At 46.1% G+C, this 135,174-nt stretch overlaps 1 protein-coding gene and 1 pseudogene across 1 annotated transcript; one reads left to right on the top strand and one right to left on the bottom strand.

Annotated features, from left to right (window-relative positions):
• Positions 1 to 37,875: 37,875 nt before the first annotated feature.
• On the bottom strand, positions 37,876 to 130,696 carry SUSD6 (sushi domain containing 6). The gene is made up of 6 exons (XM_047737709.1): positions 130,394 to 130,696; positions 85,766 to 85,974; positions 46,070 to 46,267; positions 44,765 to 44,903; positions 41,060 to 41,487; positions 37,876 to 40,170 (listed from the first exon to the last, which is right to left on the bottom strand). Exons 2-6 carry the CDS (start codon positions 85,884 to 85,886, stop codon positions 40,145 to 40,147), a joined length of 912 nt encoding a protein of 303 aa, XP_047593665.1. The 5' UTR covers positions 85,887 to 85,974; positions 130,394 to 130,696; the 3' UTR covers positions 37,876 to 40,144.
• Positions 96,574 to 96,662, top strand: LOC125105814 (uncharacterized; annotated as a pseudogene).
• Positions 130,697 to 135,174: the final 4,478 nt, after the last annotated feature.

Raw genomic sequence — 135,174 nt, 5'->3', positions numbered from 1 at the left:
AGTCTGCTTCCTTGCTTCTAGCTAATAATTCCAAAGATTTTTTTGAAAGGGTATCCTTAATCTTTCTTGGAAATTCATGGCTTTTAAAAATGTTCCATTTTTTGACTGATTTATCCCTATAGCCCTATCTGACTTCTTTTTATTGCTACATCATGGTTTTTTATCGTTGTTTAATTTAGTGCATCCTAGTTAAAAGACCTGTGAACCCACTACTTTAATTTCAGTACCTAGAGCAATATTTCTTAACACCAGCCATACACTAAAATCATCTGGGAAGTGTTTATAATGTTCTGTTGCCTGGGTCCCTACTGGCAGAAATTCTGATTCAGTCGTCTGGGCTGGAACCCCACCAAGTGTGTTAGTAAGGGCTGCAGGTGTTTCTGATACTCAACCAGGAGTCTGAGAGGAATGTTGAACTAGGTTGAGGAGCTCACTTTTTTGTTCTTCATAAAATCCATCTATCATCTAGCTCCATCTTCTTTACCTCTGCTCTCAATTATCCTCTAACTCAATGGTTCCTTTTTTTCTTTTTCAAGATTTTATTTATTTGGGAGAGAGAGTGAGAGAAAACATGAGGTGGGGGTGGGGGGGAGGAAGACGCAGGCTCCCTGCTGAGCAGGAACTCAATGCCAGGACTCTGGGATCTTGACCTGAGCAGAAGGCAGACGCTTAACTGACTGAGCCACCGAGGCACTCCTAACTCAATGGTTCTTTTAAAAAGAATCATCTGGGCACTTTTCCAGTAGTAGATCCGCAGTGCCATTTTCCCAGAGAAAAGCCCGATTCAGGAATGTGATACTCAGGAATCTCAATATCTAACTGGCACCTTCATCAAGTGGTTCTGAACTATAGTTTGCATCCTAATCAGACCTGTGTTGTTGGTTCGCGGCTCCCTTTCTCATGATCTCAGCACCCATTCCATATTCTCTCTCCTCTTCTCAAGCAACCTTGTCTCCTTCACTGTTAGCAGGTATATTAGTTATCTGTTACTGTATAACAAAGTACCCCCAAAGTTAACAACTTGAAACAAAAGGGTTTATTATCTCATAGTTTCTGTGATTCGGGAATCCAGGAATGGCTTGACTGGGTGGATCAGCGTTGAGTCTCTCATGAAACTGCAGTCAGGCTGTTGGCTGGGGCTGCAGTCTTATCTGAGGCCTCAACTGGGGGGGGGGATCTACTTCCAAGTTCACTTCCACAACTCTTGACACACCTCAGGCCCTTGCTGGGCATTGATGGAAAACTTTGGTTCTTTCCCATGGGGGTCTCTCCACAGGCTGCCTGAATGTCCTCATGACATGGCAGCTGAGTATCCCAAGAGCGAGGGATCTGAGAGAGTGCACCAAAGAGGAAGCTACTGTCTTTTTATAACCTGATCTTAGAAATGGCATACTATAGTGTTATTAGTTTGCGAGGGCTGCCATCACAAAATACCAATAACTGGGTGGATTACAACAATAGAAAATGTATTGTATCACAGTTCTGGAGGCTAGAAGTCCCAGCTCAACGTGTGAGCAGGGCTGTGCTTCATCCAGAAGCTCTAGGGGAGGATTCTTCTTGCATCTTCCTAATGTTTGGTGTTTGTCAGGCATCCTTGGGGTTCCTGGCTTGCAGATGCACCACTCCAGTCGCATGGCTATCTCCTCCTGTGTGTCTTCATCATTGTCCCTCCTTGCGTGTTTGTCTGTTTGCACTTGTGTCCGAATTTCCCCTTCGTGATAAGGACACCAATCATATTGGATTATGGTCTGCCCTAATGACCTCATTTTAACTTAATTATGTCTATAAAGGCCCTATTCCCAACTAAGATCACATCCTGGGGTGCTGGGGGTTAGAACTTCAACACACCTTTCTGCAGAAGACACAATTCAACCCAGAACACAGAGCTTCTGCCATATGCTACTGGTCACAGAGCCCAACCCTGGTACAGTGTGGACAGTGTGGAAGGGAGCTGCACAGGCCATGAGAACCAGGAGGAGGGCATGACAGGGATCATCAAAGAATAACTACCACAATGCTTCCTATGTCACACAGAAAATAGACATTATTGGGGCACCTGGGTGGCTGAGTGGGTTAAAGCCTCTGCCTTCAGCTCAGGTCATGATCCCAGGGTGCTGGGATCAAGCCCCGAATCAGGCTCTCTGCTCAGCAGGGAGCCTGCTTCCTCCTCGCTCTCTGCCTGCTTCTCTGCCTACTTGTGATCTCTGTCAAATAAATAAATAAAATATTTTTTAAAAAGAAAATAGACATTACCTTCTTTTTTTTTTTAAGATTTTATTTATCTATTCAAAGAGAGAGAAGAGAGCACAAGTAGGCAGGGCAGCAGATAGAGGGAGAGGGAGAAGGAGAAGCAGGCTCCCCTGCTGAAAAGAGAGCCGATGCGGGACTCAATAATAGGACCCTGGGATCATGACCTGAGTCAAAGGCAGATGGTCAACTGACTGAACTACCCATTTGTCCCTAGACATTATCTTCTTTTACCTGGGAATAAAGAAAAAAGAATTGAAGTTATCAGGCTGCCACTGCTTCCATCTCTCCCCCCTCCATCTTCAGATTACATATATTTTCACCCATCTTCTTCTCATCCATCCCAGAGAAACAAGGGGTTTAATTTCTGTCCAAGCCTTTTGGTTCTTTGTGTACCAGATTCCAGACCTTGCTCTGTGCATCATTTTTCTCTCTCCTTTTTCTTTCTATCTTAAGTTCCATCCTCTCCACTATGTCTTTGATCCTTAATGGTTCCCCTCTTTAAAACATTTTTTTAAAGATTTTAGTTATTTATTTGAGAGAGAACATGAGCAGGGGGGAGGGGAAGAGGGAGAGAGAGAAGCAGACTCCCTGCTGAGCAGGCAGCCCAATACAGGACTTAATCCAAGGACCCTGGGATCATGACATGAGCCAAAGGCAGATGCTTAACCCACTGAGCCACCCAGGTGCCCTAAAACTTTTTTTTTTTTTTTAAAGAAACCCTCCTCTTAACATCTGTTACTTGACAAACTGCCCCATCTCACCTTTCCTAAGCCAACATATTTCTTTTTTTTAAATTCAGTCAGCCAACACATAGTTAAGAGCCTGCTTCTCTCTCTCCTCCTAACTGCCGCTCTGCTTACTTGTGCTTTCTACCTCTCTGTCAAATGAATAAATAAAATCTTTTTTTAAAAAAAGGGATAAATTGATGTTGTGGTAACCAACTCCCAAGATGACCCCCAAGGATCCTCACATTCTGGTTTTCACATATTCTCTCCAACGCATACCAGGTTTGGTCTATGTGATCAGTAGAATATCAGAAGAATGTGTAGATCAGTAGATCAGTAAATCGTAGCGTCAGTAGAATGTGATCGGCAGAAGTGAAAACATTGGAAATTAGGCTTAAGAGACTACAGCTTCCATATTGAGTAATCTCTCTCTCTCTCTCTCTCTCTGTCTCATACACACACACACACACACACACACACACACACATACACACACACCACCACCACCTCAAGAAAAGCCAGCTGCAGTGTGGTGACACTCCAGTAACCTAAGGAGAGACTGACTGAAGCATCCAGCCAACAGCCCGCAAGGAAAGGAGCCCAGACAACAACCACACAAGCAGGCTTGAAGCAGATTCTCCAGCCCCACTGAGTCTTGAGATAACCACAGCCCTAGCCGACAGCAGGATTGCAGCCCCCCTTAGCGATGCTAAGTCAGAACCACCCAGCTAAGCCACTCCCAGATCCCTAGCCCTCAGAAACTGTGGGACACGATACATACTTGCTTCCAAATATTCAGTTTTGGGGTAATCTGTCACACAGCAGCAGGTCACAAAGAGAGATGGCAAAGCAACAATTGTCAATCATGGGATTGATGGGGCAGTGGTAAAGGCAGGGGATGAGTTAGAGAAATGCTGAGAAGGCAAGTTCCACCACATTGGTGAGGGATGTGACAGGGTGGGTAAGGGGGAGGTAAACATCAGATTTCACCTCCAGCCTGTAGCATGACATGGAGTACAGGATTGAGGGGTAATGCCCATGAATTCCCTCGGCCTCTTGGAGTTGGAACTCCATGGGACAGCCACATACTGGAATCTCTGGGAGGAGATGCCAGCAGGCAGTGGGTGCATAGGGTCTGAAGCATAGGGGACAGTTTAAGCCAGAGCAGGTTTTGGTTTTTTTTTTTTAAGTTTTTATTTTATTTTATTTTATTTTTATTTTTTAGCAATCTCTATACCCAACATGGAGCTCAAACTCACAACCCAGAGATCAAGAGTTGTATGCCCTTCTGACTGAGCCAGCTGGGCACCCCCAGAGCAGTTTTTAAGATCCAGTTGAAAGGGTTTCCCAGAGATGTGACAGCTGGACAGTGAAAATAGATGAAGTTACCAGGTTTTTGTTGAGGCCAAGATGGGGAGAGAGCATTCTGAGGACAGATTAAGAATGTATTTGGCGCAGGGTGCCTGGGTGGCTCAGTCACCTAAGTGTCTGACTTCGGCTCAGGTCATGATCTCCGGGTCCTGGGATCCAGCCTTGCCCTGGGTTCCGGGATTAGCATGGAGTCTGCTTGTATCTCTCCCTCTGCCCCTCCCCTCTGCTCTTATGCATGCACATTCCTGTGCACGCTCCCCCCCCACCTCTCAAATAAATAAAATCTTTAAGAAAATGTATTTACCATAAAATTAATCAGTTCTGCAGATGTCATGTATAGCATGGAGGCCACAGTTAAAAACACAGTATTACATATTTGATAGTTGTTAAGAGAGCAGATTTTAAAAGTTTTAATCACAAGGCGAAAAAATCGTAACTGTGTGGTGAGCAGATGAACTGTGATCATTTAGCAATATATACAAATATCAAATCATTACATTATACACCTAAAACTAATATAATGTTGAGTGTCAGTTATATATCAATAAAATAAATTTTTTAAAAACTGTATTTTGGGTGCCTGGGTGGCTTACTCATTAAGCGTCTGCCTTCAGCTCAGGTCATGATCCCAGGGTCTTGGAATGGAGCCTCACGTGGAGCTCCCTGCTCAGCAGGAAGCCTGCTTCTCCCTCTGCCTGCCGCTCCCCCTCTTGTGTGCTCTCTTTCTTGCTCTCTCTCTTTGGCAAATAAATAAAATCTTAAATACATCCATACATCCATACATACTGTATTTGCCTTGGAAGGAGGCTTCCAGGGACCAGTGGAAGAAGGGCTTTGAGTCCAGGGGACCCCAAGCATGAACACTGTGGGGACGAGAGTTGCTGGGAGGTAGGCCGATCAGAGGCTTACAATCTGGGCAGGACCAAGGGTTCCAGGAATATGAGTAACTCACTTTACAATTTGGGCAGGACATATTGCTCTTTCCATTGGGCCAAAGTCAGTTTGCTCTTTCCACTGGGCCAAGGTCAATTACAGTATGGAATGGAGAGGTGGGCAGAGTGGAGTCTTGGAAAACAGGCTGAGAGTGGAACAGAGCTCTGGCTCAGGGGCTGTCCTGGCCTCCCCCCAGCCCTCCCTCAGCACACTGCCTCTTTGACCCAACCTCCTCCAGGAAAATGGGGCTAAAAAGGAACACAATAATATGATACTAACAGCAGGGTTTGATGTTCTGTGTGGTGATTTATCTTTTGGGTCTCAAAGCATTTTACGAGTATTGCCTGTCCCAGGAAGATTTGAAAGAGGCCAGATTTAGGGCAATGCCAATAATAATAACCGCTTACATATGTTGAGTGCTTACTGTTCCTGATGCTGTGCTGCCCAGACCTTACGTGCATTCAATCACTTAAATTTGAAAACAAACCAAGTTTTCATTAGAGGTGACTGAGACAGAGACCTAGAGGAAGCAACTTCCAGGGATCACCCAATAAGCGAGCATGGGTACCCGAGCCTGTCATCTCACAGGGCTCTAAGTGACACTGCTATGACGAAAAGTAAATACAGGGTAAGTCTGCAAGGACAGCTTGAGGACCAGAGAGAAGTTTCAGGGATACCTGGGTGGCTCAGTCGGTTCAGCGTCCGACTCTTGATTTTAGCTCAGGTCATGATCTCAGAGTTGTGAGTTCAAGCCCCACGGGGCTTCATGCTGGGCGTGGAGCCTGCTCAAAAAAAGGGAGTTAGAAAGAGAGAGGGGGGAGTTTCAGAAATCAAGCGGTCACACAAGAAGGAAGACAAGACCAGGGGCAGGCAGCTCTGAGTGTGACTGGCCAGGAAGCACACCCTGTGAGAAGGCAGCTTCCACCTCCCGGTGGGCGGTCAAGGTTATCTTACTTGGAGTTGGAAGCTGCAGCAGCGGCTCCATCCAGCAGGCCTGCACAGAGCTGCCCAGTATGCAAACCCCTGGGGACACACCATGACTTTCTAAGGGATATCTGCGCATTCAAGTCCATGTTAAGGGACTCACCTGTAATTCTAGATGCTTGTCTTAGCCCGTCTGAGCTGCTGTAACAGAACACCTTAAACTGGGTGGCTTATAAACAGTAACATTGATTTCTGATGGTTCTGGAGATGAAATTTCAGATCAAAGCTCCAGGAGATGCTATATCAGATGAGAGCCCACCTCCTGGTTCATAGAGGAGCAAGCCGTCTTCTCGATGTCCCCTCACATGGATGAAGGAGTGATGGCGCTGTCTGGATCTCCTTTATTAGGGCACTAATCCCTTTACCTGATCATCTCCCAAAAGCCCCACTTCCAAACACAATCTCACTGGGGATTAGGATCTCTACATATGAAGGGTGGGGGGGAGGATACAGACATTCAGTCCCTAACAACCCTCCTTTCCAATCTTTTGCTTTTAACTAAATTGGAGGAGGTTATAACCAAGTCGCCAGCCAACACCTTATTAAGTGTAATTTTGGGGCACCTGGGTGGCACAATTGGTTAAGCGTCCGACTCTTGGGTTGGGCTCAGGTCATGATCTCAAGTCCATGAGATCGAGCCCGGAGTTGGGCTTTGCGCTCGCTGAGGAGTCTGCTTGGGATTCTCCCTCTTCCTCTGGCTCCTCCCCTTCCCATGTGCATGTGCTCTTTCTCTCTTTTTCTCTCAAATAAATAAATCTAAAAAGAGTGTAGTTTTAATCAGCCATAAAATCATTTTTGACATATAACTCACAAGGAATTTTACAAATTGTGTGACATCACTTTAACAAAACTCCATCCATTCCCATCTACTTGTTTATGTAAACATTTCTCAGCACTTACATATGTAAATGCCTCCTTCTTGCAATGAATATTATTTAATAATATTCATTAAGTATGAATGAATAAATAATATTCATTCAAGGTTATATGGGGAAAAATAGCCTGATCCACCTCATTCAAAGATGTCTTTCCAGTAAAGTTACTTTCAAAATGGAATAACTATCAGAAACTGTAATATATTTATTGTGGGGTATAGAAGGTGAAAGATTTCACCTGAGGTAAAACAAAAGAAATAGAATTTTACTGAGTACACTGCAAGGGAGCAGCAGGCAGGACAGCAAAGGAGAGACGGCCACAAGGGGGTGGGGAGGGGCTGTATTTACCGGGTAGAGTGAGGGAATACAGTCACAGATGGAATTTCCCTTTTTTTGGTAATCTTGGGAACTGCGCCTGGCTAGAAGTAGCTCACTGACCCTTTAGAGCCTATGGCTTAATGAACCTGTACGCCTCAGCTCCGCGGTCACTGTGCGCCCTTTTGCCTTGCTCAAGTTTCTATTCCCTCAGGCCTCTTGCCTAAAAGCAGCCTCTACCTTTATGTTGCATTGATGACAGGCAATTGAACATTTTTAAATTTCCATTTAAAGATTTTATTTGTTCATTTGAGAGAGACCCAGAGAGAGAGAGAGACAGTGAGCAAGCATGAGTGGAGAGAGGGAGGAGCAGACTCCCCGTGCGGGGCTGGATCCCTGGAGCCCGAGATTATGACCTGAGCTGAAGGCAGACACTTCACTGACTGAGCCACCCAGGCGCCCTAAAATTTTCCATTTATATACCCAATGTTGATGCATAGAAATAAGAAGTGCTTAAAAATACTTTCAGGTATAAAAACATAATAGGGTTAAAGTCTGTGGGGGTGGAGGAATGGAAAGGGTCTTAAAAAGAAAAGGAATGTTACAAATTTCTGTCTTCGAAGAACTGGGAGGTGCCTGGGTGGCACATTTGGTTAAGCGTCTGACTCTTGGTTTAGGCTCAGGTTGTGATCTCAAGGTCATAAGATCAAGCCCCACATCTAGCTCGGTGCTCAGCCTAGAGCCTGCTTAAGACTCTTTCCTCTGCCCCCCCGCACCCCAGTGAGCTCATTCTCTCTCTCTCTCTCTCTCTCTCTCTCAAATGAATAATTAAATAAATATTTTAGAAGGAGGAGGAGGAAGAGGGCGGGGAGGAGAACCAGTTTCCTTGTTTTAAAATAACCAGGGTAGGGTGCCTGGATGGCTCTGTTGGTTAAGCGACTACCTTCAGCTCAGGTCATGATCCTGGAGTCCTGGGATCGAATCCTGCATCAGGGCCCCAGCTCCGCAGGGAATCTGCTTTTACCTCTGACCTTCTCCCCTCTCATGCTCTCCCTCTCTCTCTCATTCTCTCAAATGAGTAAATAAAAATCTTAAAAAATAAAATAAAAAGACCAGGATGGTATCAAATTGCAACGGTATGCAGATCTCAATGGATTTGTGTGAGAGTAATGTCATAGTTTTGTTCTGGAATGTTGCTGCAGAAAATGCATTAGAAATCACGTCCTTTATAACTATGTCAATCGATGATGAAAAGTTTTAGCTGTCACCTTAAAAATGTGGTGAAAAGTCCATTATTTTTCCAAGTTCTTTTAAAGGCAAGGTGAACAGTGAAGTCATAAGACCACAGGTCTGAGCCACAGAACTCCACACGTGAACACAAGGAGGTAGATTCAAAAGGGCAACTGTAGGGGGAATGACCTCACCTCAGGGAGAGACTGGAGGCCTGGCCACACGATCAATTCTGTTCCCTGCTTCTCCATCAGGTGACATTCTGGGAAGCAGAGGGCTGCTCTCAAAGGCCATTTCCCCTCCCTTCTTGTGGGGTTCCAAGCCTATATAAACACCATTAGAGGGCGTCTGGGTGGCTCAGACGGTTAAGCAACTACCTTCCGCTCAGGTCATGATCCCGGAGTCCTAGGATTGAGTCCCGCATCGGGCTCCCTGCTCAGCAAGGAGTCTGCTTCTCCCTCTGACCTTCTCCCCTCTCATGCTCTCTCTCACTGTCTCTCTTTCTCAAATAAATAAATAAAATCTTAAAACAAAAACAAAAACACCATTGGAGTCAGCAGCTCTGAAACTCAGTATCAGACTCCTCAAAGGGCCTGGGTGACAATGTGATTTCTGGGTCCTCCTCAGACCCATGGAATCATGGTCTCTGAGAAAGAAATTGCCCCTGGCCCAAGCTGTTGTGAAGGGTGCTGCCTGGTATGAAGAGTTGTTCTTTCTAGAAAAACTGCATTGCTGAGAAAACACTTGAGCAATTTCGGACAGATTTTAACGGGCCTTAGATCCTTTTCTGGGAACTTTACCCAGCCTGTGACAGGCACCGGAGAAGCCTACAGGGCTTTAACCAATGTTAAACCAAGGTCGTTCTGACAGTCTTTAGCCTGACACTCTTCCTCCCTCTTTTTGTTTTTTTTTTAAGATTTTATTTATTTATTTGACAGAGAGAGAGAGAGATCACAAGTAGGCAGAGAGGCAGGCAGAGAGAGGGGAAAGCAGGCTCCCTGCTGAGCAGAGAGCCCGATGTGGGCCTCCATCCCGGGACCCTGGGATCATGACCTGAGCCAAAGGCAGAGGCTTAACCCACTGAGCCACCCAGGCGCACTCTTCCTCCCTCTTTTTGTCCACAGTCTGACAATGACTATCTAAACCCACACATCTGATAGAAATATAATGCTAGTGGTCGCATCTTTTAAAAAGTAAAATAAAAGAGGTAAGATTAATTTTCATAACATTTTTTTAACTCAAGAAATCCAAACTATTATCATTTCAATATGCAATCAATATAAGCATTCTTAATGTGCTATTTTACAATTTTTACCATGTTAAGTCTTCACAGTCTGGTGGGTATTTTACCTGTACAGCCTACCTCTACCAGACCTATGCTGTGGCCTGTGCTCAACCGCCACGTGTGGCTTGTGACTCCCGGGCTAAACAGCAGAGATTTAAACACTCTCATGACTTCCTCTTAAAATGTCCCTGCCAAGAAGGAAGTCTTTGAATTCAGTTATGTTTTTGTTTTTGTTTGGAAAGACTTCACCCTTGCAGCAAGTTTGAAAAGAAACTTGAACATGTTTGTAATTAATGTGTCTGAAAAGTTTATTTAACTAAAGGGAGGTGTCGGGAAATCTGCATTTTAACAGCTGCTGGTGACTCTTGGGTACACTTTGGTTTTTGGATCACTCTTCTAACTAGTCCGAGCCAGTCCTTCCCCAGTCACCTTTGTGGGAACCTGTCTGTTGACCAAATTCTCTCATACTCCAGAAGCAATGGCTTGTAGAACTGCTGAATGTACTTCTCTTGAGGTACGGGCCTCAAGAGAGGGACAGCAGACTCCTGGCTCTAGACCCTGCTACGTGTCCCAGACATAGTGGCCTTAAGCATGTGCTTTGTACCTGGAAAGGCTCAGTAATGGTGGCTGCTGTTTTCAGGTCGCCTGGCTTCAGAACCAAGTCCTGCCATCTAAAAACCATGTGATTTGGACACATTTCTTTTTTCTTTCTTTCTTTTTTAAAGAATTTACTTATTTATTTGACAAAGAGAGATCACAAGTAAGCAGAGAGGCAGGCAGAGAGAGAGGAAGGGAAGCAGGCTCCCCGCTGAGCAGAGAGCCCAATGTGGGACTTGATCCCAGGACCCTGGGATCATGACCCAAGCCTAAGGCAGAGGCTTTAACCCACTGAGCCACCCAGGCACCCCATCTGCCAGACTTCTTTAATGAGCAATCCAGAGTGGGCTAAGATTTCCATGAAAAACCATCGTCCACCTTTCAATTGGCAGCGGCCCGTGCGGCAGAAGGAAAGGAATGTTTTAACAGGAAACCTGAAAGAACAATACTAGTGCTAACACTAATACCATCACTAACCCTAAAACTAGTAAAAGCAGTTGCCATTTATTGGGCCCTTACTAGGCACCACGCGCTTAACTCTTGTTACAACTAAGAACCATAAAGATTGATTGCAAGGGGCATCTGGGTGGCTCAGTCAGTTAAGCGTCTGCCTTTGGCTCAGGTCATGATCCTGGGGTCCTGGGATCGAGCCCCATGTCAGGCTCTCTGCTCAGCGGGGAGTCTGCTTCTCCCTCTGCCCCTACCCCCACTCATGCTCTCTCTCTCTCTCTCTCAAATAAATAAAGTCTTTTTAAAAATTGATTGTAATATTATTGAACACCAACAGCATAGGGCTGAGAAATCTTACTCTTTAGAATCACAAACTATGAGAAACTTCCCTGCTTGAAATCTTTTCCATTAAAGGTGCTGAAGGTTCTGAGCAATGCAGGTCCCTATGACACATGGCAACCTTGGTTTCCAGCCTCGGTGAGGAGCTTCTGATAGAGGGTTTGGGGATGTGACATTCCACAGTTAGTTTGATTTCATAGTGAGGAGACAAGAGTCCTGAATCCACTCCCTAGCCTGGATGGTCATCAGACTTAGAGTTTCTTTTTTCTTTTTTTCCAATTTTTTTTTGTTGTTGTTATGTATTTGACAGAGAGAGAGAGAGAGCAAGAGAGGGAACATAAGCAGGAGCAGTGGGAGAGGGAGAAGCAGGCTTCCTGCCGAACAGGGAGCCCGATGTGGGGCTCGATCCCAGGACCCTGAGATCATGACTGAGCTGAAGGCAGACACTTAACGACTGAGCCACCCAGGAGCCCCAGACTTAAAGTTTCTAACAGAGCCTAAGCCAGTTTCTAAGGGAGTGTGGCCAAGGCCATACAACCCCTCTTCTTTTGAATCATTATTACTTTCTTACCAGTAACACCCTCGTTCCTCCTGCCTCAGACAGATTCCTGAAAAACCCAACCACCACACTGTTCTTACTTCCTGATGATAGTGCAGAGCTGCTCCTGCTTACCCTCTTGTTTGTTTCCCAAATCATCCTGCAAAAGCCCCAACCTGTATGAAAATCCCTTCCTACTCTATTTGCTTGAGATGCCCATGGCTTGCCATGGTCTGTGTACTCCCTTAACCTCTACCCTTGTCACATATAGAGATGGTCCAGTGGACTTAAGCATTATTATCCCCATATTTAAAGATGAAATCCTGAGGTGAAGAAATGTGTCCACGGGGCGCCTGGTGGCTCAGTGGGTTAAAGCCTCTGCCTTCGGCTCAGGTCATGGTCTCAGGGTCCTGGGATCGAGTGCTGCACTGGGCTCTCTGCTCTGCATGGAGCCTGCTTCCTCCTCTCTCTCTGCCTGCCTGTCTGCCTACATGTGATCTCTGTCAAATAAATAAATAAAATCTTTAAAAAGAAAACAAAAAACAAAAACATTCCTTTCCTTCTGCTGCATGGGCCGCTGCCAGTTGAAAGGTGGACAGTGGTTTTTCATGGAAATCTCAGCCCACTCTGGATTGCTCATTAAAGAAGTCCAGCAGAGGCTCCTGGGGCAGCCCCCCCGGGTTCTAACACTGTCCTCCGCCAGAGGCTCTCTTTTCCTCAGGGAGCACAGCCTTCCTCTCCTTAGAATTCTGCTTTGCCGTCTGGGTGGCACTTCTGGACTTCGTTTGGTTTTTCATGGACAGATCTCCTCGGCTCCTTGGGGAAGGGATCCTATGTTATTAGGAGGCCGCCGCATGTGTCAGCCCAGCTGTGCTAGAGAATGTCACTTGTGTGTCCGCACGCACGGGCACACGGAACGTCCGAGGCGCCCCAGGTTCCGCAGGCTCTTTTGTTTCCTGGGCACCACCCAGCGCTGTACCCCCACCTCCACGCTCCTTTACACCTGAGGAAACGCCGTAGTGTGCAGTGGCTTTGTCCGACTGGTTCTTCCAGCTCCGTGACCTTCCTCCTCCGAGTGTGGGACCCAGTCGCCCTTCTTGCTTTCAAATGCAGGGATACTGGGATCCTGAATATAACATTGTATTCACTTGGAGTGTTTTAATTTACTTTAAACAAACTGCTTATTTTTCTATATGCGTGGCCTCAGGAGGAAAAAGGAAAATCAGCTCTGCAGAGAAACAAGAGTAACCCTAATGTCCCCACAAGCAGACCCCCACATGCGCCAGCAGCACGGCGGCGTTCTTCCCGGCTCTCTCCCCGTGCCCGTCTTCTTTTGTCACATCCAGATTAGGACGCCCTTTGGCAGGGCTATGACGTTTTGGTTTGCTGGGGTTGTTTTGTTTTGTCTTGTTTTTGTACTTAGTAAAAAATATACTCAGACATCTTACTCAAATAGACTTTGACATCATGATTTTAAGCTTATCTTATCTGCTTATCATTTATGAATTCAATGTGTTTCTGAAGACCTGGTGGGGTTTTTCCTCCTTGTGATGTGTTCTTCCAAACCAGAAACACCACACCCAGCGGGTGAACACTGGGTTGCAAAATGTTTTGAAGCCTGTGACAGCTGTGTGTCTCTCCAAACCAGACAGGAGGCTGCCTCACCCTGTCCCTCTAAATGGGACAAGATCTTTCTGAAAATAAGCCACCAGGACAGGCCACACAGCCAGGGCTCAGCGAGAGTCAGCGGGACAAATATATCTTTTTTTTTTTTAAAGATTTTATTTATGTATTCGACAGACAGAGATCACAAGTGGGCAGAGAGGCAGGCAGAGAGAGGAAGGGAAGCAGGCTCCCTGCTGTGCAGAGAGCCCGATGCGGGGCTCGATCCCAGGACCCTGGGATCATGACCTGAGCCGAAGGCAGCGGCTTAACCCACTGAGCCACCCAGGCGCCCCCGGGACAAATATATCTTGTGGGTAATCTGCAGTTCTGAAAGTCTAAAGATGCATTTCACCGTGATCGGGAACGTGCTACACTGACTACTAATTCTTTAGAAAATGTCTTTTTCCAGGGCTCCTGGGTGGCTCAGTGGGTTAAGCCTCTGCCTTCAGCTCAGGTTATGATCTCAGCGTCGTGGGATCAAGCCCCGCAATGGGCTCTCTGCTCAGTGGGGAGCCTGCTTCCCTCTCTCTCTGCCTGCCTCTCTGCCTAACTGTGATCTCTCTGTCAAGTAAATAAACAAAATCTTTAAAAAAAAAAAATCTGGAGAGGTGCCTGGCTGGCTTTGTGGGTAGAGTGTATGACTCTTGATTTTGGGGTTGTGAATTAGAGCCCCTTGTTGGGTGTAGATGTGACTTAAAAATAAAATCTTGGGTGGCTCAGGCAGTTAAGCATCTGCCTTCAGCTCAGGGCATGATCTCGGGGTCCTGGGACAGAGCCCCGATTCAGGCTCTGAGTCTGCTTGTCCTTCTACCCTCTCCCCATTCATTCTCTCCCTCTCTCAAATAAATAAATAAAATCTTAAAAAATAAATAAATAAATACACCTCAAGAATGGCTGACCTTGCCTAATCCTCTCATTTTACTAAAGAAACTCAGGGCCAGAGAAGGTGAGTGAGTGACCCAAAGTCACACAGCTAGCTATTAAGGGCTAGAAGGGAGAGCTGCAGTTCCTGACCCCAGGCCACCTGCCTTGCCTAAGGGTTGGGACCACTAGACCCAACCAAGTCCATCTTCTTGACTTATTAGAGAGGAAACTCCCAGGTTCCCACGGCCCCCTCCCTTAAGACGGTATTTGTCAAAATATGGGACCACCTGTTCCAGAACCGGCCCAGATACCTGTGAAAGATGTAGTTCCGGTCTCAGCCTTTCACCAACCTTAGATGAATTATCGGACTTCTCTAGACCCCAGCTGCCCATCTAGGAAGAAATAGAGCATCGCTTCACAGAAATGCATGGAAGAGCTCCCATACAATTTCCGACATAATGGTGGCTACTGTGCCCTCTTAATTCCCAAGGACGACAAGACAGTCATTGTGTTGAACCCCAGGGGACAGAGATGACCCTGCCAGTCCTCCTCCTTAGGGAGCTCACAGTCTAACCACTGACACAATGAGTCCTTCCTCTTCAAACCAAGGTTCCCACTCTTAATGATTCAATGAGGCCTGTGTTGTTTGCTTTTTCCAGAACAAGAAGCTATTTGTACCACAGAAAGGAACCCCATGCTGGTTGAGGGCATTCTCTCATCCTGAAGGTAATAACCCTCCTCAGTTTCCTCATCTGTAAGATGGGCTTTCTCCGTCCTCAGGGTGAGGAAGACAAGCATATCTGGGTCATGTGCAGAGGCCTGGGGAGCTCTCTGAGAAAGCAGTGCTGACAGGGACAAGAAGTCCTGGGAGCAGACCCCCATGTGGGCCTCCCCTCAGGAGAAGCCCTTCAGGAGAAACCCACGGGACCTGGCTGAGAGAGAGGGCACCATGGCCAATGAAACCAATGAGGTGGGAAACCCCAAGGCCCCACCCAGCCCACCTGGCCAACACCGCAGAGCTCTTGCCTGCCCAGACCCATCTCTGTCCAAAAGGGAGAGGCTACCCTGAGCCGTCCCTCCTCTGAAGCCTTCAACTTTCTCCTTCCTTTCCAGCTTCGACTTCCAAGCTGAATGGACACAGAAAGTTAGTTCTCCTATTTCTAGGCCGCAGGTGGCAGAAAAAGTAGCACCTTTGCTGGGACAGCTGCAGGGAGGGTAAGAGAGGGAGGCCAGGAGGTGCCGCCCCCAACAGCCACCCCTGGTCCCAGCAACAAAGTCGTCCCTGTTTCCACCCCCCAGCAGGTGGTTTCCGCTATGGGGACGGGGACGCCATTCAGAGAAAAGTCTGGCTTGCACTTTCAAACAGGAGATGCGCCCCTCTGCTTTGCCAGGCTTTCTTAATTTACTGCATCAAAGTTTAAATACATGGAAAGCGATTACTTCAGCTAATTAATGCAAATCATTAACTTGACCCTCAAACAGTCCTGTTCTTATTAGTCTCAATTGTGAGAGGAGAAACCCAGGTGGCCAAGGGTAACCGACCCAGAACATCTGACCATCAGAGCAGCTCGGTTTTTCACAACATCCTCCTCTCCACAACAAAATTATTTTCATCAAGAATCATGGAATGAAACAAATAATAAAAAGGGCCAAAAAAGAAACACAGGGAAGTGTTTCTTATATTCAACTTTGTATATCAACCAAAGAGACTCTTAATCATAGGAAACAAACTGAGGGTTGCTGGAGGGGAGGGGGGTCAGGGGATGAGGTAATGGCGGGGATGGACGTTGGGGAGGCCACATGAGGTCATGAGCACCGGGTGTCACATAAGACTGATGAATCACAGACCTGTACCCTTGAAACAAATAATACATTATGTTAATTAATTGAATTTAAATTTTTTTTAAAAACCTTATATCAAAACATATTTTTTTGGCTTCCCTTTTTTATTTCTTATCAAATTATTGTAACAACAGCATATGATTTGTAACAGAGAAAAACCATACACAACTCCAGTCTCCTAAGAAAAATCACGTGTTTATTTCTCCATCTTCCACTTACAGCCTACAACCATATGTGCACATATCTCTCCATGGCTCTAATGACAGAAAATCTTCTATTTTCATGCTTTCTTTTTGTTGCCTGACATATGATAAGCATTTCCAACATGGTAATAAAATCTTTATAATTATGGTTCGAAGAGGCTGCATGGGACAAACGAGAAGTCCACCAAATGAACATCAGTGCAAGGGAGGGGGGGCGACAAGATAAACATAACAACTCGGTATTTTTTTGTTTCAACAACTACAGCAATGCAAGACATTTCTCAGCAGCAGAAATACAAAGTCATCTCTGTTAAAACACAAATACTATGGGTGCCTGGGTGGTCCAGTGGTTAAGACTCTGCCTTCCCCTCAGGTCATGACCCCAGGGTCCTGGGATGGAGCCCTGCTGCGTCGGGCTCTCTGCCCAGTGGGGAGCCTGCTTCCTCCTCTCTCTGCCTGCCTCTCTGCCTACTTGTGATCTCTCTCTCTGTGTCAAATAAGTAAATAAAACCTTAAAAAAAAAAACAACCACAAATACTACATTACAGAAAGAAGTAATAGATTAAGTACTTTTAAATTACATCAACGTTGGGGTAGGGGTTTGGGGTTTTTTGGCCTTTTTTTTTTTTTTACAAGAAGGGAAAAAACACATAAAGAAATGTTTCCAAATGAATGAATAAATGAGCAAACTCATGAGCCAATGAACCAAATCATTTGTTTTATTCTCTGAATCGATTGTTGCTGCTAAAAAGAAAATAATAATAATAATAATAATCACATTCTGTTATTGTAAGTTCCTATCCTGCAGACATACACACACACACACACACACACACACACACGCATGCACGTGCACACACCGTTGGATTTAGGCCTCTCCTTTTCACTGAAAAATCCCCCATTCCCCATTCCTTATATTTCTTGGGGGGAATCTTTTTCTTGCCCAGGTTGGATGAGGAGGAGTGAGCTCCGAAGTATATGTTTAGTGCGCCTCCTAGTGGACGTAGTCTCTCCACAGCTGACCTAGATCCCAAACGTTAGGAAGCTCTTCAAACGTTCTTCAAACAGGTTGTTCCTCATTACCAAATCCATTATCAGTTCCTGACCACAGGTTAATAAACCCAAGCCTATTCCCAACCTTGACCAGCGTTTTTATTGCAGTTTGAAAGAGGACTATATGCCCGAGCAACAAACTATCCCAATGGAACAAGTGAGAACAGAGTTTGACATTAAAATTAAATAAATGGACTGAAAAATCAATGTGTCCTGTGTCTGTGATAGCACAGGGGAGCATCTTGACATTGGGTAAGCAACAAATGACAAAAATTCAGAGCGAAATTAGTAGGTCAACAATTGTAGTTTGAAGTATGATCACACTCCTCTGTGGTCAAGCAGCATAATTAATAAGACTGAGTTATTAGCGATCTATAACCTCCTGTACCTGGAAAAAATAAACACACATTCCTTTTGAGGGATGCCACATTTAAAACAATATAGTAAGCCATAAAGCTACAAATCCCAAAGGATCCTTACCATTCGGACTGTAGTCTTTGATGACAGAGCAATAAAATTAGACATTTATAACTAGAGTTTTTTAAAATCTCAAGACAGGCAAAGTTCTATGAAATATTTGGGGCAATGGAAATAATAACTTCAGTTTTTGAAAGCAAAGCGTGGTGACCTCTAAAAGAATGGAAATACCATCTCGTGGCTTCCCAACTAGACAAGAAAAAAAAAAAAGAGATTATAGAAAATTGGTAACATTTTCAATCCAGACAAAAATAGGACAAAGTAAAAGGGAAGAATATTAAAAAGATAATACAAAATGAGATAGTGGAAATAAATCCAAATGTATTAATAATTATAAGAAAGATAAACATAATAAACTCAGATATTAAAAGAATGTATCAGATCAAAGTCCTAAAAATCCAATAAAACACTGCTTATGAGAGAGACCTATAACAAAACCTCAAAAAGAAATTGAAAATAAAGGGATGAAAGACTGGCTTAACCACATAACATAGGCAAATAAACCATATGGTATTTTAAAAATATAAATGATGAAGAGAAACAGTACATAATAAAGGAATACGCTATTAAGAGAAGAGGACAGCAAAAATCTTGGTAGATAGAATAACATAGCTGAGTCACTTTTTAAAATATGCACGCAGATTCTTGAACCCCTTCTCCTTCAAAAGATGGAGACTAACTCCCAGGCCTTGAATATGGGCTGAGCTTACCCAAGCTACATCATAAAAGACATCACAGCTTCTGCCTCGTGCGCTCTTGAATCACTTGCTCTGGGGAAGGCCAGCTGCCATGCCATGTGGACACTCCAGCAGCCCGGAGTGAGCCGGTTGGCAGGGAGAGAGCCTGCACCAAGCCCCCAACCATGTGAGTGAACTTGGAACCAGTCCTCCAGCCCCAGGTACACCCTCAGAGGACAGTGTCCCCACAGAGAGATTCCAAACCAGAACCACCAAGCTAAGCTATTTCTGAATCTCAGACTCAGAAGCTGTGAAACTATGCAAGTGTAGTGTTGTTTTAAGCCATTAAGTTTGGGGATGGGGGGGGTAATTTGTGATATAGTAACATAATTGATAAAATGGCTTCAAGTTGTAGAAAGTGAGAAGGGCCATAATGACCGGAAGAAATAGACAAATGCCTAGGCCTCGTGGGAGATTGTAATAGCCTCTATCATAAATGGGCAGATCATGCAGAAAAAAAATGGGAAAATAGAAGATAGTAATACTCTTAGCTCATAGTTACTAAGAACCTACGTGCCGGGCACCATTCAAAGTATTGTGTGCTTGGATTTAGAAACTTACACATATAAAAAATAGAGAGCAAACATTCCTTCAAATGTGAAAGGAGCATCACAAATATTGACCAGTTAGAAGATCACGAAGAAAATCTCAGTGTAGTTCAAATAATCTGTTATACTAATCACTGTCTCTACTAGCAATGCAACTAAATTAAAAAGCAACAATTTTTTTAAAGGTTTTATTTATTTATTTGACACAAAGAGAGGGAGATCACAAGTAGGCAGAGATGCAGGCAGAAAGAGAGAGAGGAGGAAGCAGGCTCCCTGCTGAGCAGAGAGCCCGATCCCAGGACCCTGAGATCATGACCTGAGCCAAAGGCAGAGGCTTAACCCACTGAGCCACCCAGGCACCCGAAAAAGCAACAATTTTTTAAAAAGTATTTTTAATCCACATTTGAGAACTTCGCAATTTATTCCCAAATAGCTCATGGTTAAAGCTGAAATGACATTTCGAAGTGAGCAATGGGAGTACAGTACTTCGTGAGTCCACTTATACAAGGGTTTTTTTAATATATATAAATACAGTACAATACTATAAATGTATTTTTCTCTTGTGATTTTCTTTTTTTTTAAGATTTTATTTATTTATTCTTTATTTGTCAGAGAGAGAGAGAGCGCACAAGCAGGCAGAGCAGCAGGCAGAGGCAGAGAGAGAAGCAGACTACCCGCTGAGCAAGGAGCCAGATGCGGGACTTGATCCCAGGATCCTGGGATCATGACCTGAGCCGAAGGCAGTGGCATAACCAACTGACCCAGCCAGGCATCCCTCTTATGATTTTCTTAATATTTTTTCTCTAGCTTAATTTATTGTAACAATACAGTATGTAATACACATAACATAGAAAATGTATGTTTATCTACTGTTTATGTTATCAGTAAGTCTTCTGGTCAACAGTAGGATATTATTAAGTTTTCTTGGAGGGGACAAATGTTATATGTGCATGAGGTGATGTTCAGTACTTCCAAACCCTGTGTGGTCCAAGGGTCAACTGTACTACTAATCAAATCTCATGAGATATAACTAAAGTAACATTTAGAGGGAAATGTGTAGCCTTAAACAGATTTATTGAAAAACAAATGGAAACGAATAAGTGTGTTCAACTCATGAAGCCAAAAGCAAATACAGAGTAAGCCCTAAATTAAGAACAAAGAAGGAAATTTAAAAATTAAATAATAAATTAATGAAATAGCCGTAATAAAACCATAGAAAGGGAAAGACTGACAAAACCCAAAACTAGTTATTTTTTTAAATAAGTTATTAACTTTATTTATTTATATATCTTTAAAAATTTATTTATTTACTTGTGAAAGAGAGAGAGCGCATGTGGGAGCAGGGGGAAGGGTGGAGGGAGAGGGAGAGAATCCCAAGCAGACTGTGCTGAGTGTGGAACCCCGGGTGGGTCTCCATCTCATGACCCTGAGATCATGTTCTGAGCAGAGCTCAAGAGTCCAAGGCTTAACCACCTGAGCCACTCAGGTGCCCTAGCGTTCACCTCTCGATATCAGCTAAGATGGTCACCTCAGGGTGGTGAGTTCAAGCCTCACATCGGGCTCCATGCTAGATGTGGAGCCTACTTAAAAACAAACAAATATATATATATATATGTATGTGTGTGTGTGTATGAAGAAAACAAACAAATAACCAAAATTTTTAAAGAGGCAAAGGACTTGAACAGACACTATCCCATAGAAGACAAATGGATGGCAGGGAAGCACATGAAAAGATGTTCAATGTCGTTAGTCGGTAATGGAAACAACCAAAGATCCTTCAGCGGGGGAGTGAAGAAACAAAGTAGGACAGCCATGTGATGGGATACCGTCTGCCAACGAAAAGGCAGGACTGGGCGCCTGGGTGGCTCAGTGGGTTAAGCCGCTGCCTTCGGCTCAGGTCATGATCTCAGGGTCCTGGGATCAAGTCCCGCATCGGGTTCTCTGCTCGGCAGAGATCCTGCTTCCCTCTCTCTCTCTCTGCCTGCCTCTCCATCTACTTGTGATCTCTCTCTGTCAAATAAATAAGTAAAATCTTTAAAAAAAAAAAAAAAGAAAGAAAAGAAAAGGCAGGACTTACTGATAGACGCCATCAAGCAGATAAACTCAGACGTATTGTGTTGAAGTAACAGAAGCCAGTCTCCAAAAGCCATGTATGGTTCTATTTACACGACATTCTGTGAAAGACACAACTATAAAGCCGGAAAGCGGATCAATGGTTACCAGGACCTGTGGCGGGGGAGGAGTTGGCTACAACGGAAAACAGGGATCCAGGAGGGGAGATGGAACGTTTCTTGATCCTGGTGGTAGTGACATGGCTGTAGGAGTGTCGAAAGTAAAAACTAAAAGGGATATCCTTGGGGCGCCTGGGTGGCTCAGTGAGTTAAGCCGCTGCCTTCGGCTCGGGTCATGATCTCAGGGTCCTGGGATCGAGCCCCGCATCGGGCTCTCTGCTCGGCAAGGAGCCTGCTTCCTCCTCTCTCTCTGCCTGCCTCTCTGCCTGCTTGTGATCTCTGTCTGTCAAATAAATAAATAAATAAATAAAAATAAAAAAAATAAAATAAAAGGGATACCTTTTACTGTATATAAATTCATACGTTAATAAATCTAAAATAAACAAAACTAATGGAATAGATAAACTTCTGGTGATATTGAAACGATTTTTTGGAATTGAGAAAAAGGGATCCGATTACAAATAATGAAATTTTAAAAATCGAAACACTTCACACAAATTTGAAAAAATATTAAAATGGATAACTTCATAGGAAAAAACCCACTGAAATTAATAAAACGGAAAGCCTAGCTAAATCAACAATCACTCAGGAGACTAAACGGGTAATCAAAAGTCTCTTCCATCAAAAGACATCAGGCACATATGGTTTTATATGTCAGTTTTATCCAACTGTTAAGACACCAATAAACTCACTCTATATCCTACAAAGTATTTCAGAAAATTCTAAAAAAGAAAACTAGCTATTTCGTTTTATGAAGTTAGGATAGCCCTGATAACAAACAAGGACAGGAAAAACTACAGACCATTTTCACTACTGAGCATAGATGCATACATTTAAAAAAAAAAAAAAACTGCTGTGTTTTAAAACACATGCACATACGCTCACATGTTCTTATCACAATCAAGAAGAGTTTAGTAAGGATATAGGATAGTTTTTTTCTTTTTAGATTTTACGTATTTGTTTAGAGCAAGAGGGAGTATGAGCAGGGGAAGGGCAGAGGGCGAGGGAGAGACAGAATCCCAAGCCGACTTTGAGCTGAGCCCAGAGCCCGATATGAGACCCGATCCCACCACCCTGAGATCATGACCTGAACTGAAATCAAGAGTCAGGGGCGCCTGGGTGGCTCAGTGGGTTAAAGCCTCTGCCTTCGGCTCAGGTCATGATCTCAGGGTCCTGGGATCAAGCCCCACATTGGGCTCTGCTCTGCAGGGAGCCTGCTTTCTCCTCTCTCTCTGCCTGCCTCTCTGCTTACTTGTGATCTCTGTCTCTGTCAAGTAGATAAATAAAATCTTAAAAAAAAAAAAAGAAATCAAGAGTCAGACACTTAACCAACTGAGCCACCCAGGTGCCCCTATAAGGATAGTTTTTTGTTTTTTTTTTTAATTTTTTTTAAAGATTTTATTTATTTATTTGTCAGAGAGAGAGAGGGAGAGAGAGCAAGCACAGGCAGACAGAATGGCAGGCAGAGGCAGAGGGAGAAGCAGGCTCCCTGATGAGCAAGGAGCCCAATGTGGGACTCAATCCCAGGACGCTGGGATCATGACCCGAGCCGAAGGCAGCTGCTTAACCAACTGAGCCACCCAGGCGTCCCAAGGATAGTTTAATAACAATAAATTCTATCAATATTCAGTACATTACATTAACAATTAAAGAATTGTTAATAAATAATTAACAATTAAAGAAAAACGTGTTGCCATCTTAATAGATGCAGAAGAGGCATTTGATACAATTAAACATTCATTCATTTTTTTAAAGATTTTATTTATTTATTTGAGAGAGAGAGAGAAATCACAAGCAGGCAGAGGGGGAGGGAGAAGCAGGCCCCCTGCTGAGCAGAGAACCCGACGTGGGGCTCCTGGGGCTCCTGGGGCTCCATCCCAGGACCCCGGGACCATGACCTGAGCCGAAGGCAGAGGCCCAACCCACTGAGCCACACAGGCACCCGCAAAACATTCATTTATTTTTAACAACACTCAGCAAAACTGGAGATTAAAAGACACTTCCTTTACTATGATGATGCCCAGATCCAGACTATGAGGGACCGACCTAAACTAACACAGATCAGGTTTCTTGGTACTGGCCACCAGGGAAGCTTGCACACCTCAGTGAAATGCTACCAGGGGCTTGTGGGAAGTATTTTGGGGAAGTTTCAAGGCAACATGGTTTTATTCTGGACTAAGTGCTACCACAAAGTGGGGGTAATACTATATTTCAATTTTTACCTAGGAGACCCTCTGGACCTTTGTCATGGCTCTGCCTGCTACACAGTCTCTACCCCTGGTAATTATGACTAGAGCATACTTTAGAGCAGACTTTAAAACCTCCAAGGTGGGGGGCTGCTGGCTGACTCAGTTGGTGGAGCATATGACTCTTTTTTTTTTTAAGATTTTATTTATTTATTTGACAGACAGAGATCACAAGTAGGCAGAGAGGCAGGCAGAGAGAGAGGAGGAAGCAGGCTCCCTGCTGAGCAGAGGGTCCAAAGCAGGGCTCGATCCCAGCACCCTGGGATCATGACCTGAGCCGAAGGCAGAGGCTTTAACCCACAGAGCCGCCCAGGCGACCCAGAGCATATGACTCGCGATCTCAGGGTCCTGAGTTCAAGCCCCACATTGGGTATAGAAATTAAATAAATAAATAAAAATAAACTTAATAAAAGGTTTGCCTGGGTGGCTCAGTCAGTTAAGCATCCAACTCTTGGTTTTGGCTCAGGTCATGATCTCAGGGGCATGAGATCGAGCCCCATGTGGGGCTCTGGGCTCCGTGGGGAGTTTGCCTAAGATTCTCTTTCCTTCTCTCCCTGCATCTCTCTGCAACCCCCCACCCCACCTCTCTCTCTTTCTCTTTCTCTCTCTCTAAATTAAAATCTTTAAAAAAAACTTAAAAAAATAAAATAAGATAAAAAACATGAATGCCTGCTTTTAGCATACAAAATGCTCACAGAACATAAAATTACATAAAGTTATTAAACCATTTACTGGGTCTAGTTATTTCTGAATGTTTGTACCCATTTGCTTGAGGATATATGCATGTATAGTTGTGCGTGTGGTGTGTTTTTACAATGTGGTCACATGAGGAAATTACTTTGAAAAAATTTAGTGTGTAGGTACCCCTACGTAAGTTTGTGGTCCCTCATTTATAACAGCTGCATAGTATTTCATTTCATTTTATGGTTAAAGGGAATGGCTGGCTTTGTTTTTTGGTAATTTACGTTCTCGTGTTCTATTAAAAAATGTTGTAATACATGAAGATACAAACAAACAGGAACCCTCCAAGTACCTCTCCACCTACAGGATAATAGTTAAAGCCATGAGGACGGTCCTCAAAACCCTTCCCCATAGAGCCACTGTCTTCCAGGCTATGGCCTCAGGCAGCACCCCTCCATCCACACACCTTCATTTCCAGCCACACCAGACTCCTCTGCGCTCCCCAACATCACAGCCTCTGTCACCCCTCTAGGCCATGGCCCACACCTTCAGCTCTGCCTAGAAGGCCCCTCACCTTTGTTTATCTTTTTCCTTCCTGGCAAACGCCTATTACTTCAAGACCCAATTCCAATGTCATGCACTCAGCAAAGCTCTAGGCTCTTGCTCTGCACGCCTTTCCTCCTGTGTCATCATTCCTGCCGCCTTTCTTGCCTGTCTCTTACCCTTCCTTGTCTTCCTTTCCTACATCCTTTTCCTCTGGGTACTGAGGAGTCACGGGTGAACCGGGAGGTGGCAGATCAGTGAAGAGACTTAGAGAGCCTCCTATGAAAACCTCAAGGGAGGAGGAGCAGGTCTGCTTGTCAGCTTGGACAGACCAGCCCCCAGCACGGGGGCAGTGGAGAAGTGAGGAAGACTTTGCTGATGCTCAGGGAACAGCTGTTTGATGACAGGAGTTACTTCTGGATTGACGTGTGTCCCCCAAGGGATCCCCTCTAGTCTGAACCCCCAGTTCCCGTGAGTGTGACCTTATTTGGAAATATGGTCTTTGCAGATGTGATCAGGTTAGGATGAGGTCATGCTGGGTTGGGTAGGCTTTAATCCGAATACTGGTGTCCTCATAATGGAGGGACATTTGGACACAGGCACACAGGGGAGACTGAAGGCAGACGTAGGCATTGAAGTGATCTGTGAACCAACCGTCAGACAGGAAAGACTGCTGGCAGCACCAGAAGCAGGGGGAGCCAAGGAAAGATGTCCCCTTCCGGAGCCTTCCGAGGATGAATGACCCCTTGATTTTGAACTTCTATCTTCCAAAACTGTGAGAATAAATTTCTGTTGCTTTAAGCCACCCTGTTCGGGCAGCCCTAGGAGCAGACTTTAAAACCTCCATACAGAGCCCAAGACTCATTGCTTAGAAACTCCGGAGTCGCCTGCCCCCTCCGCTGCCCTGGGAGGCCGCAGCTGTCCCAGGCTCTTCCAGTCCATCTTCCCCCACCGACCCCGGCCTCCGCCTCCCCGCTCCGACCCGCACAGCACCGCCGCCCCATCCACACTAGATGGCGCCAGCGGACTGAGCGGTGCCTGTTCCCGGCGCACCGAGGGCTGCAAATCCGAGCCCATCAGACGCCCACCTCCTTTAAGTTCTTTCCAGAGAAAGCGGCTTTTGTTCAGGCACAGAGGAAATCGGATCCTCTCCCCTGCAAACTGTCCTGCCAACCCCAACTCGCTCTTCCCCACGCCCGGCCTCTGAGTTTGAGCGGCCTGTTGAGGGTGAGGCTGGTGGGGCTCCGGGCTGGGAGCCAAGCGTAGGCCCTGCCCGGGATGGGCAGGGCTTTCCTGCCCCAAGTACAGGCCTCGCGATGGTGATTTGGGGCAGGCCGGCCGGGGTGCCCTGGGTGTGAGGACTGCTATCTCAGCACAAGGGTGGCTGTGGGAGGGAAGATAGGGTGTCAATCCCCCCTCGGGCTCCCGGGACCCTGCTTTCTCCTCCCGGCTTGACATCTGCAGTGGCTAAAGTCCCTCCCACCCATCAGCTCCTTCTGTTGTCTCCCCCTCTCAGAGAAGCCGGCATCTGAGAGCCTGTTTTGACACTTTCCTCTCTCTTTGCCCCTGCGTGTTACCCGTTGCTAAGTACTGAAGAGTTTCCCTCCAATGGATGTTTGAGATTTCTCCATTTAACTCTATTTCTCCTGCCCCACTCTGGTCCAGGCCACCACACAGCTCACCTGGACAAGCCACTTCCTGCTGAGTGTGGTCTGTGAACCAGCAGCATGGGCACCCACCGGGACCATGGAAACGCGGGGTCTCAGGTCCCCACCCCAGGTCTGTGGGATCCTGATCTACATTTTTGTAAGCTGCTGTCATGTGACTCAAGGATTCTTGAGGCTCAGTGCTGACTCATCTCTCTGCACCTGCCCTTACCCTCCTCCATCCATCTACAACAGAGTAAGAAGAACCTTTTAGAGATAACGCCAGATTATTTCAGTTGCTTGAGAAACTCCTTCCATGGCTTCAGTGCTCTTAGGCAATGGACAAGGTCTTGATCATGGCCTAGCCGACTTGCCTAGCCCTGCAGCATGGTTTCACGCCACTCTCCTTCCGGCTCCAAGCCCTGCCTACTACTTCAGAGCTCCTGGCGCCTTGGGCCTTTTACACGGAACCCTCCTTGCCTAGCTCACCCCTATGCATTTTTGCATCTTATGGCTTCCTAAAAGGGAGCTCTTCCTGATCCCGCTGACCAGACCAGTTCTCACAGCCAGGGACCATGTGGATCTGTGCCCTTCTGTATTCCTAGGGCCCAGCACAGACCTTGGCCCACAGTAGGTGCTCAACACACACTGTTAATTACGGATGTGTCAGAGTAGACCCATGAGTGGGTGAGTGTTTGTGTTTCCAGAAATACTGTGACTCTCCATCCCAGGATTATAAGAACCAAGCCAGCATCCAGGCCTGGTAAAGCCAGAGGCTGTGTCCCCAAGAGACCAGAACCTCTTGCTGTCCCGCTGACCCCAATTTGTGTTTGCGGCCTCAGTGTTCCAGTTGCTACTGGGAGAAGTAGGAGGGGCTGGGTCACTGCTTACTGGGTTCTGCCCTCAAAGGCAGGCTGTCCTTTCTCCTTCAGCTCCTTCTACAACTTCCTATGGGGGGCAGCTACTTCTATTTTCACCCCAGAAGCCATCCCCTGGCTGTGTTTCTTACCCCCAAACAAGGGTAAGGAACCTTCCCTGGGTCCTGGCCCCTCAGTCCCATATTCCTTGACCTTCTGCACTGGCCCCTGACATGCTTTTTTTCAATCAGAGCTTTCCTTCATTTCTCTGGTTCCCCCTTTTCCTCTCCTCACCATAGAGATGTATAGTCTTTTCGACACTTTTGTCCGTTTCTCTTCATATAGTCAAACACAGAGCTCAGAATTTTCACCTGAATGATCTCCCCAAACACGTGCGCAATCTTCCCATTTCTCCCAGACGGACTCAAGCCCCCTGTGCACTAACCACCCAAGGCCTGCCCCTCCTCCTCACTCACCAGGATGCCCTCAGTGGTCTCTGGCTTGGCTCTCACTCCAACTCGCTGTCCACTGAGTTCTTTTCTAATATATTACGTTCAGAGCACAACATTTGGTCTTCAGATCCTTCCAAAGCCCTCACTTGCCTATAGAATCACATTCACATCCCTAGTATGACATTCGAAGTCCTGCTCCTGGGTGGCTCAGTGGGTGAAGCGTCTGCCTTGGGCTCAGGTCCTGGGATCAAGCCCTCTTCAGGCTCCCTGCTCAGTGGGGAGCCTGCTTCTCCCTCTGCCTGCCTCTCCCCCTGCTTGTGCTCTCTCTCTCTCTCCAGCAAATAAATAAATTAAAAATCTTTTTTTTAAAGATTTTATTTATTTATTTGACAGACAGAGATCACAAGTAGACAGAGAGGCAGGCAGAGAGAGAGAGGGAAGCAGGCTCCCTGCTGAGCAGAGAGCCCGATGTGGGACTCGATCCCAGGACCCTGAGATCATGACCTGGGCCGAAGGCAGCGGCTTAACCCACTGAGCCACCCAGGCGCCCATAAATTAAAAATCTTAAAAGAAAAAGTCCTGCTCCAGCTGGGCGCTGGCGTACCTCCCTCACTGCTTCCCTCCCCGGCTGCCTCCATGCTGGACTCCTGTCCCTTGCCTGGAGAAGTCACCGTTACTGGGGAGAGTCATGGTCAGACCCCCATTTTAGACTGGATGTGCTAGTTTGCTAGGGCTGCAGTAACAAGGTACCACAAACCAGGGGGCTTAAACAACAGACTTGTATTTTTTTTTTTTTTTTTTTTTTTTCCACAGATCTGGAGGCCAGAAGTCCAGATCAAGAAGCCAGCAGGGACTGTTCCAACAGAGGGCGGTGTCCCAGGGCCTGTCTCCTGGGCTTGTGGACAGCCATCTTCTCCCTGTGTCTTCACATCGCCTTCCCTCTGAACGTGTCTGTGTCCCAATTCCCTATTCTTATAAGGACACCAGGCATTTTGGAATAGGACCCTCTCCAATGACTTTATTTGAACTCACTTTCTTCTTTAAAAACACTACCTCCCAATAGGATTTCCATATATGCATTTTAGGGGAAGACAGTCCAATGCAGAACACCAAAGATCCCAAGAAATCATTTTTGTTTTATCAGGGAAAGAAGATGGAAACAACAGGTAATGCGTACTGCTTGTTGTCCTTAAACTTGGCACTGCGGGGAGCTGGGTGTTCCTTTCCAGAAGGCAGATTACTGATTTGGAACAAGAGAAAAGATGAGATAAATTTGCAAATTTTTTTGTGAATATTCCTTCCGATCCCAGGTAACATACATTTAGCATTTTTAGAAATAATGTATTAAGCAAGTAATGTATTCACTTGCTACAAAGTTCAAAATTACAAAAGGTGTAAAAGATAACCCTTCTTCCAGTGACTCTCTCTTCACAAGGGGCACCTCTGCTGTGTGGATCAGGACCGACCCTCTGTATGTAGAAAAACATGCACTTGGACACATTTATTTGTATCACTTTCTTGTACACAAAGATAGCATTCATACACTTCTTCTGCACTTGGCCTTTTCCATACAACAATGTATTGTGTAGATTAGTCCAGAGCTATATTGTTCTCTTTTCCGTATCCGTTTTGTGCTTGGACGTATCATACGTGTTTAACTCCATACTGGTGATTATTTAGGTTTTTGTTTTTTTTTTAAATTCTGGCTTTATTAGACACTTGCAGTGGCTAGCTTTACACATAAGATATTTGATATATGAACAAGAATATCTGTAGAAAAAATTCCTGAAATGAGAATTTCTAGGTCAAAGGTGTATTGCAATATATTTAAAAGTAAATAATTTTGTTTACAAACAATCACCAGCTTCGTTTTTTGAACCATTTGGGAGTATGTTGTCCAAACCCCTCCAAAGACTTTAACATGTATTTCCTACAAACAATGACCTTCTCATACATAACCACAATATAAGCAACAAATCAGGAAATTAACATGGTTGTGTTACCTTCACACCCCATTTCAGTTTTGCCAATAGTTCCGATAATACCGTTTGTCCAGTTTAGTGATGCCTTGAATTTCTTTTTATTCATGTCTCTTCTGTGTCCTTCCTTCTGGAACAATTCCTCCGTCTTTCCTTGACTTTCATGCCCCTGACATTTTAAATATTACAGGCCAGTTCTCTCATATCACTCAATTCGGGTTGTCTCATTTTCTTCACGTTTGGATTTTCGTTGCCTTTCAGTGGGAACATCACGAAAAGGTTGCTGGTTTCTCTCCTTGCATCCCATCAGGCAGTGCGTGATTTTTATTTATTCGCCTTTGATTAAAGTCATGTCTACCAGGCTTCTGTTTATCTGTATGGTCTCATGGCCTCCTGTTTTATTTGACGGATTACAATCCATTACCATCCCTATTTACCTTGATGCTCATGTTGTTCCTGATTTAGTCAGTAGAAGAAACTTCAAGTGGGAGTCTTTGGGGTCTATACTCATCATTCTTTGAACACTTTCTTGCTTTCAGGCCCATCACATGATCTTCCTGCCTTAGCTCCGAATTCAGACATTTGTTCAAGGACCCCTGGTTCCTTTTAGTGGAAAATAGTATTTAAAAGCTAAGATCCGAATTCTAGGTGTGCTCCCAAGCCCTCCAGGGAGAGCTAGGGAATATCTGTGTGTATGTGTACGTGTGAGCATGCAATACACCTCTATTAATTTCTGCATCTGTTTAAGTAGATCGAAAACCAGGAGCGCACACACATACCTACAATTCCAAACTGCTCCTGAAGGGTTGTTTGTTCTGTGGCTCTTTCTGAGGTTGTAACTCTGCTCCTACTGAATGGCTTTAGAACAGACTTGTTCAGCAAGAGAAGGGCCAGGAACTGCACTGTAACTCCATGGTCATTGCCAAATTGCCTTGCGAAGAGAATGTACACTTTATACTCCCACTTGATATTTTTAAACTTTTTCTTCTGCCAGTATAGTATCATAGGTGGGAAATGTCATCTCTGATGCTTTAACATGAATTACTTTCATTATAAGATAGCTTGATCATCTTTTTTAAAGATTTTATTTACTTGACAGAGATCCCAAGTAGACAGAGAGGCAGGCAGAGAGAGAGAGGTGGAAGCAGGCTCCCTGCTGAGCAGAGAGCCCAATGCGGGGCTAGATCCCAGGACCCTGAAATCATGACCTGAGCTGAAGTTAGAGGCTTTCACCCACTGAGCCACCCAGGTGCCCCAGCCTGATCATTTTTTAATGTTTCTAATGACAAATAGAGGCACTTGACAAGAAAGGAATGTTGTATTTGGATGCTACTGCTGTTCTTCAATCTCTGTCTTAAAGGAAACAATTCAAAAAACAAAACAAAACAAAAACAATTCAAAAAAACCAAACCAAAACAAAAACCACCACCAAACCCAAAAACACTTCTTAATTTTGGAATCGCTACCTGGCTGTTGCTGGCTGACACTTGTTTGCAAGCGGCCGGTCTCCCTTCTGTGGTCCACCCCAAAGAGCAAGTGAACTGGCCCATGTGCTGGAGACTTGAATCAATCCTGTGATTTCTGAAGACGCCCCCTACTGGCAGGGGCCAGGCGCTGGTGGATTTCGACCAGAAAGTCCCCTCGGTTCAGTGTTCTATTTTTGTGCAGAATAGACTCTGGGACAGCAAGTCTCCAGGCACTTGTCTGTGGGTGGGCTGAAATTGCTTTCTTGTGATTTAAATAAAGTTTAGTAGAAAAAGAAGAAAAGCATTTCTTATTTTGGTAGCTCTTAAAACCACTATGTATTAGGTTGAAATTGCCCACATCTGACCTTTTTTTATTAACCTGCCAACACGGCAATTTGGGATGATTCATAGTTGTATATGCTGGTACTTTTCTCCTACAGGTCTCTATGGCCCAAAAAGTCCTCTTCACACTTCCCATGCCATGGTTCCTTGTTCTCTTACTCCCCTACCTATAGTATTGCAAGAAGATCCAGATTTATTTGATGCCAAATAAATAAATAAATGGCACCTTGCTGGGGAAATCTTCGCTCATCCCCTAAGAAATGAACTCTTCCTCCCTCTTCACTACCCAGGCACTGCGCTGGTGCTGTGTTAGACATTCTTTAAATTCTGCCTTAAGTTTTAGGTAGCTGCTTAATCTCTTTCTCCCTATTAGTCTGCAAACTATTTGAGGTCAAAGACTAAGTCTTATTCCCTTTTGTGCCCTTGAAATCCAATACCAGGCTTTGTATAAAGTGGATCTAGAACTTTAAAAAAAAAAAAGAAAGAGGGGTGCCTGGGTGGCTCAGTGGGTTGGGCCTCTGCCTTCGGCTCAGGTCACGGTCTCAGAGTCCTGGGATCGAGCCCCACATCGGGCTCTCTGCTCAGCAGAGAGCCTGCTTCCCTTCCTCTCTCTCTCTGCCTGCCTCTCTGCCTACTTGTGATCTCTGTCTGTCAAATAACTAAATAAAATCTTTAAAAAAAAAAAAAGAAAGAAAGAAAGAAAGGAAGAAAGAAAGTTAGTTTGTTGAATGAATGAACAAATAAGTGCTTGGAGCAGGAGTGGGGATGGCCTTCCGTCCCATAGTCAGGCTACAGCACGGGAAGTCCCTCTAAGTCTTTGGAACCCAGAGGCTCAAGGGCTTAGGGACCACCCCAGAAAGTCAGAGCGGGCTGCATGCTTGGTGTTTGTGTCAAGTCATAGACCTTCCTTCACACACCCCAAATCACCCCAGATGGTCAGCCCTGGCCGGCACAGGCTTCACCTGCAAACAGGCTGCCCTTGCTGGGGGCTGCTTACTTGCTCCTCCAGGGAAGCTGTGTGTGGGGAAGCCCATCCTTGCCAAAGCCTCCACAGTGCTGTGCCAAGCTGAGAGTCATCTATTACCCCAGGCTCACGAACAGTTCAAGCTGCCCCAGACGGGGCTGCTCCGGACAATCCTAGGTTATGAAATTTTCTTTTCTGAGGGCACTGGGGCAATCATGGAAAATCTGAAACGCCCAACAGTTGTTCACCCTGTGAGTGGCATGGGATGGGATGGTCCCCAAGCCCTGAGATGTTCCTCTAACACCCAGGAGCTGACAGGAGTGAACTATCAATGTATCAGTGTATCCATCCATCTATCATGCGTTATTGGATCTAGAGGGGAAAATCACAGTTTTGACTTTTCATCTCAAACATGGACATCTTAAACATCCAACTTGCCCAATTTTCATTATGTCTTTTGTTATAAAGAGTAGACAAAACCATACTTCCTCAGAATTCAACTTCAGGAATAATGACACAAGTGTGAATCAAAACAATACCATTTTCTTTTTTTTTTTTTTAAAGATTTTATTTATTTATTTGACAGACAGAGATCACAAGTAGGCAGAGAGGCAGGCAGAGAGAGAGAGGAGGAAGCAGGCTCCCCACGGAGCAGAGAGCCCGATGTGGGGCTCGATCCCAGGACCCTGGGATCATGACCTGAGCAGAAGGCAGAGGCTTTAACCCACTGAGCCACCCAGGCGCCCCAAAACAATACCATTTTCTTTCAACTGGCCTATTTTTTTTTTTAAAGATTTTATTTATTTATTTCACAGAGAGAGATCACAAGTAGGCAGAGAGGCAGGCAGAGAGAGAGAGAGAGAGAGGAGGAAGCAGGCTCTCCGCTGAGCAGAGAGCCCGATGCGGGACTCGATCCCAGGACCCTGAGATCATGACCTGAGCCCAAGGCAGCGGCTTAACCCACTGAGCCACCCAGGCGCCCTCAACTGGCCTATTTTTTGAAAAATAATTCTCCATGCTGGTGGGGCTGTGGGAATGAGGGTACAATTTGGATTAATTTTCTTGGTGGGAGATTTGAGATACAGCAAAAGCCACTAAAATATGTGTTTCTTTTGATCTAGCATTTCACTTCCAGTCATTTATCCCAAGGAAATAATTTAAAATGCTGTCAAACCCTTGTTTATAAAAATGTAAAAAAAATTTTTTTTGGCAATCTACAAATCCAAATTACCAATAGAAAACCATGCAACTATTAAAAATGATGTAGATTGATGTTCTATGAGATTGTAATGGATTATAAACTTTAAAAAACCCAAATACTATTTACAAATGATGTTTTAAAAGAGGAGACTATATTTAGGCATAGGAAAAAGACCAACATTACCAGTAGGAGGTGGTATTATGAAAGATTTTAGTTTTCTAAATTTAGTTTTCTAAATTTCCTGAAATGAGTACGTGTTACTTCGGTGTATTTAACAATATTTTTAAGTGGTCTGAGAAAGACTTCCCTGAGAGATGACTACTTTTGTTGTCTAGGGGTCTGGTCTCCACTTTCCAAACTAGGAGGCGAGGGTCCAGCCACAGGGCGGGGAAATTCCTTTTCTGTCCTCCCCTCCATCCTTCCCCACCTGAGGGGAGCACTTCAAAGCCAGCCCTTCCCCCAGCAATTGCTCCTTCTTCCTCCCCTCATCAGTCTTCAAGAGAAAGGTAACAAGCCCATGGTTGACCCCAAGTTGACAAGGCTGCCTTCCCCAGCATTCCTTACCTGATGGGACACGCTTCTGCCTGTTCTCCAGCGAAAAAGAAGACTTACCTCTCGCGGAAATAAGCAGTCTTTCCTTTTTATATACATTTTTCCTTGTGGGGGAGCAACTCCTGCTGCTTTGTGAATTTTATCACAAAGGAGGTCTGAAATGCCTCCTCCCCTACACCGTGCTGGGCACTTCCCATTCTTCGAGATTCAAGATTAGAGTCCTTTGTTCCCCTAGTGAATGGTGTGATTTCCCTGCCAGGACACGGGTTTTTCCTGTGCCTGCAGCTCCCTGGTTGGAACAGAGACTGAAAGGCAGAGCGGGGGCGGTGAGGGCCTTGGGAAGCAGGCAGCATCTGCGGGGCTGGGAGATGGCACATGGAAGGGAGGATCACTTCCACAGAACTACCTGGGTTCAAGTTCAATCCCAGCCCCATCTCGGGCAGGTTAACGCACCTCTTTATGCCTCGGTTTCATTATACGTGGTGTTGGAGTGCTGAGTGATACACACAGGGTGCCAGAGCTCTGCCTGGTACGGGGTGAGCGCCTGGACAGATCTGCCGGTACCACCGCGGACTTTTGAGAAGCTGGTGAAATGCTCTTCCCTTCACCACCGTGCAGCAAAGGGCAGTGATGTTTGTGTGGACCCGACCTGAGGACTGGGGCTACTAAGTGGGGAGACTTGGCACGGATGCTCCTAAAACGTTTTCCCACCTGACGCTAAGTATTACAAAAACACATCATGCCCATTAATTACCAACCCAGAGCCAATTCAAGAGTGGCCTGATTTTTTATCTCCAAGTTCCCCATCTTCCCTCTTCTCGCTCCCTTACCACCTGTGGTAGCTGTTCTGACCCAGTCGGCCTCTCCGCCTCCATGTGCTCTGCCCTCTGGTCCTAGGATCTCCCAGTCATTTTCCCTCCCCAGACCATGCCTCCATCTCCCTGTCTCAGAGAAGGGTTGCTGGCTGCTCGCACTGCCTTCCTCCCAAGACCGACAGCTTCTTACGTGGTCTCTGGGTACAGTATTATCCCCCTGACATTCCTCTTAGGAGATGGAGAGCGTGTCCCCCCAGAAAAGGGGAGCTCACTAATCATTGTTTAACACTGTCAGAGCACTTGCAGCCACACAGAAGACAGTCCAATCTCCCCACTCCTCACTCGAAGGGCCTGGGCTGCCCAGCCTCTGCCCCCTTCTCCCCTCAGCCCTGGGCCCCACTCTTTTTCTTCTACCCCCAACCCCGCACTTGCTTTCTGCTGCCTCGGAACCCACAAGCACGCGTGGTGTCCCGCCCCTTAGCCCGGCTGTGTGGCCCTTTCCATCTAAAGGATGTTCCCTGACTGTGCCTGGGTATAGCTTCCCTCATCGCAGAGGCACGCTGTTGGAACTGCCCGCCTTCCCGCTACAGGTTCCGCGGGGTCCCAGTGCAGCACAGTGGCTGGCACTGAGGACATCTGAAGAGACACGGAATCTGTTTCCAGCAAGGCCTGTGCTCTCCCCTCCCTGAACAGCGCACTCCCTGTCCCGTCTCCTCTTGCTAGGGACCCCTCCCTAGAGCTGGGGTGATGTCCCATCATGAGCTCTCACCACATACTCTCTTTTCCATATCAGGTTTCTGCAAAGACTGTCTGGAAGGATCACATCTCTCACAACTGCCTTCATAAGAACCTTTTTTTAATTATTATTTAGAAATGCAGTTATATACATAGAACAATTAAAATTAAATTAAACTTTGTACAAATATTAAAATACTATCTTCACACCCACTGCAATGTACAGGATACCAAAAAATATATATATAAAATAAAATAAAGCAAACCCAAACTGATTGAGTGACATCCTGCACAGTCAATGATGCACGTGTCGTTTGAAACCATTATATAGGAGTACCATTCTGCAAAGGATTCCATAGTGGTGTGATAAGAAGCCAGGGCAGGGTGTGGTGGGCTGCCATGCAACCCGCGTCCATCTCTCCTCCTGCCTGGCAATCTGAGTGCTTGGCCCCTACATGCCCTCCAGCTAGCTCTGCTGCCCGACAGAAGCCTCAACCTGGAGATTTGCATTCAAAAATTTGATTAGGTTTTCAACTGGAGACTGAGAGGAGCTGCTTCCCAACAAAGCTGAGCTGCTGCCTTTCCCTGTCCAGGGAACCAGCTGCTCTCCCACTCGCTCCATGCTTGTGCCAAGCCAAATCTCTTCCAGCCCCTCCGTGGGCACCGGTAATGACCGGCCTTCTGCTGAGAGCCAGGGACCCCAGCAGCACCCCCAAGAGAAGCCCCCAGCATCACTGTCCTCAGCAAGCACATCTGGAATTAAGTTATAAAGCCTGTGTACCACTTCCCTTCTGGGTCCTTTATTCTCTGTGAGGAGGAAAGAAAGGCAAGGATGTTGAAGTGTTTGCAGCATATCCCATTCTCTATGTGACAATGTTCCCTGCGAGTGGAAGAGACACTGCTGTGTGGCGCGCAGGTGCTTTGAGAGCTCAGGCAAAACTAGGAGGGGAGAGGCTGAGTGCCTGTGGATCCTTATGCCAGCACTAAAGAAGCAGGAAAAGTCTACCTTTGTCTTGCCATCAGGCTTCTCCACAGAACTTGAAAGCTGGGGGGAAAGGGGAGAGGAGGAGGAGGAGGAAAGGATGAATGGGGAAGACAACATGAGCTTAAGTTCTATTTGCAAATGGAGTGTTAGTAGAATGCACAATGAAATGCCTTGCAAAGCCAAAAGAACTTGCAAAGTGGCTAGGACTCAGCCCATTTCACAGTTCACACCAGTGAAACAGGAACACAGCACACAAAATTCAGAAATGGCAAAACAGAGAGCCTATCTGCTAAACTAAGGCATTGAAAGGGACGGAAATCTTAAGTGATTTTCACCACATACTGGCCCTTGAAAGTCGCTGGCCTGTGACAGCAAGTCACCAGGATATAAAACCTGCACTGAGTCAGCTCATGTGTGCAAAAAGACACTTTTAGTCCTTTGGTGTGGGCCATTCTCCTGGACAAGCCCTCTGCTGGACTCCCCTAGATGTGAGCCCTGGAAAGCCAGGCCCTGGGCAGTTTCTCCCACCCACTCTATGCTCTTTTGGCAGCCTCCTAACAGCCTGCCATCTGCCACCACCCTTGTTTTTCCGCCAGGCTCCACCTTGAGGCAGCTGTGGAATTCCTAATCCACAAAGCCTGGAAGCCCTAGAAACATCAGCACCTGGCTGATGGCTGAGCAACTGCTTCAGAGAAGTGCAAGATGAATGGGAGGCCTGGGCAAAGCCAATGATGTGGGGGGGGGTGTGGATGGAGAGTGCTTACACTAACTTCGCATTTATCCAGACTTTCTTTCCTACCAGGCAGGCAAGTCTGGGCTTGTGATCCCCAGGATGGTGTTAATGGCGGCGGAGGTGGAAGAAGGCTTTCCTTCCCCAACTCCCCCCCCCCCCCCCCCCCCCCGCAAAGGCTGAGCTGGTCACCCATGCGGCTGAATAAACCCAAAACAAACAGCACAATCTCTTAGGTGAGAAAACCCAGAGTAATGATATAAAAAAGGGTAAGAGCTTCCATTTTAAAAAATATTCTAGACCATTATTCTGGCTGTGAGCCCAACAGTGAGACTTTGGATCCCTCCACCATTTGTCCCTGCTTTCTTTTCTGGAGGAAGACAAGGGCACCCCTGTGAGTAAAGGAGAGCCCATGTGTGATGAGGCAACTAGGGTCCGTAGGGACCCCACGCTCCAGATGGGCCCCGTGCCAGCCCCTGCTGGCAGGCACATCTCCGGAAACGGCCTCTTTGGAGGCCAAGGACAGGCCCCCGGTCTTCTGCAGGTCCCTCAGAGGCCTGCGTCCCAGCACCCCTGCCAACCTGCTCCAGATGGAACCACGCCGGCCAGGGCTTTACACACAGCATGTGAAGGCTCCTGGGTGGGGAAGGGGAGAGACTCGGGGGTGCCCGCAGGCCCAGCAGGCACTGCCCTTACCCTGAGCGAAGGAAGACTACAGTGGTGCCAGGAGGCTGGGAACGAGCGGGTAGTAAAGTGCGTGTGAGAGGGATGCAGGAGGCTGAAAGGAGGCCGTTCCCCTCATGTTTGTGGCCGCTCACGCCTGGAGCTACCCTGTTCTGTCAGGTACTGAAAATACAGGGGTTCTTTATTGTTTTCACCACCCCAAACAGAGCGGGTCGGGGATGAGCGGAGGTGCAGGCGGGGTCAGCAACAAGTGTCTCAGCCCCCGCACTTCAAACACAGGACAGAAACAAGCCCTCCTCCGCGCCACATCTTCTGCAGACGGCAGCAGCTGGCTGAGCTCTGCCACCCCGGCCTTGGTCAGCATCCACAGGCGGCAGAGCAAGAGCCCCCCCGGCAGAAGCATCGGGGAGCGCGGAGCCCACCCCCTTCGACGGCAGAGCCCTGGGGTCAGGCTGCCTGGCAAGCTTTCACCCACCGCAGAGCAGCGAGGCGGGGTGTCTAGAACAGTCAGCCCCTCTCCAGGTGCGCGGGGAGAGCAGGGAGTCATCCATCAGCTGTGACCCGTGGAAGGGCGGGAGGGGAAACACGACTGGGAAAAGCAACGGTGCAGCAGGCAGCAGCCCGCTTCCTGGCACAGTTACTAAGGCACGAGACTGCGGTGACGAGGACCCTCAGGACTGGGGCGGAGCTGCCTGCAGCTGCCTGGAGACTCGGTCTGTGCCTCTCGGGCTTCCTTCGTCACCACGAACCCAGAACGGGGCAACTGCCCCCAATGCCAGTGGCCATGCGGGCATTCCGCAGCAGCTCAGCAACTCTCCCGTCCCAGCGATGATTCACGCAGGCCCCTGTGGGCAGCGAGGAGGCGGAGGTTGCCAAGGATCCAACCCAGGAGGCAGCAGGCCACTTCCCCTTACACTCCAGTGAAACAGAAAACCAAGGCCAGGAAGGCCGATGCTAGAAGTAGGAAGTGAGGACTTGCATATTAGGAAGACACTCATTCTCAGCCACCTTCCTTCCCTCCCTCAGCATCTTCTCCATGCTTCTTGGAAACTCAGCACGGCCAGGATCCAGCACCTCCGAGCTGGACAGCTGGGCGCTAGGAGAGCTTTGGCATGATTTTCCACATCCTCCATCCTCAGCCAAAGAAATGTGCCACCAGTTATCAACCAAAGGCGGGCCAGGGACCCACATTCTCGCCCTAATCAGAGCCACGTTTGGATCTGCTCCTGCTAAGGGCAGCGGCGCCAGGCCAGCCCCAGCCCCAGGCCTGGCACCCTGTGCAGCAGAGGGCAGCAGTGCAGCCACTGAGGCTTGCAGGAAAGCAACCAGCCTGCATGACAGGGGGACTGGAGGGGTCGGGGGTGGGGGAAGGCACAAGTAAACACAGCGGCTCTCAGGCCCGCACGGGCTGGTGGGGTCTGCCACCAAAGAGCTGGCTGCGGGGGATCCGGAGGGCTCAGGGAGAGGAAGAGTTCTGTCCAGCACATTCAAATATGTCCCCGACACAGATGGGAAGGCCGGGCTAGGCAAAATGCCAGCTCCTCCAGCTGTCCAGCAGGCAGATGGCGAGAATCTTCCTTGAGTTTCCAGCAAGGTGGGCATGGAGGCCCTCAGAGATACAGAGATACACAGATACACAGGTGGCGGCTCAGGTATCTGGGTAGGGTGGCTGGAGTACAGGGTGCTCAAACCCACAGGGAGAGGGACGAAGGGCAGAGAGGACCGTCGCAGAGAGGAGAGGCCCATGGCAGCGCTCATGCTTCTTTCAACAGTGGGATATCTGCAGGAAGAAAGATTGGAAAGCACAGGAGTTACCCCCCTGGGGAGCCCGGTTAGTGCAGAAGCCGCCCTGTCCAAAGGGAAACAGCTAGGATTAGGCCTCATCCTGAACCACACTGGGGTTTCATGTAAAGATATAGTTTAAAGTGACTGAGTCAATCCTGATATTCAACCCTTCAGGTTCCAAAAAAAGGTCAGGAAGTGGCAATTTCCCTCTGCAGATGGCTCGCCACAAAGAAGCCCAAGTCACCTGCGAGGCAGTATGGCACTGTGGGTTATAAACACAGGCTTCAGAGCCAGATCCATCCGGCTTCAAATGCCAGCTCAGTCACGAACCAACGGGAAAGTGACGTATGTTCTGGCCTCAGTTTCCTCATCGGTAAAGTAGGAATGGTAGTAACACCTATTTGTCACAATCCCTGTGAGGTTTAACTGAGATAGGGCAGGAGAACGATCACACAGGAGAGGCATACTCCTGTTTCAAATGAAACTGCTGAACGCCCTGGAAGAGACCAGCTCCAATTTTCACTGTAATATGACCCCATACCTCCTTGTCACTCCTAGCCTTTCAGGAACATAGAAATTATAACAGAACAGACCCTGCTCCCGCCTCCAACCAGCTGTCCTCCCTTTGATTTAGCACAGTCCTGCAGCCACAAATAATTTTGGAAACTCCAAACTATCAAGATTCGCAAACAGTCAAAAGTCTCCTTACAGAGCCCAAAGCCCCAGCAGGAGCTGGGGGTGAGACCTTATTTTATAGGCCAGCCCCCCAAGTCCTAGCTTCCTTTGCCCCCAGTACCCCATTATTAGAGAGGCTCACAATCCTTCCTCACTCCCCACAAGGCCCCCAAGCAGCTCCTGATTCATGCTCAGTGCAGACCACCTACCATCTGTGTAGTCCTCCGACGTGAGGGATAAAAGGCTTTGTATGTCACTGTTCTCTGAATCTGGGCCTTCTTTGTATGCCACTCGGCTGTTCCCTGAGCCAGCCACCCAGGAAGAGGTGGTCGCCTGATGCACCATCACAGTCTCAGAGCCTTGAGAACCCCAGGCTTCACACAGTCCAGACTGGCCCGGGGCCTCCTCCTCTCCGCCGGCAGAGGAACAGGCCCCCTGGTCCTGCAACTGCGGCTCCCTTGGCCCGTTCCTCCCACTGGGCCCAGACCCTTCTGACAGCACGATCTGCACCCTGGGGTCAGCAGGTGGCACGCAGTGACCAGAACTGCCGTACACAGCTTCCTCATAGGACGGGAGCGCAACCTGGACTCCATCCACCATGATGGACACCTGGTCGCCAGATACTCCCTGGTCGCGCCTGCAGCCAAAGGAAAAGACAGACGAAGAATTAAAACACACAACTAGATGCCACGGCACCAACAGCACCAACCATTTCTGAGCACGTACAATGTGCCAGGCACAACACTCTAAGTGCTTTATCCCACTGAACCCTCACCTGAGCCCTGTCGGGGACAGATTCACTAAGAGTGCAGATGAGGCTCAGAGAAGTCAAGTCACACAACAGGTAAGGGAGGAAGCTGGAATGTGAATCCAGTTCCGTCTGCTTCCAGAGACTCTGTTCTTACCCTCTGGGCACAGGTACCCAGCCCTCTCGACCTGTGCAGAAACTAGGAATCTAGAGATCTAAAAATAACGCCATCATTCAGCACAGTTGTAGAAGTAAGAGCACAATGCCTGCATTTATCTGCGGATATACTGTCTGAAGACTGGAAGTGGATACACTCTATGGCATGGGAATTAAAGCTCCATAAAGTGGTTTTTAAAAAAAGGAGGGAGAAGAAGCACTGTGAGACACTGGAGTTGAAATCTAAGGAATTTTGTTCTTTTGACTCAGTTACTTTGTCCTTTTTTAAAAAACTTAATTGTATGTAAATTGTAACACAAACAACACACAAAAATAGAAAAAATATATAGCTTCTTGTTTTATCCCAGAGGTAACTGAAGTATAACCCCTGCCAGCATCCTCAGACACCCTTGTTCCCACTATCCCTCTGATCTCCTACCTCCTCACGCAGAAATTAATCACTATCCTAACTTTCACAAAAATCATTCCTTTGCTTTCTATCTCAATAGTTTTACTGCCTAAACATGAACCCTTCAAAACCGCAACTAAGTTCTGCATATTTTTGATCTTGATGTGAGTGGGACATACGATGAATGTGTGTGTACATGTGTACAGGTACAAGTGTACATGTGTCTGGCTTCTTTTATTCAGCTTGATGTGTATGAGATTTATTCACTTTCTTAGGATCACTTTTTAATACACACACACTTTCCACCCCATCCCCCCACCCCCAATATTTTGAAAGTATGTTATTTTTTTGCTCATAAAACATTATTTGGCACAGTCCTCCCAAGAACATCTTCTCCTGTGTAACTGCACCATCATTACAGTCCTGAAATTGAACAACGGTCTAAGACTGTAATACACATTTTTCTAACTATCCCAAAAGAGATGTTTCAGCTGCTGTCTTGTCTGTTCTTTTTGAGGATCCAATTATGGATCATGCATTGCAGTTAGTCCTATTTCATCTCCTTTCTTCTAGAGTTTCTTTCATGACACTGACACTTTTTTTAGGGTCCAGGCTGGTTTCTCCTAGAATGTTCCACAATCTGGACTGAACTGTTTCCTTGGGATGGAGATCCCAAGTCAGTGTTTGCCTGGAACACTGAGTCATCTGTGATGCGTGTCCTTCTCAGTGCATTATGTCAGAGACACAAAAGGTAAAGGGCTGGACTGTTGTTATTAGCTCTGGATTTCCTCGTCTGTACCTGCAAACAAAATCTGTGGCGCCCAATTCAAATGGCGCAGACACTGTGAGGATGACAGAAGTGGTACTCAGAAATGAGTGGAGGTTTCTGGAAGGAAGGGAAACTAATGGCAAGGGGGCAGAGAAAGCAGTGTGCACTCTGCTATGCGCTTAACTCCCGTTACTTATATGCTTTTTGTTTGTTTGCTTAAAACCTAGTATGTGTACACAGCACAAAATTTAAACAGAGTCCCTATTAAAAACCAAATCATTCTTCTACTCAAGTCAGGAAAAATCAGCCCATTACTTTTAACACATTTACCAGATAACTACAGGAGGAAAATACTCCCTAATTTGAATGACTTGACCAGCAGATCAGCTTGACTTTATGTGGAAATACCTGATTCTTTCAAGTAAACAGTCCCCTCCAGATCCTCTTTATTTTACTAATTGTTTAACAACCTTAAAAAAAAAAAAAATAGCTGCAGGGTGCCTAGGGGCTCAACGGGTTAAGGCTAAACTGAGGCCTTCCGCTCCTGTTCCCAGGGTCCTGGGATTGAGCCCTAAATCAGGCTCCCAGCTCTGCGGACAGGCTGCTTCTTCCCCTGCCCCTCCCCCCACCTGTTCTCTCAATCTCTGTCTCTCTCAAATAAACAAATAAACTCTTGAAAAAAAAAAAAAAAAAAAGCTGCAACCTGCTCCCCCAAACAAAACATAAAAAGGAGACAGAAAAATCACACCTAGAACATCAGGACTAAGCCTGGACCTGGTCTGTAAATTCCAGACCAGGAAGCATTTTATTTAAAACAGTTTTGTTTGCTCCTCTGGCCTGTGGATGGCGAAAGTGCCTGAGGAATGGCTATGAGCGCACACAAACCAGTCTCAGGGGAAAGAGGGGCTGCTGGGCCACGCCAGGCAACCCCAGAGGCCAGGACAGCCCTGGAGAGGGGTCCCTCCTAAGGGATACACACAGGGTCAGCCCCTGACCATCTGCCACCCACCCGCCATCTCATCTACCTAGTCTAGGATGACTTGTGGCTAATGCACTCATGGAAGAAGAAAAGTAACAAAGCAGGCAAAACTCCCCCATTTCTAGTGCGGTATTGAGCAGTGGCTGCCAATCCTAGCTGCATGTTAGGACCACTGGGAAAGTTAAAAAAAAACAAAACAAAACAAAACAAAACAAAAAAAAACACTAATGCCAGGCTCCCGCTCCAAACCAAATTAATCAGAATGTCTGGGGGTAGGGGCCCAGGTGTTGGTATTTGTGTTTAACTCCCAGCAGATGCCCCTATGTGCAGCCAGTATTAGGAACTAGAGGGACAGGGCAGTGGTTCGCAAACATGAGTCCACATCAGGATCACCTGCAGCGCTTAAGAAACTCAGTTACTAGGTCTCAGCCCGAGTTTCTCATTCAGTTGGTCTGGGGTGGAGCCTGAAAATCTCCATGCCTAATACGTCCCCATGTGATGCCAATGCCACTGGAACCACACTTTGAGAACCACCAATGTAGAGCAAATGACGTGGCTCAGGGATTGGACATATTTAACTTTCTAGGCGGTCATCATCTAGAGGGATGACCTTGACTTAACCTCTCTGAGCCTCAGCTTCCTGATCTATAATGTTCCTGTGAGGATAAATCTAATGCGGGCAAAGTGATAAGCACAGGGCCAGCCACATCCAGGAGTCGAACATACAGGAGGGCGTCCCCTTTCCCAGGGCACATATGGCAGAAGAGGCTGCTGGTCTCGCGAGCACCACTGTGCAGTCAGAGGCCAGACCCCAAGACGCGCCTCCCCCCGACCCCACCCCACAAGGGCTCACCTGCTGTGATGGAACGACTTCAGCTTCGGCTGCAGCAGCACAAACAGCACCACGAGGAGGAGAATGAGCGCCACGGAGCTGGCAGTGGAAGCCACTATGGACAGTGTGGGGACCCCCAGGGACGTGTGGGCATCTTTGTCTACAGAAATAAACCATCGTCAGGAGTATGTTATACCCAGACCCAGAACACAGAATTCCCACAGCTGACCTCATCCAAGGTCCCCTGACTGGTACTACAGCTCCGGCCACTTTAGAAGTTGACATGCAAACAGTGTTTACATACAAGGAAAGGGGCCATTTCCCCATCCTGTTTCTAAATCTAAAATTCACTTCAGGGGTGCCTGGGGGGCTCAGTTGGTTGAGCGACTGCCTTCGGCTCAGGTCATGATCCCGGACTTCCAGGATTGAGTCCCGCATTGGGCTCCCAGTTCCTTGGGGAGTCTGCTTCTCCCTCCGACCTTCTCCTCTCTCATGCTCTCTCTCACTCATTTTCTCTCAAATAAATAAATAAAATCTTTAAAATTCACTTCAGACCGGTGTGGGCCATCTCACGCCTAACTTCCCCAACCCCCCGAGATCTGGCCTTTATGAACCCCTTCTGAGGCTGTCCTCGGGACCATCAGGCATGTCCCCGGCCTTCCACAGTCTGAGGTCCCACCCATGTTTCCCGCACGTGGCAGGAAAACTGGTAAGAGTGGGGCTGTATAACCCCCTGTTCTAAGATCCTGTGATTTCAGCTGTAAATCTCAGGCTGGTCCCCAGCCTTCTCTGGGGTGTCATGGTCTTGGGGCCCGAGTGTGAAGCACAAAGACGGCTGTCTGACACACGCTTTCCTGCAGGCAGCTGGAGTTTCCTGTCATGCACGACAGGCGGAGGCAGGAGGGGGAGAGGTCTTCTGTCCAGCTGGACTGTAGCTCTATAACAAAACAGTCCATTTCCATTCAAAGTAAAATAATATAAAAGAGACACTCCAGAAGGTGTTAGCAGAACATGGTCAAAGGTCACCAGCACTTGGCTGGGTGAACAGGAGATGCTGAGCATCAAAGGGACTTCACACAGCAGAACAGATGCCTCAGTAAAGCTCAGAGCCCCTCGGTGGCTCAGCTGAAATGCAGCAGGACACACACCAGCAACCCCAGATGTCCTGCACAAAGACATGAAATCCCAAAGGAAGGGAGGCCACAGGGCATCAAAGGAGCTATACTGCCCCATGGCACAGGTGCTCTGGAGGAAGTGGGCACCACTGCCTGTCAGTTTACAGGAAGCAGAACCCCAGCAGCCCCCCTTCCCATCTGCCAGACTGACCCTCGTTGAGACGGCAGCTGATCTCCATGGCTGGCTTCCACTCTCCATTCTTACAGGTCAGGTACTTGTAGTCGCCTTTCAACATGTAGCCTTCGGCACACAGGTATTCAATGACGCTGCCCGCGTTCAGGGGGTCTCTGCAAGGCCGGGGGTGGCAGATGTAGCCACCATTCTCTGGCTCTGGGGGCAGCGAACACACTGCAAAGACAGAGAGAATGCACGGTGCTATAGTGCTGGGGTTTTCCAGTGGGAATCCCGTCCACGATGGTGAGCCGGATAGTTCCACAGGAGGAACCAAGAGCCATTCCCTTGGAAAGGCTGTTGGCCAAACTCTGGAAATTCAGGTTGCCAAGGACACAGGGAAGCACGCTGGCCACAGGGAAAGTCTGGCTGCTTGCAACATTGCCCCTTTCCCTTGGCACGTGCCTGGAGAGGACTGCATCCATAAGGGAGTGACAGACTCTGACAAAGTTGTGAACTCACAGAGATCTAGCACATAATATGGTTTTGATAAAACCTACTGGGACACACAAAGAATCAGAGTGAAAGGTGGTAAAATACGGTCAGCCTGGGTAGGAGACACATTACCCCTGCTTCCAGCATCAATACGAGCGAGGAGTCCACTGTGTGATAAAAATGTGCCTTCATGGCCTGAGAGGGGATATCTGATGGATTCCTGGGCCCCCTCTCAAGCCCCCACCTTCTGACTGGAGGAGTCACTGCCAGCACTTGTCTCTGTCCCACAGTAAAAGCCACATGTTTTGTTCAGGGAGGACTACTTAGCTTTAGAAATACCTTCCCCTCCCATCCTGTTTATGCTGACAGCTCCAGGAGAAAGGGATCATCACACCCTTTGTTGATGAGCACACTGGCCCACAGAAGCTGAAGGACTTGTAGCTAAGCATAAGGCAGTGTATAAGGGCAGACCTACCCAGTCGACTCTGTCAGAGCAGCTGGAGAAGAAGGGGACTCTGATGCCATGGCCTGCCCTTCCAATCCTGGAGAGATGCTACAGAATGGATTGGGGGGTGTCCCTAGATATAATAGGAGGGACACAGCAGGGGCACAAAAGGAAGTGCTGTTTGGAAGGCTGGCCTGCAGGAGAAGATGTGCAGGCAGGATGGCCGGCTACCATGAACTTCAACTTTCCAAAAGCCATACTAATACAAGAAAGATAAAGGGGGGGGGGGGGGGTGCCTGGGTGGCTCAGTGGGTTAAGCCTCTGCCTTCAGGTCATGATCTCAGGGTCCTGGGATTAGGCCCCGCATTGGGCTCTATGCTCAGCAGAGAGCCTGCTTCCCCCTCTCTGCCGGCCTATCTGCCTACTTGTGATCTCTCTGTCAAATAAATAAATAAAAATATTTTTTAAATGCTTAAAAAAAAAAGATAAAGGTTTCCAAAGGACATCTGATTTTGCTGACAGATACCCTGCCCCTATCCTGACTATCACAAGAACATCTGTATGAAAATAAGAACTGCTGGCTTTTCTGTTTTTGTTTTTTTTTCCCCACTTCCTCTAACAGACCTGGAGTCTGACTGTGCCCCATCCTGTTCACTGGCCTGCCCACCGCTCCCTTGCACACAGATGCCCTCACAGTCTCTCACCAAATACCACTTCCCTTCAACCTGCAAACTGCTAGTAAGCAAACCAACTGCCAGCCGGGCGTGGGGGTGGGGGTGGGGGGTGGTCACGTCAAAGAAAAGCTGATAGCTCCCTGCCTACAAGTGGCTTATTGCCGAGGTGGGGAGAAAAGACTCATTTGCAAAGATTCACTAGAAGACAAGGCCGGGATGGGTGGCCCGGGGATCCACAGGAGAGGTGTGGACAGCTTCTCTGTTCTCTGAAACTAACAGATGAGACTAAATAAACCAGGGACATGCCTTCTCCAGATTCTTCCCACGTCACCCACCTCACCCACCTCACCCGAAGTCTTGAACAGGAGGACAGACCCACCACGCTCCTTCTGATGCCTCCTCCAACTCTAGCCAACTGGTTCAAAGAAGCTGGCCAACTGGATTTCCAAAGAAACCTCTACAAATGGCTTTACTCTTTACACTTTCCTTCTTTTGTTCAGGGCAACAAGCCTGCCACAGATCCCCTGGCTCTCCTAGCACTGTGTCTAATTGGGGCATTTCCGAAGCATAATTAAAGCTGAGCACTGCAGGGCAGCTCCGTGAAGCAGGCAGGACCCACTCACAGGTCCAGTGTGCTGGGAAAGGTGGTCTCAGAGGAAGAACGGCTCATTCTGAAGCCACTCCAGCTTTGCTGATATTCCTGCCCATAAAGCCCACATCTGCACCAATCTTTGCGAGGAACCCTAGAGACCACCGAGCACTCATTTGATCAGTGAAAAAGAATGAGGTCTATAAAGAAGTGACTTGAAATTTCATTTCATTTCAATTCAACTAGTATTTATTATTACGTAGGGGTCATTGTGCTACACTCTGAAAAAGGTTAAAAAAGATAAGCACTTCAGGTACCTGGAGCCAAATAAGGATATGACAAATAAGTATACACATATATTTTAAAAGTTGTTTTCTTTATGGCTTCTGGGTTTTGTGTCTAAAGGACATTTTCCCTTCTCTGAGGTTATACGTGTACCCCTCAGTGTTTTTTTTAGAATAATTTTATAAGGAAAAAAAAAATCGTAGGAAATACATACACATGATATATAAACCCTCTCCTGCCTCTGAGTCACTCAGTTCCTCTCTTTGAAGGCACTGCACCCATTTCTTTCATATTCTTCCAAAGATACTCCACAAACAGACATTCTAATACACCTCAAAGAACATGATTAGTGCCACAAGACAGGGAGCACAATGCAGGAGAGAACACATCTTACGCGGGATAGAGTAGGCGAGGTTCAGGAAGGGGGCAGCATTTCAAGTGGGGCTTTATCTCATCAGAAGAAGGTTTAAGCAAATGCAGAGAGATAGGAAAGTAAAGGTAAAGCCTAGATAATATCAAGCAGCCCTAGTTAGCTAGGTTGCATAATACAACAAAATCCAGAAAAAAGTGACAAGCAATGAAACCATCTTGCAGAGGGCCTTGACTGCAACAGGTGTTTGTACTATGTTCAAAGGACAAAGGGAGCTTTTGAGGGGTCTTGAGAGGGCAGAACTACAAGAGAAGCTGAATCTGATCAAAGACGGACAGAGCTTGAGGGAGCCTCAGAGTAAGTCAACAGTAGAGCAATGCTAGCACGGTAAGGTTAATGCACGCACTTATTTTATGCTTCCTATGACGGTCAGACAAAGGCGACAAGCTAAATGCATCGGGCTCAGCATTGCAAAGAGGCTGTCCCAGGTCCAAGGAAGTAAGGAGGCTGTAGAAGTAAAAACGAAAAGGGGTGGGTAGGTGGAGGCAAGGTCATTTTAAGACACCAGGAACACAAGAAAAAAATATTGCCCTGCTGCCCAGTCAAACATCAGAGCAGGAGAGTCATGGCAAAGAGCAGATGTTCCAGAGGACCCTCTCAGTGATGCCAGGGTTAACAAAAAAGGGAAGAACATTAGGAAGAGCAAATAATCATCCAGAGTCTTCTGGAAGCCACCCTTCTGGGCAGGAGGCTGACTTACTCTATGCATCAGGCTCTCTGCCTAACAACCCTTGGTCCACAGAAGGAGTTTCAAGCTCTGTTCTCAACCGCAAGAAGACAATGAACTCATCTGATTTGGCAAAGCTGCATAATTTTTAAAAGAGCGAGAAAGCCAGAAGATAGAAATTTTACAGGAAAAAAATCAATTAATTCTCCTTAGCTTTCTTCTCTGCTTTCCATTATCTCCTATAGCCACTTAGGCCTTCAGTGAGCACAGGAAGCAGAGAGGTAATTCTTCAGGGGCTGCAGAGTGCCTGGCGCACAGCAGTCATTCAGGGAAAGGCCATCCAACCGGTTGGGGAGGGGACAGATGCTGTAGATGCAGAGGAAGCTGGCTGATCTTCCACTCCAAGTCACTGTAGCCTCAAACACTCGGTAGAAAACAAGAACCCTCCATCAGCCCTTCTAAATGGGTTTTGTTTTTGTTGTTGTGGGGACCAGCCTCTTAGGAGGAGGAGGAAAAGGCAATAAACAAAGCAAACTCTGTCAGATTCTGTAACAAGCAAATCAAAGAGAGCTCCAGGAAGGGGCCCAGGATCAAATTGTTCAGTTTAACAAACTGAACAAGCACTTGAGCCCCTGCAAAGGGCGGTGTAGGGAGGAAGCAGTACTACCACCAGCCTGAGGAGGGGAAAGAGACGTGCATTTTAAGAAGACGCAACAAAAGAGGTTTCTGGCTGATGTCAGTTCTCAAGAAAACATCCTACTCCCAAACACTGGGACTGAGGGCTTAAGAAACTGTCAGTGTTCACTTCCAGGTTTGAAATAATGCTTTAGACTAAATCAGAGGAGTAACATTGAGAATAAAATTGAGCACAGAGAAGTAGCTGCTTAATCAAGGTATCCAAAGAAAGGATGGCCAGAGAAAAGTTTTCCTGGGAATTCAGGGGACAAGAAAAAGGCTCCCCCAAACCCAGCACACAAACCCAGCAGCTGCAATCATCAGGGACACCACTGGAAGCAGTACTGTAAATGTCCCTATTTGGTTGTGATTCCATCAAAGGACTGGAGCTCGCCTCTCCCCACAAGCCACCCTAAGAGGGCCACCCATGTCACAGGACCATGTGACAGCCTTTTGTGACCCACAAAAGGTTTATAATTTAGAGAAGACAGACTCACATGTATCCAACTCTAATGTAAATCAAAGAAGGAAGTGTTAAAAGGTTAGCTTTTCTACTAGCCTGACACCTCTTACTCATCCGAGCACTGGTGGCAACCAGAGGAAGGTGAGACCCCAGGGCAAAGAGAAACAGGATCAAAAAAATAAGGAGGGGAGGAAGGACCAGATGGACACCACATATCTAGCACAGCACTGTCCAACAGAAATATAATGTAGCCAGATAGGTAATTAAAAATTTTCTGCTGGCCACATTGAAAAAGTAAAAGGAAACACATGAAATGAATTTTAATAATCTATTTTATTTAACCTACTATATAAAAAATACATTAGTGATTACATCTCAACATGTGATCGATACACAAATATATTAATGAGATATTTAATTTTTTTTCATTATTAAGTCCATACTTACAGCCCATCTCAAGTCAGACTAGCCACACTTCAAGCTCTCAGTAGCCACATGGGGCTGGGAGCCTGTACGGCAGAGATCGTGGAGGAGAGTCTGTATCTGAGAGTCAGAGAGGTGTCTGGGGATGGGAACGCTGTGGGGAGGGTCCAGAGCCACGCCCCAGGGTAGGAGATAAGAGGTGATGCAGCAGATATGAAGGAAGCCCTGGGCACTGAGGAGCCAGAGAAAAATCAAGGCAAAAACAGACAAAAAGGTGTTCAGATGTGCAGTCTGGAGTTTTGGGTTTTTTTTTTTTTTCTTTTTTGACATAAAACAAGGAAAGTAATAATTACTGCAAACAGATAGCCTATTACATGTGCCACGCACTCTTGTGAGCTGTCTCTTAACACGAAGCAGGTGCTATATTATTTCCTAAGAACAATGGGGCTCAGCTGAGTTGAGAAATCTGCCACAGATCACACATTTGTAAATGACTCTCATTTTTGCGTGCAGTACTGCGGCTCCTCCCGACACACTAAGCCCAAGCTTCTGGAACGTTCTGCTACTCTGTATGTGATGGGACAAGTCATCCTATAGTGTGAAAAGGCTAGCTCACACAGAGGTGCCATGAAAACCTCCCACAAAAGCTGGGAGTGGACATTCAGGACAAATGTAGAGGCAGGGGTGGGAGGCTAGTGATCACATCTGACTATAGTTAAAAGCTTTCTTCTGAGGCCACCTTTAAACATCTCAGTACTAACATTTATTGACCAGCTACTAAATGCCAAGCACCAGTCCAAACACTTTACATATGTAACTCATTTAAGTTTCACAAAGACCCTGTAAGAAACATAATTACTATACAGTTATTAGATGAGTAAATTGAGTGAAGTTAAGGAACTTGCTTAAGGGCACCAAGCAGAAAGAGGCAGAGTCAGGATTTGAACCCAGGAAGGCTGACTTCCCTTTGCACGGCACCGGGCAGAAACAGAGGGTCTCCGAGCCCAGCTTCTCCTCCCATACCCACATCCTGGAAAGGGAGCTCAGTGACAAAGACAATTTGGGTACTGCCTGTGGACAGTGGGCTCTATGACACAACAGGACTGAACCAGATGTCCTCTGAGGTCTCTTCTGACATTTGCAAACTTGTCTGAAGTTGGCTGAGTGGCTGGCCTCACCCCTACCCAAGATTCCTCTGTCAAAGTCCTGTAGCCGGGGTGGTTTTTAGTCAAGCACGAGGTGTGAGGTGCTTCTCCTGAAGAAACCTCTGCACCCCTCTGGGCAGATTCCTGCCTCGGGTGTGTAGTGGGAACAGGAAAACAGCAAGAGGAATTCTCTTACTCAAGTGATACCCAAGGGCTGCTTCTGTCCCCGGCATCCCCCAGCTTTCTGCCTTCCTGACCCCCCCCCCCCCCCCAGCAAACAGTCAAAAGTCTCAAACGATGGCAGCGAGAGGGAAGAGACAATTTCTCATACCATTTGCAACCTTCCTCTCCTGAAAGACAAACCTTCTCAGCACTCAGACAGGAAGCCATTGTCCAGCTGGGATCCCTTTTCTCATGAGAACTTCCCACACGCTGGGGGAGGGCCAGACTGCCACAGCTCAGGCCTTTCTCAGGGTGTGGCCCTAGGGCTGGGGCACCGGAGAGAAGGGGGGACCCCACCCATGGTTTAGGCTGCCTCTACTGCTCCTCCCAGGCCCCCACCCCCCCACCCCACCCCCATTTTCCCCAACAGAGGCCTAGGGAAGTGGGACTGGTTTCAGAGTCTGTCAGTCTTGTCAGTCTGTCAGTCTTGTCAGTCTGGGTCCCTCCCTGCCTCTCTCTCTCTCTCCCTCCACCTCACAGGAAAAGGGAGATGCAAGCCATGGGTTCAGAGCCAGTGAGGAGGACCATCTTCACGGCACCCTGATGCAGAGAGGAAACTCCTAGAACCTGGAAGCAGCCAGCAAGGCCCTCAGCTGTTTTGAAAGAAGGGCTGTTTCTCTCCCCTGCAGGGAACCCTGACCTGAAAGCCCAAGGATCATCTGGAACCCCACCCATCGTTGGAGATTGAGTCCCAAGTCACCAGCTCCAGAAAACCATTCCAAAGAGCACTGCCAGGGAGAACAGAGCAGCACAGGGTAGCACTCACCAGCACAGGTCTAGAATGAGAGCACTGGAGTCACACTGCTAACCGTTACCCCTGTGTGGGCTGGGCCCCATCTTCTCATTCCTGTGCCCTTGCTAAGTAAGTAAAGTAGGGATCCTAAAGCACAGTGTCTACCTATAGGGCGGCTGTGCGCGTGAGTCACAAGTACACAGGTAAAACGCCTGGTACCTGGTACCAGGTCTGTCATATACTTAGTGCTCAACAAACAGCAGTTTTATTATTCCTCCTTTGTGTTCCCCTAACACCTGTATCCTTCTCTACCAACCGTCACTGTGTGGTTGGCTCTGCAGCAATCACTTCTCACAGGTCAGTCCCCCGCCCCCACACCTACCCACCCAAGCCCCCGGGGAAGTATTTGTTCTGCTCATTTCTTATTCCCAGATCTTGGCACAAAATCTGGAGGACAGAAGATGCTTGGTAGAAAACTGCTTTGACTGTGTGGGCAAAATTCTGCCCACATTTCAAGGCACTGTCATGTTCCTGATTTGACATGAGGCAAGGACAAGTAACAGCCAAGAGAAGCCCCCTGCAAGGTACAGCTCATGTTCTCTAAATCTGGTATGAAAACATCCTCCTGACCTGACAGGATCAGGGCCAGGACAGGGCAGAGCCTGGTCTTGGATGTCAGCCAGAAGAGTTTCGGTTTGACCCAGGGGCCCAATCTGCAACCCTGTCAACGGCCTGAACTGTTTTGAGTATTATTACTCCTTGACAGTCATTCCCACCCGCAAGTAGTGTTTAAGAGGAAGGATAAAAATGCGACCTAAACAATACTCACATGATGATGTCTGGCACATATCAGGAACTGATAAGCTTTACATTCATTTTCACGTAGCAAACCAGACCTTTACTTCTGGTTTTTGGAATGGGGTAGGGCAAAGGCTTTGGCAAAAATAAGAAAACAGGTTGTTAGAGGGCTGTCTGGCTATCTGGAGACAGGACAGGCCGAGAATAGAGCAGGATGAGCCCTTGGTCGGGGGGTGTTGCTTTGCTTTCCCCTTGCTCCAGCTCAGTGACACCAGCCCCTTTCCCCACTTGCCTTCTCAGCAGAGCAGTCTGGGCTGCTCTCTTGACTGACAAATGGCCTCCATATGGCCTGTTACCCTTTTACCTCCTCCCATTCTTGCAGCTCAGGGACTCAGGGGAACAGGCTGCCAGCTATGGCTGTGCCCCCACCATTCCCCCTCCTACTGTCATGCGTGCCAAAGGAAGGGCGGCCAGGAGGACCACTGGCCTTCATCCTATTCCCTCCAGGCCTGGAGCATCACCCAGTGCAGTGACCTACAGAGCAAAGCCCATATGACAGAGGGATGACAGCAGAGCTGGCAAGCCAAGCCATTCCATGTGCATGAACAAATGTTACTACGCATCCCTTGACAGTGGTAGTGATGAAAGGGTTAAGGGAAAGAAGAGGATGTTTATTTTTCTTTTTTTCACCAACTGCTACTTCCTGGTCTCACCTCCTTCACCCTACCATCTAACTAAGTTGTACATGTGTTTGCTCTCCCCACTCAGAATCCCCCATCTCCAAGAGGATGCAGGCTAGTCCTCTGGAGGAAGGTCCCCGTCTGCTGCCTAGCGCACTGTTGAGCTCCAGAAGGGTCACTGATAAGCAGGTGATAATTAGCACTCTGGCTTGGAGTCTGAAGCAAGGCTGGACTCAGGCGCGAAGATCAGAGTTGGGGTTTCATTTCCAACTCTACTCGTAACTCCTAATGCCAAGGCCAGTGCCAAGCATACGCAGTAGGCCCTCAAGAAACATAAATTTAGGGGCGCCTGGGTGGCTCAGTGGATTAAAGCCTCTGCCTTCGGCTCAGGTCATGATCCCAGGGTCCTGGGATCGAGCCCCACATCGGGCTCTCTGCTCTGCGGGGAGCCTGCTTCCTCCTCTCTCTCTGCCTGCCTCTCTGCCTACTTGTGATCTCTGTCAAATAAATAAATAAAATCTTAAAAAAAAAAAAAGAAACATAAATTTAAATTTAAGACAGATTTAATGATTTCTATTGTCCAGCAGGGTGGAAGTAGAAGAGAGGAGGAGAATGAACATGTATCACCAGCTGCCACCCTGGGCACTTCAAAGCTGCCATCCCATTTAATTCTCCCGTCCTACCAGGAAGGTGGTAGAATACTCAGTTTGCTCAGATAAAGAAATGGAAGCTTTGGGGGCACCTGGGTGGCTCACTTGTTAAGAGGCTGCCTCCAGCTCAGGTCATGATCCCAGGGTCCTGGGATCAAGCCCCGCATCCGGCTCCCTGCTCAGCGGGAAGCCTGCTTCTCCCTCTCCCACTCCCCCTGCTTGTGTTCCCTCTCTCGCTCACTCTATCTCTCTCTGTCAAATAATAAATAAAATCTTAAAAAAAAAAAAAAAAGAAAGAAAGAAACGGAAGCTTTGAAGTATTTAGTAATGTCTGAGGTTACCTGGCTACTAAGCATTACAAGTCTGGATTCAAACTCTAGTTTGCCCTTCTCCCTCTTACACAGAAGCTCCTTGATTACAGATGTGAGCAGAAAAAATTTACCCCAAGACCTACAAAGGTGTAACACGGGGTGGGGTAGGACTGACAAAAGTTGCAGTGTCCTGTCTGGAGAAGAATGTGAACAGGCGAGTTTACCTGTGCCCAGAGGACTCAGCTCTAATCTCAAGTGGGCCCACATTTTTCAGGAGCAGTGGAGGGGAGGGGGGGAGACAGTTTCCTTCACTAACCCCTGAGAGTGACAAACAAGCTATTTAGGGACTGCCGTTACCAAAGCTGCAAGAGGAGAATGTATGGGGGCATTTTCAGCTAAGAATGCAGTCTTCCTAGAAGGATGTATGAAAGGAAGGTTGTCACTAAACGCAGAATGGGGAGGTGAATGAGAATTAGACAGTGGGCTGATTTCTGGGCCAGCTCCTGGAACACAAAGGGTCACTGGGGCATCTCTGCCAAAGTGCCAAATAATCAGCCTCTGCCATGTGCCACCAAACAGTGACTCGGGCAGTGTTCTGCTTCTCCAAGGTGCTCAACAGAACACTGTTACTCACTGAGGCCCTACCCAACTTCAAAGAATAAAAGGAAAGAATCGGTATAAACTCTGACTACAGATGGTGACAGAGAGCAGGTGTGGACTCAATCAACCAACCAAACACCACAGTTCCCTGAAAACCACTCACCAGTAACTGAGGGGCAAAGATTTGAATGGTCTTTCTGAAGAAAGATGTGACTGGGTCTCCTCATAACGTAAAAAGTGTAACTAACAGACTGAGTCTGAGTTGTAAACATGAATTAAGGGAAATTCCACTGAAGCGGACTCAGAAGGGAGGATAGAATGGACAGCCAGACCACTCAATGTCCACTACCCAAAGAACTATCAGTCACAGACCCCTAGCAGAGCATCTCAGTGGAAAGAATCCTCATTTATAGGCCCCAAGAGGGAAATATGCATACTGCATCTCCTACAAGAAACTGATTACCCCCACAATTCAATCAATGAGAAATCGTCATCACCATGAACTGCTGCTTTTCTCCAACGGACTTTGGTTCAAAACAACCCCTCCCAACTTCCTCCTCCATAAAATAAAGTTCCTCTATTTTGTCTGCTGGACTTATCTCTATGGTTTTGTCATAGTTTGCATGTCCCGAATTGCAATTCTCTGCTATTCCTAAGTAAACCCAGTTCCGCTGGTAAAACAAAGGACTTTTATTTTTAAGGTTAACAAAGGCACGCCATGAAGTAAGCCTTGTACATTCTGTGGGGGCTCAAGTTGGGCCTGACTTTACCATAAGACAGGGACCGGAAATATAAAAGGAAAAGGTTTTTTTTGTTTTGTTTTGTTTTTTTAAGATTTTATTTATTGGACAGAGAGAGATCACAAGTAGGCAGAGAGGCAGGCAGAGAGAGAGAGGAGGAAGCAGGCTCCCCACCAAGGAAAGAGCCCGATGTGGGGCTCGATCCCAGGACTCTGGGATCATGACCTGAGCCGAAGGCAGAGGCTTTAACACTCTGAGCCACCTAGGCGCCCCGGAAAAGGTTTTTTTATTTGTTGCTATTGTTGTTACTGTTGTTTAGGGCGAGTGGGGGTAATGAAGCTCTTACAACCTTTGAACCAATAGGTATAAGGCACACGGTGACAATGGGCATAGGCAGATGGGAATCCACAGTTATAAAGTCCACTGATCTGGGTATTCTTCCTCCTCTGTCTCGTGGGGGATGGGATTCTCTTCTTGAAACACTTGATCTTAAACCACTCTGTCTCACATGGCCACCACAGAAAACACAGCTTATCAAGACTTCTTGATTTCCTTTGTACCTCCTAGAAAGTGAACTTACCACCCTGTGCCACCATCAGCTGATCAAAGATAATGAGGAGTCAAACTCTCCCAAGGATTTTTGTTGTTGTTCTTTTTTGCTGTTCTTCTCTACCTTTTAACATTTGGGTCTTTCTAAAATTCTGGACCAGAGGGGGCCACTGAGGTCAATGGAGAGGTGGCCTGCCACAGGGTACTTTGTTCCTTCTCCCAAGCACGGGAGGCAAATCCTTCCCAATTGCTTTTCTCTGAGGCCTATTTATGCCTCTTTTAAGAAACTTTAAAAACAGCGGGAATCCATTAAAATCCACTGTGAGGTCCAAGGCAGGGCACATGGCTCTCAAGGCGCTTTTCCAGAAGACCTGGGACTTGCCTCCCCTTTGATTTAGCCTGTGTGTTTACCATCCTGGCTCCAGCACAGTGTGGAAACTCCTAAATCACTAAGCAGAGCATCCTCAGAACAGATTAGTAAAGGCTGGGCCCAGACCAGGTCAGAGTCACAGTAGGATGTCAACTGTGCTCTTACTAATCATGCTCAGGCCTGTGCTCCTGTCACCAGCCCCCCACTGCCCAGCCTTTCCTGGTCTTTGGACCCCCGACTCTGCCGCGTCATTTCTGACTAACCAGTCCAAGATCCCTGGTCAGAGCTGCCTGTGGCAGCCTCACCCGTTCTATGTGTTAGTAGGTGATTATGTCCAGATGTCACACAGGTCAACAGGAAATACCCTTTAACTTTTTGTCTTCCAAAAAGCGGGTTTAATAACTTTCACCCAGAAGAGAGTGAAAAACAGTTACAAGTGTTGATTCTTAATCTCCCTGGGTTTCACTTTCCTAATAGGAATTACACTTCAGTAATTTAACAAATATCTATTAAACACCTACCTACCAAGGCGCCAGATTGGTGCCAGAAATTCAAGAGTAAATAATACATGGTTCTGTCCCTGAAGACTTTAGACTCTTTGAGGACATCGATAAGGATCCCCAACCAGGTAATAGTAATATTTACTCTGCTTATCTCCTAGAGTTCATATAAGGATTACATTTATCCATTCATTCTTTCCACAAGTCTTTACTAAGTCCCAAAGCACTGTTGCAGGCAAGGGGAGAAGGAGCGGGGCAGATGAAAAACACAGACTCCCCTCTCTGAAAGCTTACTGTCTAGTACGTAACCATAATGGACACACATTAGAAATCAACACGGCATAGGACAGGAAGTTCTGAAGAAGGACTAATCTAATGAGGAAGAGATCAGAAAGGATGCAGCAAATGGTATTAGACTCTGACTTTTGGGGCAAGCAGGATTATGACCAAGAGAATAAAGGAGAGCAGGAAGAACATCTAAGGGGGAGATGAGAGCACCATCACAGGCAGAGAAGCAAGAAGAGGTCTGTATGGAAAGCAGCAGAAGCTCCCATGTTTAACCGGAGACAGCTGACATTTAGAAAATCAGGCCGGCACCACAACAGGGAAGATCCTGAATACAAAGTTGAGAAATAAAAAATGCTGGGTTCCTTTTCCATAAAATGAGATTTTAAGGACCTTTCCAGTTCTAAAATGCAAAGTGATGTTGCTAATAATAAAATGAAAGCCTGCTCTCTAGAACTAATCCAGCAGAAGAAGCCAGCCATATAAATGTAACTGCCTCCTCTCGAAACTATTTTTCAACGGAGCAGGGTATGCTGGTGTGGTGGAGTCGGGACAGGGAAGGACAGAGAGGAAAACCATGTGAGTTTTCTGGTGCAGATTCATCATGCTGCCTAAGTTTGCCTAGATATATGTGGGGGGCGGCGCGGGGGGAGAATGCCAGGAAAGAAATGGAGGGATTGGAGCAGAGAAAAGGAACACAAAGGTGTCCTGTGGTCAGTTTCTTTCCCAGGTTCACTCACATGGCAGCAGATGGCCTATCCACAGAGGAGTGGATCTCAGAAAGCAGCTGCTCCCAGGTCCTGATTCTAACAGCTGGGGTTACAGGACCTCTTTGCACAGGCTGCATGCTAGAAATCAATGGGCTCCATTGTGCCTTCATGCATGTGCTCTCATGTCCAGGCTAATGCCCTATGCCTGCCTGGAACAGAGGACTGGGAAAAATAACACTACTCGCTTTGGAAGCCGGTTCTTGCAAATTAATGGAAAGACACAGTATTATAAAGTTCAATTTTATTTAAATTACCTTGACTTTGCTAGGAAACTATTGAGATGCTAACTATTTGAGAGATAAAGGACTTGCCCATAAAAGGGTCAATGGGTCAATGAGGGGGGCAGGAGGGATAGATTATAAGTGGAGGAAAGTCACAACTGCCTCTGATCTCCTCTTCTTCCTGCCTGACATGCACGAAGGAATCTGGCTCTCCCATACCAACCAAAAAGCAGGCAGGGTGTTTCATGTACGAGAAAAGGGGATAAAAATCCATAAAACCATGTGTGTGTACACAGAGGAGCGTAAGTGTACGATTACATAATTAGGCACATTAAAGTATTTATACTGCTGAGACGAAAAGCCCCTACTCAAAGGCATTCCACCAAAGTTGAAAGGGGAAAAAGAAAATAGAAAATAAAGCATCTAATTGCAATCTTCCATAAAGCCAGACATCCCCAGCTGGTGCCACAGCTGAATTCTCTTAATTAACATGTTGTAATGGCAAGTATGAAAGACACTGTATGCTTACCAACTCCATGCTGTGGCCAGCCAGCCATGGGAGAAACCTGCAACACTGCGGTAATTAAAGAGTTTTTCTCTTTCTACTATAGTGCACTGAGGTGGAGTGTCGCTTATATTGCTTCAAGCACACACGTGCAATTCCACACGGAAAGACAGAGGCGGAGACTGGAGAATATGAAAAAGCTCATAGCCTAGGAGCTAGCTGGTTTATTCTGGTGGTGGTTTTCTTCTTACCTCCAATCCACCCCCTAAACTTGGGGCTTTTCCAGTGAGAGGAGGCTGGCAATCTTTGAGCAGCCAGGTCTTTTAAAATAGAAGCCTACCTGACAGCTTAAAATCATAATGTATCTAAATGGAAAAGAGACGGTAGACATTAGCATATAAATGAATACAATGAGGGGGTAAAGGCATTAATACATCAGAGAGTAGGTCAACACAGAATGGATTCTAACGGACGGACTCTCCGTTCTGGAAGGGCCTTGCGCACTTATAAAGAAGCTTTTATTTTTGCATAACTCTTTGTTATTCCAGAAGCTGGCTATAGGTAGTCCCCCCATTTCCCTGAAAGGGCCCCCCCAAAGTCAAATAAGAGGTTTACATGTATTATAAGGAAGTCATGTCCTCAGAGCCAAACAAGATCGTAAAATGCCTAATTATACTCTGCCTTTAGATACGATCTTGGTCAATACAGTTTGGCAGTTTTATATATTATTCTTTAATTCTGTTTATTCGTCTTCACAATTACGCAGGGCTGTTGACTCAGTCAGCAAGTGTTCACCTGACATGAACAATTCCCCCCTTCTGGCATGCCCACTGAATTTTCAAAAGCTTTTCCTCAATTATATCAATGTTACAAGAGCTACCCTTCTTCTAACTACAATTAGCAATCAATGTCTTTTTTCCATTTTCAACTCACCCTTGCAAAATAAAGGTCCAAAACACTCAAGGTCCCGCTCCAGCATACATGGCTGCACAGCTGGGGCCAGTTCAGGGCACGGCACTCAGGACACATGCTCAGGGTACGTACGTGCTCAGGGCACGGCACTCAGGGCACGTAGCCACAACCTGTGGCTGCTCAAGAGTTTCTTCCTCAACTGCTGCACAAAAGGCCAAATTCATCGCACAAAGGCAACTGGTGTCAGCTTCCAACAGACCAAAGAACAGGTTGTGCCAAAGACAAATGTTTAAAAGCTGGTGGCTCAGTGTTGCTTTAGAATCATCTCACAAGGTGTCAAATTTGCATTCTTTGCCTCCTTGTTCCCCTGGCCCCAGAGGCCCACAATCATATCAGTGAACTCAGAGAAAGTAAATTCTTAGGTAGGCCCAGATACAAATGAGAAGTGTGTCTAGGATCCAGGCTCTCTGGGCCCAGCAACACACACACCTGCATTCTACAAAGAAGCCAGGGCTGCATATCCAAGGCGGAGGTCTGCGCCGCACCAGGGTTAGTCGCGCTCATCAGCACCTGCCCCAAGCCTGTTCCTCAGGATGACAGCTCATCCCGGGCTTCCCCAGCCTCTGTGCGTTGTTGAGAGAAAACGCTTGTCGCACATGCAATCAGGGAGCCTTACAATCTTGGCAGATGTCTCTGGCCAGACCCTGCGGTGGAACAAGTTAGTAGAACGATGGCTCCTTCCCCAACAGGGAGCAACTTGGCCTGTGGGAAATGGAATCAGTGTGCCTCACAATCTGCATGCCAGTGTGTATTGTCCTCTCGGGCTAGCCCACGCGTATCTGCAGCCCTTCTGCAAAATCAAATGAAACCATACACCCCAAAACTGCAGAGCAACTGATTCTGAACTCCGGGCCTGCTGCTTTCCCCACTTCCCCGTCTCCCTCAATCTTCCCATCTAGCCTCACCTCTCAGAAGGACAGAGAAAAACAAACATAAAGACCACCAGACCCTCCCCAAATGTGGGGCAGGGCCCCTGAACGTCAAGCCCTGTTTTAGGGAGCATCCTCTCCCACAACCATAGGGAGACCCTCTCCCAGTAACTATAATGAAGTGGTTACTCAGAATGGGTTTAGCAGTTTATCTACCAGCAATCCAGAGCAGAGTACCTGGGGAAAACAGGAAGAAAGCACTGGTCTTACAAGACCGTAATATGAAGTGGCAGCTGAAGATGCAAGGCTCCAGCCAAGTGTCCCCCCAGGACCTCTCCTTGGGCCAGGGACGCAGACCCCTAGACAGAGAGAACCACGGCTGGCAGTGGAACCTCTGCTTGGCCTACACCCTGGCCTGGCAACAGGCCGGGGTGATCCTCAAAGAGGAACTGCTTGCCGCCCAGGGCTGCATCCACAATGCCTACACTGGCCGTGCGGTGGGTCTGTGCCAGGGAGCTTGGGCTGCGTTGGCTGGGAGTGGCAGGCCCGGCCCAGGCCCAGCAGCTGCTATTGAAACTGTCATTCATTTCCTGACTTAAGAGAACTGAGCAGTACCTCCCTTGGCAACCACTCGCTTTCCCCTCCCACTGGAAATTAATAGATCTTGCGATAAAGCATAACCTGCTTATGCTTGTTTGTCCTCAACTGCTACAATCTCTCAACAAAAATTTATTTTCCCAAGTTTAATTTTTCACTAAGAGCAACTACTAGATAGATACTCTATTAGGAAGAGCATGTTTTCACTGGTCCTCTTTGCTTTTACTTATAATTCAAAGTTACCCAAATTCCTTATTTAAAATTGTTAAGGGGGTACAGGTACAGGGGAAGGTAACAATACGCAACACTGGCAAAGGATGTGGAAATAGCACTTTTACTGCTCGTTAGGCATGATGTGACTCGCACCAACTGGACCTGAGCAGTAGTCCCTGGTAACTCACATTCTACAATGATGCCGGAGGCTTGGAACCTGCGGCACATTATGCCTGGTCCCACAGGGCCTATCAGGGGACATCCCTTCTACACCAAGCAGGGCCTGGTTGGAAAAAACTTTACTCAGGGTGGCACTCAACAGCTAGTCCTACTTACTCAGACAGCAACGACCTCATGGCTGGAGCTGTTGTGCCCTCCTAGGGGAGATGCAAAGGGCTACTGGCACAGACCCCTGGGACCATGCTCATAAGAGACTTCCACCAGGCCATTCCTTCCCCTCCAGAACCTAACTGCATGACTTCATCCCAAGAACTATGGATAGAGTTGGGAACCCCTCCACTGCGCACCTAGAAGAATACTCCAATTCACCCTAGTAAACTAACCTTCCAAAAAAAAAACCAAAAACAAACAAACAAAAAAAACATGTTTTTCCAATGCTCTCTTCTTAGAATCTTCGAAAGCCTGCCAATTTCTTTCTACAAGTAGAAATGTTTCTGCTGGATATGCAAGGCTCTCCACAAACTAACTCATCCCATTTCTCCAATACCAAGCCCCACGAGGTTACCTGCACTGGCCTTACTCACCCAGGATCGTGGCCTCAGATCAGCCCTCTGGTTCTTCTCAACTTCCCCTCTCCTCACTATCCTCCACTTTTCCCTCCATCAATTCAAACCCAACCTCCTGTGCAGGGCTGATCTCACTGCTCCCTCCTAAAGAAACTTCCTTCCTCTGGGCCAAAACATCCAAGGCCACACAACCTAGCACACAGTTACATACCGTCTGTTACTACACGTGAGTTGATACTGTCTCTCCAGGGTACTGTGAACATCCCAAAAGGACATAGAATCTGCCTTTACCCGCCTGGGCACATTTAAGGCACTGGACAAACATCTGATGGAGGCTGTATCTGGAAGGGCTGAGACCTCTTACAACATGGACTGATTAATTGCTTTAGGAGACCCCAGCTCTTGCTTCCCTGAGAGTCTCTTCTGCCCACACCCCACTGCTGGACACAGTCCTGGCAAACTCCGAGACTTCTGCCTGCAAACAGCAGTATTCTGGCTTGCATCAAAGCTTTGAACAAAGGATTTCACAACATCCCCACCCCCTTCAGGCTCCAAAGCTCTTCAAGGGCACCCTGTTTAAACAAGAGGTGCGGTATATTTTTGGGAAATGATGAAGCAACTTCCCCTAAGAGAAAAGAAAAAAATTCCCCAAGTGTAAAAAGGCTTCTTGGAAAACAAACAGAACAGCATTCCTGCCAGGACAGAGAGAAAGGATTTGACATCTAGACTCTTCATGCTTGGCAAAGGAGCCGGCTGCGCAGCGAACAGGAAACAGGAGCTGCAGGGAGAAAAAGGAGGCAGATCCTAATGGGCAGACGTGGGACTCAGCACTGTGTTCAGAGCCAGAGGCCCAACCTAATGCTTCACTTGATACTGCCCGAGGTGCCACTGGGAGCTCCCCTACCTCCTCTTTCCCTCATGTGCCTTCAACACCAAATGTGACCCTAAAAGGTTGGGTGTTAATGCAATCGTATTTTACATCCACCAGAGACACCTGCTATTGAAAATAGCTGCACAGAGACACCTTCAGTGGTTGGCAAATCTTCTGGCAATAACCACTTTTGGTGGGGGTGGTAGGGTGATGATTTTGTATTTCATACATTTGGTTTGATTACATAAGGATTGTTTTCTTATGTCTTCCAGAGTGCCTGGGTTTCAGGCAAGGAGGCGTGGACAAACTGGAGTAGAAGGAGACAACCCCTATCATTTGCTTGATCTGCAAGCCTTATCTAGGTACTCCTAATATTTCACTTTTGTAGCTACTAGTACTCAAACATGACAGCAACATTAGCTCTGCTCCTTAAGTAACAAGAAAGAAAAGCATTAACCACAAAGGAAACCTCTTAGGCCCAGGTCCATATGAAGACCTAATGTCTCCACAGCTAGCAACACAGCATTTGTAAGCCTTCAGACCTTACTCCTGTGGCATAAGCCCCTTCTCCTGAACATAAGAATTCGTATCCACCTAGCCTGTCTGCATAAATTAGAAGGCAGTGCGCAAAAGAGCAAATCTTAGCTTTGCCCTTATCAGCAACATAACCCAAGGAATAATAACTCTTCCCCTTGTGCTGTCTTACTTTCCCCACTTACCTAGAGAACACTCTCCAGAACTACAATAAACTACAAACTGCCAAAGAAAGTCAACTCCTTTCAGATGCAGTAACAACACGAAGAAGGCGCCTGCCACCTGCTAGCCTCTGCCTTGAGCTCCCCCTGCAGGGTCTTCCCTGTCTTAACTGCCACCCCCACCCCTCTTCTAGCAAGGCCACTTAGGCCAGCAGTCTTTCAAAGCAGGAGCCCCTTTTCTTGGTACCTTGTGGACTCCCGTCATAAAGCTCTTTCAGAAAATAAAAAGTTGATCTTCCTAATTTGCATCTCTAACACAGATTTCCAGGGTTCATGAAATTTTATTTTTTAGGCTGTGAAGGGGAGGTGGGAGGCTGGGTGTGTCTAAATGGGAAAAGCAGCACCACCCAGTACCATCTCCAAGCACAGCCCTTCTGCCAGCAACATAACATGTACATGCAATTCATGTAGCACTTTTTAAATATACCAGTCAATTTACTACACTTCAAAATAAGCAACGGCTGAATTGGTGGTGGGGAGAGGGAAGGACGAGGTGTTTCCAACCTCTTCATTCAGTGCATCCTCTTCAAGCAGGCAGGATGTGCTGAAGATTTACTAGGATGTCTACATGGGCTCCTTAACCACAAAAGAAATCCCCTTCTCTTGCAGCTACTGAACAACTGGGCTGCAAAATGACAGGGGCCAATCCTGTAACAGAATTTATGGGGAAGGAACTTGTGGGGAAGGGATGGAGACCGAGCAGCTGTGCCTTAACAAAGCCACAAGTGAAACAAAGACTTAACAGAAATTAACCTCGAGTGTTTGTTTTAATTGGAAAGACTGAGTCAGTGGGGAGACAAAGATGAAAATGAAAGCATCCTCTCCGAATTCATACTCGTTGAGTTTTGTGTGGTCTGAGAGTCAAACAGGCTCTCCTCTAACACACGAATGGAGAGCAACACTTGAGATGCAGGGAATAGCGCAAGGCACCACGGGATTTTTATTATGGGAATGACAAAGTGCAGGCTAGAGCACAGGATAGGGAAGTGGCTAGAGAGCAAGCTGAAAGCACAGATGAGGATTACATTGCTAAGGCATATGCACCTTAATATACGTCCTTGAGTGAGCCCTGAGTTTGACTTCTTTTGTTTTAAGGAGAGAAGGCTGGTTCTAAGTCTGAAATTCTCAGTTACTCTGGTAGCAGGGCAGAAGACAGACTTGAGGGGAGGAAAGTGAGGAAGACACTGAAGACAAAAACCAGTACAAGTGTGAAGAGAGATGATGAGGCCTTGGATGTCAGCAGTGTTTTCTCTTGTAAGGGGCCATCATTCATACCCCAGACTACAGTTAGCACACCAGCTGCCTGCCCACCTGCCCAGCGCAGACACAACCAGGATGAAGAGCTCTGGTGCTTCCATGCTAAACAAACTCAAGTGTCTAGTGGAAAGTGGGGGTTTTGAAAAGGGGGTATGCTTCCAGAATCCCAGTCACTGGGAAGTTCTGGTCCCCTGGGCAGCAAGCTACAATGAACTAATGAATGCAAGGATCCAAAATGAGGGTGTACACCATCTCGACAAGAGACCACTGTATTTTGCAAAATGCTAGGAGACTCTCTTGAATGAAAGGGATATGAAGCAGGTGCCTAAATCCCTGCTGATCCTTTCCCCCCATCCCCTCCCTCACCCTCCCCCTAAAAAATAACTAACTAACTAAATAAATAAATAAATTTCATTGTGAGGATCTTTGCGGGAAATGTTCTATTCAACCTATGTAAAAGTTTCTTAGAAGGTGAAATTTAAAAACTATCCCTCATGGTTGAAGAGCCTGGGAAACAGCAGATGCCACTCACAAAAATATATTCCAAAACTTCTAGAAGAAAATATAAGAGCCCATCTTTATGAAAATTGGAAAGAATTTCTTAAATAAATTTTTAAAAACCCACTACATTCCAGAAGGGAAAAAATATTAATAAAGTTGACATTGAAAGCAGCAATGGTTCTCAAACTCTGTTATAGACCCCTTTATACTATTAAAAATTGAAGATCCCCCAAAGATTTATCTATGTGCTACATCTATCAATGTATATCATAGACAAAAATGAAACTAAAAAAATCTGTATTGTGTATTCATAAGTTTAAAAAATAAAAACAAAAGGGGCGTGTGGGTGGCTCAATGGGTTAAAGCCTCTGCCTTCGGCTCCGCTCAGGTCATGATCCATGGGATCTAGCCCTGCATCCTGCATCGGGGCTCTCCGCTCAGCAGGGAGCCTGCTTCCCTCTCTCTCTCTCTCTGCCTGTCTCTCTGCCTACTTGGGATCTCTGTCAAATAAATAAATAGGGGCGCCTGGGTGGCTCAGTGGGTTAAGCCGCTGCCTTCGGCTCAGGTCATGATCTCAGGGTCCTGGGATCGAGCCCCGCATCGGGCTCTCTGCTCTCTCGGGGAGCCTGCTTCCTCCTCTCTCTCTGCCTGCCTGTGATCTCTCTGTCAAATTAAAAAAAATAAAATAAAATAAAAATAAAATAAATAAAATCTTAAAAAAAACAACAAAAAATGTCACAGCAATCATGTTAACTCATGTCATGTAGCCTCCAGAAACTCTACCCTACACCTGTGAAAGAATGAATGAGTACAGAAAAGGCAAATAGCATCTTAGAATTGATATGAAAACAGATTCAAACCTTGTCAACCTGCTGAAAGGATCTTAAGGACTCTGAAGAACCTCAGACACAGAGAAAGGGAGGAGCCTAGCTGGCTCAGTTGGGAGAGCATGTGACTCTTGATCCCGGGGTTGTTTTGAGCCCCACGTTAATAAAATCTTTTAAAACATCTACAAAATAAGAGAAGGTAATCAAGAAATACAAAACTAAAGCCACGTGTGGATTCATGCCCATCAACTAGCAAAAATTAGTATCTAACAATATCAGGTATTGCAGAGCGCGGGTGGAGAACTAAGGATGTTCCTATACATCAGTAGTGGTGGAAATGGATATAACTACTTTGGAAACCCATGTGGCAACATGTAGAAAGCTGGAGCTGTATACCTCTGTTAATCCAGCAGCCCTGCTGCCAGATATATATGCTAGAGAAAATCTTGTATACGCTTATGACACATGTACAAGATGCTCCTTGTTGGGGCGCCTGGGTGGCTCAGTCATTAAGAGTGTGCCTTCAGCTCAGGTTGTGATCCCAGGGTCCTAGGATCGAGCCCGGCATCGGGCTCCCTGCTTGGCAGGAAGCCTGCTTCTCTGTCTCCCACTCCCCCTGCTTGGGTTCCCTTTCTTGCTGTGCCTGTCAAATAAATATCTTTAAAAAAAAAAAAATGCTCCTTGCAGTACTGTTCTTAACAGTGAAAAACTGAAGTCACCTATATATCCATCAATGAGAGGATGGTTACAAATATTTTGGTATATTAACACAATGCAATGGAATACTGCAGGTAAAACGAACATATCAATATGGCTAAATCTCAGAAACAATGCTGAGTGAAGGCAGGGAGGGCTATGGGAAATTACAAACATTTAAAAACATATAAAACAATATTCCATATTGCTTAGGAATCTAAGTATAAATACACAAAACCTGTATATGTAATATATAAAACACATGTAAATACACATATAAGTATGCAAAAACACACACAAACATGGTTGGAAGGATACACATGAATTTAGGACACTTCTCAAGCAAATATGGCAAAATAATACATCTGGGCAGCAAGGCCCCAGGTATGATATTGGTCTCCATAGTTTTTTAATGTTTTTAACATTTGAAATTTTTCACTGAAACACTGAAAATGAGATAATAGATTTCAAGTGGCTACCTCCTGGAACCTACTGCACACTTAAGTGTCAATATTTTACAATCCCAAACTAAGGCAGATATATCATTTCTTAACAGGGGTATTTGGTAACTTGGTAACTTATCTAATCCTCCTAATCACCAAAAGTCCCATTTGGTCCCAAAATACAAACAGAAATCCCAAGATTCACCAAGACTGCTAAATCCTATGGAAGACCTGGGATTACCTTTTCCTGGGCTCTCACTGTATAGGACCCCGAATCCCAGACCTGTTTGGACCCAATGACTGACCCCTGACCACCACCCCCAACCCCAACACACTCATCTGAAAGCTAAGCTACCAAACAGCATCTGTAAAAATGCTTTTCTCGACAGTCAGAGCAACATGCAGTAATTCGGAGCATGGACTTCATTTTCAGGCTGCTCAGCCTCAATGGCCCCACCACCTGCCTTCAGGACAAGGGAGCAGCCAGACTGCCCAGGCTGCTGCTAGAGTCAATTTTCATTATTTAACCTACCTCCACTCCATCCATTTCTCCTTACTTTATCCTAAAAGCTTAGTCCATAGGAGGAGGATCTCTAGGATGTCCAAATCAGGTCCCCTTCGTGCAACACGGAAGGCATGAGCATGCCCTTAGGGTACAGTGTGTTTCAACAGGTTGTGCTGAATGACCCCAACCTGTGACAGAACGACGGGGGCAACTGGTTAAACAGCTTCTGCCTCTGGCAGGGAAATAATGAAATAACTGCACCCTTGGTTTCTTCCCTGAGGAGAACTGAAAGGCTGTTAAGACTGCCTGTCTTTGTGGAAAAACTCTCAGAGAATGAAGACTGTAGGGCTGCACCCCAGACAGACCACATGATTCTTTGTGGGTGAGGGGTGCCCAAATCAATTTTTATTTTTATTTTATTTTTTTAATAGTTTTTTTTTTAAAGATTTTATTTATTTATTTGACAGAGAGCGATCACAAGTGGGCAGAGAGGCAGGCGGGGGGGGGGGGGGAAGCAGGCTCCCCACTGAGCAGAGAGCCCGATGCGGGACTTGATCCCAGGACACCGGGATCAGGACCTGAGCCGAAGGCAGAGGCTTTAACCCACTGAGCCACCCAGGCGCACCCCCAAATCAATTTTTAAAAGCACAGTAACGCTGGAAAAGCATCACCCCAGCAGATGTTGGTTTCCTAAGTCTGATAAAGGGACCAAAACTGTACCATGTTCACTGTATCCCAGAGTCTCAGGCAGCCAAATACCAACCAAACTCCCCTTCCCAGAAATCCCTTCCCACCAGCCCCAGTGGAAGTCCCTGCTCTTCTAAGAACGTAAGGCCTGGACGATGTCAGCAAGAATTCTCTTCCTTTTAATAGCACTCAGTACCTGAACCACTTAAGGGGGATGAAAATGTATTCTTACCTTTCTCCCAGTTAGATGTGAGGGCCTCAGTTCCTGGAAGAGGGCCCAGTATATATATAACAGCTTTTTAACACTTAAATGGCTGACTTAATGCTAAAGACAATGGCATAGGGAAGCCAATACTAAAACACACACATAGGCACATACACACAAAATCGGTATAAAAAGTATCTGCTTTTTGGGATAATCTGGGCTCAGATCCCAGCTTTATCCTTGATTGGCTGTGAGCAGGTTCACTATTGTGAGGACATCAACATGACATGATACATGAGAAAGTGTTTTGCATGTTGTCACCTGCCAACGGTATAAGCTCTTGCAGCTACTGCTACCGTTATTTCTCTGATTTCATAGCTGATTTGTATTATTTATTCCTTTTTCCAGCCCACGAAGGAAAAGCACAGAAACAGGGATTGAAACCATAAGAATACAAAGAAATAAAGCTCCAGAGGCCACAGTTCCCAAGGTCTGTGGGCAGCCACCGGCCAGCTAGACCTCACCTACTTGGGCCTTTGCACCCCCACTGGGCAGGGAGGAGGTGCCAGGGAAACCCTTGGCAACCAGAACGGTGTCTGGCACACCACAGGAGAGTTTGCAGTACTGCCTGGGATGAGAGGCCATGGGGAATCCTTCCCATCTGTACAGCAAGAACTAAGTAAAATTTTATAGGAGCAGGTGAACTAGACTGAGGCCTCCAAGTGGGTGTGAACTTCAGTGCAGCCACAGTCTCTGTCGAAGCCTGTCATTAAAATCATCTTCAAACCACTCTTCCAGCAAATGAAAAGCAGAGTGCAGTATCCAGCTGCCTCTGATTAAAGCGGGGTAGTGGGGGGAAATGAGAAACAGAGTCAAGATTTCCAATTACCACTAAAAGGAGGGTTTTCAGAAGGGAGGAAATTAATGGAATCATCAAAAGGCTGATGATTTGACTTAAAATGAATTAAATCAATCTCAATCTTTCCCTGTTTCAATAAAAACCTTGGGCTGTTCAGTTCTTGAGCTTCCTGAAAGCCGCCCAGGCAGGATCAGAGGGGCTAAGTGACAATTAGCCAAGGCTGGGAAATCTTCTGTTTGCCCCTGCAGACAGGCCGGAGAGACAGGGCCAGACAATAGTTCTGAGGCAAACGAGCTAATTTTTCCAAGCCAGGAGTCTCTTAGCCTGCCAATACAAACATCAGGAAATAAAGGTGGAAAACGGGGTCAAACTCAATCTGAAGAACAGCAAATCCCTCTAGGATGGGGAAAACATTCTGTAACTTACAGGTACCTTAGAAAAATGGGCAAAGGGAAAAGGGAAAGACCGGGGAACTCAGGAGGTGCCCCCTCACACAGATGGCTTGAGTAGGGCCTTTCATGATGTCCTCAGACTCCCCCAAACCCCACCACACTCAATACACAAACAGGGCAGGCTAGCTCCACCAGCTCACAGGTGAGATGAAACATGTCCAGAGGGACGAAAGGCAGAAGGGCAAAGGAGGACAGTTATGCCAAGCCGGAAGAAGGAAGGGAGAAACTAAAGGAAAAGAAAAGAGGTACAGGGATACAAGCCTCTATGCCATTCACCCAGCAAATATTTACCAGGCCTACCAAGAGCACCAGGCCTGGCAGTGGAAGAAGTGGAATAACAATCCTGAGCACCCTGGAAACGAGAAGGGAACAGAAAGCCTGTGAAACCTTGCAGTCAAGTATGACGATGTGCAGTAACGGGTCTGGGGCCCGACGACCATGCTAAGTCATTCCTCTCTGGACACAGGTTTTATGGAAGCAGCATAATGGCAGAGGCCAGAAACTCTCTAGAAAGAAAAGTTACTCCAATTCCCAAACTGTTTTCTAGTTTCACTTTCGGCAAGGCAGTCTCTGGACAGGATTCAGGATCAGTACTGCTTATCAACACAAGTTTTCCCGTACGTAGAACATTAAAAGCAGGTAACAAGTACGCAGAAGTTCCTGAGCATGGTGGGGGAAGCTATCAAAAGAGGCATTAGAGGTGTCAGAGCTCAAAGGGCCCTGGAAAGCTAGTCCACCTCTCCCCCCACCGCTGAGCAAATAAGGGGCCTTGGTTACTGCTCTTTAGAAGCAGTGCTGGTGCTGGTGCTGGTGCCGGTGCCCGGGATCCCTGGCTCGGGGCTCTGCTCTTCATACTCTTCACACCCCAGACCTTGAGCTGTGGAAAGACTTCCTAAAATGCAGACTTCCAGGGCTGACTACGGCCTAAGAGGGCAGAGTAAGAAGTGGGTGAGGAGAGGATGCCCAGGATGACCCAGCCAGAGGCTCGCAAGGTCCACCCCACACCCCCTCCTGCGCTTTCTCTGCAGGACAGTGGGCAAGGACCAGAACCAGCCCACAGAAGGTCAGAGACAGACCTGTGAGCTTTTTCCCTTACTCACTTAACTTTTTCCCAGTTTCCAAATTACACGGGCCTGCCGGCAACATCCTATTTCTGAACCACTTCTCCCCACAGTGGGTTCAAGACCTCTCTATCCCTCTGTCCCCACCTTACCAAAAATTGCTCTGAAAAGATCAGATGGGCTTATTCACCTCAAGTGTAACTGGTGGTTTCCAAAATGTGATCCCCAGATCACCAGCAGCAGCATGCAAGAATTTAACAGAAATGCAAATTCTTGGGCCTGCTGACTCAGAAACTCTGGAGGCAAGCCCAGCAATCTGGGCCCTCCAGGGGATTCTAATGCACGCTCAAATCTGAGACCCAATGGAGCATATAACCTGTAAGGTTCAACCTGCTGCTTCTCTCCCAATATGTGACTCTTAAATGACACACCTGAATGACCTCTAGAATCTCAAGCCTAGGAGTCCATGTAGCTGCCACTGGAAGGAGAAACTTCCCAACTCAGCAAATTCTTCTCTTGCTTCCAGGGTCCAAAACCTTATGCAAGAAAATACATCAACTGTCCTTTAAGCCTTAACCAGAGTCAGGAAAGCATGGGCATGGGGAGAAAGGTGACCCTGCAATGCAAACTATGACGCAGAACCTCTCTTCACCAACTCCCGACTAGTGAGGCCTTTCAGAAGGGAGAAAGGTGGCTCCATGGGCCTCGACCTCTCCCTGGCTATGGCACTGACTTGAGGTTGCTCTGCCCGGATGCCGTCCCACCAAATGCAAACTGCAGGTACTTGTTCTGAAGTAAAACTGGCCTGGGCCGGACACTCAGAGAGGTTTCTGAACCCCCTCCACGGGGTTTCACCCTGAGACCAACAACAAGCACCTACTATGGGTCCCTTGACACTTCCTGGGACACAATGGAGCAGCACGTGAGGCTCCAGGGGTGTGTGTCAGGAAGGTGGGACTGGGGTGCAGGACTGGCACTGCAGACACTGCCAACCACAGCCTTAAGAGAACAGCATTAACAACCCTGCCAGCTCCCACTCTCTGTCCTTGTCCCATACCTACACTCATTAGCCTTCCACTTCTCTAGCTTATCCCGGGGCCTTATTCTCAAGAGGGACTCTGTGGCTTCTTAGAGAAAAATGGATGTTGGACTTCCACGTCTCTCAAAGCCCTGACTATGAGAACCTTGTCTAACCTGACGGTGAAGAAAAACAAAAATTTTTTAAATGATGTCTCCCTTTCTCCTTCCACCTTCTTTATCCCCAGAAATGAGGCATCATCACATTCAGAGATCGAAGCTTTGGATTTCCACTCCACAGATTTGGGCTTCAAACTCAAGATTTGGGGCTCTGTTGGCAAATTTAGTTTGATCTTGTATAAAAAGGGACCACTAAATGCCAGCCTCCCACCCAGGGATAAATGAAGGATTAACCAGTTACTGTTAACCAAGTGCTTTGAGCAATTCGGAAAAGAGACCCCCAACTAAAAAAAGGAATATTATAATAATCCCTTCCATTAGAATAGACTTTTATTGTTCACCCAGCACTTCTACATATATGACCTCATCTAATCCTATTATCCACAGTCTTAATTATTCCTGCAAGGCCAGGTCTGCCATTACAGCTAAAAGAATTTCTGAATACCAGGGAGAGGGACCTCAAAACATCTGCCCTGCCTAACCACAAGGTAGAGAGAACAAGAGCGTGGACAATGAGTTCCTCTGCCAAGAGCCACTCTAAAGAAATCCAAGACATATCTGGACTGGCCGTCACAAAAGTTCTCTAAGCCCCAAACACACCAAATCACAGACAGTCCTCACCCCAGCGTCTCCGATTACCCCAGCGCCGATCCAAGCTGAAGACTCCTAGAATATATCCGCACACCCCAGATGCCAGCTGCTCCTCCACTCCTCTCCCTTCCAAATCAATTAGGAGCCTCCTCCACCCTTCAGCCTCCCGTGGGATTCCGGACTTGAGCCAGACCCCCATGGGACCCTGTGCTATGAGTCAGACTGGCTGAAAGAAGGAGTCGTTGTCAGAAACTCCTCCCACGGGCTGGCTGGGCTGAGGCATAGCATGAGGGGCCTTTCCTGAGTGACCCTGTCCCCTCCAGCAGGCTGGAAGGGATCTCACTTAGCTGGTCACTTTCAGTTCCCACAGGCCAATAGGGGCACAACTACCAATTCTTCTCAGGCCCAACCTTTCCTACAACTTGTACCAAAACCAACACCCTCCTCCAGCCCGCTTTATTTCCCTGTTTAGATTCATCCAACTCTGAATCCATTAGCTAGTGTTTGTTTTCTCTTTAAAACCCTTTGATCCTTAAGACACTCCAGCCCAGACCTTGTTTCTCTTCCTCCTACTCCCTCTCCTCCTCCTCCTCAACTGGAACAACTCAGCAGGAAAGGCACTGGCTGCACCAGCAGCTTCTTACCTCCCAGATGCTTCCCCCACACTGCGCTGCTGGTGATCTTCAGCCCCATCTCTGAACTCTCAGATTAAGGCTTGACTTTATTTTTGTTCTGAAACCTCAGCTTCCGATCCTGCTCCACCAAGACAGAGACCACCCCTTCATCCAGCATGGTGAGAGGCACACCAGTTTAGGGGACAGCATGTATTGGACTTCCAAGGTTTCAACAGAAGTGGCACAGCAAGTTTGAAAGGAAGGGTCAAGGAAGCAGAGCAGACACTACATTTGACTCTCTCCCTATCCTCCTTACACTTGCCCCCACCATGCTGCCTGTCCCTGCTACTGGTGAGGTGCCACAGAACAACAACGGTGAGAGAACACCACGACCCTACATGGCCAGTGTGTTATCATCCCGATGTCGCACACAGGAAAACTGAAGGACATCAACTTTGAGAAACTTGCTCAAAGTGATATTACGTGTTAGTGGCAGAATTAGGATTCAAACCAGCCTGTCTGGCCCCAAAGACTGTATATTTTTTTAAATTATTTTTATTAACATATAATGTATTATTTGCTCCAGGGGTACAGGTCTGTGAATCCTCAGTCTTACACATTTCACAGCACTCACCATATCACATACCCTCCCCAATGTCCATCACCCAACCACCCTCTCCATACCCCCCCACCCCCCAGCCACCCTCAGTTTGTTTTGTGAGATTAAGAGGCTCTTAGGGTTTGTTGCCCTCCTGATCCCATCCTGTTTCATTTTTTCCTTCCTTACCCGCCAAGACCCCCATCCTGCCTCTCAAATTCCTCATATCAGAGAGATCATATAAAGACTGCATTCTTAACCCTACTATGAAATCTCGTCTCCCCTACTCGCTGGCTCCTACTTGCCTCCCAGCTCTGGGTATAGACTTCTCTCCCTCAGAAAAAGCTACTGGGGCCCTCCCTATCCGAGTCAGGAACCCTTCTTACATGTAGTCCTCTAGTCCAGGGCCTGCCCTGACCACAGCATGCGTCACGAAGAACCGCAGCAGGTACAGTCCTGGTGTGCAGCAGAGGGGTCAGCAAATGACCAAGTACATCAGAGGATCAGAGGAGTCGTCTGCCCTGCGCTCCTTCTGGGGTACAGCACTGGCCCTGGCTGCAGCTGCCCTCCTCTCACGGACATACCACAAGGACCCAACTACAGGTGAGACCTTCTACCACAATCCAGTCGAGTGCCTGGCCCCAGAAAGCCCTCCATGGCATTATATACTTCCCGCTGTCCTCCCTGCCCACCTTATGTCAACACACGCTTGCTAAATGAGGTAATGCTGCTGAGGAAAATACCAAACCCAGTAGGTACCACAGCAACCCTGGCTACCCCGAGTCATTAGGTCTTGGAGCAAGTCTATAGGGTGTGTGTATCATGGTCTGCAGAACAAAGGGTTCAGGCTTCCTAAAGCTGCAATTCTGAGATGTCCTTTTTTTTTTTTTTTTAAATGTTTTATTTATTTATTTAAGGGAGGGAGAGAGAGAGAGAGAGAGAGAACACACCAGAGAGAAAGCATGAGCAGTGGTGGGGCCGGGGAGGTAGAGGCAGAAGCAGACTCCCCACTGAGCAGGGAGCCCGATGCAGGACTCAATCCCAGGACCCTGGGATCATGACCTGAGCCAAAGGCAGATACTTTACCGACTGACCACCCATGCACCCCCTTCAATTCCCAGAAGTCTTAACAAGCTGTCTGATTCCTTTCCATCAAAAATAGTCAAGGTTCCCAGAACTGGAAACTTGTTCTCTGACAACCTCAAGAGAAAGGACTAGGAGCTCCTACTAATTCCATGCAAGAAATACACACAAAGCCTACTCTCCTCCCCCCAGACCCTATTAATTCTAGTAGTAAGGGTATGAGTGGTGTCTCATAGAAGATGTGATTTTGAAGGATGAAGAGTCAGGTTTAGGAGGAAGGGGAAGAGGCGCAATTCCAGCCACAGGAATCTAGCCACTGGAAGAATAGTGAGAATAGGCTTTGAAGGTGCTAATGTTCAGAAAAAGGGGAAAAAGGAGTCCCCTTAGCCTTGACTTGAGAGATGGAGTAAAGGGAATTATGGGTGGGAAAAAGGGGGAGCCAAACCCATTCTTTCAACCTGGGAATTATTTCTTTGTATGCCAGGCCATGTCCTAAGTGCTTTACATATACAATCTTATTTAATTCTCACAATCATCTTATGAAGTAGGCACTATTATCATCCCCATTCTAGCGAAACAAAGACAGTATGGTCAGGAACGTTATCCAAGGTAACACAGATAGCTACGAGTAGGGGCCACATTCAAATTGAGGCAAGTGAACTTCAAGGTCCATGCTTTTAATCGGAATACACTGCCTCTCCAAAAACAAGGAGTCCATAAAAAAAGAATCTTGCCATCCGCAACAACATGGATGGATCTAGAGGATATAATGCTTAGTGAAGCACGTGACATAAGTGAAATACGGCAGGGGTCAGAGAAAGCCAAATTCAATGTGATTTCACTCATCAGTGGAACTTAAGAAACAAAACTAATGAACAAAGAAAAAAAAGAGACAAAAGACCCAGACTCTCAGCCACAGAGAATGCACTGATGGTTATGGGGGGGTGGGGTGGCGATGGGTGAATTAGGTGAAAGGGATTAAGAGTACACTTAACCGTAATGATCACTGACTAATATACAGAATTGTTGAATCACTATACTGTACACCTGAAACTAATATAACCCCATATGTTAATTACACTGGAATTAAAAACAACACGCAAGGGGCATGCCTGAAGAATAATGACAGCCGGATGTCACACTGAGCTGTACTAGTGACCTCAATGGCCCCATGAGAGCTGCAGGTGGTATTTACTATTCTAAGGTGTTGATGAGTTGAATCCTATCCCACCTAACAAGAGACAGCTCTGTGAAAAAATGCTAGGGGACAATTTTTTTTGTTTTTTTTTTTTTAAAGATTTTATTTATTTATTTGACAGAGAGAGATCACAAGTAGGCAGAGAGGCAGGCAGAGAGAGGAGGAAGCAGGCTTCCCGCTGAGCAGAGAGCCCGATGCGGGGCTCGATCTCAGGACCCTGAGATCATGACCTGAGCCGAAGGCAGAGGCTTTAACCCACTGAGCCACCCAGGCGCCCCGACAATGTTTTTTTAATAGTTATAATCTAGGGGCGCCTGGGGCACCTGGCTGACGTGATTGGCAGAGCAGATGACTTTATTTTTTTAAGATTTTATTTATTTGACACAGAGAGAGAGAAAGAGAGAGAGAGAGTCAGCACAAACAGTGGCAATAGCGAGGGAAAAGGAGAAGCAGACTTCCCACTGAGCATGGAGCCTGATATAGAACTCGATCCCAGGACCCTGGGATCATGACCTGAGCTGAAGGCAGACACTTAACTGACTGAGCCACCCAGGCACCTGGAAGAGCATACAACTCTTGACCTCTGGGCCCCACGATGGGCGTAGAGATTATTTAAATAAACAAATAAATTAACTTTTTTTTTAAGATTTTATTTATTTATTTGACAGAGAGAGATCAGAAGTAGACGGAGAGGCAGGCAGAGAGAGAGAGAGAGAGGGAAGCAGGCTCCCTGCTGAGCAGAGAGCCCGATGCGGGACTCGATCCCAAGAGCCTGAGATCATGACCTGAGCCGAAGGCAGCGGCCTAACCCACTGAGCCACCCAGGCGCCCCATAAATTAACTTTTTTAAAGAAATAGTTATAATCGGGGTGCCTGGGTGGCTCAGTGGGTTAAAGCCTCTGACTTCAGGTCAGGTCATGGTCCCAGGGTCCTGGGATTGAGCCCCACATCGGGCTCTCTGCTCAGTGGGGAGCCTGCTTCCTCCTCTCTCTGTGCCTGCCTCTCTGCCTACTTGTGATCTCTGTCAAATAAATAAATAAAATCTTAAAAAAAAAGAAATAGTTATAATCTCACCCTATCTTCCAGTACATTCAGATTTCATGCTTTAGGCTGCCTTCAGGTGAGGCAGGTAAACAGGGCTAGGAGAGATCAGCAGCCAACAACCCTTTTCCATGCAGCAGCATAGAAAGGCTGTCTCTAAATACTGCTGTCCCTCTGGGCCTCAAAGCTAACCCAAGTCAGACCAAGATCACTCCTGACCTGGCCACACTCCAGGCAGCCAGCTACCCAGAATGGAAGTGGAGGGCTGCTCAGACCCTCCGCAGGCTCACCCTCCTGAGTGAGGCAGAGGAAAGGAATCTCCCAGAGGGTAAGAGGTGAGGAAAAGAATCAACCGGCAAACATACCAGAATAATTAAGAACTTTGAAAGCAGGCCCTAGATTTTTCGGTTTTGTTTTTAAAGCATCCTGTGGCCCCTTTTGCAGAAGGAGTTGGGCATCTAAGGATAACATCCTCGCTCACAAATTAGGCCTGGGTAGTAGGGCACCTTTGCTTAGAAGGTGGAATCTGCGTTGACTGAGAGCTTTAACCAAAGTGAGACCCACTCAGATGTTCAGTTCACTGGACTCCTGGTTTCTGTTCCTCAAAACTTACAGTGCCAGGCTGATGCCATGCGTCTGCAGTGTTCTCAACATGGCACAACAACCGGCCTGAGGAAGGTAATTTCTCAATGTCTTTTCCTGATGCCACCCTTCAGCAAGCCCTATAATGACCCATCCAGCCTCCTCCCACAATCCTTAAGTCTTTTTATAGTCACAGGTAATTACACCATGGAGAGATTACATCACTTCATCAGCAGTGTTTACAACTGACAGGAAGATGCTGTGCGGATGTTTTGCGAACTACATCCTCATTTAACAAACAATTTGCTGTGGTTCCTATTGTTCTTTTCCAAGAATAGAACCGCGTTGGCAAACTTTGTGCCTAAACTGGGAACCAAACAACTAAGGGCCATTGTAGATGAGAACAGAAATCACCACAGAGGCAAACATGGTAACCCAGTGACGACTCCTTCATCCTTTATCCAGAGGAAAAAACACAGACGGCCTCTTTCTGTCAAAAGAATCCTCTGAAGGTCGTCCTGAGTGCTCCAATAGGGTCACACAAGAAATGGGTCTCAGAGAAGCCTACCACTCAGCACAGGCAGTGTGGTTCTCAGCAGACCCTGGGCAGCAGAGTTAAGACAGACTGGGCACAAATCCCAGTCAGCTTCTCCACTGACGGCTGCCTGTCTCTGAGAGGGTTATGTAACCTCTCTCTGCCTCAGTTTCTCATCTATAAAATGGTTACATGACCACCCAGCACACAGCCTTTCCGAAAGCTTCAAATGGGATGATACACAGAGAGCCTGACACATGAATGATGCTCTGTATGCATCAGCTTCCAGCTTGTCCTCTCCCCCCAGCTCAGTGTACATTATCTCTGACCCCAGATCCCTTCAGAGATGGCGATGGCCACCTGTCAACCTCTCTCAGCTACAGCAAAGTCAAGGGCCAAAGCCACATCCTACCCGAGAGCCTTGTTCTCAGCATTTTCCATCATCAGTGAACACTAACTGCCAGGCTTTCTCACTCTACTGCATAGAAACGTAGATGGCTGTTTTCCCTGCTATTTTAAAATTGCTTTAAGCACTTGTGTGATGTTTAACATGGCTTAGAGTGTCATGGAAACACTTTAAGTGGGGGAGGAATCAGAAACAGGGGCACCTGGGTGGCTCAGTCGGTTAACTGTCTGCCTTTGGCTTGGGTCATAATCCCAGAGAGCTGGGATCAAGCCCCACATTGGGCTCCCTGCTTCTCCCCACATTGGGAGTTCTGCTTCTCCCTCTCCCTCTGCTCCTCCCCTCCTCGCTCTTCTCTCTCTCTCTCAAAATAAAATCTTAAAAAAATTAGAAATCAGAAACAAGTAAAATACAGAGTTTTTTTTCCAGTAAATCCCCTCAGGAAAGGGAGAGAATGAAAATCAAAAGCTTTTCACATGAGTCATCGAGCAGCCGGGTTGAGACCATCACACTAGACCTTTCCGGAAGGCAAAGGGGTTTCAAAAAGACCAGTCCTTCCTCAACCGGTCAAGTCAGACACCTGGTCCCACTTCCTTATCCTGAACACAAAAAATGACTTTGCATCTTTAGTTTTGTTTTTTTAAAGACAGCAAAGAATGTCATCTGCATAAAAATCTCCTGCCCAGCATGACTCAACAGCGGGTCACATACCAACTCTGTTGTTGTCATTATTTGGCAATTACAGCACACATTTTATATGCCAAGTATCCTCCAATCATTTTTATTAGGCTACACAACACCAACCTCACATCCTCAAGGATTTTGTTTCTGTTTTGAAGGAGACACAAAGAGGTCAAATGATTTGCCTAAGGTCATAAAACATGTTTCTTTCTTTTTTTTTTTTAGATAAAGTTTCTTGAGATCATAGGTAAAGGCACCTGGGGGGCTCAGTCAGTTATGCATCTGCCTTCAGCTCAGGTCATGATCCCAGAGTCTGCGATGGAGTCCCACACTGGGCTCCCTGCTCAGCAAAGAGTCTGTTTCTCCCTCTCCCTCTGACCCTCCCCCTGCTGCTCATGCTCTTTCTCAAATAAATATATAAAATATTTTTTTAAAAATCACAGGTAAAGGGAAGGAGTTGTGAGATCTAAGAAAGGCTGCTACACAGTCGGGACCCTAATTCCTCTCTAGCCCAAGAAGAGAGGCAAGCTGGGTACTCTGCATATATATATATATATGTATGTATGTATGTATGTATGTGTGTGTGTATATATGTTGTGGGTTTTTTTTTTTTTTTTTTTTTAAATTCTGGTCTGCCTACACAGTGTGAACCAGGTGTGAAGATAAAATATGCTTCCTTGGGGCACCTGGGTGGCTCAGTGGGTTAAGCCTCTGCCTTTAGCTCAGGTCATGATCTCAGGGTCCTGGGATCAAGTCCCACATCGGGCTGTCTGCTTGGTGGGGAACCTGCTTCCCCTCTCTCTCTGCCTGTCTCTCTGCCTACTTGTGATCTCTCTCTCTCTCTCTGTCAAATAAATAAAAATCTTAAAAAAAAAAAAAAAAAGCGCTTCCTTTTGTCACTCCCCAAAAGGAGACTTCTAATAATTTTCTCCATCTCTGTTTAAGGAATGACCAAAGGGGAAGCTGGACCTACTGCCTCTGGAAACCAAGATGGAAAACTGAACCTTGATCATGGCATAACTCTGCACCAGAATTCTCTAGTGCCGTCCTACATGATTCTTTTCTACACCTGAGAAATTATGACCAAGACTAAGGTGACTGTGGTATTTTATGACCAGAGACTACACTGATGAACTGCCCCCCTACAGGATGCCCACTTCCCTATGTCCAGTGGGACTATCCCAGAAGCACATTCAAGGTCTACTAGAGCCCACTGGGTAACAAAGACTGTGTAATTTACAAGCACCTCCTTTTAAAATGCTTCCGGAGTGAGTGTTCAGGTGCAGCTACGGGAGCTGGTAAGATACATACCAAGAGGAAAAGGGAACCTTTCCTGAACTGAACTGCCTTTCCTTGACCTCAGAGTATCTGAAAGTCTTGGTTTCTGGGCAAGCCTGTCTGGCAAGCTGCTTATGGCAGGCACAGCCATACAGGTGTGCTCGGGTTTCAGGCCAAGGAGTGGGTGCCTTCCTTCCTGAGAAGCCACTGCAAAGAGGAAAACGCACTGGCAGCGCCATGGTACACTGGATCTAAGTAATGGGGCCACCCCTTCCCCTGCCTGCATCCTGCTCTGTGCCAGTACTCATTTTACGGGGAGTAGAAAAGACCTGGGGGTGGGGTGGCAGGGGAGGGAGGATTCTGTGCAGATGGGGGAGGGAAAAAAACTACAGATCCAACTTTTCCATCCTGCTCTGAGCCCACACTACAGACATACATTTTTCCACATTGGAGAATAATAATCCCTTTATCCAGCCAGTCTGAAACCATCAGTCCCTGATAATTGAATTCAGACCTTGGATGGAAAGTTGGGAAGGTGTGGGTAGTTGGAAAATGGGGTGGGAAATGGGAGGAGGCAAGGGTGGAGCCCATAAAAAGGGTGGCAGTAGGTGGAATGGCTTAATGAAGCTAAAGAGGCTAAAGACTTCAGAAACCAGAGGCAGATGTTCTACCCTACTATTGCCAGGTCACACAAAGGGACAGCTCCCCTAATGCAGCCTGGGAAGAAGACAGTCTTGGTAGCATACCAGGCACTAAGCCAGGTTCTGATCCTGGCCGTAGGACCCTAGGCGAGTACATGACCGCTAAAATCCTAGCTCCGAAAGTCATTCCACTTATGCACATACTTACTGAGCACCATTTGTTCCGGGATAGGGGCAGGGCGGAAAATCTCTTCAATAAAGGGCTAAATGTCTTAAAGTCTAAATACTTTAGGTTTTGGGGGTGACACAGTTTATGTCACAACTACCCAACACTGCCACTATAATACAAACACAGACACAGACAAAATATATTATGAATGAATATTGCTATGTTCCAATAAAACTTTATTTATGGACACTGAAATGTGAACTTACAATTTTTATATATACATGAAATATTATTTTGATTTTTTCCCGATCATTTAAAAATATAAAACCATTCTTGGCTCACAGGCCATACAAAAGCAGCATAGAGGACTTGGTCCAGGGACGATAGCTTGCCAACTTCTACTCTAGACTATAGTGGTGAACAAGACAGGGTCTTCACATCCTGTGGCTCTGTGACTACCACTTCTAGAGAGCATCTCTGGCTTGGGCTGAAAGCCCTGGGAACATAAGCCCTGCTTCACCTGGCTGTATGTTGGTGGATCCTGGCCACTTTTTCCTCTGGAACTTCATATAGCCACAATGCCCACACTGTGGGGTCCCAATCATTAGCGGCCTCCTTGACTGTGCTAGGAGCTCCTCACAACCAAAGAGGTCTTAGGCTTTATGGCAAAGGTTTAAATTAAGTGTCAAAGCAGGGTGAAGAGGAGGCAATGGACAAGGATATCAGTACATGGGTGGTGGAGAAGGCTACAGTGCAACAAGAGACACGTCACTATTTCTCCCAGCAGCTCAAAAGAAAAATCGTAGATGAGACTGCACCATTATCTGTATGTGTTGGGTAAGTGGGTGGTGGGAGAGGACAGAGAATGAGAGAGAGCACTGAGCTATGGGGACTCTATACACTGCACTATACCACACTGCCCCTATCCTTCCAAAGTCCCCTTCCAGAATCTAGCTAAGATCCCTCTCTAGGGAACGCTGTCCAAAGAAAACTACCATCTGTATATATCTAATGAAGTCTGGTAGGGGCCACATTACTATAATTAGTTGAGGGGTGCATGCAGCTCAGTCGGTTGGGCATCCAACTCTTGATTTCAGCTTGGGTCATGATCTCAGAGTTGTGGGATCAGGTCCCACATTGGGCTCCCCACTCAGCACAGTGTGTTTGTCACTGTCCCTCTGTTCCTCCCCAACTTGTGTGCATGCATGCTCTCTCTAGTAAATAAATACATAGAATCTTTTTTAAAAATCATCATCAGGGGCACCTGGGTGTCTCAGTGGGTTAGGCCTCTGCCTTCTGCTCCAGTCATGAGCCTAGGTTCCTGGGATCAAGCCCCAAATTGGGCTCTCTGCTCAGTGGGGAACCTGTTTCCCTTCCTCTCTGCCTGCCTCTATGCCTACTTGTGATCTGTCAAATAAATTAATAAAATCTTAAAAAAAAAATCATCATCAGTTGAGACCCTACTGGTGCTTGCAAATACCGAGGCTCTATGGAGGTTCTCTAGCATCACCCAGAGGCCTATGGTACAAACCCAAATATGCCCTTCCCTAGAAGTACGCTGGGTGTAGAGGACCACATGAACAGAACCTGGAAAGGTCTTCAGAGCACTGTGGAAGGCAATAAGGATCATACAAACTCAAAAAGGCTCACGGCTCCATTTCCAGCTGCTGCTAGGACTCCTGCACCTCACCGGCTTCAATCAGAAAGTCCTCAGAATCACAAAAAATACAGAAGGAGGGAACTGGATAGGACCTTAAAGGTATCTGGGTCAACTCCTTCATTTCATAAATGGACAAACTGAGCCACGGAATTGCTAAGTGGCTTGTCCGAGATCACGAAATTTAGAGTATCAGTGACCAGGTCCTGGTTTCACTAAATTACAAGACCTCAACTCTACTTATTCTGAGAGAAAACATAAAGAGACAAGAAACAAACAATAACTAACAATCATGAAACACCAATTGTGTTAGACTAGTCCCCAGGTAGGGACTAGTATCACCCCATTCTGTCGCTGAGGACACTGAGGCTTAGAGAAGTGAGATCTGCTCAGGTCCCAGAGCCAGCAACAGCAGCACTGGACTCAGAACAAGGACAGTCTGATTCCCAAACCTGCTCTGAACGCTACAGCTGCATCCTCCCTGCTGACTCCAGCTGTAGGGAGAGAGCCCATAACCTCACCCTCAGGACGTTCCTACACACCCCTCCCTTCAGCTGGCTCAGGAGGCCCCAACTGCCACACACCCCTAACTGGCCCCCTGCTTTACCATAGCACAACAGGCTCCCTGCAACTGGCCTCTAGGTGGAGAGTCCCCTATCCCAGCTTTGGGAGAAACAATGGTGTGAGCCTTTTCCCTCCCCCACAGAGAGGCAGGCCCGAACCCACCTGAGGCAAGGCCGTCTCCAAGGAGGGTACTAAGGATCACCAGCGGAAGGAACACTCCATGTCCCACGGAGGCCACGGCCAACGCTGCGGTGCTCTTTGGTGCTATCCTGCCATGGCACATCTTTTATCCGTCCAAGTTATTTAAAAAAAAAAAAAAAAATTTAAAAGCCAGAAGTAAGAATTCTAAAGTCAGCCACGGGTAGATTTACCTATAAAAAAAAAACAAAACAACAAAAAACAAAGACATAAGTGAAAGCTTCAGCCTTAAGTTTGTTGTAGGTAGACACTTTGATAAGGAAGCTATATAGTCACACGAAGTTCGCGAATTCTAGTAAGTGAATTCCTGCCGCCAAGAAAGGACAGCCGCCCGAGTGGCCTTGCAACTTGTGCTGGGGGAAATGCCGAGGCCTGCAGCAAAGTGCCACGAGCGTCCACAGCCAGGAGCCAGATCCTTGCAACAGGACAAGGACACAAGCACGGGCTCATCTGGAGATCTGCCGGGCACAGCAGAGCTTTCGGAAACTGCCCGGCTCTGCCCCACCATGTCCGAGGCTCCAGCAGAGAGGAGGGGAGAGGCAGCTATTGACACACAGAGCTACATCCCTGAGTCGGGCTTTGCCTTTGCCACCTGGACTCAGAGCGAGTTCAACCAATCACAAGGAAAAAAAAAAAAATAGAGAACACGTGTCTTAAAGGGAGAATTACACCGCCTAGAGAAGGACTGCAGCAGTGGGAGCCAAGAGCCCTGGCCAGGCCTGCTCAGCTGCCAGAGGCTGGATGAGCCCCTGAGGATCTGACACGGACTCCACAGCCATGACTCTCAAAAATGGACCAATTAACCCAGGCTCACCCAACACACCTGGGACCCCAGAGGCCACACTTGTTGATTGTACCTGACAACAACTAGAGGGAGGACCGTCTCTAGAGGGGGGACGGTCTGTAATTGTTAACTGCCCCCCTCAACCCCGTTCAGACTATGACTTAAGACAACTAGGAACCAGTCTTTAAAAAGGAAAAAAAAAAAAAAATCAGGGGTCAAGACTTTCAGGGATTATTTTTCTACATGCCTTCAGAGAAGTTGAAGAGTTGATACAGGCCTATTATATTTTAGTTAACTCACCTGATTTCATTTATCCTTGTTTATAACAGGTATTCCAAATAAGTACACTCCCTTTTTAAATTCCATACACATACCTCCTTCTCCATTAATAAGGCTTCACGTAAATAGATAAGGGAGCCTGCTATCTACAACCCTAATAAAGGATGCCGCTGAGATTCTGCCAGGGATATTAACCAGCCCTGCCTTCCATCTATGTCTGAAGCCTTGACTCAGGCCTACATCCCCTGCTAAAGAGAGTTATTCCAAACAGCAGCATGAGTTGTCTCAGTATGAAGGAAAAACAGCTATGAAAGTCTTCAATGAGCATGAGCCGGGGTTCCAGAACAGAGCTAACTTAACTCACTACCACCAAATAGCTGTGACTATAGCAGTCTTCTGTCCACAGCTTTTACCTAGGCTCCAACTTGAGCCTTTAAAGCTGTAGAAAACAGATGGTTCCTGAAGAAGTCTGGGGGTAGAGTCAGTAAGTGACCCAAAACAGTACACAAAACTGTGTACGTGTAAATATGTGGAACGTATATACATTTAGGTGGCTAAGAACAATGGAGTTAGAATGCCAAAATTCAAATCTGTTTCCTCTATTATGACCACGTGACCAAATCATTCTCTTAGCCTCAGCTTCCTCATCTGTAAAATGGGAATACTAACCATATGTCTTCATAGGTTTGATGTAAAGATTATCAGACAAAACACCTGGCAAGTCCCTGGCACTTTGCAAGTCCTCAGTGAACACTGCCTGCTATTGCTGTTGTAATTATTAATAAGGACTGAGCTTAATAAGACCTTAGAGGTCACCAGGTTTCACCTCTTCATTCAATAGATGCCAAAACCAAGATCAGAAGAGGCTACAGAATACGGCCAGTTAGCAACAGGCCCTTTGGTGCTGCCATTTTTGACTAACTGACCGCAGGCAGCTCCACCAAGTAGTCCTCATCCCCTGCAGGCAACAGCCCACGGATCACTGAGAATAATAATGCCTGGTTGTGCCCCATCACAGCACGTGCACAAATACTTCTGTAGTGAATGGATGGCGCCGGATCAGTGGTGCTTAGATGTTCTGTGCACAAGTGAAGGCGATCAAGAAAGATTACCCGGAGGAACTGATGCTGACGCTGGTGTTAGTGAAAAAGAAGGAAAAAAGTACCAAATACAAATGGAACAGAACAATGGGAGCACAGTACTCTTGGCAGAGGCAGAGTTAAGGGCTAGGCTAAGGAATTTAAACTTTACCGTGAAAACTCTGTAGCGCTTACAGGATTATAAACAGAGAAGTTATAAGACCAAATTCATTTAGGAAGATCACTCTGGCAAGGATTTTGGAGTCGGGTGCGGGGGGCACCAAGTGGTAAAGGATCTTAAATTTAGTATTTTACAATTAATGTGGAGCTCTTTTGAGGGCAATTTGACATCTGTCCCCAAAATGCACATATTCTCTAACCTATCAGTTCTGCTTTTAGAACCTGTCCTCAAAAGTCACATGAGCAATGATGTAGATGTAAGATATTCACTGCATCCTTTGTACTGGCAAAAGACTGAAGTGAAACGAGTTAAACGAGTTGTCATACACACATGTAATGGAATACTATGCACTGATTGGAAAAGAACTAGGCCGGTCAGTCTGTACTCATATATGGAATGACTTCCAAAATTAGCACGTGAAGAAAACCATTTGTGAGTATGCATGTATTTTTAAGGGGGATACACATATACACACATGCATGCCTGGAAAATCTCTCTCTGGAATGATGTGTAAGAAATTGGTAGCTAACGACTGCCTTCGGGGAGGAGAAGTGAGTGATTAACAGGAAAAGAACTCATTTTTCACTGTACATATTCCCCTTTAATCTCCTTGAGACGTGTACTGTGTACCTGTATTACGTATTCAAATAGATAAAAATGTAAAATAAAATTAATGTAGCAAGGTTTCTTGCACACCGCCTCTCTCCTCCCTCAACAAACTCACATTCAAATAAACCTAACTGCTCCTCCTGCCAGGAATACAGTCACTTCCAGGGCTCAGCACAAGGGGCATCTCCTGGAGGAGTTCTGACACTTCCTACCATGCCCACCTCCAGTAGGACTAACCCCCTTCTTACATCCCAAGTGTCCTGAGCACCCTGCTATGACTATACTTCTAACAGGTTAATACATCTACATGTTTATCTGTTTCACCTCACCAGACTCAACAGGGTACTTAGGAAAAGAGAGGGCAACAGGGCCTGGCACCTGAGAGGCAGGAAACAAATGCTTGCCAAACTCATGAATACTGTGGGGAGGAGCCCATATAGTACTGGGAAGAAAATGCATACAGATGAGCTCCTGTTTTGTTTTAAAGAAACAACTGACTCCTCCCTTATTGTTTAAGCAGCTACCTGGGCCAAAGGACCAATTCCACCATGAAGCCTAAGACCTGATTAAGTGAAGAACAGATGGGGGTAATGACAAATGACGATGGGAGCTCTACAAAGAAAAAAAGATGAACAGAGGGTAGTCAGTAGAGTGTTTACATGCAAGGCTAGGCCAAGAGTTAGTGCTTCAGAAGTAATACAGAGAAAAGGGAAGCCCTACAACCCAGGTATTGCTCAGAATGGGAGAACCCAGTTACTGTAGAGAAAGGGTTACCTATGCACATCTCTTCATTTTAAGAAGGGATCTGCTTTGAACACAGAATTAAAAAAATAAAACTTATCCTTGAATTGTGACTTTAGATCAAGTGAAAAGAAAAAACACTTCAGAACAAATTAACTATTCATTACCCCTAGAGATACACACAGACAAAAACTTGGAGGAGGAGGAGGGGAAGGAGAAGAATCTATCTCACTTGAGTATTCCTTTGGTACTTTTCTTCACCAGACAGAAAGTAGATGCTGGTTGGCAGGGGCTGGGAGAAGAAAGAACAGTTAGTGTTTAGTGAGTACAGAGTTTCAATTTTGCCAGAAGAGCTCTGGAGATGGACGGATGGATGTGATAGCTGTACAACAGTGTGAATGCACTTACTGCCGCTGAACTGCACACTTAAAACTGGTTAAGACGATCGATTTCATTTTATGTGTATTTTACCAAAAAAATTTTGGAAAAAAATTATGATTAAAGAGGAGCCTGGAACTAAGCCTCATGTTCAAAGCTGGCACTCATCCATCCTCACAAGGCATGTAACATTTAAACTTAGAGGTACGATGAAAGGAAAGGGTCCAGGGTGCAACTCAGTCCCCTCTCTGCCACCAAACAACTGGCTGGTCACAAAGGCTCCCTGGCTTCCATTTCCATATCTAAAAAAGGCGTGAAGGTCTCTCTCAGCCAGAGAAATCACCACAACATCCGAGCTTCTCTGCATATGATACAACTCTGCCTGCCTTCCCCTCTAAAATATGGGGTCAGGAGGAGTCGTGGAAAATCTAGATTCATCCTTCTGATATTCTTCCTTGGGACTGGTGCTGCTGCCCCAATAGCATGTGGTAAAGAGAGACTCCATGAGCTAGAATGTCCAGCCTTCAAGGTCAGCATCTGGTCTCTCCCACCTCTGTGAACTCAGAACATTAAAAGCTGGGTGACTGTGCTCTGCTGAACGTCATGAACATTCATTTCCTTTCAGAACAATCCTCTATGAGGCCCCATGGCTCTGATTTTGGGGAAGCCACTTACCTCACCTCTGCCTCTATACCCTTGTCCATAAAATGGGGTTGTTGCTTGCTTTAACTATCTCCCTACTCTGTAGTGAGGCTCAAAAAGGACAAAATACAAAGGAAAGCTCTGTAAACTGGGTCCTTCTATCTACAGTTTGGCCTAGGAGCCAAGACAGCAGAGAGCTATCTATGGGCATTTTTTATCTGCCCATAAAAAATGATGATGCAAACATGACACACTTCTGGAGTAAAGGACAACCTGTAACACAAGTCCAACGTCCAAATGGTTTGCTTGCTTACTGTTGCCACAGATGCTTCCAGGTTAACCAAAGAGCCTGAAAAGATTAAAGGTATCCTGGGAGTCACCTTCAAAAATGGCTCACAGCCTAGGGTAGCAGCAGCAGCAGGTGGGGCCAGCTATGAAACACCTAGGGCACCCTGCCCCTGAGACAGCTCAGGGCCCAGATCTCCTCAGCCCACGTGCCTGGCTGCCTCGGTCCTGCTGGAGGAGCAGGGTCATGTAGCATTCTACTGAGCTCTCCTCTGCGGAGATAAGAGTCCTGACTCTGTCAAACTCGGCTCCCAGGTACAAAGTGGGTTTCTCTACAGTTCTGTGAGATCAGCTTCAGTCTACATGTAATTTTCAGGACAGATTATTTCCTAAACAATGACCCATCTCTCTGTTAGTTAAGAGAAGGAACTGGATGGATAAAACCAACATAAGTCCTTTTCTTGCTTTAGACCTAGTCCAGAAAGGGGATGGTGGTAGTGGAGAGTCTAGAACAAGAAAGTCTGTTCCTTTGATTAGTCATCTTCACCAACCCTAATACTGCCATGTGATGGGAGAAGACAAAGAACAGTTTGTGAAATGTGACCAGAATTTAACCAGTTAATTACCTTTCAGAATGTAAAGATAAGAAGTCCTAACTCTGTGAGGATGTGGTAAGTCTCAGAGGGTATGATAAGAAAAGTGGCTAACATGCCAGGAAGGCCTCCCTTACTGCTCCCTTTCTTCCCTTGCATGTCTCCTCCACTTCCCTCCTACTCACTCTGAAACAGCCTGGCCAAAGCAGCAAAAGATATCTAAATGTTAATCAGATCTTAATGCTTCCTACTCTTCCCTCCAAAATGAAAATATGAAGTTACTTCTAGACATCTTCGGTTTCCTTTTTTCTCCCCTTGTGACTCCTTCCAGTCTTGTTTAACCTCTATATCTTCCCCTTTCTTTTGTGCCACTAACACGCAAGGGCTTCAACAGGCACAAAGTGTTCTACTGGACTTGGAGATCCTCAACAGCCAGAATGACGCCTTATCCATTTTCTTTTTATCCCCAGGTCCAAAGCCCAAAAGAAAAAGTCAAATTCTTGTTAAAATTCAGCTCCTAGAAATCCCAAAATAACCTTCAGCTTTCCTCGTAAGCCACCTAAGTCAGAGTAGGGCAGGTGTTAAGAGTATTTATTTTTATTTTTTTTAATTGCTTTGATATTCTTTGTATCTTTGTCTGGTTTCCCCAGAACTGCTCCCCACATCCTCCCGTTGTCACCCCTACCATAGTCCTCAAGCTTCAGACAGCAGGGACAGCAGCAGAGACACTACCCCCGCCCCACCCCTAAGCCTCTCTCTAAGTCTCCAACATCTCTTCTAGAACCTAACAGCAGGATGACTGCAGCATGGACCTAAATGCACAAGACAGCTCTAAGCCCCAGCTCCACCAATCAACAGTGGACTGGCCTCAGGCAAGTCAATTATTCTTCCTGGTCCTCAAGGGGTGGGCCTGGATGATCCCCAAATGCCCTTTCAGTTCTAAGGAATCTGGAATGTCTTCTAGGGAATAGGAGGGGCCCAGAAATATTTCCTCTGAAAACACAAGTCAACAAAAGTTCTAACTGGAAGGAAGAAATGTTAAACACCCATCCTCTTTGTTCTGTGTGAGCAGTCCTCTACCCATTCTTCTCCCAAGACCCATCTCAGCATCCATCTCCCTCTGCACTGCAGCAAACTCAGGAAACTCCACTTTCCCATTTAGAGCTTAATCAATCCATCAGCACATTTGTATAGGCCATCCGTACACAGTGTTCCTAAAGTGCTTTCCAAAAATAACAAACATCTAACAAAAAACCCTAGCCTGTGTGCGTGCACACGCATGCGCACACCACACAGATCACTACAGAGCTGTAGGCCCAGAGAGAAAGAGAAAACACATAAGAGAGGACAGAAGAGAACAAAACAACACAGACTCAAGACAGGACAGAAAAAAAGGAGAACGAAGGCAGAGTGGCTGTGAGCCGGAACTTGGCTCAGGCCGTAAATTTCCGACCCTGAAGGCAGGAAACCACTTCTTCTCTAAGTCCCAGCTTCACCAATGACTGATGGGCTAACTGAGACAAATCACACCGCCTTCCTGGGCCTCTGTTTCCTCATCAGTAAAATGAAACAGTTCAACTAATTGTTCCTCAGGGAGGCTGGGATCGTGAAAAGATTCTAGCAGACTGGGCCAGAATCTCTGCTCTGTTTGGATAGTATTAGTTGGGTAGTCTAGGGTAAATTCTTTTCAGTTCCCATCTATAAACTGGACACACAACACCCACTCTTCATTGGGTTGTCGTGAGATGGAAATGAGATAAACATGAAGGACGCAGGATGGTGTATGGGGCAGTGGGCACTCAAATCAATGTTGGCTAAGGCCCCTTCCTGCTCTAAAAGGCTGTAATTGAGCACCCACTGGACTCCTGAAGGGCACTGTTTCAGCTGGGCTAGAAACATATGCCCTGAGCCAAGGCTCAAAACACAGTCAGTTTAAATGAAAAAAACAGCCAACAGGTCAAACAAGTAAACATCAAGGTTCTCCCTATGACGTTCTAAAAACGTATTTTTTAAAGGAACTTCACATTCCCTCCCCCCAAATTATAATAATTATGTGACTATACTAAGGCAATATTTGTATTCAGGGGGACCTAGGAGGTTTTCTAGTCTGAACATGTTGTAGGATAGGATGAGGCACACAGCTTACATGTTTGATATATATGTGTGTGTACGCACACACACACTTATTACCTCATTAAATAGGTGTCATTACCCCCTTTTTACAGATAAATGAAATCCAAGGGACCAAAATCTATTCTCCTGCTCTCCTACTGCAAAGGGCTTCCTGATCTTTTTTTTCCAAATACAAGGTCAAGTTTAGCCACTTCTCTTCTGAGAAAACACATCAATCCAGCCTATAAGCATGGAAGGCCCTTCTGAACCCAAAGCATTACTCCCTGGACCATGAATGGGATAACCAATCATATCCCTCCCTAGGGCCTGCTCACAGTTACTTAACTGTCATACGCTGCATTTACTGCAGGTAGTAAATTCCAGCAGAGACCACCAACTCTGCCTCTTTCTACACCCCAAAGTGCTCAACATTTACTTGTTCACTGAAGGGGGAAAAGAGATAAACCCAAAAGACATAATTTGTGTAGGAAATGCAAGAAAGCGAAGTTGCAGCAGACATAAAACAGGAGAGGAAAAGGGCATAAATCCTGAAGTTTTGGCCAGGTAGCAACAGGTGCTTGGCAGAAGGGGCTGTAATTGGTCCCTAGACCCGAGAGATATATCTATGTGTCATCACATCCCTCTGCTTGGTTCCCATCAGAGCTGAGCGGAGCAAGCTTCAATACCCACTGGGCAAATAAAGTCTGGGAAGCTGATTTGCTAAATCTGACTTTTTAGGGCTCTGTGTTTGCAGTGACTACGCTGCAGTTCAGCAAATATTTACTGACTGTCTTCAGTGCAAGGCTTGGGTGATCACGGAGATGAAGTGCAGCACAGACATGAATTCCTTACTCTCAAGGAATTCACAACCTACATGAGAGGAATTATATGTTTATCTATGTAACACTGTGAAAGTGTTAGGAGGGTCCAACAAAAGAGTTGTTTTTGTTTTTGTTTTTAAGTGCTGTGAGAATGCAGAGGAGATAGGAACAAAGACTTCTGAGTGGGACTAGGGGGAAGTGAAAGAGAAACATTGAACTGGACCTTCAAAATCATGCACAGACCTAGTGGGCTCTCAGGATAGATTTGCATGCATAGTGCTTATTACAAAGAAAGAAAAAGAAATGGAGAAAAGCAATTCACCAAAAGGATGGCAGAGAGAAAGAAAAAAAAAAGTGGTAATTTTGTCTGCCAGTCACCACTGAATGCTGTGTCTGGTAACAAGAAATAAATATCTATCTATATACCTTCAATCAAGATGTTTAGGTGCTAGATTTTGGTTTCTAAAGTACTCAGAGCTGTGCAGGAAACACCTCCTCCAGGTCAAAAATAGCAAACCCAAGAGAACTGGCTGATACACTTATGTTTACTTTTTACCATCTCTGTGGATAGCTTCCCAAAGGCCCCCAAATGGGATGGTATAAACAGGTCTGTGTCACTTCCTGGTTCTCAGGCCTTCTGCTACATTCCCAGTCAGTCTGGGAAGGTTGCCTATTTAAAAATAAACTTTAAAAAACTCACACAAAACACCAACTCTAAACCACCCTTTCCTCTACTTCATTCAATTTCACTAAAATTAAAAGGGACTGAACAAGAAATGAGACACAAATGACCACAAAGAATGAATTCTCAGCTCAAAACAAAAATATATGCTGAGTTCAGGGTCAGGAAATCTGGATTCTACTCATATTCTGCCTCTAACTGGAAAACTTGACCTTGAGCAAGCAAGACAATTCATCTTTCTGCACAATAGCTGTTTTAGCATACCTAACTCCAATGCGGTTATCCAATCGTTCTGGACCTCAATTTCTTTATCTTTAAAAATTTCTCAATTTCTTTATCTTTAAAATAGCACTAATAAAAGATACCTCATGGGTAAGTATTATACCAGGAAACACATATAAAGCGCTTAACATAACACCTGGCACTTAATGAGTCATCGAACACGGTACGTATTCGAACTAGTACCACCTATCACTAGTATTATCATTATTTTCTGAATATGTAAGGGTTGAGCTAGAAGACTACTACCTGAAGAGCTTCTCTGGCTCCAAAATCCTATGATTTTAAGTCACCATCTCCTTTTTTTTAAGGGGCTAAATAGAAAGGAAGGAAAATAAACTTGGCAAAACAGGACAGTTACAAACACCTCCTCAGCATTTACAAACATGAGGATACAATTAGGAAATCCATCAGTGAATAAAAGAGGGCATACTACCCTCCCCAATGGAAACGTCTTCCCTATTCCTGCATTAAACCCACAGCATGTGTCAAGTTCACCCTTGACACACTGCCTCTACTCCCATGAACACCAAGGACAAGACCCTCTGGGCCAGTACAATCTGACTTCACCCACCTCTCTTTAACTGTCAGCAGCTCCTCAGACCAGCCCTGAAAGACAGCACAGTGGTCAATCCAATCCATTCATTTCTTTTTTAAGATTTTATTTATTTGACAGAGAGTGAGCACAAGCAGGGGGAGCAGCAGGCAGAGGGAGAAGCAGGCTCCCCACTGAGCAAGGAACCCAACTCGGAACTTAATCTCAGGACCCTGGCAGTTGGAAGGCAGACGCCCAACCAACTGAGCTACCCAGGAGCCCCCAATCCATTCATTTCTAATATAATGACCAATCCCTCCACAAAGTGTTCCTGTTTTAAATAAAAAAGTGCCTTCTCCTTAATATAATATGAATGTTGCCAAAAGTCAAATGCCCTTCCCTAAAGTTACAGTGAAACCATAGCTATTCCACTTTATCAAAGCCACAGTGCTAGCTAAACTATAATTAAATTCAGATGAAATTAATAAACTTTTCCTCTTATTTATTCATTTGATGTCCATGATGTGCCAAATGCTGCAGAAGATGCCAAAAACTAATAGGATGGAATGAGTCCAAACAATAGTGGGTGGTGCCGAGGTTTTGGACCGAAGTGATAGGGTAAATGGTGAAAGCTACCAAAGGAGAAAGAACACAGGTGGACCAGCAGATTTTAGTGAAGAGTGTAATCAACTGAGTTCAGGTTATTCTTGGGACATATACTTGAAGGATATTCAGGTAGAAAGGTCTAACAGGCAAATCAGAAATAAGTATGGTGCTCGCTTTGGCAGCACATACATTAAAATTAGAACAATCCAGAGAAGATTAGCATGGCCCCAAATAAGAAATGAGTATGAAGTTCTTCAGAGCACTCTGAGCTTGGAGTTTGCAGCCTATAAGCAATGGCTGAAACAGTATACTATAGATGGACTCACCTAAGAGAGTTAGAGTGAGAAGAGAAGAAAGTCAAGGACAGAATCCTGGGAAGAGCAGTAACTTTTTAAAGGAGCGTGTCAAGGAAGGCAAGCCTATGAAAGACACTCCAAAAAGTACAAGGAAACCAGGCCTTGTGCATCAAAGATGTTGAGGGATGGACAGAGACAGTGAAGGTGGATGTAGGGGGAGTTGACAGTGAAAGTCCAGTACGATGAAGACTGCTCTGGTCACAAGAACATTAATGACCTCATCAAGGGCAGTTTCATTTGAGTGGTGAGGGTAGATCATACTGATCTTTTAACATGAATTCAAAGTGAGAAAGTGGACACCATAAAGGCCAAAACTATTAGGGGCAAGGGATTGGAAAAGAAGGGAGAAGAAAGACTGGAGGGTGGCTAGAAGGTGTTTGTATCTTATAAGCTGCGCCTGCTCAGTTAGCCAATGATTTTAGTTAAGATTCCTAAACTGCCCAGATAGCTTGGCAAGTCACTCTGAACTGACACTCCCACACGCTGTGGTTGGCCAAAGCTAGGGAGAAGTTGGGGCTGAGTATCAAAGAGCTGCCTGCTTCCTTCGTGTCCAATAGCAACAAAAGAGCCTCTCCATCCCATCACCCCTACCCCAAAACTGTTACATGTGTAAGATTCATGAGTGAGAAGAAATGGTCAACCTAGTAGCAGGGCCAGAAGTGACCTTTCCTTGTGTCTCTCAGACCTTAAGATTCTCCATAAATATGTTCCCTCTTCCAGCCATTTTCCTCCTTTCTACTCAAATATCTACCTGAGTATTTTCCTCTGAGGTTCTGGTTCAGGCTCAGAATTCTAGGAGCATGTTCTTTACCTCCATCTCCTGAAGCTTAACAGCAACAGCCGGAATCAGGTATGCACTTAAGCCAAACAAGACACTGTCTTCTGGCACCAAGTGTTCTCCTCCATCTTGCGTAAATTCCAAGAAGCCTGTGAATCTATAACCAAACCATGACTCTTCCTGTCCTCTCCCTCGCAAATTACCCAAACTTCCTGTAAGCCATCAAGGTTGGACTGTGAGGCCCCAAGCAAAAAATAAGAAATAGGAACTTGCCTATTGTTCCTTCCCCTTTGATTAGTCCCACACCCCTGCCTCCACCTATACCTTCTACCAAGGCCTACAAGCTCCAGTTCTAGCTCCAAACATACTTCTGGTTCTCCAGATGTGGACCTCTAAATCAGGACCTGAGAAGAAAGGAATCTAATTCACAACAGATATTCCCTTAAATCTCCGAACACACACTCTAAAAGTAACCTCAAATTAGTCAAAGTTCAGGGAGAGGTACCAAATGAAGAACTTCATAAAGTCCAGATTACATCCTGGAAGATGTTAAGAGGGAGTATGATAAACACAGCAGATGAGAAAGAAACACCATAAATTAATGAGGAAATCTAGTATTTCCCTCCAGACAAGGCATCTGGACTCATTCCTCAAAAATATCTTTAAGGAACTTACTGGCTTCATTCAACACTTACATTGGGCACCCACATATTCTAGATTCCATGAAAGGTACAAAGATGGAGAAAAGCATATGCCCTACAGGAGATTACAGTCTACTGGGGGAGATAAGACACATATAGAAATAACCACAATATCAGGTAGAAAGTGAAAACACATGGGTAATATACAGTCAAAATGCTGAAGACAAAACATGTTAAGCTGGATCCCAGAAGAGGGAAATGAAACTGTTACTTACAGGATCATTCATTGTGGGTTTTAGAGTTACACAAAAGGGACTTCAAATCCTGATTCTGCCTCTGGGTTCCTACAGGTGCCAGGTATACTGTTCTAACTGCTGTGAGCCTCTGTTTTGTCACATACACCATGGAGGTAACAATACCTGTTTTGTAGAATTTCAGAGTCCATGATTCACACGTTTTTGAAGAGTGTACGATAGTATCCAGAAGAGTCTGACTAGGTAAAGTGGAAGGGCACTGCACATGGAGAGTTAATGCTCCCGCCTTCCCCACAGAAGGCTATCTGTGCCTAACTCATGCTCAGACAGCTGGGCCCCTGCTCTTTGTTCATCCACTATGCCTATCAGTTCAGTTAGCTGCCCAGGTTAAATGGGAACATGGTCAGGAGGTGCAAGGAGAAGACTCAAAGTGTGTGCCTATGTGCATGTTCATGTTAGGATAACACCTGGAAGCACACATCCAGCCTTCTGCTAGGAAGTGCAGCATTAAAATACAGGTAAAATTACAGACTGTACCATATATAGCATGATACTGAACCATGCTATTTTTTTTGGACACAGGAGTCCAATAACTGTGTGGCAAAATGACATGACCTAAATCTGGCTGAATTCTCAAAATCTGTCTCAATGGATCCATTTTTTGACAAGTGAACACAGGAGGAAAAAGACATCCAAGGTTAAAAATTGGTCTGAGGTTGACAATCTGAGGGACTTCTACCTCCAGTCATGGTGGAGTAACAGGGACTAGATTTATTCTCTCTCCTTAAAGAACTAGAAAGCCAGATATAATATATTAAATAATAGTTTTCAGACATTCAACAACAGGCAGCAGAGGGCAGTGATCCTTGAGTAAAGGGAAAGAAATGCACTGAACCCTACTAGTGCCCTACCGCCAGGACAGAGTAGAGAGGAGAAATCTGAAAGAGTTCAACAATCTCACTGCGTCTGAAAGAGAGTTGGGAATTTGAAGACACCAACGTAGCTAGCATTTACAGAGCAAAAAAACTGAAAAGAAGGCACAAAGAGAAAAAACCCCAGAGATCTGTAGAGAGATCCCCTTGAGCCTTTAGCTGAGTACTCATCTGTGCTTATGTGTGAGGAAATTAGCAATGCTGGGGAAAGAATGAAAGGAAAGAAGTAGGTGGCATAACCCCCAGAGTTCACAAAGAGCCAGAAATATTCATGTTCCCACTGGCCAAAGTGGAAAAATCTCCTAATACACAGGGCATCAGATGCAATCTTCAGAAGGCTTTGGCCTTAGTAGTGGGACCAACCCCACCCTAGACTACAGGCTGTTCTGGCCCCACCCTAACAAAGCAAGAAAACAAGCCCTGAAAACAAAGAATCAAACAAATTCCAAGTAACTGAACTGCTTCTGACAACAAAGCCCAAAAGTATTGAAAGGAATACAAAAAGTTCTAGCACCCAGAAAAATAAAACTCACTATATCTAGGTTCGAATAAAAAAAAAAAAAAAAAAAAAAGTGGGGCGCCTGGGTGGCTCAATGGGTTAAAGCCTCTGCCTTTGGCTCGGGTCATGGTCCCAGGGTCCTGGGATCGAGCCCCACGTCGGGCTCTCTGCTCAGCAGGGAGTCTGCTTCCTCCTCTCTCTCTCTCTCTGCCTGCCTCTCTGCCTACTTGTGATCTCTGTCTGTAAAATGAATAAATAAAATCTTTAAAAAAAAAAAAAAGGCAAGAAGGGAAAGAAGGAGAGGAGAAGGAAGAGAAGAAAAAGGAGAGAAAAGGAGGCATTAGAATAATATCACAATGCAATAAATGGAAAAACTCCAAATAAAGTGTCCTAGTGAGAGGTTTTCAACTTACAGTTTAAAAAAAAAAAAAAAAAAAAAAGTAACAGGAATGCAAATAGGAAGAAAAATATGACCATAACTAGAAGAATAATGAAACAATAGAAACAGGAATAAAACTGACCCAATGACAGAATTAGTGGGCAAGGATGTTAAAATCTCTATTATAAATATACTCCATGTGTTCAAGAGAGAAGAGGAAGGCATGAGCATGATGAAGAAAGAAATGAAGAGATAATAAAGACCCAAACTGAAGTTCTAAAAGGAAAAATACAAGTATCTTAAGGGAAAATATAGAGGATAGGATTAACAGATTAGACACTGTAGAAGAAGAAATTCATGAACTCGAAAACACAGCAAAAACTATCCAAAAGGATATACATAGAACATCAGTCAGCAGTGGGACAATATCAAGCAGCCTTACAGATATGTGTATATGTCATATATACACATAATGTGTGTGTACGTGTATGTGTGTGTGTACTGGGGGTGGAGTAGGTAGACACAAAAAAATTTTTCAAGAAATAATGGCAGAAAATCTTCTGAAAAAATTTTTTTTAAGATTTTATTTATTTATTTGACAGAGAGAAATCACAAGTAAGCAGAGAGGCAGGCAGAGAGAGAGGAGGAAGCAGGCTCCCTGCTGAGCAGAAAGCCCGATGTGGGGCTCGAACCCAGGACCTGGGATCATGACCTGAGCCGAAGGCAGCGGCTTAACCCACTGAGCCACCCAGGCGCCCCAAATCTTCTGAATTTGATGAAAACTATAAACCGACAGATCCAAGAGCTCATCAAACCACAAGAAGGACAAAAAGAGAGCACAAGGCACACCATAGTCAAAATGCTGAAAACGAGTGATAGAGAAAATGTTAAAAGCACCCACAGTAGGTGGGGGGAAGGAGAGACATACTGCATTCAAAAGACCAAAGGGTTACAGTGGGCTTATTATGAGAAACAATGCAACACAGGAGGCAATGGAGCATCATGTTGGAAGTCTTGGGGAAAAGCGACAGTCTGGCACTGATTAAGGAAAAATTGACAAGAACTATGAAGTTCCCATCACTAACACTTTTTGTGCTCTGAAGTAACATTTTTCATGGAGGCCTGTGTTGAGCATAAGATGGACAGGGTATCCTGTGAAGAATAAAAAGAGGTAAAGACCCTTTCTTAGGTTCACACAGAGGGGCACTTAACCATGTTTTTTTAACTATATATTCAGAACATTACAGTCTGTAGTTCTTATGTAGTCTTATGTCAATATTGCTGAACATAATGGTAAAGAGACAAGAAAGGTCTATCCAAGGATTTACCCCATAGCAAAAGAAAATCAAGTTAGAAGTAAAAAGTAAGTCTCATTAAGGAATGAGTTAGCCTTACCAGCATCAGGCCTGAGTAGGCTCCCCTACCTTTAAGCATTAATATCTGCTGGTTAATGTGCCTGATTCAGATGAAATGTTTTTTCAGAATGGAAGAGTGCTGCTTGCACAGAAGTAGGTAAGTAGGTAAGAATAACTAAAGATATTAATGAGAATTACTCAATTCTTAGCCATGCAATCCAGCCCAGGGTAGCAAAACCTCCTCATTAAGTACCCTGGGCTGGCACCACATTCTTCAGAGTCCAGCCTGCAGCTCTGCATCCTGGAAGGACCATTAAGATGGCAATGTGTCTGTCCCATGCACTGGCTGCTCGGGTCTCCCCACTCAACTGTAAACAAAACTGTAAGTGCCCAGGAAGGCTGGGGCCCCCTCATCGGCCATATGCTTTCTTTGCAACCCTGAGACCGAAGTACACTAAAAACAACAACAACAACAAAAAACCAAACCACACATAAAAAAAACCAGCACAGGTGCCCAAGAGCAACCTTCTTCCCCAAAATACTTGTTGCCTGAACTACAGGTTCTAAACGGGAGGCAATTTTAGCCTCTCCCATGGTATCCGACAACGGCTAGAGTATTTTCGATCGCTGTAACGTCAGGGGAGGGGATGCTACTGACGCCTAGTGGGGGGCTGGGAGGCCACTAAACACCCTATGATGTTTCATAAAGAATTAAAGAAAGCAAAGAATTCATGACAAAGAATTATTTGGCCTCAAATGTCAACAGTGCTACAGCTGAGAACCCTGGCATAAGTGAATGGCTGCTGAGCTATAGCAGATGCTAGCAGATCCACCTGAGTGTCCCATGTTGTGTAAAATTCCCTCACACCACTAGAAGGCCTGTTGTCCTAACACCTGACCCCAAAACAACACTGACCCTCCCATAGTCCCTAACTCGGGCTAGAGTCCCTTAGAGAGAAGAGCTTAGGCGTTCAGGCATCTGGCTTTTAACTCCAGCTCTGCCACTAATTTTGAACATGTTACAAAACTTTTCTGGGCCCGTTTCCTCCTCAGTAAACTAGAGGGATTGGAAAAGATAATGTAAGAGTTCCTCCAGTTCTAAAAGTTCTATTTGAAACACTAGTTTTGGCCTTATCTATTTACAGTAAGTCAAAGAGAAAGGGGAAAGATCCAGTCTTACTGTATGCACACCCACAACTGAAGGACAGAAATGCTTATATTATGGAAACCAAACTGGGCCAAGGGGAGCTCCAGAAAAGCCAGGAACTCAGGCAGGAGGAAGGGACACAGGAAAGGGCTTTGTAAACGCTGGCTGAAAGGCCAGGCCAGGCCCTCAGGTTTAAAATATGAAAGTCCTTTACTAGCCTCCCTCCTGCCCTCCCCCCAGGTCAATCTTTAATCAGTTTTAAGAGGAGGAGGAGGAAGAGGAAGGAGGCTTACTGTTCTTTTTTTTTTTTTTTTTAAGATTTTATTTATTTATTTGACAGACAGAGATCACAGGCAGGCAGAGAGAGGAAGGGAAGCAGGCTCCCTGCTGAGCAGAGAGCCCGATGCAGGGCTCGATCCCAGGACCCTGGGATCATGACCTGGGCCGAAGGCAGAGGCTTTAACCCACTGAGCCACCCAGGCGCCCCCCTTACTTTATTCAAACTATGGATCATTGAACAGCAGCTCTGGCAATCAGCTGGGAGATTATTACAAACTTGCATGGAATTCCAGCCTCCATCCCTGATCTCCTGCATCATAATAAAATTCCACAGGTGATTCCTATGCTTGTTAAAGTTTGAGAAGTCCTGGGGTGCCTGGGTGGCTCAGTGGGTTAAGCCACTGCCTCCGGGTCAGGTCATGATCTCAGAGTCCTGGGATCGAGCCCCGCATCGGGCTCTCTGCTCAGCGGGGAGCCTGCTTCCTCCTCTCTCTCTGCCTGCCTCTCTGCCTGCTTGTGATCTCTCTGTCAAATAAATAAATAAAATCTTTAAAAAAAAAAAAAAAAAGTTTGAGAAGTCCTGCCCTTCTGTTCTCTGCACTGTCACCACTTCACTTGGTAAAGGTAACTTTATGACTCTGTCTACATTCCTCCCAATCCCACCTCCTGGCGTAGCTTGTGCACATGTACACACACACACACACACACACACACACACGAGCACATACGCATGTCTGTGCACACATCCCAGTTCAAAACCTCCAAACCCAGAGTCATCAAGAGTGACAGGAAAGGTTACTTACTTTCTCTTTGGCTCTTTCCTATGTCCTCACAAGGCCAGAAAAAAGGCAAGACTTAAAATACAAGCAAAATTAGAGCTTTTGTAAGTGACTCAGCCCACCCCCGCTATTCAAAGATTCCCTGGGAGGAGGAATAGAAAATGGGGTGATGAACCCAAAGGTACAAACTCTGATGGGAAGAGTCTCATCATTTACATCTAGACAGAAACCAACAGGGGTCCAAGGTTTCATTTCTAAAGTTTGGTTTTTGCTTTTTTCGCTTTTTTCTTTTTGCTACTGCTGTCTTACATTCCATAAAGATTCTTGGGGGCTCAGGCTAAAAGGCAAGGCACACACACAGAGTAAACAAAAACGCAGCAAGGGTTCTCGTAGCAGAGTGGTGGGGGAGCAGCAGTGGAAAAGCAAGACCTCAATGGAGAGTAGCATTACAGAGCACTGGAACCGAAGAGAAAATGTGGGGAGAAAGGGGGTTGGACTCTGAGGAGTAGTCTGTGCAGTGAAGGAGATTAGGTTGCTGCTCACCCCTCACCCTACCCACTGTCACCAGCAGCAGATGGCCCAGCCCCAGGCTCCTGGCAGCAAAAGCAATCTGCGCGCGCCAGCCTGCCCCTCCCTTAGGGCTGCAGATGGGGACGAGCAGGGCAAAGTCCAGATTCTTCCCAGGTCTAAGCAACACCTAGAAAGAGCACCCCCAGGGTGGGGTGGCAACATCACTCCACACTTTGGCACACTGAGTTGAACCTTGAAAACAACTCTCAGCATTATCCAAAGTTCTCCTGCACCCACATACAGCTCATCAGAAAGAGGGCTTGGTAAGGCGGGGAAAACCGAGAGTACTGGGTGTGGTGGCCCCGGAGGGGTCATTCGCGGGCACATACCACATTCCAGACACAGCACCGGCCAACTGGGGGTACAGTGGTGACAGCAGACAGTCTCTGTCCTCAGGAAGCACAAGGTAACAGACATTAACACAGTGGGATAAGTGCTGAGCACTGAGTCACACAGCAGCACAGAGCAGGGGCACCCCACCAGCACGGGGGCAAGGAGTGGTCTAAACAACACTGACTGTAAGAAGGGGCGTTCCAGGGAGAGGAGCAGCATGTGCAAAAAGCCTGGAGGCAAAAGAGAACTGGAAAGAACAAGTTTTTCTGCCTTTTTGGCCTCTGGTCACCCTGACCACAAGCAGACTCAGGGATCAGTGTGAGGATCGTTAACACATTACTGTCTAAAGGAACTTCGGGTCTTGGGTCATCTTGTAAAGTCCAATTTACCCATTTTAGAGGGGAACAAAGGTCCAGAAAGGGGCCATGACTTGCCCAAGGACATGGCTTGCTGGTGGCTGAACCAGAACTCAGTTCTCCCACCTCTTGACTAAACTTCCCTCAAATATCCCCCAATGAGAATCTAACCACTGAGCTCCCTCAGACCTAGTGCCAGCCCCAACCCTGTTCTCCACTGTGCTCTGTCCATTCGGAGAACCCAAGAATGGGCTCATGTCCAGGCTTCTGCCCAACAAGGAAGTTCAGCGTAGCATCAACCTCCAGGAACTCCAACGGGGTAGAAGCAACTCATGAAAAAGCAAGAATGGCCACCTGCCTCTGCTGGAAAGAGGCAGAAGGCACACACATCAATAATCAAGGTAGGCTGTAGCTTTTTTGTGGGTTTTGTTTTTGTGTTTTGTGTTTTGTGTTTTTCTGAGGGAAGGTTTAGGAAAAATGCCTCCCCCCCCTTGGAAATAAAGAAGGGTTGTTTGGAAAACTGGAGGGGACTATCAGTCAACACAGAAACAGGAGATGAGTCTGAGTAACTGCCAAACCAGGCAAGCTTAAGACTGTCCTACCTTTAACATCCCTCCTCTGGCTCATGACACTAAAGCTGCTGTGAGAAGCAGTCATTTCAGAAAAGCTAAAGGACTCTGTTGGCTTAGCCTTGGGGGATGCACAAGCAGACAGGGGGCCAAGCCACTGGAACTTCAGGGCACAGCTGCCCTTAGCGTCATCAGTATCTGCCTTCAATAGCACGTGCTCTATGAAGGTCACCCAGCCTCCAGCCTGCCATCCACCCACTCTGTGGCATGGAAGTACTCATTAACTTTTCTAGTGTAACCATCCATAGAATCTGAATAGAAGGCACAGTTACTTAGTTGCAAAACAGAATTCCTCTTTTTCTCATAACAAAACAAAGATGCATGCCAACAACCAGCTAGCTGGTAGAAACTATGGAAACACGCTAAGGGGCACTTAGTTAAGCCCATTTACTAACCTCATCTAGATGCCTGGAAAACCTCTATTCCAAGGCCTTAAAAGCATCAGTATGATGAAAACATCCTCAAGATCAGAACTCTTTCCTGTCCTGGGGCGCCTGGGTGGCTCAGTGAGTTAAGCCACTGCCTTCGGCTCAGGTCATGATCTCAGAGTCCTGGGATCGAGCCCCACATCGGGCTCTCTCTGCTCAGCAGGGAGCCTGCTTCCTCCTCTCTCTCTGCCTGCCTCTCTGCCTGCTTGTGATCTATCTGTCAAAAAAAAAAAAAAAAAAAAAAAAAAAAAAGGAACTCTTTCCTGTCCTAAATGCCCTTGGATACTGCCTCTGTCCTCACATCCAAGTACAGTCCCGGGCTTGAGTGCCAGTGCCAGCCCAGGACCCTACACAAGGATACTCGGGGCAAAGAAGTGGCCTGCCAGAAAAACTGACTTACTCGGGCTGAAAAGCAATGTTTTGGTCTAATATAACAAACGGACCATAATGGGGGACCTTGCATCCTCAATCTCTTAGTATCTGCCACAAGGAGCCGAGAGGAGGGGTTTGTGTGCATGTGTGTGTGTGCATGCCCACGCGTGTGGTGTACTGGGGGATAACACTGTAGCCAGACTTCCTTTTCTTTCATCCAAACAGCAACCCTTAAGAACTTGCCTTCCTGAAAGACAAATGCAATTCATTTCCAAACATTACTGAGAGAACTTCTTGTTTTCTCTCTCTGCTTTTTAAAACAGATGAATGTTCCCCTAGGGAAAAAGCAGCTGTAAATACAGGAGAGGATAGAAAAAGAATCCTGCTATGAGTTCCAGAGGAACCATTTATACCATTGTAAAAAGCGTTCTCAAAAATAAAAAATTAAAAAAAAAAAACAAAAAAAAAACACCACACCCGATCCAAATAGAAAACACACAACTTCGTTCAAAGTACTTCTATAAAGTATAACCTTTGGGCAGATGATTTCTCTGTACTCCAAGGCTGTTTCTTCCTCCACTCAACACCATGACCTTCACATATAAAATGGGTTAGTGATTTTCTTCCCAGGATCTTGGAAAGAACTAGCTCACAACTCAGTGTATCCACTCCTGAATGCCTATCATCATCACCATCATCATCGTCACTGTCATCATCAAAGGGCTAAACTTCATTTCCAAACTGCTAGAAATTTAAGCAAATGTAAGCCACTGTTTTTAGGCAGACCGAGATCACAGTATTTACTAGCTGATAACAGGATAAGAAGGAATAAATCTGAAACAGGCAGCCTGGCTTCTGCACTTATTACTTTCCAAAAAGAATAGCATTTGTCAAAGGCTCAGAATTCTGGGAAATCACCCAATGGCTTATTATATCCCTCCATCCAACAGTAATGAGGCTGTCACCTCGAAACCCATTTGCCAAAAAAAAAAAGCTCTAAAGAGGTGTTTCACAGAAAGTTTGTGAGAAAAAATACAAACAGGTTTTATTTTCATACAAGCTACAATTAAATGGCTTTGCCTCTGCAACCACACTTCCTACCTCGAATTCCAGTAAGTTTAGATGTGCCCCATAGACTTAAACTGGATTGCAGAGCATTCAGCTGGCTAAAACTGGTCCCAGCCCACAGCCATATTAGTAACTAACTGTTTCAGAGTCCTAGGTGGGTCTGAGAAATAAAAGGGGGATTGAGGAGAGAGTAGGCACGATGCTTAAAATTCTGACAAAGGCAGGAAAGGAAGACACTGCTTTTAATTTCATGTAAGATTCTATTGTCAGAAGGAAAACTGCAACATAAGCTATAAGCCCCATCAGCAACAAAGCAAAGCAAAGAAAATGCTTATACTTGCAGGATACATTCATACTCCTCTAAATTTCCCAGAGAAATCAATACAAGTGTCATTAACACAAATATATCAAATCCTGAGTCCAACAGGTCTGTTCACTGTTGCCCCTCACCGTCTGTCTTCTTAAGCTATAAGCTTTCCTACAGTCAGGTCCCTTTCATCCTCCTTTTGGGAAGATACACCACACAGGCAATCTGGCCTCACAACTTCCCAAGAACCCTAGTAACCTTTGAGTATGAGCACATTTTCCATGTGAACCAGGATTTCAAGTGAATCTCAGAATGAGACAAACTCTTGGGGGACAAGCCTGACCCTACCTGGTCTTGGTTTCCAGAGCCCTAGACCTACTGGATGGTCTTTGAGCCTCCAATCCCTATTCTGCTCCAGAACCTGGAGAATTCTCAAAGCACTGTCAGACCACCTTTCACCTCTTATGGGTCACTTCTGTCTACCCCATGCAGCATCATTTCCTGTCAGTCCTTCATCTACAGCTTGCAAAAAGCACAGGAGGCACAGGCCCCACCCCACCTCGAACCTTCAGGGTAGCTGGGGAGGCTGCAAACCCAGACAGCAATCAGGGCACACAGGAAGGCAGGAGTGTCTATTTCAGTATTCCATGTGGGCGCAGTAAGATGCTAGAGCCCGAGGTATGAATTAACTAAAAAACAAGGAAGAACAAGCAGTAGCTACTTTTAAGAACAAAATAATGAAAACCAGGAAGGGTCTGAACCAAGACAGTCAAAGAGGACCTTAAGAGGAAGGAAGGAAGGAAGGAAGGAAGGAAGGGCGGGGCGCCTGGGTGGCTCAGTCCGTTAAGCATCCAACTTCTGACTTCAGCTCAGGTCAAGAGCTCAGGACCATGAGATGGAGCCCTGAGCCCCACGTGGGGCTCTGCACTCAGCAGGGAGTCTGTTTTTCTCCTTCTGCCTCTCCTGCACAGGTGTACTCTCTCTAAAAATAAATAAATCTTAGAACAAAAGGGGGGGGGGACAAAGAGAAAAAGAAAGAAAAAAGGAAGGGAGATGTGATCTGAAAAGTTGGAGAGCTGAATACAAGTACGGAGAAAGAAGAATTTCTCAGCCTGCAAGGATGAAGTAAGCAAGATATAAACTGGGGGGTGGAGGAGGAGGTGGGGGAAGGAGAGTGAGAGAGGCCGAGAATCAGGGGAAAACAGGAAGAAAAAAACCCTGTTTAAGATCCTCTAGGTGGCTCATTGGGTTAAAGCCTCTGCCTTCGGCTCAGGTCATGATTCCAGGGTCCTGGGATGGAGCCCCACATTGGGCTCTCTGCTCAGCAGGAAGCCTGCTTCCTCCTCTCTCTCTCTCTGCCTGCCTCTCTGCCTACTTGTGATCTCTGTCAAATAAACAAATAAAATCTTTAAAAAAAAAAAAAATCCTCCAGGGCATGGGACAATTCTTAGAGCATTCCTGGACTCATTATTCCACAAAGTGTTACGTATTCAGCTGAATACTTCTAGTAAAGCCAGTTTGTACAGCCATGAAAAACAGGCAGAGAGATTCTGCTTTGACGAGTAGGTAGTGGGAGCCAATGAAAGTAAGTGCTTGAGCAGGAAACATGACCTAAGCCAAATGAACAAGTATTTAATAAAAGCCTACTATGTGAGGGGCACCAGAACACTGACTCCTTGCCCTCAAAGGGCACTGTCACCATGGAAAGAGATGGTTAATACCACCTCCCACACACACAGGGCTTCATTCTCTCACCTAATCTCAAGACAAAAGAACAATGTTCATGGGAGAGGAACCTGGCCCAAGAGACTAAAGCAGCCTAAGAGGTCACACAGGATGAGGAGGTCTGGTCAGGATGGTGGTGACAGAGACCTACAGAAGAAAGAATGGCAGGGGCTGGTTACTGACTAGAAAGGAAGGGATCAGAGAGGGGAATCATGATGATAAAGAAGTCAGAGAGCAGGAAGACTTGGGTTTCAATTCCCAGATGGTGACATTATTTCAAGCCATGCTTTCACCCTCCTCCTGACCACCAAATGCTAAGGTCAATCAGCTCAGCTGTTCTCCTATTTCTGGGAATGGGGATTACACATTCTATCCTTCCCATCTGCCCACCATCTTTTAAACTAGTTGTGATTTCCTGTAATTCCCATTTACAAGGAGGTGAAGGGGATCGATAAGGAAAGGAGTTAAGTCCTTTGTCCATCACAATGGTGATAAATATATCTCAACAGTCCGGCACTAAAATTTTACTGGCAGCTCTTCTTCTGGGAAGAGGAGAAAAGGAGGAGGAAGCATTGTGTTTAAAAAGCTCTAAAAGAAGAAGAAAAAAAAAAAAAAAAAAAAAGCCCGGGGGGGCAGTGTTCTCTTTACCCAACCAAGTTCTCCTCCTAGGGGAACTTCACTTGTAAAACACATCTTTCTACCTGCATTTAGTGAGAGACAGGGATGAGACAGAGAAGCATTCGCCCTGAGAGCCAATAATAGTTCCTATAAAGGAAAGAGGCCCAAGAACCCTCAACACCTAGCTATGTGAAAAATGAGTACAATATCAGGAGAGCAGAATCGACATAAACCAGGCCACAAACGCCTGAACACACGGCACACTGGAAACAAGGACCTGGACTTCCACATAACTGCTCTGAAGGGGAGAGGACACTTGGGGATGAGGGTGCGGCCAAGTGCTTGCCCCAAAGTGGGGCTGCCTACTGTAAGGCTGAGCCAGGGGAGGGCCACCTTGGCTCCCAGAAATGTGGCCCTTCTCCCCAAGACTCCGCTGGCGATTCTGCCATCCCTAGATATCCTAGATAGAAGCAGCAGTTAAACAGGTAAACAACGGTGAGAGAAGGAAGGGAAATCACAGGTGATTTTCTACCTCCATGACTGCTAGACCAGCACTTCATGAACTTTCTTCAAGAAACAAGTACAACTTGAGATTTCTCAAATTTTTTAAAAACAAGTTAACAGAGGAAATTTGAGATGTGTACTTTACAAAGGAAAAGTGCAATCTAGTCCTCTTTCCTATTAAACAAGAATAAAGGGGGGAAAGTACAGACTGAATGAAGAACACTTGTTGGTTAAAGCAACTTAGTGGATTCTCTGACATTTTCTAAACAAGCACTTCCCTCCCACCCGTACCAGATTCTGACAGCTTGAGCATAGTCATGCTTCACACAGGGACCTCAAACAACTAAAATAAAACTAGGGTGTGACCTGAGAAGATGTGTTATGGCAAAGCATTTTCCCAGTGTTCTGTTTAGGCTTCTTATGGATGGCAAAAGGCCTTTTTATAAGCCTGTGGCCTGGCTGTGTCAATGGGGACAGGGATGTTTTGTCAATCTGAAACAACAGTTTCTATAGCCACAGCGCGGGGGGGGGGGGGGGGGGGGGGGGGGTGTTGGTCAGACTCCCAGTGACATGGACACTCAGAACAGTAATAATAGCATCACTATTATTAACTGGTACTTGACTGCTTAATCATTGTGTATGGATCTAAGCATTTTCTATCTAATATTTGATTTAATCCTCGCAACAACCTTAAAAGGTAGGTATTATGAATATCTCCATTTTTAGACAAGACATAGAGAAGTTAAATAACTTGCCCAAGGTCATTACGGTTAGCAATTTATGACACCAAGATTACAAACTAATCAGTCTCATCCCAAAGCACAGGGGTTCACATTTATTCCATATTAGATTAATGTAATTCATTTTAAATGTTAAAATGATCCTGGATGTATTATGGAATAGGAGGCAAAATTCCCACTCATTATAAAACAGGAAGCCTTGAAGACTGTTCACGCTGCAGCTGGCAGCTCTATAGCCTCTTAAGGTGGACTTGGACTTGGACTTGGCCTCGAAGCTCTACTTCAGAACCTGAGCAGAAGGACGTGTTTTACACGTGAATGCCAGGACCCCACCCACAAGGGAGCCGACTCCCAAAATGTAAGGTGGGTCAGGTGATTCTAATTAAGCATGCTTTGAGAAACACGGCTTTGGGGCATTCTAGAAACTTCTGAAGCTGCTGCAAATTTGGGAACTAGGTCATTAGATGTTGAAGGCTAATTCCCCTGAACTGCTAATGAGACAGGCACCGCACGTTAAAAAAGCCGTTGAAAGAGTGGAGTGGACTGAAACAGGAATTCTGAGACATTAACTCCCAGAGCTCCCTTTATAGACTTGCATCTAACAGAGAGATTGTCCTCTCCACAATGTTCATATATGTTTGTTCCCAGTCTTCCACAGCTGAGATAAACTGGCCTGAAGATGCCTCAAAAATGAGCTTGATTTCTCTGGGAAATAACAGCCAAAGATGGATACAGTGCGTATTAGTGATCAAATTCAGATATCCTCAATAGAAACTTCAACAGAAAAAGGCTGAGAGGGGAAGAATTTTTTTTTATTTTTTTTAATGTTTGTTCTTTTTTTTTTTTTAAGTTATGTATATTTTCTTTAAATTTTATTTTTTATAAACATATATTTTTATCCCCAGGGGTACAGGTCTGCGAATCGCCAGGTTTACACACTTCACAGCACTCACCATAGCACATACCCTCCCCAATTAATGTTTGTTCTTTAAAAGTCCCTACACAAAGCATGTTGCCTAGGTCTTTGCACTCATTTGTAAACTGAATAAAGATATACCGGCGTTAGGGTTGGCCTCTCTGTGTTTTAGTCTGTCAGTTAAGTGCCCATCCAAATATGTGAGCTACCAATTTTGTCCTTTCTCCTTGGCTTATATTATCTATTTCAATTGCATTACTATACAAGATACATGGCTCCAAGTTCAGAACGGTTTCAGTAATTTAATTAAGTTGTGTAGAAATGTTAAAGCTTTCTTGGGCACCAGGCTGACCTTACCCTGCTCCTTTCTAGTCTCTGAGGGTTAAGTCCTGGCTGTGGCCACCCCTTGGGGTGGGAGGCCCTGTCTTCCTGCATTTCCTCAGGGTCTTACCAGAAGCTGGTTCTGCTACTTACAAGCCATGCCATCCTAGAAAGGTTTTTTTTTTTAATCCAATTTGGCATTAATTCTCACAACTATAGAATGGGTATAAGTAACCTACTTCAAAGTTGCTGTGAAGATTAAATAAGCTAATACAAACAAAGCACTTAGAACAGTGCCCATGTAAAAAAGCACTCCATACACGTTACCTTTTATTATGAATCTACCTTGTAATATTAAGAAAGTTTTAGATAAATCTAGATATATATATATACACACATATATGTGTGTATATACATATATATATCTATAAAATCTCAATTGATTATTGCTACAATTACTCCTCACAATAATGATTTAAGTCAGACAAGACTGCAAGTGTATGAGCATTTCCTGCTATAAGGAAGAACTAGCTTGACCCCAAATGGGAGTTCATTACTCATTATCCCCCTAGATTTGCAGCTGGAGACCTTAGTCATCTTTGTACTCTACCCCCATACATACTAGCACGAATCAATAAATCAATGGTGAACTGGACTGAATGTAGGGTTTGGCCATGCTATCAACAGAGCCATCCTAGCCTTGTGATAAGGGCTAGCGAACAAATCAGAATCACTATTCTAGGGAATTCCTGGCTACCCTAAACACAGAGACAAGAGGGCTACCTTTCCCAATCCCAATTCCAACTCAACTTTGAGAAGAAAAGCAGCAACTGTAGGAGAGGGAGCAGCCAGAGGTCACTTGGAGGTAAATGGCAGAAGTGTCCCTGCACAACCTCTGAGTCAGCAGGGAACCAGGATAATATAACCGGGCATTACCCAGACCCTCCTGCTGAGCCAAACGGAGATCTATAAATGCGGCATCTCAAAGGCAGATAATGCCGTCTTCCCTAAATGAAATGGGAATTGCCTTTCAGTGGAGTATGGGACAGTCTATAAATACCAGGGATTAAAAGGCTTCCTGTGGGGCCAACTGCCACCTGCCTAAATGCAGAGACTATCTGGTCTCCCAGACCCTAAACAAACCCCACAGTTTCCCCGAGGGAAAAGCTGCCATCATCCAACAGTATAGACCCCCTACCAAGTGATACCTTAACCTTATTTTCTTTCCACTTCAGTTTATTTTTGCTCCCCAACCCCTCCTTCCCAGACCTTCCCTGAGGACCACCCACTCCCGTGCACCCCACCACTGCAGCTCCCACCTGGCCCTGACCTCCTCTCTGCAGATTTGTTCTCTGTCTCCCTCACCACCTCATCCTCCACCCCAACTTCCTAGCCCACATATATTACATCTGCCCTGAAAAACACAGGCTTTGGAATCACTCCAACCTTGGTTCTATCCCCAACAGAGTAATTTACAGCCCTTAACTTCTGAGAGCTTTTCTGATCTGGAAAGTAAAGACAAGCCCACCAGACTACAGCACCTAGCAGAGTACCTGGCGCACAGCACGCACTCAGTACTTCCTGCCTTGTCCAACTCCACATTTTTCTTCTTTCTTTTCTGGGTCTCGTGACTCTGTCACTGTTCCCAGGTATCATATGTGCTACATCCAAATGTCTTAACCCAAAGGAGGGACTCAAATGATGAACGTTTTAGTCACCAAGGTTATCCATGTAGCAGGTACATTCTGGGACAAGATCCCATCAGCAACCTTCAAATTACACTAGAGAGAAGACTGGTTACCTTATACCTCCCCACCATAAATGGCCCATTTGGTGAAGAAAGTAACCAGAGGGGAAACACACGGAGCTGAGGGTCACTTACGGCCAGAAGCACAGTATAAATAAAGACTTCTGTTGAACACAGAGCTAGCCTATGACCCAGCAATTGCACTACTGGGTATCTATCCCAAAGATACAAATGTAGAGGGACGCCTGGGTGGCTCAGTTGGTTAAGCAGCTGCCTTCGGCTCAGGTCATGATCCCAGTGTCCTGGGATCGAGTCCCACATCGGGCTCCTTGCTTGGCGGGGAGCCTGCTTCTCCCTCTGCCTCTGCCTGCCATTCTGTCTGCCTGTGCTCGCTCTCTCTCCCTCTCTCTCTGACAAAATAAATAAAATCTTAAAAAAAAAAAAAAAAAGATACAAATGTAGTGATCCGAAGGGGCAACATAGCCAAACTATGGAAAGAGCCCAGATGTCCGTCAACAGATGAATGGATGAAGAAGATGTGGTGTATGTATGTGTGTGCATGTGTTATACACACAAACATACACAATGGAATACTACTCAGTCATCAAAAAAAACGATATCTTGCCATTTGTAGTGACATGGATGGAACTAGAGGGTATTATGCTAAGCAAAGTAAGTCAATCAGAGAAAGACAACTATCAAGTGATTTCACTCATATGTGAAATTTAACAAACAAAACAGAGGACCATAGGGGAAGAGAGGAAAAATTAAAACAAGATGAAATCAGAGAGGGAGGACAAACAATAAGAGACTTTTTAATTTTTTTAAAAGATTTTATTTATTTGACAGAGATCACAAATAGGCAGAGAGGCAGGCAGAGAGAGGGGGGGAAGCAGGCTCCCCGTCGAGCAGAGAGCCCGATGCAGGGCTGGGATCCGGGACCTGGGATCATGACCTGAGCCGAAGGCAGAGGCTTTAACCCACTGAGCCACCCAGGCACCCCAAGAGACTTTTTTTTTTTTTTTTAAGGAAATCACTTTTTTTTTTTTTTTAAGATTTTATTTATTTATTTGTCAGAAAGAGAGAGAGAGAGCAAGCACAGGCAGACAGAGTGGCAGGCAGAGGCAGAGGGAGAAGCAGGCTCCCCACAGAACAAGGAGCCCGATGTGGGACTCGATCCCAGGACGCCGGGATCATGACCCGAGCCAAAGGCAGCTGCCCAACCAACTGAGCCACCCAGGCGTCCCCCAAGAGACTTTTAAAAAAAGATTTTATTTACTTATTTGTCAGAGAGAGACAGACACGCGAGCAAAAGTAGGGAGAGAAGCAGGCTCCCTGCTGAGCAAGAAGCCTGCTGTGGGACTCAATCCCAGGACCCTGGGATCATGACCTGAGCCAAAGGCAGACACTTAACTGACTGAGCCACCCAGGCATCCCCCATAAGAGTCTCTTAATCACAGGAAAGAAACTGAAACTGAAAGTTGCTGGAGGGGTGGGGGCAGGGAGGATGGGGTAAATGGGTGATGGACATAAAAGAGGGCTCGTGATATAATGAGCACTGGGTGTTATATGCAACTGATGAATCACTGATCTCTACCTCTGCAACTAATAATGCATTATATGTTAATTAATTGAATTTAAATTTAAAAATATATATTTTTAAGGCCTCTGGAAGGTAAGGGCAGCACTCTCATATTCAACTAAAACTCCAAAAGAAAGCTTCCCATAATTCCACATTTACATGTAAAAATGTTTAATTAATTCTGTCAGCAAGAACAGCTGCCAGTTTCACTAGAAACACCATCTGGTTCATTTCTGATAAGGCCCAGGCACAACTTCACATAGGCCAGAGACTGCCTACAATATGGTTCCCAAAAGGTGGCATCCTAGATGACAGCTCCAAGGCAGTGTGCCATTCCTCTCTCCCCAGTGCTCGGAAGCTGCTCCTGCAAGTTCACGATTAGGCCTGAAATAAACCCAGAGCTTCGTTCTTTTATAAATATCTCCTTCAAATCTTCCAGGCATCACTCTGGCTAACTCAACATACGGCCTTAAGAGAAGTCATCAAATTACTCTGTGCCTCACTTCCTGTAACTCTGAAGTGGGCATACTTTCCACCTCGCTTCCAGACATCAGCCAGAATTAATTTAAGCAGGTCTGTTTTCAAAAACCAGAAAAATACTACAGAAACATGACAAACAGCCTGAACAACTTGTATTTTAGAGGGGTTTCCATAAAGTGGGTGCGAGGGTGGCTTCTCCACTGTAGAGTCTCATTTTGCGATTAGCTAAGATTAAGAGGGTCCTTTCCACAAGATCTTTAAGCTCCTCCAAGATCTTCCTTTTGTCAAGCCAACAGGAACCACTTTGATGTACTTCAGTAGAGGTCTTTAGGCAGCCACAAATAAGGTAAAGAAAGCAGGCTGGGAATCAGAGCAGACTCGTCTAGAGGTGCACAGACTTGACTGATATTAAGTACTGAAAAATGATTGCCTCAATAGCAGGACCCTTCAGATCCTGATGTGGAATTATACAATGTAAATGCAATACTACAGCAAGTATATATTCCCAAAAAGAAGGAATACAAGGTTTGCCAGCCATCACTAAATGCAAATTTGGAAAAGGGTGTATTTGAAACACACAGGGAAAAAAACAAACAAACTATGAAGTGCAAGAATCTGTATAAATGCTCATACTCCTTCCAGGCCACTAGGCAAATTTAGATGGGTATAACTTTTGACACTGCATTGCCTGTATTTTTCACCAAATGGTAAGTACTTCAAGACCCCTATGAAGAAGGCGGCAAGGCAAATGTTGTAAAGTCTGATGAAGAGAACCAAAGAGGCAACGGTGAGACCTGTACCGTACAAACCCACGGGGAGAAACTGGTGGCATCAGCTCTGACCCCTTAAGTTTGATGAGGAGTATCTCCCACTTTCTGGAAACAACTCTGGGTAGAAATCACTCAGGGTTTCCCCCACCCCCCACTAAATGTGAATATACAGAGGGGCGCCTGGGTGGCTCAGTGGGTTAAGCCTCTGCCTTCGGCTCAGGTCATGATCTCGGGGTCCTGGGATAGAGTCCCGCGTCAGGCTCTCTGCCCAGTGGGGAGCCTGCTTCCCCCTCTCTCTCTGCCTGCTTGTGATCTCTCTCTGTGAAATAGAATCTTTGAAAAAAAAGGGAAAAAAATGTGAATATACAGAGCAGAAGCCCACACCACAAAGCTCAAAATCTATTTCCCACCAAGTCTAACTTCAGCACAACCATTCAGTCCCACAAACAGGCAGGAGACTTATTAATAGAGCAGGTGGAAGTCACAGGCAGTACCAAAGTGGTATGGAGCGAGGCCTTCCCCTGGAGAGGCTGAGCCCATCCTTGAGAGGGCTTCCAGGATGAAGGAAGGAGAGGGGAGCAGACTCCAGGCTGTGAGGCTGTTGGTGTGGACTCCAGCAGGAGGGCAGTTAACAGAGAAGGCCATTTCTGCTGCTGGATTCAACACGGCCTCAACACAAGGCACCAGACCACTCGGTGCCTCACTCCCTGTAACTGTGAAGTGGGCATAACTCCACCTCGCTTCCAGCATAGCTGTGAGGATAACAGCTGGTAACAGTTACTATTTACTGAGCACTAACCACATGCCAGATACCAGGCTAACCGCTGGCTATGTCTCCTCCAAACCCCCTGTATGTAGTAGATAATACTATAAACCCCCATTTTCAGTTCAAGAAACTGGGGCTTAACAAAGAGACTTACCCAAAGCCACACAAGACAGACTGAAAATTTAACACTACAAAAGCAAGGGCTAACTATGAATTAATATTAATATCACTTCTTCCCCAAATAAACTGCCAATTGCGTATTTTTTAGTTGTCAGGCACTGTACCTGGTTTTAAATATTCCATTTTATTTGATCTTCATAATAATCCCACTAGGGGGTACTTTTAAGTTATACGTGCCAAGAGTCAAAAATTCAAATGACATGAAAAGCAAGTTTAAGAAGTTATAGTTTTCCTGCTACCCTTCATCACCCCCAAATCCCCCATAGCAAGTAATCATTGATATTTTGGTAGCCACCTTTCTGGAGACAGGCAGTGTTAAAACAGTATCATCTCCATTTTACAAATGACAAAAACGAGGACCAGAGAGGTTAAAACTGCTCAAGGCATAGAGCTGAAAAATGGCTGAGCTGACAGTGGAAGCAGGGTTAATCCGAGTCCAAGGCCTGCTATCTTCTACTTGCCTCCCACTCAGTACCCGCTTCGTAAAACAATCATCTATTTTCATTCACCACAGGAAAGGGGGAAACTGTGCCTGGCCCACAGCCAATCTTACTCCTCCACTTTCCCAACTACATGGAAAAAGCAGGGCCGTCTAAGCACACCCTGCCCCAGTAACATCAGCACTGCTTCATGTTTCTCCAAATCTAAGCTGTTGTGGTTGAGACAGGACGGTCACTTCCAACTTCCTCTGAAAACAAGAACAGGACAATGGGGAAGAGGAGGTCAAGCCTCGCCTACAGGAGACTGGAGGTTCCCTTGTCTGTAGAAAAAGGAAGGATGTTCCTAAAGGAGTCCTCATGAGGTCTCAGTCAAAGACAGTCCCCCTTTAGAAACAGTGTTTACGGAGTTGCTCAGAATCCCCACCACCAAGTCCTTAAGACCCAGAGAACTTGGAACTTCTTCTCTGGCTTATCCCCAACTGGACCTTCTAATAATCCCCAAACTGCATGGATTTCTAGATACGAAGGTTTTAACCCTACGGCCGCTCCCCTCCTCCAAAAATAAAAATAAAAGCCCCTCCGACAGAATGCTTTTCCTCAGTTAGGAGATGAAAGCTGCCTTTCAGATTTGTACACTTCCACATTCTTGTCCCAACTGTATACAAAAACATACTACCCGTGAGAGTACCTATGCTGAGATGGAGCGGGGAAACAGGAAAGGGTCGTTCCATTGTTCTTCATGAGAAAGTTAAGATTTATCAAGTCTGCAGTTCCAGGAGGTTTCCTATTTCCCAGCATGCAGTACCAGTGTTTGATTCAGCCAGCCCTGGGCTGACTCAGTGTTACTATCTACAAGCACAGTGGCTGCTAAATGTCTATGGTTACCAAAGACCATGGCTTTCCCACTAAAATCTTCCTCACGGTGTGACATGACATCTTACATGAAAGCACTCTGTAAAATGGAGAAATCTGTACTGCTTTAATATGGATGCCCAGCCTGCATAGTAAACACATCGGAGACTTAAACCAGCCCTTCCATCCTCAAGGGGCTTAAAGTCCATGAGTGGAAAAGACAAACCAAAATAAATACTGGAGAACATTTGTTAGGCTGTGCGAGGCAAAGAATCCCTGTGGGGAGATGATTAAATGGGAAAGAGCATTCAATAAATACTTGTTCAATTAATAAATGAATTCAGATGTACTGCTTGAAAAATACATACCTTGTTGCTACTCACAGAAAGTTTTACTAACACCAGAGGCTCTGAAATCTGTTCATTCTGCTGTTGCTCACATATATCCAAGAAAAGCAGTGAGCATTTGTAGAGAGCTGCCCTTCTTTCAAAGATGAGATTTTTTAAAAGCATGCAGAGACCTTCAAAGGAGATGACCCACACAATTACACTTTATAATTCCAGAAGCAAAAGAACCCCTCCCAAAGGAGCTCAGTTCTGGAGAATAAACAGAAACAAGCCATCCTGCTATTACTTCCTTGATTGCAAACAGATTCACAGTAGATATTAAAAATATATTAAGTAAATAAGGTCAACCTGTAGATACACACTTGTAGGTTGGATTTAGGGTATGACTGATGCCTCCTGAAGTTTTTAAAACATGGACAGAGTTCCAGAAACAAAAACCTGGGCCTGAAAATTAGCAGGGGGAACTGTGGTCTTGAATCCAAATTTTTAAGGGGCCCTGTAGTTTGGTTCTCACTGGCCTTGCTAAAACATGTGGAAGAATCTCTAGTACCCTCTCTTTGCTTCACTTCCTCCTGCCTCCGTGGTTTCTGAGCAGTCTTCTTTTCCTGCTACCAGACAGAGTGAAGCTGGTGAATGTTAACCACTTTTTATCACCTGTTTATATTTGTTTTTCACTCAGCCCAGGCCTTCCCTCCAAATGCCTCTTTTTAGAATTTCATCACTAATACCACTCTTTGATTCCTTGTCATCCACGGCTCATGGCCTCAAGGTCACCTTGCCCTCTCACCCTTTTGACTTTAATCCTCTATCCTTGGTCAATCAACCAACCAAATAATCCTGGGGCTGAGTACAAAGAAGTGGACAAGACTGTCACTGACTGACCTCAGGTGACTCCCAACCTCAGCCTGGAACCTGGTCTGACAGAGATGGCTACCCACTGAAGTAAAATATATGGGGCCGTGTGCAAATTGGGAGCCTTATGTGTGCCAGTACTGTTTTGGTTCTTTGCTGCCCCAGCAGGTTATAAAGCCACAGACAGTTCAAGAAGAGATATCACAAGTCAACATTTACATCTAAAATTAAAGCCTGGGGAAGATGGGAGAAAAAAACATTCCCTAAAGAATTCACACTACTGTTCCTATTTCCCTTCTCCCAGTTTCTCACTGTGGAACCCACACCTAATTACCTCTCTCAATTAAAAGCAAAGAAAAGAGAAAAGAAAAGAAATTTCAGGGTCAGAAAACATTTCTACAATAAAAACTGATTGGTTAAATAAAGCCAGTAAACAGGAATTCTCACACCAGACCAAACTCCTAGACCTAGCCTACTCTGTTGAGAAAGGCAATTTGCTTTCTTGCCTGGAAGGCCAGGATTCTCCAAGGATATTTTCCCAGCCCACCTCCCTTCCGGGGTGATAGCTGGACTAGAGCACAGAGGTCATTGAAAATGTCAGAGCAACTCCTTCAGAGTATCTAACTGAAAGTCTACTTTATACAACAGATTCCTCTAATACTACTCTCAAGTTAGATAACCCATGGGTATTTCCTTGGACTGTTACGACCATGAAGGCAAGAATTGTGTCCATTTTGTTCTTTGTTTACAACTGTATACCTAACACTGACCACAGGCATTCACTAAATACTTGCTAAAGAAATGCTAAGATTTACTTCCTTTTGGTTTCTACACCAACCATTTAAACTCCCACCAGCCTGATGTCACAGCCCAACCGGAGCATCAGCTCACAAATTATTATGACTTGAAGATGCATGTGAAGGGGGAAAAAAGATGGCCCAATGAACTCTCATGAAACTCAGAGCCTGTTTTTCTTGCCATCCCACTGTGTAACATGCAAAATCCCCACAGGACTGAAACAAGGAGGTGGATGGCCTTCCCACAGCAGTTTCCACCTGGCAGGTGGATAAGAATCAAGGACTGATAAAGGTGTGGACCAGCTAACATACCACTTGCTAATTCTCTAAAAATGTCTTGAGTGGGCCAACTGAAAAGCACTACCCACTGAGCACAAAACTGCTCACTGGCTCTCCAGGGTGGAGAAAGCTAGCACATATGACCTCAGCCCAAGAAGCCTGGTTCCTTCCGGACTGATTAGAGACAGTTACAGATGTGTGTTCACAGTGCAGCCATGAAGGGTTGTAGACTGCCAATGGGGTTGGGGGGAGGGAGCATCAGCCCTCCCTAACAGCATGTTCCCAATTATCAGTTAGTCCTACTACATCTAGTATGCCTCCAGTACCTGCCACTGTCCCATCTGGGCAAGAGGGACCCAATGGGGAAAAGGACTCAGTGAACACATCCCACTGGCCTGAAGCAGGTGGTGTTTTATGAATCGCAAGGAAGCACAATACAGAGAAACAAAAGTTAAGCAGGCCCAGCCTAAGCACAACAGCGCCCATTTTAACAAAAGTTCTTCCTCAGAAGAACTGAAATTAAAGACTAATTCCTCCCTGTAATTTCACTATTAGATTCAAAACTACAATCACCGAGGGGCGCCTGGGTAGCTCAGTGGGTTAAGCCTCTTGGGTCCTGGGATCCCAGGGTCCTGGGATCAAGCCCTAAATCGGGCTCTCTGCTCAGCAGGGAGCCTGCTTCCTCCTCTCTCTCTGCCTACTTGTGATCTCTGTCCGTCAAATAAATAAATAAATCTTAAAAAAAACACACACACACACAAAAACAAAAACTACAATCACAGAAAGGACATGAATTTGTTCCTAACAACATAAACCATACACTGTTCTGGGCTCCAATGCCCCTTCCCTGAGACAAGACCAGAGGAAAGAAAAGTTGATCACACACTGGCAGAAAGAGCGCTAGGCTAGGGATCAGGAGCCCTGGCTTCTCTACTAGCCCTGTCACCCCTTAGGGAAGTCAGCTCTGAGCATCCATTTCCCATTCTTCCTAAAGAATACTTTACTTTCCATAAAGTAAGGAGGTAGGAGGAAATTACCCCAAAGTCACAACCTTCCAACTCTAGCATCTAATGAGCCTAGAGTCTCTCTCATCACATACTTGGTTTGCTGTGCAGAAGTCTGAATAATACCTGTATATTATGCCCAAGAATTTGAACCTTTAGATAAGAATTTTATCTTACCTCCCTTTGCCTTTTGAGCCCTTCTAGCACTTGGGAAAAGAATTTGCATGAACAGGTAGAGCACACTCCAATACTCTAAAACTTTGTCAGGGAAGTTATGGCAGCATTTATACACATTTACACACACACACACACACACAGAGGCAGGAACTTTCTGGAAGGACTGATCCTTGGGCTTGGCTCCAGCTACAAGAGAAAGTAATATAGGTACAGGAGAAGATAATTCAAGTTCCTAATTTTTGTCTGTCTTATTGGACAAAAGGCCATGTGCCTTGTACCCCACATTTCCCTGGGGTGGAACCACCTTGATCCTCTAATAAAAGAATGAGGTGGCCTGCACACACACACTTTCAAGAGCTTTTGGTAAGTGACTTCGGAGTAAGAAAAACAAGAGCAGCTATTGCTCACAAATGCTAGTAGCTCCAATTAGGACAAGGGCAAGAGGAGGCGCTGTACTTCAGTAATGTGGCTGGTACAGTGTGAAGCCAGCCAGGAGCATATCCTGCAGAGGAAATGACACTCCCAGCAATACCATCTGTTCCTCTTTGTGTCTGGCATGATCTATATTTTTAACCTCAGGTGCACCTGAGGTCCACCAGTAAGAGCCCTATAAAAGCTGCTCTGAAGAGCAGTTTTTCACAGACCTACATTTAAACCACACTCAGTGCCCCTCCCTCTCCCCCCTACCTTGATGGTTGGCTCTCCATCCCAGCCTAGCAAAACTTCTAAGCAGGTGCACAGAACCCTGGCATGGAATGTTTCATAAGAAAAGGAAAAGCTTCTGAGAACTATAAATTACATTTGATAAGGAAGGCTCTGTAGGGTTCATGGTAAAGTTCACTTCATAAAACACAATGACGTGATTTAGAACAGAGGCTTCATGCTGAAAATCTTTTTTTTTTTTTAAAGCAGCAGTATATGGGCATTGAATGTAGGCACTATTGCATCTGTAAACTCCCACTACTCTTTAAAGTTCAGCACCAAAGATTTGGAAACCATGCTATTGTATTCTTACACACATAATTCTTCCTTTCATTTTTTTCTTTTTCTTGGTAACATCTTTTCTTAATTCAGGGCAATATCCTCAACAACACACAATCAAAAGTTTTTGCCTTAACACTGTTCTTCCCCAAACAAACTGCATAACCAAAACATTAGCTCCAGAGTAGAAATATGGATGCAGCTTTTAAAATACCTCCCTAAGAAATAAAAACATATCTCTACACAAAACTTTACACATGGGTGTTAACAGCAACATTACTTATAATAACAAAAAACGAAATAATCCAAATGTCCATTAGCTGATGAATGGATAAACAAAATGTGATATATCTATACAACAGATTATTTAGCAACAAAGTGGAATTAAGTACTGACACATGCTATAATATGGATAAACTTCAACAACATTATGCTAAGTGAAAGAAGACAACTTCTAAAGACCACATGTTGTATGAGTCTGTTTATATGAAATGTTCACACAGGTAAACTACAGAGACAGAGTAGATTAGTGGTGGCGGTAGGCTGCAAGGATTGTGAGGAACAGGGAATGACTACTAATGGAGTTTCTTTTTGAGGTGATGAAAATGTAGGAAAATTAGAATATGGTGATAGCTGTCAGCTGCAGCTGATTTAGTGATGGAATATTACAAAGCCATTAGAAATAATTATAAAGGCTATATGTCATTATGGAAAAATATTTATGGTATAATGCTAAATGAAAAAAAAATGAATATATAGGGATTCCCAACTGAAAGAAAGCACAGAACAGATGAAAATGATGTTTGTGGTAGGATGGTTGAATCATGGTGAGTTTTTCTCCCCCTCTATTTTCCAAGCTTTCTGTAATCTTGTCCCTACTGTGTAAAGGGGGGGAAAAAATAAAGTAGCCCCAGTCTTCCCTCCGAGAGACCAGGCTACCACTTAAAATGCAAAATGATCAAAATCACCTTGTTCTCTTTTTCAAGTTCCCTTTTTAAAACTTCCACCCACTTAGTTTACTCAGATCAACTGAGAAGAGCCCAAAGAAGGAAGAATGGGATAAACAGTCCTATCCCATTCCCAGAAGCCAATTTCATTTTACTGGCTTTGTCAGAAGCTGAAGCCTAGTCTAGCCAAAAGTCTAAGTGGAGAGAGTCTACACACTGGCCAACTCCATGCTCTGATCTTAAACTTCTGTGGGTGAAGGCAAGTCACTGCTGGCAGGAGGTTGGATTTGGAAAGATGAGACTTTCCCCCATCCTTAAGAAAGGATGGTAAGAAAGAGGAGTCTGGGAAAGAGTCCCTATTTATACCTCTTCTCTGAGATTTTATGTCCAATCTCTAACTACAGAAGAAAAGAATCCTGAGTCATTGAATTTTTTACCACAAAAGATCCTTTTCTGAGTAATAAGGAATTGTCAGTCACCACCTCTGCTGTCTGCAAACCCCTGAGAAGCTATTACTGTCATCAGCAACCCAAGCTAACTTTCCCCAAATCAAGCAATGGGGACCTACCAAAAAAAAAAAAATCTAACACATACACATATGTGTGGGAGGGGAGAGTACATTTAAGGGCACACTGCTATCAGGTAATTTTAAGGATCTACTAACACTGGCAAAGTAACAGAGAACTACATCTGTTTCTGCTTGAGAAAACGCTTCAATAATATCCTGTTTCTAGAATACTGCATAAATTCTTGGCATGAAGACTTCAGATGTTTCAGGGGTGCTATTTTCCTTTTCTGAGATATAAGGGCCCAGGAAGGAGAATACAGGCCACACGGGAGCCTGTGAAATCTGCCCAAGTCTCACTACAGTTGGGGCATTTTCTGCTGTTGCTATACCAATCAATACCTTCACAGAGATTCAAGTGTCCCCAAGCCCTGACAGAAGCACAGGTGGCCTTTCACAGCCAAAGTGACCCAGCTCAGCACCACTGGAGGTTTACCAGCAGAGTGGAGGCTTCCACCCTTAGAAGAATCAGAGGATGAGAGAGCAAACAGAGGAACCCTGCTGGTTTCTAGGCCAAAGGACTAAAAGGGAAAGAAAAAGGACACCATCACAGACACACATGAGCACAAAAAAAGGGAACATCTACAGATGCCTGACAGGTTTTACTGCTAAAACCTAAGCCCTGTAAGAGGTACCTCTTTCCCCAGTGCCTCTACTTTTTTTTTTTTTAAAGATTTTATTTATTTATTTGACAGACAGAGATCACAAGTAGACAGAGAGGCAGGCAGAGAGAGAGAGGGAAGCAGGCTCCCTGCCGAGCAGAGAGCCCGATGTGGGACTCGATCCCAGGACCCTGAGATCATGACCTGAGCCGAAGGCAGCGGCCTAACCCACTGAGCCACCCAGGCGCCCCGTACTTTTTCAAATAAAGGTTTTACACAGACACTCAAGAACTTACAAGCCTCCAAGGGAACAATGCCTGTTGCCTTGAATTCCAGCAAGAGTGGGAGTGAACAGATCTTGATGCTCAAGGACAGTCACCCCAGCGCTGTCCTGGAATTGCTTCATTGGTCTCAGATTCACAGTTGTTGCAGCTTCAAATACTCATCACAAAGCCCCCCGCCCCAAACTTCAAGGTGCATCCTTCATTCCCACTGGTATGAAAATGGCCCTCCCACATTACAGGCATCATTTCTCACTGCTCTAGTTTCCAAGACTTCTGCAATGTGGCAACATAACTTAAGAATATTAATTTTTTAGGGTGCCTGGGTGGCTCAGTGGGTTGGGCCGCTGCCTTCGGCTCGGGTCATGATCTCAGGGTCCTGGGATCGAGTCCCGCATCGGGCTCTCTGCTCAGCGGGGAGCCTGCTTCTCTCTCTCTCTCTCTGCCTGCCTCTCTGCCTACTTGTGATCTCTGTCTGTCAAATAAATTTTAAAAAAAAAAAAGAATATTAATTTTTTAGAAACCATTCCACTAAATGAAATCTCACTATGGTGGGATATGTGGGTGGCCCCTAGAAATGAAGCCATCTTGAGGAGAAACCTGGATAAAGAGTCTCTATTATCATACATGCATTTGTTCCACTGTTTACCCTTAACCCAACTGTCCTAATACTCCACACTCAGGTCTGCATCTGAGCAATATCTGCTTTCAAATATTAAAAAAAAAATAAGGTACTGGGCTTCTTCCTCTACTTGTTCTTTCCCCTACTGCTTAAGGGAAGATCCCTAAACAAGACTTCCTTACTGTCCAGGAAGATAGAAGAGGGAAAATGAATCCTGCTTGTCAGCTTCGGCTAGGAGATCACATGTCAATTCAGGAGCTCAGTAAAATGCTTCATGCATGGCAATTACACAAGCACCACCAGTGGACCTGCTGACATTCAGGCCTTCAAGTGGGCACTGCAGGTCTCTAAGTGGGCACTATAGTCCTGCTGCCTCTCAGTGAACTGTTGCTTGTACATGGGTAAGTAGAGGGGAAAAACAGCACTTAACGCTCTCTGGTCTTCCTTCTCTACCCACAAGCAGCTCTGCTAAAGACTTCTCCACAGTTCACTTCCTTCAGTACAGAAATGAGGAAGCTTGTGTGACTAATTTTTTTAAAGATACTGTAATCCTCTGAGCCCACAGCCAGACACCAGGAGAGTTGACCTCGAACAACACAGGTTTGAACTGCGTGGGTCCACTTCCACACAGATTTTTTTACAGCACGGTATTATAAATTTATTTCCTCTTGTGATTTTCTTAAGAACATTTTCTGTTCTCTGGCTTACTTTATTGTAAGAATATAGTATATAATACATGTAACATACAAAACAATTAGCTAATCAGCAGTTTATGTTATCACTAAGGATTCCTGTCAACAGTAGGCTATTAGCAAAGTTTTGGGGAAGTCAAAAGTTATACGTGGATTTTTTACTGCATAGGGGTCAGTGCCCCTAACCCTGTGTTCTTTAAGAGTCAACTGGAGTTACCTGGTTGTCAAAACAGCTGAGGATATGGGAAGAGTGCATAAGGAATGATGTAAAATATAAAGCAAGTCTTTCTCTGGGCTACAGAAAAGCACGGAAGCATGGAGGGAATGAAATAATGCTTAGTAGCAATAAACCTAAAATAAGTTCTTACTTTTAAAAAGCCAGGTGAATGATTACCTTTGGAGAGTGCATATATGTATATGGAGTGGGAGGGTAGCTGAAGAAATTGTTCCCCAGCAACAGCAAAGGAGGAAATCCCCTGCCAGGAAACACACCATTACATAAGAGCACAAGTTCAGTCACCACAGGATGGAGACCTGCCAAGAAACCAAACAATGCTGAGGTCTCTTCTCTACCCGCCCGCATCTGCAACACCTCACTCTACATTTCTTCTCCTTTCTGTTGCCTAAATTCTGGGCTTTGAGAAGGCAGTCCAGTCCTCGGAAAATAAGTTGAACTGTGCCAACTGACACTGGGTTTGATATCAGGGTTTAAACATTTGCGGGGTGGGGTGGGAGACAGCCCTACTCTGAGCACACAGTACTACGGTATCCAAGTCACTCTGCAGACAGGAAGTCCTAAGTATCAGTCCTCATACAGTAGTGTCCTCTAATTTAATTAACTTGACAGCAGGTCCTTAAGCAGCAAATGGTCACCACTTAAAACTAACAATATAAACCAAAATACACTGACTTAAAAGATTGAACTCCATGATGGCATGGCTGTGTTCTGTCTTATTCATTGCAGTATCCCCAATACCTAGCACAGTGCCTGACATACATTCTGCATCACTTAAACACTTGGGAATACTGAATGAAAGAATGAATAAACAATTGAATATTGTGCACATCCCCAAAGGGTGTACCTTGGAGAATTAGGGATGCTCAAGATCTGAAAAAGAGCTTGAAGAAGTAGTGCTTTGGAAAACTTCTAGAAAGACTCCAGCTTCAATTTTATTAAATGGTAAGCAAATTAGAAGCTAATAGTATAATCTAGCAGTTGAAGTGTGGTCTCCACCATGAGCTATTTTTGTGACCCTAGGCAAGTTATTTGGTTTCGGTTTCAACTGGGGGAAAAAAAAAAAAGGAAATCATAACAATATCCAACACAAAAGTCTGTTATTAAATGAGATCAAGAAAGTAAACTTCTTGGCATAAAGCTTGGTACACGTTCCCCAAGAACTGTTCCTATTATTGCTATTATTGTTGCTTTATTAAATACCTCCTTTACTAAGGGGGAGGTAGACCTACTCCTGCCCCTCCACCCAACCAATTGTGAAGATTTTCATTTCTGGTTAAATATGCATCTAGCTAAAAATGCAAAGCCCAGAAAATTCAGAACTCAACGCCAAGAACATGTCTGTACTAGCCTCCACTAGATGGTGACAATTTGGGTGTGGAATTCCCAAAACAGAAAAGGTGTGTGTGTGTGTGCATCATTCATACACACATTTTACACCAGAGGAATGAAAAGAGCAAAAATGAATTAACCACTGCAAAGGATGGAAAGACACTTCTACCTCTGCCGATCTAGAAAGGGGGAGGAAAGGCCCACAGTTAATTGAACTGGGTAGTTCTACGGCACCTTTGTACAAAGCACACACAAGCCCAGTAAGCAAGAGCAACAAAGCAGCGAGCTCCCCACCACCAAGAGTACATTTTGTGGAACAGCAGTACTAGGCCTCCGGGCCAGGACATGAACTTCCACCTAAGGAGTCAAAGACTTGACTTTGACGCCTTTTTCGTCTAGGGTCTTAACAGTCCCAACCCCACCGCCGGCTAATCTCGTTACAGGTAACTTTCCACTTCAGCAGCCCCACAGCCAAACCAGGAGGGAGGGTCACACCTACACTATTATTTGGAGTCCCTAAAAACCAGAAGCAAAAAAGAAAGTCTACATATATAAACAGGAAGTGATTTCGGTGAGTCTCAGCCCAGATAATAAGTTTTTGCGATTAAAGAGCAGATGAGGCGCAGGGGCTCCAGAAAGCTCCGACTGCTCCCACACACGGACTCCAAAATCTCCTCAGGAAATCCACCGTCGCCAAGCCACCCTGCCCCGCGCAGCACCCGCAGCTTTGATCGGCCGGAGGGGGAAAGTAACAAGTAATAAGAAAGGGGCCTCTGCCTTCATGTTACCCCGGCGACCCGCACTGTCTGGTTTCCGCTCTGACTCCCGGCCAGGGAGCGCGACCCCATACGCCGGGCGAGGCCAGGCGACGCGCCTCGGTCTCGGCCACAAGATCCGGCCGCAGACCGGCCGTCCGGTCCTCTTCCCGGCCTGCGCACAGCCCACGCCGCTGCCCGCTCAGCCTCCCCCGCCGCCCTCCCCGCCCCGCGCGCGGCCGGCCGGGTGACAGCGGGGCCGGCGGACACAGCAGCCGACGCTGGGCGGCCGGCCGGGACTCCCCGGCGTACGTCGCTGGAGGTGCGCTCCGACCCCGCGCCCCGGACAGCCTGTCGGCCGCGCCAGTGACACAATGCCCGGCCTCGCCGCCCCCCAGCCTCGGTGACAACTCACCCGGGGAACCGCGCGGCGACCTCCGCGAGGGGGGGCGCTCGAAGCTTCCGCGGCGCTGGGATCCGCTCTGCCGCCTGCGCGCGCCCGCAACCCTCTCGGGTCTAGGCGAGGCCCTGAGTGCCCTTGTCTGGCTGGCGCTGGCCAGTGCTACGGGAGAAGGCGGCGGGAGGCGGAGGGCGAGGCTGTCGCCGGCTTACAGAATGGAACGCGGCGGCGGCTGCGGCGGCGGTAGCAGCAGCGGCGGCGGCGGCGGCGGCGGCAGCAGCGGCTCCCGCGTCACTAGCCCAGCTGTACCGCGCGGGCGGGGGAGAACCGCGGAGGGGGGAGGGGAAGGGGCGGGCAAGGGGCGGGGTCAGGCGCGCACGCAACAAGCGCCGGCGTCGCGCCGCCGGGACCGCCCCTCTGGGAGGCCCTGCCGGTCCACGGCGGCCAGCACGCACGCGCCGCCGGAGGGGCCGCAGGCCCCGCGGGAGGCGAGCCCCGAGCCCGGACGGGGCGGGGCGGGGCGGGGCGTGGGGGGGGGGGCGGTGGGGGGGACTGTTTAAAGGGACAGTCACGCCTACTGAGCTTGAGTGGCCCGGGCTGTGGCACGGGCTCGACCTGTGCTGCGTTTGCCGTGCGCTCTCTAGTTCTTTTACTATTATTATTTTGTGGATTTTTTGGATGTTTTTTGGATTATGGGATTACTGTTATTTGCAAATAATTGGTTTGTTCTCAGGTTCACAGGGCGCTTTCACGCATGTTGCCTTATTAGCTCTTGAATCGCTTGCCAGACCTAGGACTGATGCAGGTCATCATCTCTCTTTTAAGGAGTACTCAAACTGTGTAGTGTAGTTTACCGAGCTTGAAATTGCCCCACGGGGGTGGGTGCGTGTAAAAAAGCACATTCGGGATCCCGCCTCCAGCCATTCTGATTCAGGAGAACTAGGATTGGACTCAGGGATCTATTTTAAGAAGCATTTCTCGCTGTCTCCCTCTCTGTCAAATAAAGCTTTAAAAAAAAGAAAGAAAGAAAGAAAGGAAAGGAAAAAGAAAAGAAGAAGCATTCCCCAAAGTGATTTTTCAGCACACCGAAAGCACTGGACCCATCTCAAGGTTGAGAAAACTGTACTTAAGAGCAAAGAGCAAGGATCGGCAGAGTGGGGGCTAGGACCACACCATACTCCTAACTTTATCTCCCATCCTGAGCCTTGCCTCTTTGGGCTGTTTTCCAGGATATACTATGCGAACGGTTTGTGCACCATATCGCTACACTGTTTGTTGGTGATCTCACTGCAGCCCTCGGAGGTAGTCCTCCGTTTGTGTGTTTACAGGGCTTGTGGCCCATTGATGGCGATGATGGTGACTTTATCTTTGTGCCCCAGGACCTTGCACAGTGCCTATTCAGAAGTGCTCCTATTTGACAATCAGTGCCCGAGTTTGCCCTTGGACCCACAGACTTCCTCTTCTTGCAGCTTAGGCCAGGCAGGCCCCTCCTCCCAGATGCCCTTTGGACAGGATACTCCCCTCTCAGGGCCTCTCCCCTAACCTAGTTCTAGTAGGTTCCTTGGAAAAGTGCTGTGAATTAACAGGGCATGCCCTTAAGGTAGCTAAAACCAGAGCCCATGCTCAGGCACCCATCCCCAAGAGAACCTTCCCCTCATGGACCCCACAGAACCTATGGCTTTAGCTACCTTTTCCATATGTCTGTCCTTGCTCTGCCTTCTTTCTTCCTTGGCTTCCTGTTGGGCATCCCTCCCATCCTGCTCATTTCCCCTCTCTATTGGGGTTGCAGGGCCCAGATCACCAGGGGGTTGGAAAGCAAGTATTAGATTGGCCTGGGTCTGCAACAGAGTTCAGCAACCTTATGTGGGCTGCAGGAACACCCCATGCACACCCAATGCCAGGAAGGGGACAAGAGAAAGGGTAGAGAAAACAAATGGAGAGAAGAACAGGTGGGCAGATTACCCACAAAGGCAGCTTGGTGTAGTGGAATAGGGGTTAGGCTGGGCTTCTGAGCCCCTGGCTTTGTACTACAGTCAGTTTGGCCACTGAGCAGCTTAGTGACCTCATACAAGACCCACCATCTCTCACTGCAGGTCTGCAACTCACTTCCTGAAAATCCTCACCTGGGATCTTCCAGTGTCCACAGAATGAAATCCAACTCCCAAGCAAGGGCTGTGTCCAGTGCTCTCCAAAATCTGTCCCAAGTCCCCTCCATCCTTCCACACACCCCACATACCACCTGTGTCCTAACCTCTAGCATGCCACCTACTTTTACATCTCAGAGCTTGTGCCCACACTGTTCCCTATGCCTTTAATGTCCTCTCCAACAACAACCCTTTGCAACCTCTCCAGAGCTCTCCTTCCTTTCTGTGGCATTTTGGACAAGCCTCAGTTTAGCTTCTATTTCCTTCTGTGTTATATTGCAGGGTCAGCGGTGAGTCTCTTTTCTCCTTTTGTAAATACTGGCTCCCCAGCCTCGCCTCTCCTCCCATTTCCCTGCCTGCCTGAATTCCACTGGCCTCCTATAGAACTGAGCAAAAGTCTCTTTACATTCTGCTATGGGTCTTGCTCATTTTTCCTGCAACATTGGGGTGATATTTCCTGGCTGAGGTTAAGTATTTTTATGCCATTGAAAAGATAATTCTTAAAATGAAGGTTAAGAATAATTTAGATGTAGAAATTCTAATTTGGGAAGAACCATTTTTTAATTAAAAATTGTCTTCAGGGGCACCTGGGTGGCTCAGTGGGTTAAAGCCTCTGCCTTCCGCTCAGTTCATGATCCCAGGGTCCTGGGATCGAGCCCTGCATCGGGCTCTCTGCTCAGCGGGCAGCCTGCTTCCTCCTCTCTCTCTGCCTGCCTCTCTGCCTACTTGTGATCTCTGTCTGTCATAAATAAATAAAATCTTAAAAAAAAACAAACCGTCTTCAATTTTTTTAATTTGACAGCTTTATTGAGGTCCAGTTCACATACCATATAATCACAATTTAAATGTCTAATTATATATTTAAAGTGTATAGTTCAAGGGTTTTAGTATATTTACAGAGTTGTGCAACCATTACCACAATCAACATCTTCATGATCCCAAAAAGAAACTCTAAACCCATCAGCAGGCACACCCTACCCCCCTCCACCCCCCCAACCACAACCAATGAGCTACTATCTTCCTCCAGAGATTTGCCCATTCCAGACATTTAATATAAATGTCTCATATAGTATGTGGACTTCAGAATTAATTTTTTGTATCTTATGGCTACCATAATGATTTTTAAGGCCAGAGTTAATTTTTTATTTTCATTTATTTATCGAGACCCTACCTATCCTAAAAGGACTTAAACTGGCTCTTGGAGTTGGTAGTATTCCTGGGGCCTCCCAGATTTCCAGTACAAATCTTAATATTCTAAGCCTGGATATTGGAAAATGGCTTAGAGTTGGGCCCAGGTTGGTGGTGAATAGTCAATCATGCCAGTTTGTATGGGGCTGTGGGGTCCCTGGGACTTGGGACTTCCGGTGCTAAAACTAGGAGAGTCCTAGCAAACTGAAATGAGTTGGTCACTTCTATGAATCACAGGGCATGGTTTTCTTTCTCCCTATTTCAGGAATCCAACGAGGAACTTCTCCTTCATCACCCAAAGGGCAAGAAGTAAAGGAGAGAAAAGGTTGGGAATTAATACTTGGTATCTGTGTTGCTGTCGTTGTTATGTTTAACAGCAGGAATGACAGCTACCATTTATTGAGGACCTACTGTATGCTAGGTACTTGGTAAGCACAACTTTATACATGTAGCCACTAATTTTGACAACAATCCTTCAAATTAAGTATCATCATCACCATTATACACATGAGGAAACACTCTCATGGAGATTTTTGTAACACTAAAAACTACATGGGGCACCTGGGTGGCATAGTCGGTTGAGCACCCTCTTGGTTTCTGCTCAGGTTGTGATCTCAGGGTTGTGAGATCAAGCCCTGTGTCAGGCTCTGCACTCAGTTCGGAGTCTGCTTGAGATTCTCTCTCCCTCTGCCCCATGCCCTCCCCACTGCTTCTCTGAAATAAATAAATAAATCTTTAAAAAAACAAAAAAAAAATCCAAAGCATGCATGTTGCAAAACAAGAATTCATTCTTGTTTGTCCAAAAGTTGTACTTATCCAAATATATCATATGTATATATGGCCCTTCCTACCCCCAATAAAAATAGCAAATAATGCCAGGAATTGTCCTCACATATTTCTTGATCTTTTTGAAAGTGCTTTCTTGCGTACCAACTTATGTTATCTGCACAACATCCCCATAAAACGAGACATTAATTAACCCCCTATTTTGACCGACAAGGAAGTTGAGACACCAAGCAGGTTACCAGCTTGTCTGACCTCACGCGGGAGTTAGCGTGGGGTTTCTTGTTTTGATTCAAGTTTCCTTGGGTAGTCTCCAAAGCCCTATGACGGTGAATAAGTAAACCCACCTGACCCCAGAGGATCTGGACTCTTCCAGCTATCTTCACACAGGTAGTCAGAGTCCTCGATGGGTAGGCCAGGCAGGGCTGAACCGCAGATCTGAGGGGCAGTTCCCACCCTGGGGAGGAAGATCCTGAGGTCAGGTGGTTGGTTGTCTGAATACATAGGCCTGTGCCATCATCCTTCCTCAGATATTCGGGAGCCTATGACCCCAGACATGTCATTCTCAGTGAAGGCTCGGTGACCCCAGCCCTAGTGGCCATTAGTCAGGGAGATTTGCAGAGGTCAGAGGTCAGAGCAGGGCTGCTCAAGCAAGGAATCCCTGTCCTGGGAAAAAGGACA

The sequence above is a fragment of the Lutra lutra genome, chromosome 7 (assembly GCF_902655055.1).
Source record: "Lutra lutra chromosome 7, mLutLut1.2, whole genome shotgun sequence".
Classification (NCBI taxonomy): domain Eukaryota; kingdom Metazoa; phylum Chordata; class Mammalia; order Carnivora; family Mustelidae; genus Lutra; species Lutra lutra.
The sequence above is the reverse complement of the archived record's forward strand: the minus strand, read 5'-3'. Positions and strand labels throughout refer to the sequence as shown.

Excerpts from the sequence above, each read along its gene's own strand:
- SUSD6 (XM_047737709.1), bottom strand. The coding sequence starts at position 85,886 with ATGTGCCATGGCAGGATAGCACCAAAGAGCACCGCAGCGTTGGCCGTG. Across the intron at positions 41,488-44,764 it reads AAGTCGTTCCATCACAGCAG|GCGCGACCAGGGAGTATCTG; the intron begins GTGAGCCCTTGT and ends CTTTGGCTGCAG. Across the intron at positions 40,171-41,059 it reads GTCGGAGGACTACACAGATG|ATATCCCACTGTTGAAAGAA; the intron begins GTAGGTGGTCTG and ends TTCTTCCTGCAG.